Below are 144,179 nucleotides of genomic sequence, written 5' to 3'. Positions count from 1 at the left end.
CCAGCTTTCCTTTCAGCTGGGGGATGGGTGCACTTGCCGGGGGAGAGGATGGGGCCGCTGACACCAGCTTCCACTGTGAACCCCTCGGAGAAACCAGCTGTTAGTCAAGGCACTGCGTATTTCATAAGAAGCCAGACAACCGAGTCACTGCCACCCCGGAGTCTTGGGCTAAGACGGTAAATAAATGCAGAAATTGTGTACTTTTGGGCAACTATAATTACTGTAAGAAAATGAAGGAGAGCAATAGGATAGCAGTGATCACATGGAAGTTGGCAGAGCATTTTTTTCCCCCAGAACTTGTTTCTGGATAATCTATCTCTAAATGGAACATTTGAGCAAAGACCGGAAGGATGAGAATGATTCCAGTTCTGGGGACATACTGGGGAGAGGATGAGCTACAGACCTTCAACAAATGTAAAGGCCTTGAGGTGGAGATGGGCATGCCTACTGATTTATCCTGAGAGGGGTCAAGAGTGATAGAAGAACTGAGGGCTTCACCGGGTCGATGATGTGGGCCTTTGTTGGTCATGGATGTGTGTCTGGGTTTTTTTTTCCAAATGTAATGTTGAATATAATGGAAAGCCATTAAAGAATTTCAAGCAGGAAGATTGCATATACAAGATAATTTACAATTTAGAATGTTCCCTTTAGTGACTGTATAGAGTTGGACTGCAGTGAGCAAAGAGTGGAGAGACGAGGAAAAGGAAGGGGGCTTCTAGAGGAGACCACATGAGAGATGATGGCCCTGGCCCAGTGTGGACCAGCTTGGTAAAATGACAAGTGATTAGATGAAGATATATTTTGAAGGCAGAGCATTCTGATGTTTTGGGTGTTGGAGATGAGGAATGAAAAAGTCAAGTTATGACAATAACCTAATTGGTTCCACTTGACAAGAGGCTGAAGGCTGGGGAGCAGGTTTGGTGGACATGGCTGGGAACACAGTGTGTGTCCCCATACACATAACTCATATATAAAATATGCATTTTTAATTTAATACTTTTGATTAATTATAAATACATACATATGCATAATTGAGGGATGAACTACAGAGGTTATACTGGGTGTCCTAGCAAATAAAAAATAAAAGCAAATATCCCAGATTTTGGATTATATAAACTGTTTTGGTTTCATTGCAATCTCAGTGTTAACCCTTGACTCCAAGATATTGCCTCCTGCAGGCCATCAATCGACCCTAAAAAGCACCAGCCAAGTTAAAATTTAAAAGCATCAGCACTATAAGATTTTACCACTCCTTCCTTCTCATACACAAAGTTAATTAAATGAGGCAGCCCAGATACCTCAATAATGAATTAATTCTACATTAAGGATTAGCTTTCTGCGTCTCCAGAATTTATCAAACAAGAAGCAATTTGGTAAAGGGGAAAGGACACTTCATTTGAAGTTCAAAGAACTGAGTCTGACCTCTTTTTCTGGGATGCGTGACCCTGGCAAGCAAGGGGACCTCAGTTTCTTCATCACTGATTCATGGTAAGAATATCTGTGTTATTTTGCTCAGTGTGAAATAGTTGTAACAGTAGATGTGATAAAGTCATTCCTCATATATATTTATAAAGACACTTCATATATATATATGTCATTCTATGATGCATCCCCGAATCAATTAGAAGGAGGACAGCTAAGAGAGACCTGGCTCAGTCTCATTTCTCCCTTTGCAGAGTCTTGCTTGACCCATACAGCTGGCTTTCTTTGTGTTTTGGGTCAGACTCCGAGACTGACTGCTGCCCCACATGGAGATGTCTGCTGATGTTTGAATTGTCTCCTCCACCTTCTTGGACCACTTGGTAAATTAACCTTCCTTGGGCTGGGGTGCTTTTTCATTACCTATCCCCAATGTACCCTTAATGAGTGTGATTTGATAGTGTGATCTGGCTCTAGCGCCAGAAGGTCAAATTTCAAACAGCATCCACAGATTGATATATAAATACATGTACATCAAAATTCACAGTGCATGTTCCTTAGGGATACTCAACAGTCTTTGAGAGGGAAGACTCAAGATTCAGGCTGCCTGGCTCCACTCCTCATGATTACTGTGCAGTCTTGGTAAAACTTTCTGTAATCCATTGTGCTCTTTTGTAAAAGGTAAAGATCAAATGTTAAACACAAAATCAACGATTCTCTTAAAAGTAGAAGCAGAAAAACTTACACAACCTGAACTGTAAAAAGGAACTTTGCAAGGGTGGTAAACGGAGGTCAGATCAGGAGTCACCGATAGGAAATCCTGCGTTTAATACATATATTTTTCATGACACGCGAAAGCATTTTCTTTAAGTCCAGAGTACTGAGAAATCACTCATTTCCTTAGACGTCTCAGGGAAAGAGGATTGGATTATACTCATTTTGTTTTGTTTCAAATCAGAGATGTTGCATCTTTTATTATAGTTTCTGTTACTTGGCCTAGTTTAGATGACTGTAACTTGCCAGTAATGATCGTGGCTTAACAATCATTATTTTTTTTAACATTTTTTATTGATTTATAATCATTTTACAATGTTGTGTCAAATTCCAGTGTTCAGCACAATTTTTCAGTCATTCATGGACATATACACACTCATTGTCACATTTTTTTAACAATCATTATTTTAAAAGAAGATTTTGTGCAAAAAAACATATTGAAGATGAATATACATCTCCATGTCTATCTCGTATCCATCCATCAATCATCTCTCCATCCATAGACGTGAATAAGGTAATTTTTACTCACATGTGATAACTTTACTGTGTTTTCTGAATTTACATAACAGTTATAATTTCTGGCCTGTAATTGGAGAACATACCTCCAAAAGCCAAATAAAATGTTCACTTTACAATTTCCATCTGTGTATGAATACTGTTTGTCAGTCATGGGCTTTCTTTCCTTTTTTAAAAAATCAAGGTATAATTGAGATATAGTAAAATTCAGATTTTTCAGTTTCATTTTCGTGTTTTGACAGAATTTTGACAGTCAAAAAACCATACCATAATCAAGATATAGAATATTTCCATTAAACCCAAAATTTCTCCGGTGCTTTTTTTCAGTCGTTCTACTGGATGTATTTGGTTCTGCCTTGTGGTTTTAATTTGCATTTCTTTAGTAACTGATGATGTTGTACAAGTTATCATGTGCTTTTACCCTTTTTTAAAAAATTGGATAGCTTGTTTTCTGATTATGGAATTTTGAGAGCTCTTTATAAGTCCCTCTCCAGATTTGTGATTTGCCAATATTTTCTCTAATTTGTGGCTGGCTTCTCTGTACGTATTCTTTATAGTGTCATCATTTTAAAATAAATTTATCAATTTCATTCTTATGGATTGTGGTTTTTATAAAGCTAAGAAATCTTCACCTACTTACAGTAGATGTTCTTCCATAGTTTATGTGAAAAGTTTTATAGTTTTAGATTTTACATATAGGTCTACAGAACAGTGTGTATTGATTTTTGTTAAGAGATGAGGTAAGAATCAATGCTCATGTTTTTGTCACATGGATATTTAATTGTGTGAGCACCATTTCTTGAACACTATTCTTTCTCCATTAAATTGGTTTCGGCCCTGGCTAAAAATCAATGTGCAGGTCTATTTTTGGACACATTATTTTGTTATATTGATCAACATGTGTATCTTTTCCTCATTAGCATACTCTTATTTATTACTGCATCTTTTTTGTTAGTTTTGAAATCAGGGATAGTTTTATCTTATTTTTTTTCAAACTTGGCAGGGCGCCTCTGGTTCATGTGACTTTCAAAATAAAATTCAGAACAAGCTTGTAATTATTTAAAAAACATATATATAGATATTGCTGGAATATTTATAGGAATTGAAATAAATATATAGGTCAGTCTGGGAAAATATTCACATCTTACTATGTCATCTTCTAATCCAGGGTGCAGTTCAATTAGAATAAATATTACTATTATGAACATAATTTTTAAAATGATAACAACTAACTTTTGAAGTCTACTTTCTGTTTTGATTACCAAGTACCATCCATTCAGTCCCTTGGCTGCCTGGAAAGGCAAAGTGATGGTGGGTCTGGGTTTGAATCTTGGCATTTAGATTTCTGGCTAAATAACTGGCAGATAAGTTTCTTTATCAAGAAGTCAAAGAAGGTGCAAATGCAATGGAGAAAACATTTTTGATCCTAAGGTGGAAGATGTAGTAGTTTCCAGTGGAATGCCTTTTGCCCACTTCACAGGCTCTACTGAATGTTCACATGGCTGCTTGTAACTGCCATCGTCTAGAACAATGTGAGAGCAGAATCTTCCTTCTAACTCACTTTTGTGTTGTCCCAGGTGCCTACCAGTGTGATAACCTTGTTGAATAAATTAAAACTCTTTGGTTTGGAATTGAAAATTTATAGGCATCTTAAAAAGTTAATATCGTATCATCACATTGGGATGGTGGTCTCCCTTAATATGTCCTTTCTTCCAGCCACTGGATTCTGCTGTTCCTGAAGACCACTCTCCTCTGGTAACCTCTCCACTGGCTCTAAATGCTAGGTGAACCAGCCTTCTTTGCTCCAGGCACTGGGCAGAAGTGAGCCATCACTCAACCCGGGCCAATCAGGATTCTTCACTGGTGCTATCATCTGAATATTTGGTGAAATTAATATGCTGAAATCATAATCTTGATGATAATGGAATTAGAGGTGAGAAAGGGGCTTTGGGATATAATATAATTCGTGAGAATAGAGCTCTCATGAATGAGATTAGTGGTCTTATAAAAGAGACCTGACAGAGCTCTGTAGCCCCTCCCACCACGTGAGGACACACGGGGAAGTCACAACCCTGAAGACGGCTTTCACCAGCATGTGACCATACCGAGGCCTGGGTCTTGGGTTTCCAGCCTCCAAAACTGTAAGAAATAAAGTTCTGTTGTTTATAAGCCACCTGGTCTATGATATTTTGTTGTAGCAGCTCAAATGGACTGAGAGACCTGAGATTTCCAAATGGGCACGTGGCAGGAGACTTCAGTTTCCCTTCTAGTGGCCAAGCTGTGCAAAGGTGAGCTGGAAGCTTCTGAAAGCCTCATTTCCTGAGATACAAAAATATTGTAATTCAAAATGCAGACCAAGTCAAGCCCCCAAACTTTTAGGACTGTGAATTACGCATGAAATATTTCAAAATTAAATGGTTAAATGACGTATTGTTATTCCACGTGATTCTGCCGATGTGAATTTCTAGACTAGGTCAAACTAATTTATTCTGATGGAAAGTGGATCTGTGATTTTGTGAAGGGTTGAGGGCCAATGGACCCACGGGCAAACGAGGGTTAGTATGGCAGGCCCGAGCCTCCGGTCTTCACCAGGCCTGCTTGCAAGGTTGGCCCTCGACTGACATGTAGGAATCTGTGTTTCAGGAGGGTTCCCACCACTCTCTGATAAGAACGGTTCACGGGCCTAAACCGGTTTTGCAAATAATTGGTTTGTGCTTGAATATCTGCTTTCTTTCTGAAATGCTCATACTTTGCAGGTGTGTCTAAGTGCTCAGCCCCAGTAAAAACCCTGGACACTGAGTCTCAGGTGAGCCTCTTTGGTTGGCAGCATCACACATGCGTCGTCACAGCGTGCTGCTGGGGGATGAAGCCCGTCCCGTGTGACTCCACCGACTGAGGGCTCTTGAGAGCTTGCACCTGTCCTCCTCTAGCCATCGCCGTGCGCATCTCTTCCCCTTGCTGATTTTGCTTTGTATCCTTTGCTGGAATAAATTACCACTGTGAGTATGACCATAGGCTGAGTCCTGGGATCCTTCTAGCAAATCACTAAACTTGGGGGGCAGTCTTGGGGACCCCTGGCAAGGCAAAAAAGAACTTTTGATGAGTGTGGTTCAGATGAGTTTATTAATTTGTCAAAACTGAATGGTTGACTTAAAATCTGTATATTATACCTTGCAATATATACTGTAATCTGAAATATACTCTGTATATATTTCCTATACTCTCTCTCTATACATATATTTATATATAGTACACATAAGTTTATATATTATATGTAAAATCTGTGTAAAAGAGAGAATAATCAGTAAAATTTAAAAAAAATTAAGTTAGATGTTCATCTTTAATTCCATGATGCTCCGTCAGAGGAAGTGCTGTGATGGCAGGAAAAAACGGCAGTGCGAGAATCACAAAGACCGATTATTGTGTCATCTGTTGAATCAAGTTAGCAGCTCTGGAAGAGACCTCTTCAGTTTTTCAACCCCGCAAAGTCATGGAAATGATAGCACCTTAGTAGTCCTGATAGACTGTTCCATTTGGCTGGATGGTTATTTAGAAAGGCACCTACTTTGCATTATGTTTGAATAAAGGGCATTTTCAATTTCTTTTCTTTTCTTTTTTGTTTTTAAGGTTGGAGATAAGAGGGGTTAGAAGTCGAAAGATATAGCCTGATTTGATCAATACCTTTCATACCAGTTTTCCAGCTGCCAAATGGTGGGCATTTCATGATTTCTCAGGATACTGTCCTGGCCATGCCAATCCTTCAAGTGGACAGGACCTTGGTGTCCCATACGGGGCTATCTAGCTTTACTATATGAAATGCTTCTTTGCAAACACTAAATGAAATTAAGATAGGTGAATATTCTAGGACAGGTTGTACCCGAGTTTATTCTTTTAACGGGTATTTCAGTGGGAAAAATGTTCTATCATCAACGAAAGTGAGAATCTTTCCTGCAGGAATTCTGAGAGACATTAACATGCTTGTGTGAAATGTGACCATTCAAGATAGATCAAGAATGTAGTATTTACCAAACCTTATTTGTCGATCAAACAACTTTTTTTCCTAGGGAATATTCTCAAGTATAGACTTATGTGGCACTCTTTTTAGACTATTTTTCTTAAGGAAGAGGTAACACATTCCTAAACAGAAAAAATAATTGGCCTTATCTCTGATTTTATTAGAACTCAAAACCTAAAATAGTGTACATTCAAATAAAAAGTTACACACAGATTGAACAGCTACATGATCAAATTAGTATGCTAAATGTGGTGTATTTTTGTACATTAAAAGACTAGAAACTTAAGTTACCACTAACTTTTAAAACTAAAGCCAGGCAGATGAGAGCCTACATTTTAACACAGAGTAGATTTCTCATGTCACTGAGTTTCGTTAGGTTTGGCAGTGAAGGGTGGGGGTAAGCTTTGCTAATGTCTAAGACCTCCTTCTCATTGGTATGTATGGTTTAATGAGGAATTTGCAGGTGTCAGATGGGTTAGCAATAAGGAGATGTTTTCCTGCTGTGTTTGCTTAATTAGGGTGGTCCATCCAGATGTTATCTATGGGTATAGTAAGAAGTTTCACATGGCACTGAGCAAGAACATGAATTTTCCAGCATTCCTTAGCTGATGCATTTAATTTAAACCACCTCCCGTGATATCTCCCCCTGCCCTCAAATTGTTATACGGAACTTTATGTTTCACTATTTTACCAAACAGAAATCTCTAGAACCCAATAATTTTGTATAAACCCAGAGAAAAAAAATTATTAGTTTAAACATCAGCTTACCATCCACTGCACCAATGTGTATTTGAAAGTAGCCTCATAAAAATTCAGCGTTAGGGTTGCATATTAGACAGGCAGAATAAATCAAGAGGAAAAATAATTTTTTCTTCCTCAGAAAGCCTCAAAAGTCAGTGGGAAATGACAGTCTTGATTAGAAATGTAAGAACCTAGCGATGTCCTACAAAGTAATGGCTGTAAACTGCCATGTTTTAACGTCGTCTTTTTAAAGTCGTAGGAGCTTCTGTGATCCCATGATAAAAGGAAATGGGCCACATTACTTTTAGGTAAATCACTTATTTTATGATGCGGGAGATATCTTGGGCATAGTAATGTCATGAATCTATTGAAATAATCATATTCATATACTCCCTAAAATTTCAAAGATGCATAGGTTTCATATTTCATTACTACCTTTAACTTCTGAAAGATGAGTTTACATAAATTTTCATCCAGATGAGAGCTACAGATTTCCAGAGATTTGCAGAATGATTAGCTCAGGAGGAAGTGATGTGTAAGATAACCAAAATGTAGCAATTTGGAGCTTACAAAAGCCCATGCAATCTATAGTACATAGCATGTTTTCCATTCAATTTGCTAATTCTTTCCAGAAACGTACTGCGGCCTGTGTGACACAAGCCATCGACCTCATCTTTAAGGCATTGAACTGCCTGAAACTGGCGTTCCAGACACTGCCTATGCAGTGCTTAACTCCACTTAATATTTCTGCATTGAGAAGTGATTATGCAATTTAGCAATTATGGAAATTATGCTATCTTAACGATGAGACAGGTGATGGATGCATTTTGGGCGACAGTCTCATTAGATTACTGTCTAGTTTATAACCACCTGTAGGCAGGCACAAATTCTCAACATGAAAGCCATCAGATTCTTTTTCCAAGCTCCGAAACTTGCAATATACCTCTGCAGTTGCTTAAACATAAATCTGAACCCACATGAGAAGGCAGACACAGTCTCTTGAATTCTCAGTATGGAAATCAGGTATTGTCTTTTATTAATTGCGGGAGAGACTTTTTCACTCATTATTTCGTTTATTTGATAACATACAGTGGTATCTAGAAGCTTTCTGCTACTTGGTGAGAACATCTATACGACCCTTTGGAAGTGTAAGTTCTGGAGGTGGTCATTACATTGGCAAATTTACAAGATTACAGTTCTCCAGTAACTGAATCAGAGTTCTGTTCTGCCTGAGTGGTACCTCTTATGGGTATCAATTTAGTCAGAGGATCCTAGCGTAAAGGAGTGAAACTACATTGGGAATTACTTCACATCATGCTAATTAGCTATGCTATGTGGTTATAGGTACATTAAGACGTTTTTTAAAGAATGATGTAATTGGATAAGTGTGTTTGTGTCTGAACAAGAATTTAAGGCAATCCATCAATCTTCATAATGTATAAAATTGGATTATAGCAGGGATAAAACAGCTCTACTGCACACTGATGTAGCTGTCTTTATCATGCATAGCGACATGCTGAAATGTCCAGAAAAGAGCTACCGCTCACACATACCTAGAGGAAACTCAGGTTGTTCAAGTGTTGGCTCCCCTGTAAGGAGCATTTTCCTTTGTGCTCTCATATTACATGATATGTAATTTAAAATAAAGAACTTTTTTCCACCAAATTTTGATGATCGGTTTGGCTATTTTCCTCCACAACTACATTGTGAATTATTTAAGAGAAAGACTGACTTTAATTTAATTTAATTTAACTTAATTCATTTTTTAAAATTTCAGCAACAAACACAGTGCCTGGTACCTAGAAGGTGGCAAGTAAATGTAAAGAGCCAAATGGAAAGATGGATGGATCACAATACTCTTGTGACTGTCAATTGTCAGTACTATCATAAATGTATATACATATTACGTATACGTATATACATATTAGTATTTCTATGTGTGACAATTTCAGAGTATCCTATCCGACAAAGAACAGACTTGTTGGATATAAGCAACACCACCAGGTTTAAGAAAACATAATTCTTAAAATTCAGTTTGACTCTGAATTTTGATTAATCATTTTTGCATTTAGCAGTTTCTGCTACTTTTTCTAATTCCACCAGTCTTCTAAATGCTTTCATCACTGTGATGTACAAAAATGAACAAAGAAACAAATAATCGCCAACTCTTTTAGTTTTATAAAGTGGACACAGAGTATTGATCCTGAATGTAAAGAATTCCTCTATTGTCTAAAATAAATCTTATGAAGAGTTTTTAGCGCTTATTTCATTATTATTCAAAATTCATCACATGTTAAGACATTTAAACTCAGTCTGTCACACAGAAGGGCAGTACTCTTGATTCTCAAAGTCACTGCCAATCAGTTGAAAGAAAAATAATTAAGGTGATTGGGCTGAAATACATCTAATCCTCCAGATGATTTAAAGTATAATCTTCTATTAAACCAGATTTGAAAAAAGACTAATGGAGCAATTTCATACTGAATTTCTTCTGTCCTGTATAAACACACACCCACACATACAAGTGCACGTACCCTGAAATATTTTTACTGAATTAATGTTGAGTGTAAAGCCATAAGTTTATGTTACATTTTGACGCACTTTATAATTGACTCTGGTTTGAGGATCTGTTTAAGGACAGCACTTGCTAATTAAACCCGTTTTTTTTGCTGCCGTTACTGTACTGGAGGCACGGTTCTGAGCATGTGGTGTTCCTCAGGGATCACGACCAAGTCCCAGATGCACTGGGCACCTGTTCTTTATTAATCCAGGTGCTTGGAGACAGACGTCTGTCATAGTAAACATACTGTATATTGTCCAGATTGGTGCCATTCTGAGCGTTGAGTGAGGCGCTATTAATAACAGGGTAGCTGGTGTTCACTGGGATATAAAGCTGTGTCAACTGTGGGCAGTATTTCATGATGGGTGAGTGAGTCTTGGATCGGACTGCTTGGTAGCTGTTTTCCCATCAGAGCTATAAATGCTAACTAACCCTCAGTTTTGTATATAAAATGGGATTAAGCTGATACAGTCTTACATTTTGTGAAGATCGAAGGAGACGGTGTATGTAACACGGAACCATACATAGGATGGATACGTTAAGCATTCCATGATTGTTAGCTATGATTATCTACATATAAATCATAGTTTTACTCACAAGCAATAGTTCTGTTTTTTTGTTTTTTGGTTTTGCCCTGACACACATGAACCTGTGCTATAGGCATAATTGATACACATTCATTTGTCCTTCTTTAAAATGTTTGTTTTCTTTATCATCCCTATAAGAACTGAATAAAACCTACATAATTTGATCACTTCTACATTCTGTTCCCTAATTAACATTTTATAAAAGGACGTCTCTCACTAACAGGTGTTTTCTGGCTTTGTGTGTTATTTTTATATAGCTGTCGGAAACATTTCATCGTGTAAAGAGCCAATTCTGTACATTATGATTTATTAAATATCTGGTCAGTTACCACCACCACATGTTCCTTTAATATTTGTTAATATCTTAGATGTCTGTAATTTTTTAACTTCTGAAGTTGGGGTAATGATGCAGATAACAGTAACACTGTGTTTTTCCTCATCTCACCCAGAATTTCTTCTCCAATCAATTGCTACCTTCTGGAAGACGCTTCACTATATCTGTCAAATATATATGTAGTGTTTCCACTAGGATGTCAGCTTCATAACTGAAGAACCCTTGTTTCTTGTCCATGGCTGTGTCCGTATCTCCCGCAGGAGTGAGTGCTTGTTATCCAGGAAGAGCTGAATACAATCTAAGTGGGTGTTGAATAAACAGTAGTTCACTTTTCTTTACCTTTCATCTCAATGAACAATATGTTATTTCCAACCTTCATTTTGTGAAACTTGATTTTCTACATAATATGGATAGTGAAACGCTATTGGTATATTTTAAAAATATATGTTAAGGTCAATGCAATGTTTCCAGAAATTAATAAATGTAGTATTACATAATACACTTCAAATTCTATTAATATCTATCTTGTGCACTGTCATAACTTTATCAACAACACAACCAAACCAGCTCTCCTTGATCACAAAAACACAGCTAACTCTAATTATCCAAGATAATGAGATACAAGAGTGGAATGAACTGAAATTCACAAGTAATTTCCTAGTCACATTTTGGTCAGTATATTAAATGTCTCTACCTCCCAACCTTTAACTAGAGCTGCTGGCAGGCAACGAAGTGTCCCCACCTCTCCAAGCACCTCTCTCCTCCAGGAGCCAAGAAAGTATGAAATGTCTAAATGGCGAGCAGGAGAAAGAGGTGTAATGAGGGCCTTGCTGATCCACAGAAAAATCCCTAAATAATTACATCTGCAATTTTGAATGAAAAGTATTGTTGTCAAAGACTGTGTTTTCAACTGCATTGTATTTCCAGCAGTTTGCTGCAGAGCTTAGCTTCTCTTTACCATTTAATGTTTTCATGCTTATTGTTTATTTTCTACTCAGATTATAAGTTCTTTGGAAAAAGAATATAAAAAATATAAAAAGACAGGGAATACGTATATACATATATATCTCCTCCTGTCTACTTTGCTGTAGGATATATTTGCTAACGGAATTTAATATATGATATAATAAGGTGAATAATAAAAACTAAATAGATACTAAATAAGAGATAATTATATTAACAGATAAAGCGCTAAATAAACAGACACCCTCTGTTTCATAAAAACAGTATGATGAACAGGAATTGATATTTATGTCACCAAGTGATAAGATCTGCTTTGTTCATCCTGCCTTTTTCACGTGCATGAGCTGGTGTTGCAGACGCCGAGGGGACATCACAGGATGCCACTGAGAGGCTCTCATGCTCAGTGGCATGTGAGTTTCAGCATGTTAGGGGGGCGGGCTGTTCACTGCTCTATCTGCAGCATCTGAGTGTCTGGTATGGAATACAATTAATACCTTTAATAAGGGAAAATGTCTAAGTGTATTTTAAAATACAGTATAATAAGTAAAACAATAGAATTGTACATACATTTAGAGTGGAAAACATGACCACCGCTATCTTTAACGAGAGTAAGGAAGAGTCTCACACGACTGATAATGTGGAGCAAGATTTCAAAGGAATAATGAAGTAGACGTGAGCCAAATAATTGAGGATTCGATATTCCAGTCAATGGGGTTTCCAATAGTTGTAAAATTACAGAAACATTAAATAGTAAAGCTTGTCCTCCTCTTATTAGTGACAAAACGTATCTGGACATTTCTAGAACACAGGCTCAGGGTTTAAAATGATTTCATTAGGAGGGCTGCGTGAACTCAGCGCAGATTCCTCTTAATTGGATTGTTTTGTTTTCACGCTGGAAAGTCGCAATCTTGAATGCTTCCTCTCCCACACCTTTTTCTCCCTCCTCCTAAAACTTTTAGTTACGTTATTACATTTACATTGTTGCGTTTGACATCTACTTCCTGTCTTACATTCATAATTCCCCAGTGATGCCTAATTACTATATTCTAGTAAATCTGAATTTACTGTCAGTTCTTGAAAACATATTCCTGCTGACTCCTTGCTTGGGGAATACTGTCCTTAATTGTTTCTTTTTTACAAAATTACTCCTGGTAACCATAGTTTCTGAGTTAATTTCTGCCTGGAAATATTTTTCTTTTACCAAACACTTGAAGATTTCTAGCCCTAATTTAGCAATATAGAAAATTCATAGAACACACTTCCCCCCCACTATAGTCATTGTAAATATTCCACTGTTTTGTACTGAAGTCAGTCTGATTTTTATCTTTTGCAAGTTTTAAAATTTTATTTGTTTTTTGTTTTACTGCCTTGAGATTCATACTGATTTTTATTTTACTCTTGAAAACTCTGGTAAGTATCGTAAGACAAGATAACTGTGCGTCAGTTCCATGAGGGATGTTGTAGCACCTTTTGATCTGTAGAGGTGACTTCTTTAATTAAAAGAAAAGTTTCTCTGAAATGTATCTTCTTTGGTCTCATTTATTTTGTATTCATTAGGATATCAGTTGAGCAGATACCTCATCTTCCTTAAGCTGTGGGTTCCTTTGCACCGCGCTCACCTTCCTAGCTCCTCTGCCAGGTCTGCTTACAAGTGGTGCACCCGTCCTTCTTGTCACGGCTTCCAAAGTGGCCAGGAGCTTTCTGATGGTTTCACGTTTCGGTTAGACTTCTTTCCTGAGCTCTGCCTGCTTATTTTTAAATCCCTTTGTGTTGTTTTATAATTTCCTCCTTAAGCCTTTGTGTTGAGCTCCACTTACAGAGACTATTTTTATTACATTATTTGACTCCACGAGGAATTGATTAATCACTCTTTCTCGCTCCGTGACAAAATGCGTTTTGTTTTTTTTCCTAATTGTGTATAATTTTTATTTTTTCTGTTCATTATCATTTTTTTCCTTATAGCATAGTTCTAGAGCTCTAGTTCTGTTTCCTGTTTCATTACTTGTATCTGAATGAGAGGAGTCCTTATTGGAACAGATTTTTTTTTAAACTGAAGTTCAGTTGATTTACAATGTTGTGTTAGTTTCTGCTGTACAGCATAGCGATTCAGTTATACATATATATATATATATATATATACTCTTTTTCATATCCTTTTTCGTTATAGTTTATTACAAGATATTGAATGTATTTCCCTGTGCTATACATTAGGACCTTGTAGTTTATCTATTTTATATATGGTAGTTTGTATCTGTTAATCCCAAACTCCTAATTTATCCCTCCCACTTCCTATCCCTCTGGTAACCATAAGTTTGTTTTCTATGTCTGAGTCTCCTTTTGTTTTGTAAATAAGTTCATTATCATTTTTTAGATTCCACATATAAGTGCTATCATATGATATTTGTCTTTGTCTGGCTTACTTCACTTAGTATGATGATCTCTAGTTCCATCCATGTTGCTGCAAATCGCGTTATTTCACTTTTTGTGGCAGAGTAGTATTCCATTGAATAAATACACCACAACTTCTTTATTCAGTCATCTGTGGATGGACATTTAGGTTGTTTACATGTTTTGGCTATTGTAAATAGTGCTGCTATGAACACTGGGGTGCAGGCATCTTTTTGAATTAGGGCTCCCTCCAGGCACATGCCCAGGAGTGGGATTGCTGGATCATATGTTAAGTCTACTTTTAATTTTTTGAGGAACCTTCATACGGTTTTCCACAGTGGCTGCACCAAACTACATTCTCACCCACAGCGTAGGAGGGCTCCCTTTTCTCCACAGCCTCTCCAGCATTTATTGTTTGTGGACTTTTGAATGATGGCCATTCTGACTGGTGTGAGGTGGTATCTCATTGTAGTTTTGATTTGCATGTCTCTGATAATTAGTGATGTTGACCATTTTTTTCATGTGCCTCTTGGCCATTTGTATGTCTTCGTTGGAGAATTGTTTGTTTAGGTCTTCTGCCCACTTTTGGACTGGGTTGTTTGCTTTTTTGTTATTAAGCTATATGAGCTGTTTGTATATCCTGACAAGGGCAATTAAGTCCTTGTCAGTCGTATCATTTGCAATTATTTTCTCCCATTCCATAGGTTGCCTTTTTGTTTTGTATATGGTTTCATTTGCTGTGCAGAAGCTTATAAGCTTAATTAGGTCCAATTTGTTTATTTTTGCTTTTATTTCTATTGCCTGGGTAGACTGCCTGAGGAGAACATTGCTAAGATTTATGTCAGAAAATATTTTGCCTATGTTTTCTTCTCGGAGGTTTATAGTGACTTATGTTTAAGTCTTTAAGCCATTGTGAGTTTATTTTTGTGTAAGGTGTGAGGGAGTGTTCTAGCTTTACATGTGGCTGTCCAACTTTCTGAACAAAGCTTTCTGAAGATACTGTCTTTTCTCCATTGCATATTCTTGCCTCCTTTGTTGGAGGTTAGTTGACTGTAGGTGTGCAGGTTTATTTATGGGTTCTCTGTTCTGTGGGACATACATGTAAATAATCATAATGTACAGAAATGCCTTCAGGAAGATTCCAAGCCTTTCATTAAAACCCAGTGTGACTCTATGTGTGTATATGTGTTTGTATGTAAGGGAGGGAGATCAGAGAGGCAGAGAGAGTTGTCTGTGGAGCCTATTCATGTTACCCCAAAGACTAATGCTTGGCACATAAGACACAGTCGAATAAGCATGTATTGAGTGCACAAGGGAGATGAGTTACCTTTGATAAATCTCAGCTGACCAAGATTAGAAGTGCAATGCTATGCACCACCACCAGGGGGCCTTCTTGTCTGTGTCTAGCCCAGTGGGCTGCCTAGAGATTTCTGTCCTCTTACCTACCTCACTAAACATGCCATACCATCCAACTGGGTTCTGGGTAGCTCCCCTGGCATTCTCTGTATCTGCAACCTGTTTCAAACAAAAGGTCTTTGCTTTTGTCCTTCAGATGGGGCCACCTATTGGAGAGCTCTTTTCTCTGAGATTCTATAGGATTCCTCAAGCCAGAGGTCCTCCCTTCGGTCCTCTATCTCTCACCCATAATTTTAGTGACCTTGTCAGTCCTTCTACATAGATACTGTAAATTTGGTTATAAATGTCCCTCTTTCTCATTCCCTCAAAGTTTTCATTGTTTGCAGACAGGAGAAGGTACACAGATATATGCCTTTATCATCTCAGAGTTATAATGCCTCCTCTCCTCTACATTGTTGTTGGCATGCATCTTTGTCATCTGAAATGGCTTGAGGTCACATGGTCGTACACCCCAGTTTTACTGGGATTAGAAAGATAAATGTTATTGTATATACTGAGGAAAGAGGAGTGTCTTCTTTAAATAAATGACTTTATCTAAATATTTTCTGCAAGAATAAATCAAAAGTAACCCCAAACAAACAATATTGTAAATACTGCCCCACAATTTCTTACCTTACGTCTAGTCTAAGTACATCTGTGTAGCTGTCAAGTAAATTACACTGTGACTTCCTCCTGGAGCTACAGTGAACAAAATCAAAACTTAAGTGAGATCATTAATGAGATTTTTCTGGTGCCAGGTCTCTTGATAGGTAACACTCGCTTGAAAGTTTTCTATGCCCAATGCTCTGAGTAGTGGTGTCAGGTGTGAAGCCTTAGAGATTTCAGTCATTTGTTCCGTTGGTATGAGCCAACTTGAGGAAGGTAGAGGATCATCCAATTATCTAAAAATCATGGTTCCTGTTGTTAAATATTGGAGAAATAATGTCAACCTTATTAACTCTACTTTGTGACATTTAATAAATGAGGGATTGTCCTTAATCAACCACACTGATGATCTTCATGCCACACCTTTGGAAGAGAACATGATTTTTATCCTATATTCTAAATTCTGTCAAAACAGCTTAAACATTTTTGAGAAATCACTGTTTTTATGGGAGTATTTTTGAGAAAATGTTCAGCAAAAACAAAAAGCCTGATTTTGGAGAGTTATTCATAATAGTTGGAGGTTAAATATTTTCTGAGGGCAACAGAAAGTTAATGGAGAGTTTAAAGCAGGTCTCTTCAATAACAGATGGGCATCTTAGAAATGGTTTGGGGTGAAAACAGTTTGCAGGATGGACTGGAGTCGAGTGAAGTCACGGTGAAAATGAAGGAAAGAGTTACTGCAGTCACTTTAATAAAACCACACAGTGGTCCTGAGCTAAGGAGGGGCAATGATGATGACAAAGAGAATAGACACAAGCTGATTAGATATGAAGGAACATCCAGAGATTCTGGTGGTGAATAGGGGAGGCTGGGAAGGTGAAGACTTTAGACTGACTTCCAAGTTTTGGGGTTTGGTTGCTGAAACCGTGTCAGCACCAGCAACAGTAGCAATTTTATGGGTAAAGGATAGTGGACTCAGACTTGAGCTGGTTAAATTGTGTTGCTTTCCCACTGACAATGTAGGAGGGTTCCCTTTTCTCCATGCCCTCTCCAGCATTTATTACCTGTAGACTTTTTGATACGGCCATTCTGACCAATGTGAGGTGACACCTCATTGTAGTTTTGAGTTGCATTTCTCTAATAATAAACAAGATTGAGCATCTTTTCATGTGCCTGTTGGCCATCTCAATGTCTTCTTTAGAGAGATGTCTATTTAGGTCTTCTGCCCATATTTGATTGGTTTTTTTTTTTTGATATTGAGCTGTATGAGCTGTTTGTATATTTTGGAAATTAATCCCTTGTCAGCTGCATAGTTTGCAAATATTTTCTCCCAGTCTGTAGGTTGTCTTTTTGTTTTGTTTATGGTTTCTTTGCTGTACAATAGCGTATAAGCTTAATTAGGTTCCATTTATTTTTGCTTTTGTTTCTATTAGCCTAGGAGACAGATCAAAAAAAATATTGCTACGATTTATGTCAGAGTGTTCTGCCTATGTTTTCCTCTGGGAGTTTTATCATATCAGGACTTATGTTTAGGTCTTTAAGCTGTTTGAGTTTATTTTTGTATATGGTGTTGGAGAGTGTTCTAATTTCAGTCTTTTACAGGCAGCTGTCCCGTTTTCCCAGCACCACTTAGTGAAGAGACTGTCTTTTCTCCATTGTATGTTCTTGCCTCCTTGGTTGTAGATTAACTGCCCATAAGCGTGTGGGTTTGTTTCTGGGCTTTCTATCCTGTTCCATTGATCTGTGTGTCTATAAACTGGTGCAGCCACTATAGAGAAGAGTAGGAAGAGTCCTTAAAAACTCAAACTAGAGTTACCATATGATGCAGCAGCCCCACTCATGGGCATCCATCCAGAAAAGATGAAAACTCTAAACCAAAAAGACACTTGCACCCCAATGTTTGTAGCAGCGCTTTTTACAATAGTTGAGGTGTGGAAGGAACCTAAATGTCCATTGACAGATGAATGAATAAAGAATATACATAATGGAATACTACTGGAACGTGTATAATGGAATCAGCCATAAAAAAGAATGAAATAATGACATTTATAGCAACATGGATGGACCTAGCGGTTATCGTGCTAAGCAAAGTAAGTCAGATAAATACAAATATCATATGATATCATTTACATATGGAATCTAAAAAAAAATGATACAAAGGAACTTATTTACAAAACAGAGACTCACAGACATAGAAAACAAACTTATGATTACCAAAGGGGAAAGAGGGGAGGAATAAATTAAGGATTTGGGATTAACAGATACACACTACTATATATAAAATAGATAAACAACAAGGACCTACTATATAGCACAGGGATATATATTCGGTAGCTTGTAATAACCTACAATGAAAGAGAATCTGAAAAAGAATATATGTATTAAAGTGAATCACTTTGCTATGCACCCGAAACATTGTAAATCAACTTCAATTAAAAAGTAAAAACTTTGTGTTGCTCGTGGAACTTTAGCATGGAACTCAGCAACAACCAGGCATGGATGTGGACCTGGGGATCTTGGGAAACGTCAGGGGTGACTTGGAGATGGAGAATCAGGGGTTCAGTTAAAATCCAGGGAGCCTGCAGCGGGAAAACAGACGGCTCTAATGATGGAACTGAAGGAAGCCTGAATATCTTGGAGGGAAAAAGATCTTATTTGATATTATTATTTGCTAAAGTAAAATCAAACAAAATGTCCTTTTCATTAAAATCTGCCCTCATATAGCTTATGAAAGATTTGCTTTATACATATTAACAAATGTAATGAATTTTCAGAGGATGATATGACATTTGGGCAGAGTCTGTCTGGGAAACATTGGGAAAGAGAAAATTATTTCTGGTGAAGGGAAAAGTGGCAATAAATCAATACAGGCGTGAAGTTACAGGGAGTTGGCCTAGCATAATTCGTATTTTGATTGATTGGAGGTTTGCTAGAATATATAAAAAGGAAAGGAAGGTAAAGATGGAAAAACACTTTTGGACAAACCAATGGAATTTGGACCTATGCTATTTAGACACTAATTGAACAATATTTTTTGCTATATATTATATTTTCAGAAAATTGTAAAACTTGCCATGGTAATTAATTTAACCATTGCCTCACATGTAGGAGCAGAAAACCCTTTTTAGCACGGTATTCATTTCCATGTCAATACCACTATTTAAAAGTCTTGGAAGTGAATAATAATCTAAATTCACTTGCATAGGAATCTCATTTGGACCAATATCATCATGTTTATACTCAAAGGAGAGTTAAGAGTTTTTTTTCCCGAGAGATCGATCGGTTTAGCATGGAAGATGATATTCTCAAGATCATGTAAACATCTCACAAGCAATTTAGGACAGTGAAGACACTGATGTTTCACAACATGGAATAACATGCGGCTTGGATAGTGGCTGAGTATTCAACATTGAAATGCATCACTTCTAATAATTTCTTACATTGTGTTTTAAAAATGCAATTCTATGTGAGCATATTTTAATAAATTGCTTGCATACTGTTGGGAAGAGAAATCAGAATTCAAAAGGTGCCACATTTCCATTCTTGAAGCGCTAAATGGAGAGGCTTGATAGCCTAAGTTTTTGACTTGAAAGTCTGTTTTTATCTATTTGTTATCACTGTAGTCCTAAAACTAGGCCATCTAAAAAAGTGTGTCATTTTAGCCCCAAATTTTAGACAGGCAGTCTATTTATTTGTACATTAAATCTCACGTGATCTGGAACAAGGCCTAAGGCACAACACTTTTGGGGATACGTGCAATTGAACCAAATGAGTGAAATGTATTAAATGGACACTGACATGCAATTTGAGTAGCATTAACATTGAATTTAATGTAATTTTTCCTATTTCTTATTTAGGCATAATTGACGTACAGCATTTTATTAGTTTCAGGCAGGCCGCGTAATGATTTGACATGTGCTTACATTGCGATTGATCACCACGACGAGTCTAATTACCACTTGTCAGCACACAAAGTTACACTTTTTTTTTTCTTGTGATGAGGACTTTTAAGATTTACTTTCTTAGCAACTTCCAAATTTGCCAACAGTGTCGTTGACTACTGTTTCCATGTTGTACTTATAACTGCAAGTTTTACCTCTTGATCCCGTTCATCCATTTTGCCCACTCCCAACCCCCCTCCCCTCTGGCAACCACCAATTTGTTCTCTGTATGTGTGATTTTTGCGTTTGTGCAGTCTAACTGTAATAATTCTACCTGATAAAACTGAAAAAGGAGAAAAAAATTATTCTAAAATTAGTTAGAAATCATCAATGATGTAGGTATGTGGGGGATGTGCAGTTGTTAATTCTAATTTCAAGGCTAATTGGAAGCTGTAATGACTGAAATATAGTGGACTCAAAAAAGACATAGACAAATGTATCAGTCAAATATATATGAGAAAGCAATCCATGGATATATGTGAATTTCACATATGACAGACGTTAGTTTTACAAAACAGTTGTTAAAAAAAATCCTCTATTCAACAACTAGTATTGGAACAAATTGCTCTGTACATGGGAAAAAGTGAACTAGATTTCTACTTTACCCATGTACCCACAAAAAAGTCCAAACTGAAACAATAGCTAATGTTTAAAATATTATTAAAATACAAGAAAGTATAGGAAGATACTTTTTTTATCTCAAGGTTGACAAAGATTTCCTAAAGACAGAATACAAAGCATAAACTTTGAAGGAAAAGTTTGCTATATTTGAGTTAAACCCAATAGAACTTCGGTGTGTGCCACTGATTATAAAGATTGTTTGTGATAACAATACCAAACAATGACCATTAATATGCAAAAGGCTATAGATATTCAAATGCTACCTTCTTAATACGGGGGAAGACTGCACAGTAGCACCATAAATGAATATGTGTAGTTGACACTTGAACAACGTGGCAGGGGGTTTATGGGTGCCCACCCTTTGTGTAGCTCAAAATCTTCATATAATTTATAGTCTGCCCTCTGAATCCATTATTTGGTATCCATGGATTCAGCCAACCACAAAGTCTGTAGTATTATGATATTTCGTATTGAAAAAAAACTACATGTAAGTGGACCTACACGATTCAAACCTGTGCTGCTCAAGGGTCAACTGTAATCTGGAGTAAATTGCAGAAATATATTTAGTAAAAACAGATAAGTTTCAGAATGACGTGAATAGACAGGTAGCATTTATGCTGTGCACAAACAAAAACAATGATAAAATTGTTGACCTTTACATTTCTAGATGTGAGAATAGGAACTTGGACTTGGAAGTCTGCGTCTGCAAAGCGGGAAGCAAAATGAAACTGGTGAGTGGGGATTAAATGACTTTAACTTTATCTATGATGCTTCAGACTAAACACTCACAGGAAGATAAAGTAACAAAATGTGAACAAACAGAAATTGAGGATTGTTGGCAAGTAGAATTTTTATACTGTTTTTGTGTTTTGTAGTATTTTTCTCTGTTTTCTCAAAACGAAACCTCAAACAATTGCTAGAAACAATGATTGAATAAAAGAAGTGTTGAGATTCCTAGGGCAGGAAAGCTCTGTGCCCTCTTCTCAAGAATAGGACATTTTCGGTAGCAACAAGCATGCTCAAAGAAACCCTCATAGATCAGATACAAACAGTGCCAAAACCGATGGATTAGAAACAGAAAAATGCACCTGCCACACACATAGCATGCTGCTTCTCAGGTTGTTCGTTCGGTTTTCCAGAATTTTGGTAGAATGGGAAGAATCCAAATTGACTAAAATTATCTCCTCCGCCCTATAAAGGTCAAAACAGAACTTACTTCCATTGCAGAAAATTATGAAATAACATTTTTATGGAGACGTTTAAACTGATACTTATTTCAAATGCCACATATATCCTTTTCTTGCCAACTTTTATTATTAGTTGGGTTAGCTACAGCCTGGTTAATTTATCTCAGTCCTTAGACAATCAGAGTATTAATGACCATGACTGAAATTGTATGTGTGTATTTATACAGGTAGGATATCATAGGTAAATTATGCACGTAAGACAGTTTGCTGCTTCTCATTCTGAAGATGGAATGTATGTAGAAAACACTTTCTCTTTGTTCAGTCTAAAATCTGATGCTTCACTGACGTAGTTATAGCTGCTAAGAATAGCCAACATTTAATTGTGTGAGCTACAATTTTCATCTTTCAAGGTCATGCTTATAATAGAAATACTAATTGATTGTTAGCACTTATAGGCTTTTTATCTTCTAAGTATTTTACCAACAATTAATTTAGTGCTCTCACGAACCATGGGGACCCTAACTTCTGTAGGATACAAGGAAGGTTACATTAGGCACTTTGGGAAGGAAATTCGATCAGTATATGTCTTCACATACATTTGCAATATTCATCAACATAATTAGGGGAAATAAAAGGGAAAAACACGTATAATTCAGCTTATCTTTATTGTGAAGTTGTTGATTTCTAGAAAAAAATGCCCTACTTTTCATTTCCTAAATTAAAATGCAATAAATTCAACTTTAATTAAGTGTGGAATTTAATCGCTTGTTGTGATTCATTGAAGGAAAGCTGTAAGTAGGCTATAAGTCAACTTACATCACTGTAGGAGTTCATAATTATTTCTGATACGTACATTTTATTTCAAGCGTTTTCCATATTTTATTTGTTGAGCTGTTATATACATTTTATTTCAAGATAATTCCATACTTTATTTCTTTTAAAGCACAACTTTTATATTATGACCATTTTTTGGGTAATGGTTGTTTTGAGCACTGAGGCCATTGTGGTACTTTTGCTATGATATTAATATCACATTATTTTATTGTAACCTGGAACTTTCTGGTTATTTGCAGTCAATTAAAACTAAACATTTAATAATACAGATGTGGGCAAAAAATGACTCTGCAAACTTTCTCTCCAAATTAATTTCATGCCTACAAAATTTGAATAAGTTGGTATGCTTGGGGGAAATTTAATTGTGAAAAACTATTTATTATTTTTTTAACTGTTAAGTAATCTGAAAGAGTCATCATTTTTAACTTTGATTTTATATTTCTGCTTTATCAGTGATAATAGAGCCACATTTCATATAGTAAATGCACAGAAATGATTCACCTGAGCATTTTAATTGGATTCACCTCCAGAATTAACTTGGCATATGGATAATATGAGAATATGGGAAACACACCTCTCTCCTTAATCAGTAGAGAGAGTTGTCTACCATTTTTAGAGTAAAAAGCCTTTCTTCTTTGGGGATTTGGCTGCCTAAAGTCATTAAAGTTGCCATCATTTCTAGAAAGAGTCAGACGAAAGTTCCAATTTAGTTAATGTCGTAAGAAGCCTCTTTTTCTCTCCCCTCCTTCCCTCCCTCTCTCTCTCCCACCTTTCCTTTCCGTCCTTCCCGCCTCCCCTCTTCCTTCTCCTCCTTTCTCTTTTCCTCTGCCCCTTTTCAAAAACAGTTGTGAGTGTTGGCTCGATCAGTCCCCAGTTCCACCAACACAGCTGTTTTGCAGGTGCTGTAATAGGATTCTACACAGATACCTTTGGAAAGTATTTTATACAGAATCTGCAGTTGTAAATATGAACCTTCCTTCTTACCGGGGGAAAAATTCCATGTGTCTTGCTAAAGCTCTGCCTGCAGGAGAGAGTAAAGAGGTATAGGAAATTTAGCAAAATAACTATCATTGAAAAAAGTTATCTTTCTCTTGGAAAAATCAGTTATAGTTATCATAAATCTTAATCTGGTGCATAATTTACCAACTGTTCAAATACTTCACTATAAAGTATACAGGTCTACAAAATAAACGTCTTGGATCTCACACCCATCTACACAGTCAAATCTTTTAATTAGTTGGTGCTTTAATTTAAAAAAATAGAATAATTATGCTTTTCTGCCACTGATCAAGTTATCCAAAAGCCGAGTTTCTCTCTCAGTCTTTGTCATCATTTGGCTAATCTGGCCCAGCATTTAGGGCTTTTTGTTTCAATCAGGGGATCGTTACCTGCCAATAATGAGTTCACTAATGAATAGCTTCAAAGATCAATGTTAGCCTTCTCTTGGTGCAGTTTAAAAATCCCTCCCAAGGGCTTGTCTAGGAAAAGATTCACAGATAAATAATCTGCTCTTTCCTGGACAAAATCACTGTTTCTAGTGATGTTATAGGTTCAATAAGTTATTGGCATAAACTTAAGGACAACTTTTCTAGCATCACCGATGCAATTGAGGACTGATGGGGACACAGAGGGTTCGACTTCCTTCTAGTTTAGAGACTTTAGGGAATTCTAACTGCACGTCCCAGCCTGCACAGTAGGAATAATTCCAACATTTCTGTGGTGGATAAATAATAACCCCCCAAGACCCACATGCTAATCCCTGGAACCTGTAAACAGCCTCCTGTAATAAAGGGGGCTTTGTAGGTGCAAGTAAGTGCTTTGAGATCGGGATTTATTTGAGTGGGCAACTGCCATCCCAAGTGTCCTAAAAAGAGAACCAGAGGGAGATCTGACTACAGTGGAGAAGAAGGCGATGTGACTATGGAGACAAATTACAGTGATGCAGACAGGAGCCAGGGCATGGGGATGGCCTTTGGAAACAGAAGAAACAGTTCAAAATAGATTCTTCGCTGGAGCTTCTAGATAGAATCAGCCTTCCTGAAACCTTAACTTTATCCCAGTGAAACTGATTGCAGACTTCTGGCCCCAAGAACTGTACAAGAGCAAATTTGTGTGGTTTTAAGCCTCAGTTTGTGGTTCTGTTACAGCATCTCTAAGGAAACTAACACAATATTGTTTAAAACCCTTTGCTGTTCAAAGTTTCTGCAAGTCACTCTAAGCCAGTGCATGATTGATCAAACAGGTATGGAACACGTGTCTCTGTTCACATGGCTATTCTTTAGAAATAGTGACAATTTTCGTTTTAGTGTTCCTTTAATATGCTTATATATTTGTTCACTTTTTTTTTCAATTTTCACAAAGCAATCACTGACACTTTTCTATTTACCTGCAATGCAAACAGCTCACCTGGTTCTTAAACATAATTCATTTTCTACGTGACACTATACACAAGTTAAAATTCTTTTAGAAATGTGTTTGTAACTAAGACATTTGGCTCTATAACAATAAAATCTCTTCTGCTTTGCAGTTGGAATATTTAAAAATTCAGAGAAGGGATGTCTCCATTTTAAAATCAGCTTGACATTTCACTATCCATATTCGATTGGGTGAATTTCAGTAAGTTAAAAAAAAAAGATGTGAGCCTTATAAAATGCAGGGTACCATCTTGGTAGCAGATTGCACAAGAAATCTCTGATCACACTTGTAGAAAACTATTGTTTTAACAATCTACTCCCCAGATTCACAGACTAAAATGTATGCATATCAGAAACATTCATAAAGCAATTTAACAATTATGCTGAGCATAGCAACGTGTGTGAATCGGTCTAAATGTGTGCCTAATCTTGTTTTATAAACATTCCCAACTAGTCATGGAGAAGAGGGTCGGAGAGCCTGGAATTAATCAGCTGAACTAAGTCACCTCAGTTTCTGAGTCTCAGCTTTTCCCCATAAGTGGGGAGATTGAGCTATATTTCTCCTCTTGGCTGTAAGGATTCTGGAGATTTATGGTCAAATTAATTAAAAAAAAAAAAAAAACGCTAAAACCTCTTCTTGTGACTGTTAGCTCCAAATCCTGGTGCTGGTCACGGAAGGATGGTTTATACCAGCAGGGAACTACTCATCTGGGTTCTATAACCAAAAATACAGCTGGCCTGTTATTCTCACACACATGGCTAATAGTGTCTTTCCTTTTAATGAGACATTCAGTTGGTTATTTTCAAAGAGAGGGTTAACATATATTTTTAAAAATTACACAGGAACTAGAAGCAAATTCTTCTAAGTAGACATGCCTATGTAAGTGACTTGCAATTATGATTGATAAGAAAAATGCACACACCCGTTAATGACCCATGCGTGTCCTCAGGGGGTCACAGAGACCCCTGTGACTTCCCCACGTCCACTCCAGAAATGGAAGATCAGTGGTAAGTTACCTGGCATGTGTCATGTAATCCTTAATGCTTTCACCCCCCAGGGAAAATCCAAGCAAATGTCCTGTGTGTGCGTGTGTGCGTGTGCGTTTGTGGGAGTGTGAGTACCTGCAGGATGTGGGGGGTAGAAGTGGGGATAGGAAACTGATCTCATATCCACAAATCTACGCCAGGGACTCTGACCTATTTTCTCTTAGAATTATGCGCTGGATTTTATTTCTGATTACACGGGCATTTCAAATCAAAGCATGATTTTTTCATGGGATTTTATACACCTAATGCAAGTCCACACTCTCACAGAATTTTAAGAGGTGGTTTGGGCAGAGGGCCAAAGAGTCTGGAAGAAAAGAGAATGGAGCCTTTGCAGGGAACTGGATTTCAGTGATTAAGGAGACCCCGAAAGATAAGCTGCTGCTGGCTCTTTTAGGAAATGTCCTGCTGGAACACTAGACCGGGGGCGGTTTAAGTCGGTCCTTCACCACGGCAGCTGGGGGCTCTGTCCCTGCAGGTTCCTCATCCCTGGTGGAATTGGGTCATCTGGAAAGTTAAAAGGGTCTCCCGGACCCTCCCCTCCACTTCCTTCCTCTCTAAACTGAACGTTTCCTCCCTCAGACCCCAGACCACATAGCAATGACCTTGGCGTCATTTTACATCAGGATGCTCAAAATGGTGTCATTAAATTGTGGGTCCCTGCGTTTTCCCTTTTGAGTTGTTCCAACATAAAAAGCCTTTTACTGAAATGGGGGAGAGGGACATGGTGAATCGTTCTAATTCAGCCACCTTTGATACTGCATGGAGCTCTTGGGGGGCAGAGAAGAGACACAAAGTGGCCTAAGACAAATGTGCCCCTCTAGTCTGGAAGGGTTGATGTAGGTCACCTCCTCCAGCGCCTATCATTTGAGTATGTGGTCCATTCAATGGGACAATCTGGTCATGGCCTAAGTGATGACTAACATAGCAGCTCTCAGGTACGCTGAGCCCCTTGAAAGGTGAAACCTTCCCCCATCAGAGGATGGAAACTCTTGGAGAGCCCCTCGCCTATCTGCTTTCTCTTTGGTAAGAAAAAGTTCATTGGTCACTTTACATCACAAATACAGTCACATGTCACACTTAGAATGTTCACTCCAAGGTGTTAACGATCAGGAACTTGACTCCACATTTTGTTACAGCTTTGCCAGCTCCAGCCCCCTGAGAGTGGGCTCCAGCACTATGGGTCTTTGCTCTTTTGCCTACCAGTGTCCTTTACCCCACACCCCGCAAGCCTGCAGGTCCATTTCTGACTTTTCCAGGAACCAGGCAGAGATGAGCAGAGTGGTAGGTCCTTCTTGAACAGGCAGATTTAGGAATTCACTGTCTTCTGGTCCCTTAGTGAACTCTGTGCTCTTTTCCATGACTCTGCCTCTCTTGGCTGCCGCTCATTTTACCTGGAGAGATGTTTCCTTGTTCTGGGTGCTGGCTTGCCAGTTATTCCAAGTCTCTAGGACTCAACATTCACCTCCAGCTTCTTGTATCCTGTGGAACACAAGCCAAGCCAGCGGTCTCTTCCACAGCCTCACACCTGCTTCTCAGACGATTTTCGCTTTCTCTTGCCACTTCTCGTAGCAGGCTACAGGTCCCCTGCGTTTCCCAAGTGCAGGAAGTACCAATCCAAGCTTTACTCTGAGCGATCCCTGGAAGCAGGGGGAGAGGGGCTACAAAGGCAAGGACATAAACGCAGAGGTCTGAGCCAGTCGTCACGACTTCACGTTGCAGTGACTTTACAGGCTGGGAATCCTTTAGGTATAATGTGAAAACTTTAAAAACTAGATTCCTTCACCCTAAAACGTCTCTCACCGCGCTGTGTTAAGATGTGCGAAATCTGTGCTACTAAAGCAATGACCCTGGTTTCATGCACGTATTCTTCAGGTTAACATTAAATTCAGTTCAAATCAATAACATGGTATCGAATTATCAATATATTCAAAGGACCTTGTGAAGACCTCCAGGGCATTCCAACTTCAGTGAAGCGGTGGCTGGGTTTTAAGAAGCATAGAATTCAGGTGACAAAATCAGCCAGCTGCACAGAGAGAAAGGGACCTTTCACGGAGAACCCAGTCGCCGCCACTTTCTGTACAACAATTGCAGGTGGTTTTCTTTATTGTGCTCATTGTACAGATGAGGAAAATATCAAGAGGTTGAATAATTGCCCAGATTACAGGGAGAGAAGAGGCAGAGCCAGGTTTCTTGAGCCTTCCCGAGCCTGCCCCGCACCCCTTCCCTTTTGTTGGAGGAGCCCAGTGGGAGGATGACCGGCAGTTGGACCACAAGCTGGACCCAGGCAATTGTGGGGGCTCCTCACCCCTCCTCAGTCCTGTAGTGGGGCTGTTCCAAGGACATGACCTTGAGAGAGTAAGGTGTTGTTGAGACCATCTGGGCAGCATAAGTGACTTAACTCAGTTAAGGCCTCTTTATAACGTCTTGAGATTCTGGTGGTTGGTTGTGAAGAACCTCACAGCTTGCAGAACCCAAGACAAACTTGGTATGGACGTTCCCTTGCTTCTTAAACCCGCCGCTTACCTATCTGGAGCCATCTGCCCCCTTCTTTAGTCTCTCCTTGTCCTCTGTGTACCAAGGCTGGTTGCAGGTTTCACCTGGGAAACTCCTGAGGTTTTAACCAACACTATTCTGCTAAGTGTTCAGTTTTCCATTTACCTTAAATGTGGAAAATGCAAGCTGTAGTCAGGGACGAGCTTGAGAAAGAGACCAGGTACTATGAGCACAGTGAAGAGAACAGAGCTCACTTCAGCTGGAAGGATGAAGGCTGGGCAGCCTTTGCTGTAGCGAGATGGTGTCTGAAGGATGCAGACGCAGGAGCCCGGCATGGGGACGGAGAAGTCGGCAGGGGCAGGAAGCAGGAGAATGTTTAGTCTTAAAAAATGGGGGGAACAATTATAGACTCACATGCAAGGAAGCAAGGAAGCTGAGGGGCATCGTGGAACAAGAAAAGCCTTGGGTGTGAGGACCATTTGTCATGATGCCTTTTCCTCCCAGCTTTATTGAAGTATGATTGATAAACAAAAATTGTGTATATTTAGGTTCTACTGTGTGATGTTTTGATACATGTATATGTTATGAAATGATGACCACAATCAAGCTAATTAACCAATCTATTACCTCACACAGCTACCCTTTGTGTGTGTGTGGGGGGAGGGGATGGCAAGGACACTTGAAACCTATTCACTTAGCAAATTTCAAGTATACAATAGAGTCAGATTAACCGCAGTCGCCAATCGGTACGTTAGGTCTCCAGAACTTAGTCATCTTACAGCTGAGAGTCTGTACACTCTCACCACCATCCGCTCATTTTCCCCACTCCCCAGCCTCTGGCAATCAACATTCTACTCTCCATTACCATGAGTTAGACTTTTTTTTTTTAGATTCTACATGTAAGTGAGCATGTGGTTTTTATCTTTCTGTGTCTTGCTTATTTCACACAACATAATGTCCCCATCCATGTTGTTGTAAACGGCAGGATTTCCTTCCTTTTTATGGCTTAATAATATTACATTTTATATATATATATATATATTTATATATATATATAATTAATATGTATCAAATTTTTAATACATTCATTGAGTGATTCATTTAATCATTCATTTTAATCCATTCATTTAATGCAATCATTCAAGCTCAGGTTGTTTCCATATGTTGGCTACCATGACTAACGCGGCAGTGGACATGGGGCACAGTTACCTCTCTGACCTAATGGTTTTATATTCTTTGAATATATGCCCAGAAGTGGGGCTGCTGAATCACACGGGGCTTCTACCTTTAGTCTTTCGAGAAACCTCCATGCTGTTTTCCATACTAGCTGCATCAGTTTACCTTCCCACCAGCAGCACATAAGCATCACCTTTTCTCCACACCCTCACCCACACTTTCACCTTCTGACTTTCTGACAACGGCTGTTCTAACAGGGACGAGGTGATATATCTTTGTTTTGATTTGCATTTCCCTGTTGGTTAGTGGTTTTGAGCATTCTTTCATGTACCTGTTGACCATTTGTATGTCTTTTTTTGGAAAAAATGTCTATTTGTATCATTCTGTTCATTTTTAAATCAGGTTGTTTTTGCAATTGAGTTGTATTGTGAGTTCCTTGTGTATTTTAGTTACCATCCCCAATCAGGGTGCAGTGCTGGTTAAAGTTTTCTCCAGTCTTGTAGATCGCTTGTCACTCTGTTCATTATTTCCTTTGCTGTGCAGGAAGTTTCGAGTTTAATACAATCACCTTTATCTTTCCTAGCTGACCCTTTTGCTAACTCCAATGTCAAGGAGTTTTCCCCCTTTGGTTTCTTTGAGGAGTTTTATGCTTTCAAGTTGACGTCTTTAATCCGTTTTGAGTTGATTATTGTGTACGGTGTTGGCTAGGGATCCACTTCCGTTCTTTTGTCTGAGGGTGTCCAGTTTTTCCAGCATCACTGGGGAGAGGTTATCCTTCCCGCATTGTGTATTCCTGGCACCTATTGTCAAAGATTATTTGACTACGTATGTGTGGGTTAACATTTCAAGCAGAGGGATATAATAAACCTATGTTTCAGGCAGGTTAGTGTGGCAGCAGTGTGAAGGACGGACACACACACACGCACACAATTAAGCAATCAAATTATTGAGAGACACAATGCATTGTATGACTGTTTTACCAGAACTTTGTTTAGCTGTAAGTGCAGAGTAGGCCTCAAAAATATTTGTTAAAAAATTAAATAACTGGATAAGGATAGAAGGCCTTGAAACAAGTCAGTGAAAATTAATAGTGCAGGAGAGACCTAGTAAAATCTGGAAATAGAGTTGAGAGAGATTTTAAATGAACATTCTTCATGAATCAGCCACCTAGTATATGTCAAGAGGAAGGACCAGTCCCTCAAAGGGGTTCAGGATGCTCTGTCTTTGGGTGGTAATAACGTCATGAGACACGAGAAGGTCAGAAGGAAGGCGCTGTTTGGATCGGAAGGGGTGTAAGTTCCATGACTATTGACACATTCGTGACATTAGTTTCTTGGATTAGTTGAGATCATGCTCGTAAAAGAGAGGTCCTGGCAGAAAGGTCAGGTGGGATGGCGAGGAAAAAGAGGACCCTGTTGAGAGTATTGCATTTCCTGAGGAGTTGTGGGTCAGGGTGAAAGGGTTTCAAAGCAAAGCCTCCTCTGTACAGCTCACGGTCTTCGCCAGGACCAGGGCTAAGAATAGCAATGAAGGGCGAGGCTAGATGTGCTACTGGCTCTTGTTAGGAAGAAGCAGTCACTTTTCTGAGTTGAGAAGGAACCCAGCACTGGCGTTTAAAATTGTCTTCAAACAAGAGTGAGCTGTGATGGGTAGGACAGAACTAATCCTGGGCAGCAGACATAAATAGGAAGTGATTCATTCTCGTTGCATCATTGTTTCCCATGTCCTGATCGCAGCCTAGGCTGCCAGTGTTATGGTACCGAAAGATGGGGAGGTGGATGGCCATCATTTCAGTGGGTAAGAAATGATGCGTTTTGTAAATGGGACAGCATTAACTGAGGTTTTAAAATTCTTAAAACATGGAAAGTAATTTTCGTTTAGGTCATTCCAGTACAGTAGGCAATACTGTGCACCAAAAGCTCAAGGAAGTTCCTACCTTATTTTGGCATCGAAAGTAGTCACGGGCAGGAGTTCTAAAGGCGAACTGCCTGGACTTCTGTGGGAGCCCATGATTGGGTTAACACATTGTAACAGACCCCAGCCGCTTATCTCCTTAAAGAAGATGTGCTTAGTAACCGCCTTGCTTGCATGGTTGAGGTTTTAGCAAGGACCCAGGCCCTGGGCTATCAACGCTGGGCGTGCCTGCTGTTAGACAGCCTTCTCTGCCCAAAACAGCCTTGCTGGAATGTTAAACGAGTTATAAAAAGCTGCAGACTCAGAGGCGAGGAGGCTGGTTAGCCAGTGACGGGTGAGACCCCCTGAGGGGGGCAACCTGAGACAGGCGCAGCCTGAGCAGCTGACTCGCCTGCGTTCCGCCCTGCTAAGCTGAAAGGCTCAACAGGAACATGATTCACCAAAAAGGGTCTTCTGACCTTGAGCCAAACGCCAACAATAAGCAAAGCCTTTGTACTCATTGTGATCCCACCCTGTCCTTCCCTAAATTCCTGCTTTCCTCCTTTGACTGTACACAATAAATATGGGAGCATTTGAGAGGCTCAGGAAGTTGGCTCCTGACTCCCTCTGGCTCTCTTGACTTTTCCCCAGAGTCTTGAGTAATTCATTCCATCTCGGTGGGACTTCTGCTGGCCAGAACCCACAACTTGTGACAAACCCACAGACTTCGTTCTAACGCATTGTACAAATGGGGAGGCAATTACCCAACCTCTCTGCTCCTTACAGTTTTAATCTGTAAAATGGGGATATAATAGTATTTACCTTAACAGTGTGATAACCAAGTTTGTTCTTTTACGTAAAGCACTTAGAACAGTGCCTACATAGTGTTTCTTAAATAAACAGGAATAAAATGCATCATGGGAAAAGTGCAATTCTGAATTCAAAGAATAAATTTCAGTGTAAAGAGGAATCACTAAGGACTCCCCTCACCTCGTAATAACTTCAGTCCTGAGAGCCCCAAATGTGCTCACTTTTCTTAGACTTTCAATCTTCTTGAGAACTACCCAAGCCCAGAGAAATCAGAATTGCAACTCAGGATCAGGATGGATGACCTAGTTTAGTTCTAATTTCTCAAAGATCCTTAAAATAGCACGGAGAGCCCCATTCCTGCCCCCAGAGAAAGACTAGATAAGAGAATTAAGAAAGAAATGACAAATAGAAAATGAAATAATATTTGGGTACCTGCTACCTTGATTCCTCTACTTCCAAATTCTGTGTCGCAGTTATAAGCAAAGAAAGCTTTATTTGAAATTGGATCCTGAGGGTTAAGTAAAATCAATAAGGAACTTCAGAGTGCAGAGAACTTAAATTACCAATATTTTCTGAGACAATGAAATTTATCACTATGGCTACACGAGAGCAGAATTTGTTTGCTTAGGAATTATCAAAACAACCCGTAAATGATGAAGATCCGTTTCACAGAGACCAGTATTGATCTTATTTTCAGAAATTCAAAGATTCTTGGAGGGAAAATATAAGGTAAAAGGTAGTCAAAATACAAACATGAATTAAGCTGTGGTGATTTTGGAAGGTATATAATTTTACAGGTGCTAAGGGCATATACTTACAAAGACAACCTTATGATAACATAATCCGTAAGAACAGAACGCACTGAGTCATTTGGGTTTTCCCTTAGCGTTTTGTTTGCTGTTCAGCATAATTACACATCGCGTCCTTGACTCAGCTTCAGTACTCACGCCTCAGCACTTACGCACACGTACACTTTGATCTTCTTATTTGTAAGTGTGACCCAGAGCAAGTCTTATGATTCTAGGCTTATTCTAGGGCAAAAGGATTTACAGTTATCGAGTCTTTTATTTCCTAAGTGTAATTCTTCTACCAGCCACGTGTCCAAACATTTATAGAGGAAAAAGATTAAAGAAGAGAAAACAATGAAGAATTGAGCCAGACAAATTGGATGGTACTAAAGGAATAATTTTGACCCCAAAACACTGTTTTTATTTCCAGAGCTCCCGTGAAAGGCTAGTGAAGACTCCTGGCTCATTGCAGAATGTTTTGGCTATGATTTGGCTGACTTTCTCTGGCTTTCAGTAGATTATGTCTGATTTAATAGCTTGTTAATATTGACAAGCTAATAAGTGTAGTATGCTTTCAAGTTATCGTTTTTGAAAATGCCTTTTATTTCCTTTACACAGAGCTTACATATGCCAATGCTAATGCATTCAACAGACTAAGTGCTTTGTCTTGATCATAAGAAAGGGAAGCAGGTGGTCAGAAAACCTGGGTTGAAGTATTGGCTGGTAAATGTACGTTTCCCTGTGTATCACAAGGTGGCAAAAATATCTCCTCTAAGAGTTGCTTAGGAATTAAATGAGACCAAAAATGTACATGGAACATACAGACAGTGCAGAGATGCAGCCAGTATTCGAGCTGAGAAAACTGCACCTTGTTAAGCTTAAGTGGCTTTTGCAGAGTTGCATCTTGGAGGAGGATCAGAGTTGGAGTGAAAAACCAGGTTTGTTTTACATGGCAACACTTTCCTAAAAACATAAGGCATTACAAAACTTGACCTCTTATTCTGACTTTAGGTACGTCACAGTTTCCTGCCTTAGATTTTCTAAACTGTGTTATAATGATACATTGTAGGTTTGGAATTCAGCGTTGACCAAAGCCGAGTAACTATTGCTCATGTTTATTTGTGTAGAGCTGTTGGGAGGCGGACGGAAACAAGTGAGGCTGTGACAACAATGTGTCAACAATACATCACGGATCTCCTTGTCACTGCAGGGCTTCAGGATGCTTAGTGGGGAGTACGAGCATTCGTGGCATTGTTTACACTGATGCTGAAGTAAGTGTATTTCTTGAAACTCTATCTCATTTTTGAAAACACCGTATTTAAATAATTTAAGTGTAGTACGGGACAGCAATAGTCATGGTCTAATAAAAATAGTTTTAATTTTTTAGTGACTGCATTAACTAATTATTAAAATTATTTCTCATTAAAACATAAAAAATATAGAAAATATAATCAAAGAAATGAAATTCACTTATAATTTCGCTATCCAGAAGTTATTATCTTGAACTCTTTGGTGTGTTTTGCATTATATGTGTTTTGTACATAAAAGCTCCTCATGTCTTTCTTCCCTAATGGTGATTACTGCCGTGAAATGGTGCTAATTGTTCCTAGCTATGTTTTGTAATTTGTATTACTATTTTTTTTTGTTTTTTAAACATTTTTTATTGAGTTATAGTGATTTTACAATGTTGTGTCAAATTCCAGTGCACAGCACAATTTTTCAGTTGTACATGAACATACATATTATTCATTGTCACTTTTGTTTTCGCTATGAGCTACCACAAGATCTTGTATATATTTCCCTGTGCTATACAGTATAATCTTATTTCTCTATTCTACTTATGCCTGTCAGTGTATTACTATTTAGGCTTTATAGTATTGTTTTTTCTTTTAAAGTTTACATGTACAGGAAGCTAAGGTATATATCCTTTTGCAATTTTTAAATGTACCATCACATTTTAGTTATTTATCCTTGCTGGTACTTATAGGTCAAGTCTATTCCTGTTTGCTACTATAGAATATTCCACTGTTCCAAAAAATTGTAGTGACTGTAATTCCTGAGAAGGAATTATGCACGTTCCCTGCTTTGCCATAACAAGCAGAGCGGTAGTGAAGATGCTTGGACGTGTCTGCTGGGGCAGATGTGTTTCTCTGGGACGCACTGCTGGGTCGCTTTGTCTAGAGGTGGGTATTTACTTGCATCTTCAACTTTACTGAGTGTCGTCAGATTGCTCCTTGGGGAGGTTTTATCAGTTAATATTTTCACTGTCTGTAGATTAGCGTTTCCTCTTCCTCGCCCTCACTGCGTGGTTAAGTGTCGGATACTGGTATTGATGGGGTAACTCATTTTCCTGTTAATTTGCATTTCTCTTGTTATAAGCGAAGGTCAAGAACTGTACATGTAAGAGTTGTGATTCGCATTTTCAGTGCCCTTCATTTCACTGTCCATCTGCTTGCACTAGTCAGAAATCTAGACGTCCTTCTTGGCTCTTCTTCTCCTCCGTTGACCATCAATCTCTTTTGATTCTTCCTCCCAGTGTGTTTCACTTCTTCTCACTTACTGATATCACCACCAACATCCTGGTCCAACCCATTGCTCTTGGTCTATATACAATGATAGCTGGCTCCTAATTAGTCTCCCAGTACCCAGTTCTTAGATTTCATTATCCAGCCACACATCAACTAGGGTGATCACTTTTAGAGGAAATTATAAACCTACATTAATTTTTTAGTTGAGTAGTTAAAATGAGCAGACAATGGAATTCTGTCTCACACATGCACACACAGATATTTGCCAACAGACCAATAATTTGGTTTTCTAAGCCTCAGTTTAATTAATCCTCTTGTTCAAAATCTAGCAATATTTCTACACATCAATAAATTATTAACATAAGGCTTGGTGCTTTTTGCTATAATATTTCTTTATCTAAAATGAGATTTTTTCTGTAGAATTAAACACAGTCACTTAAAAGCCTGGAGATCTTTCTCTAGTCCTTACTTATAATCTACCAGCCATTTGACTGCCAATAAATTAAAGTCCAAGATGAGCTAACCAGGAATCTAAACATCAAACATGTCCTCACAATTGAAGATTGTAAAATGATATTGTAATGATCATCCATTTAAAGTATTCCATTTGTCTTAGTATTTTTTCTCAGATCATCATTATCTAAAATCACAGAGTACAGTTCATCTTTTCATGGGACAGTGGTAAGTCAGATCTTTGGTCAGACAGTATTTTCTTACTTATAAATCTCTGATCATGAGCCCATTACATGTATTCTCATAAAAATGCAAGGCTAGACAGTGCATTTCAATCAATTTTGGTCAGAGCTATTTGGATAGTTGCTTATTACAAAGGTTATATGTTAGACAATTTAATTCTTTTTGTGTATATTGAGAGTGTTTTCTTAAACCTTTTAAAAATCTTTTTGTGTATATTTAGAGTGTTTTTTAAAACCTTCTAAAAAAGGCTAGAATGTCATTGCCTATGTCCAAGTTAATGTATTGCAAGGTGACACTGCTTTTGTGCAGACAGGAATACAAGAATGTAAAGCTTTCATATGTATCACAGACAATCAATTATTGTTGGGCTTTTAAATACACTGGGTCAGCCGCTGAAGAGTTTTATCTATACCAGTGCAGTATTTAAAAGATGCTGTGGACTGGGGATGCCAAGCCACTAGCTTGAAATCTAAGTGAAATGTTTTGGTTTAGGCTTAGGAATGGTCTATATAAAGGAAGCTTTGAATTTTTCATGTGGTTACTGCCCTTAGAAACAACTTGTTACTGTTTTTCATATCTCTACTACATATTTCCAAGGGAGAAGACGTTGAAGGCTCTGATATTTTAATTGCAATTATTGGACAAAGAGAATACTTGTTCTTATAATTATCACCATGGTGGCAGCCCAAATATACACCAAATTATTTCATGTTTTTTTGATTAGTTCTTCAAAGTACACCGAATAACTCTATTCGTCCTTTCTACGGAGAGGCAATAAGCCATCAGTTTTCTGCTATTCCTTGTTTGTATCTTTACAGGTTCACAGGGATCCTAGAAAACCACCTTAATGCTTGGAGGAAACAGGAGGACCAGTACATGGTCAGCCACTTACTATTGCTGATGGAGAGAAATACACTGTGTATCATCTTTGACCACTTTGCAAGAAGCTTTATGAACTTGCTTGCCAGTGGTTCAGACATCAGACTATAAACTACCTGATATAATGTCTCTACAATTAAGAGGGTTGTGACGTATGTGTTGATTCCATCCTACAAAGAAAATTTCTTTAACAAGTTATAATCTGTTGATTCAGTCAAGAAATGACACTTTCCAATATGATTCTGGAAATCTGATTTTTAAAGAAGGAATATTCTAGTTATAATAATTCAGTGATGAATGATTTCATATCGAATATTACTTTCCTAGGGCTGTCAAAAAGTGTCACAAACTGGGTGGCTTAAAAACAACACAAATTTATTCTTTCAAAGCTCCAGAGGATGCAAATTCTACTCAAGGTGTTGACTGATCCAGGCTCCATCCGTAGCCTTTAGGGGAAGATTGTTTCTTGCATCTTCCAGCTTTTGGTAATCTGCATTCCTTGATCTCGGCAGCATGACTCAAATCACTGCTTCCGTCTTCACAGGCTCCTCTCCTGTGTGTGTGTGTGTGCTCTCACAAAGCGTTCTCTAAATTTCCCTCTTGTAAGGGCACCATATTGGATAAAGGGCCCACTCTAACCAGTATGAACTCATCTTAATTTAGCTGATTATATCTGCTAGGGCCCCTTCCTCAAACAAGGTTTCATTCTGAGGTACTTGGGATTAGAATTTTAAGATATCCTTTGGGGGAGGGGACATAAATAAGCGATAATTAATGACTATCTAAAAATATTAAATAATGATTGCTAACTGCTGGGTATATGCAGATGGGGCTTCTGTTACCATGCAAGTTTCACGAGAGTGGAAATGAATTGTTTATTTTTGTAAACTAGAAATTCATAACGTGCGAAAGTGTTTGCTCAATTTAACCGGATAATGGTGTGCTCTGCACAGTTTGCAAGTAAAATTGCTCCATCATATTCATCAACTCAGGAAAATTCACCTATAAAATTATCATCACCCAATGGTCAGTTAACTATTATTCTTTACTAATGTGTTGTTGTGTTCCTTAATTTGTTAAAATGAAATAAACTCAATGACTATCTGTATCACAGCATTATTTTAATGCGCCTTATGGAATACTCTCGAGGGCAAAAACAGAATTCTGGAGACAGACTGAATAATCTGGAATCCGGGCTCTGCCACTTGCCAGGAATATGACCTTGGGCCATTTGTCTATCATCTCTCTCCCTCCTTGTCTTTAACTGTACAAGAAGGATAGCTCCTTGATAAGATTGTTTTAAAATAAGGCCCATCTTCTAAATTATGTAAAAAAGAGTCTGACAAATAAGAAATTTCTTAATAAATATTTTCATTGTGTTTATTATTGAAACATCCAATCCTTATTTGATACATGAAATAATTGCTACCTTTTAGAGGAATAAAGCATAACTAATTATTCATAAAAGGAGACCTAGAATGATTTAGCTCCAACTTACATGCCTTTCAGCCAGGGCCATTCCTGCTGCCCCAGTTGGGATGGATGTTAGCTTGGAGAGCTTCCAGGTTTTTGTATCCTGTCTATTCCGTATCTTTTGGAAATATACAGCATAGTTTAATGAATGCAGTAATACCTTTATTCATTTATTATTGAAATTGGAAAAATTTCCATGACTTTACATTCTAAAATTTTGGAAATAAGAGTCCACAACATGGAATTAACATTGTATTTGGCATTCTCTTACTGACAGGTATATGGGTGGCTTCCACTCTTACACATAAATCTGCTGTAAGAATCTCTGTGTGTGTCTCTTCAGGCACAGGTACACATTTTTACCGTGGTAAATTTCTAGAAGCAATTTTTTCTGGGTTACAAATTATGTGGCTTTTAATTTTGCAGACTCTGTTAAATTGACCTCTAAAATAGTTATTTATCTTTATGGTCTGATATCTTTGTGGTGCCTGCTAATATTCATTTCCAAATATTCTCAGAGATGCTTCCTATTCTCAGCATTTTAATATTTGACAATTTTATGTCAGGATGTACTACCATATTATTTTTATTTTAAATTACTCTAATGAAGTTAGGAATCACTTTCTACTTTAGTCATTGCATTGCTTCTTCTCTGAATTTCCTGGTTAAACAAGTCACTAGTTTTTTCTGCTGAGCTAACTCTTGTCTTTCTCTGACGTGTAGTCTACGTCCCCCATCAAAGTGGTACATTTGTTGCAACTGATGACCCTGTAATAGCACATCCTACTCACCTCCATTGCTTATGTTCGAATTCACTCTTGGTGTTGTGTGTTCTATGGGTTGGGACAAATGTATAAATGACATGTACCTACCACTGTAGTATTTATACAGAGTATTTTCGCTGCTGAAAAAATCTTCTGTGCTCTGCCTATTCATTCATCTTTTCCCAGACATAGACTTTTAAACAGTATAATTAATTTGTTCAAGAAATTGAAAAAAATCAGCCGAAAACTGGAAGTCACACAAAACATAAAATTTAAAATACATAACTAATATCTACAGTTTCTGAAATTAAGAATTCATTGGGTGAGTTTCACAATAGTTCAGACCTATTAAGACAGAATTAGTGCCTGAAAGTTAGTTTCAAAAGAAGTTTGAGATGGAAGTACAGAGAGGAAAAATAATTGCAAAACTTGGAAAAGACTGTAAGAGACACATGGAATACAGGGAAAGTGCTAACATATATGTAGTTGAAGTGACAAAAAATAGAAGAGAGAGGGACTACTTGATGAAATAATTAGTAACATTTTTTGAAAACAAGAGACAAAAGTCACAAAATCAAGCCAGTTAGAGCCCAAATGTAAATGATGCTTTAAAGCCACTCTGGGGCACATCAAAATGTAACTGTCAGAAACTGCCATAAAGCAGCCAGAAGATAAAGAGAGAAAAAGGCTCCTTAAATCAGCAATAATAAAATTGAACACTGACATCTTAACTGAAACAAAGAAATCCAAAGACAGTGGAATGGTATCTTAGAAACACAAATTTGAAAAGACACATACACCCCAATGTTCTTAGTGGCATTATTTACAATAGCCAAGATATGGAGGCAACCTAAAAGTGTCCAACAGCAGATGACTGGATAAAGATGTTTTAGCTGTATACACACACACACACATACACACACACACATACAATGGGATGTTAATCAGCCATCAAAGAGTGAAATTTTGCCATTTGCAGTAACATGGATGGACCTGGAAGGTATTAAGCTTAGTGACTTAAGTCAGAGAGAGAAAGATAGATACTGCCATTATATGTGGAATCTAAAAGATAAATAAATGAATATAACAGAACAGAAACAGACTCACAGATAGAGAGAACGAACTAGTCATTACCAGTGGAGAGAGGGAAGAGGGGAGTGGCACGATAGGGGTAAGGGGCTAAGTGGTACAAACTATTACCTAGAAGGTAAATAAGCTATAAAATATTTTGTACAACATGGGAAATATAGCCAATATTTTATAACAATTTTTAATGGAGTATAATCTATAAAAATATTGAATCACTCTGCTGTACACCTGAAACTAATGTAATACTGTAAATTAACTATATTTCAATAAAAAAAATCATGTTCTACACTTGGGAAAAAAAACACTGAAGAAATACAAGTGCCAACCTTCTATATCTAGCAAAAAATGTATTTTAAATATGAAGGCATAATGAAGATTCTTCAAAAAAGCAAACTCTGATATAATTGATCACTACAATAGCAAAATAGAAAAAGATAATCTTGACACATAAGGGAAATACAGTGTAGAAAATAAAGAAGAATGAAGGACAGCAATAGGTAAATATATGGGATTCTAACTGAATATAACTGCAGAAAGCAAAACCCAGGATATCCAGTTTGGTTAAAATATTTATGGAATTAAAATATGCCTCAATGTTATGATGTGAGATGGCAGTGGATGAGTTAAATTCCCCCTTTGTTCAGGAAGTAGTAAAGAAGAGGAATATAAATATTAGACATCAACACATCAGGAGTTCAGTTTGTAATCTCTATGGCCATTGGTCATAGTGTCTATTCATTTGTAACTGAAATTTAATAAGAAATTCTGTTCCTTACTCATTCTTGCATTGCTTACAAATCAAAGATGTGCTGTAGGAAGGGCGGCCGTAGACCCACAGCCCATCCCTTCTTAAGCCACTTACCAGAGTTTGAACCTTCATCAGGCAGGGGGCTAAAGACTGAAGTGTGAAGCTTCTAAATGTCAGAACTTAAGGAACAGAGATTCTTGAGAAATTCATCAAAAGCCCGAGAGAGCCGTGCATGAAGATCAAGGGTGAGCTGATACAGATGTGGGCTGAATCCTAAGAGAAGTTCAGTTCTCTTTGGCCCCAGTACTTGGTTGAGTTGAGGTGATCCTCTCTTTATGTTTTCTACCTGAGAGGAGAGAGGAACCCTCTGGAGAAATGTATCTAGAGTTTCATTTTTATTTCATAACAATGTTCAGCATAAAATAAAAATTTACTAGACAGGCGAAGAGACAGAAAGAAAAACGTGATAGATAATAAACAGAACATAGCAGAGCTTCAGAGACGTGGGAGGGGGAACTAGTCAAAGATCTGATGTTTATAAACTTGAAATCTCAGGAGAAGAGGGAGAGAGAATGAGGAAGCAGAATTCTTTGATAAAATTAAGGCTGAGAATTTTCCTAAACTGAAGAAAGACATTAAACAAACAGTATAATAAATAGATGCTGTGTTTTACATTCATGCAGTGGGACATCGTACAGCAGTAATAATGCCACAATATGAACGAAGCTGGATACAAAAGAATGAATTGTGTGATTTCATTATATAAATTTCAAAACCATAGAATACTAATTTATACAGTCAGAAGTCAGGACATTTGTCACCTTTGGGAGCAGGAAGTGGGTATTGACTGGGAAGGTACATTTTGGGGTTTTCTGGAGTATGGTTTTAGCTGAATAATTTGCTGCCCTCTAAAATAAAAGGAGGATATTAGTAGCAAAAAAAAAAAAAAAGAAAAAAGAAAAGGAAGAATGGATTTCAAATAGATAATGCTGCCTTAAACCTCTTGAAACCCAACTCCTTAAATGTGCAAATAGCTCTCCACCCACACTGTCCTTCTTGGACACTACTGCTATCTGTCTCTGTGATGTTCTCCCTGCTGCAGTAAGTCTAATAAAGTTGACTTCAAGATGCCCATCCACCCACCCTTACACACAGAGATACATGAAGGTCTAAGTTTATATATGCGTCTATATGGATATGTCACATGAAAAAAAGACACAACCTAAAAGCTGAGGTTTATATTTTATTTGGTGGACTTTCTGGGGACTTACTTGAGCCTGGGAGACAGCCTCTCAGATGATTCTGAGGGGCTGCTCTGAAGACGTAGGGGAGGAGCCAGGATGTAGAGGAGTTTTGCAACAAAGACCAGGTTGTCAGAATATCAAAAGATTCCTGTTAATTAAATAATACCAGACATCTCAAGTTAAGGAATTTAGTGCTCTTCTCTGCATGGGAAGGAGCAAAAGTCTATGCTCATTGGAATCATTCCTTTCACGTGCACCTGGGTGTCTGGGGCCAGTGTCCTGTTCTTTCCGGTGCCGAGTCCCCTCAGGGGACACCGTTGGGGGTGGCTGCGGAGGCCAGGCTTCCTGCTTGTCTCCATGCTGAATTCCCTCCCGTCCTCCCGGGGGCAGATGTAGTGGCTGATGCCTTCATGGCCCTAGAATCCTTTGTTTACTGAAATGGCAGGCAACGTTTTTCATTCACAGGTATTATTTCAGTGGTCTTTTTGGTAATTCACTAATCAAAAACCCTATTTTCTGGATAAGAGGCTCATATCAGCAGCCCATTAATAGGCTTCTATATGCAAAGTATACACGTGTTTTATTTTATTTTATTTATTTTTTATTGAACTATAGTCAGTGTATACTGTTGTGTCAGCTTCAGGTGTACAGCATAATGTTTCAGTCATACACATACATACATGTATTCATTTTCATATTCTTTTTCATTACTTGCAGATTATTACAAGATACTGAATACAGTTCCCTGTGCTAGACAGAAGCAGTGTTGTTTTACACGCATTTTAGACAGTCCCTTTCTTGAACATGTCCAAGAAATCTAAGAGCTTGTGCTGTACCGGCATTCATCTCACCCTGAAAAATCAAAAACTGATGAAGTTCATGGACAATATAAACTTCATAAGAATCTTAAGGGATTGTTGCTTTGAGGGTAGACCTTTCCTTGAAAGCAGGGAAGGGTTTGTATAGATTCACTTGGAGAAGGGCACTGACGTCCCCTCGTGACTCTCCCTTTGCTCACGTGCTGTCATTTTGCTGGTATGGAAGCGGGGCTTGGTGAGGCTTCCCTGTTCTTTGGAAGCCCTGAACACGCGGTGGCATAGGGGTTGGGGGAGTAGTCTGTCCCAAAAGGAGGCAAAGACGTGAACTTTCAAATCATTAAATTATTCAAGTGTGGGAAATTATAAGTTCTTAAATTACCAACCAATCCAAATTTTTTTTCTGCTAAGAGGAACATTTCTGCGTGAAAGGACCATTACTTCCTAGAGTCACACTGTTATCTTTAGCAGATACTCGTCCAGACTCGTACATGTTCACGGGAGTCGTTCGGAAGTCCCAGACTTCAGCAGCTATTACACAGATGAAGCAAATACAAACCAACACAGAAACAGGCAGTCACAGTGGGCCTCCCGTTGAAGCATAGTTTATCACAACTGAAATAGCGATTATTGGTAGAGCTAACAATTCCAATTATCTAACAAAATATATCAGGAGAAACACCTTAACACCTGCAAGATTGTTGCGTGTTGAGCATCATAAAATTCAGCATAGTCCTTTGAATTACTAACTGGGAACTTCTAAAACTAGATGGTGATGTCATATTTATTCAAAATTTCTGTCATTCGGATTTTTAAAACTGTTTTAAAACCTAGGTTTTAAGTCTTCATGGATATTACACATTATGCATTTTGTTCTTTCTAATCTGATTGAATTTCTGGAAGACTGTGACATCTTTTGACTTATTGCAAAACAAATAAGGCAACGGTAAAAATGAGCTTGGTGTTGTTTTGAATCTCCTTGCAGATCAGAGCTCGAGCTCACAGGCATCCATAACCTGAATATAAAGATGTTTTGATAAACTATTGCATGTAATTCTTAGAATAATGAAAACAATTTAATAATTAATGCAAAGTTAAAATATAAGTCATTATGACTATGTAATGCTTATAACTGGGGCTTTATCTCACTAAAGTGGGATATTTAGAAGAACATAAATGGTACGTGGCCACATTCAAATTGCACAGTTTCCACAAAGTGATGATAATGATGATAATTACAAGATATGGTTTCCTTGGCTACTACACAAAGTGTAGAAGGTCTCAGACTAAGCCCAGCTGGTCAGTGGGGCTAAAAGTCGTGGCACAATCTGCAGAGCAGGCCAGGGAGCCTAGTTCAAGGTTGCATCAGCCTGGAAATTGCAGAAGTGGCCCTAAGGGTGAGTATTAGCTCGCCCATCGAAGGATGATTGATGATGAATTAGAGCAGGAAGTGAGTTTATTACTATAATTTAGGGAGTAATGGGAGGCATCAGAAGGTTTTTTTTTTTATTATACTCTCTAAAATACTTCCCTTTAATTTGTTTATTAAAGAAACAATGTCCTTAAACATATGATATGCATTGAGGGACATATTATTGAATACTGAATGATCTCTATCCTCAAATAAATGACAGTCCAGCTAAGATAGCAGAGTATTTTTTTCAGTTTCAGTTAGTGTTGTCTGTGAAGGTATAAACTCAGGGCTTGGGGTACACAGCAGGAAGAGAACCCTCTGAAAGCTGCAGAAATACCAGAAGGCGGCACATAGAACAGGAGTGTTGAGAGATATAAGACACAGCATTAAGGGAGAGGTCTTTTGAAATATGCACAAAGAGTCAAACCTGGGTATGGTGGTAAGCAGAGGACTGATGCCCACTGGAGAAAGACTGATTGGTGTTCCTGGTAGGTGGTAATTGTTGGAGCAAGATCGGGTCTAGGCAGGGACTGGGTAAATTTTACAGTTAGACATTCATTATAGTAGATAAATTCCCTCTTTTAAAATGCAAAGGTAGGCACTAGTTAAGCACACAATAAGTCAGATATCTTAATAGCGGATAAGCTAAATGAAACTCAAGCACATGGTAGGAATTTAGGAAACTTTTCTTGACTTCTATCTAAAAGCAATTCTTCTCAACCCTGTGTGACATTACCCTCCAGGAGACATTTGCAAATGACTAGAGACATGTTGTTTATCACAACTGGAGAAGGGACATTCTTGGCATCTACTGGGTAGAGGTTGAGGATGATCCTATTTCCTTAATTTAGCAAAATCCTGGTGAGATGCTTCCATGAGTTCTGTGATGTCTTAGTCTTTTAAAGGAACTGTTCTTCAGCTCCTAGAGATTACTTGTAACTTTTCTGAATTTGTAATCATTACGCAAAAAGCCCTTAACATTTAGATAAGATATTCAGTAACTGCTTAATGGTGACTACACACATACTTATGTTTTTGACTCTGATTCCTCATCTCCTGATCAATTTTTTTTAATATATAATTGAAGTACAAACATTCCTCTTATTTCAGTGTTAACCAATAATACACCTCTGGTCTTTGAAAAATGTGCATGCCAGTGATCTCCTTTGCCTCTCTGTAATATTGCTGCCAATTCCTGGTGATTAAACTCAAGTCCACCAGGTAGTTTATGCTTCTAAATTGATGCCAAAGCCCCCAAAAGTTATTGTGATTAATACAATTTAATTAATTAGTTGAGCCAGGCATACAGATCTAAAACTGAGCATAGATAGAAAAACAAATTAGGTTATTTTAAAATAATGAATAAGTTGTACTCTAAAAGTTTACATTTATTTTGGATTAAGAATGTCTCTTGTCAGGGAAACAATTTTGGGAATGAAGGTTAAGGTCATTTTCAAGGAATATTTATGGCATAAGGTCTCTAGATCTAGAAAGAGTTCTCCCAGTCTCTTGGGCGTGAATCCTTACTCTGCCAAGCATTGCACCCCCAAAATTTTGGTAAAACTTTATTTTAACCCAAATGATAAGTTGATTATCTAGGAAAAAACCTGCAGTGTATATGGTAAACTAGAATAGATCAGAAAAACCATTTTGGTTACATCAATTTTGAATACAACCCCAATGTGGCAGAAGCAGTAAGAGAGATTGTCATTTAAAAAAGGAAAGGTATAAAAAAGTTAGCATGGACCACTCAGCTGGAGGTTGATGTGCCAGATATGATCATTCTGGTTACTGTAATGAGATCAATGGTTAGAAAATAATCACGCTTGGGAAAATTCTGGAATCTATCATAAAGCTGATAGTGGCAGACCTCAAGAGTCTGAGACCCCCAGACATTAGTTGCTAAGAATTTAGAAGCAAAAAATATTTAGATGTAGGTATTAAGTATATGATAATACTGTTACTATACATTAGTTCAATATTTGCTTATTGGACCTGTTATTCATTATAGAAGAAAGTCTAGCTTTAAATTTAGGTGGAATGAGTAATGGATCTTTAAAATTTACATTTGAGCCAACTCTGCAGTCCTGTGCTCTGTACATCTAATCATTTTCTTTATATTTGGACAACATACATGTTATATAAATGTCAATAAATTATATTTAATATCTCTCTCCATTTAAGTCAAATACATGCTGAAGTGACTATCCTATGCATTGACAGTTTGGTTGTTACATGTCCTTTATACCAGGCAAGCTACAGCTGACAGTGAAATTCTCAGATAAAACTTTAAAATGTTTAGATGAAACTAACACACAACCACACGCATGTGCATGCTCGCTACACAGCACAGGCACACTGAGGAGCCAGAGGAAAGTCAGATCATCAACATGCTCAAACTCCATTCCTTCCTTGTCAAACACCCTTCAATAACTTGGATATTTTCCTAGGTTAATTATTCTGTTACTGGGGACTTTGGTTATAATTAGCTGGAAGGCACAGGTGGATGACTCATATTTAATTAAAATAATTAAATTATCAAAAATGACTAGAATGTGTAATAAACAAGCTAAAAAAGCATACATTTTAATTTATTTCGTTTTATTTGAAGAAATGTTCAGTACCTTTCATTTGGAAGAAGACTTGAGTAGGGATAAAAGTGTTGACATAGATAATACAATGTTCTGCTTAAATTTCTTTCATAAATAAGATAAAGAAGAGTAGAAAACAAACACGATCTAGTGGCCAAGGAAGAACAGTGAACCAAAGGGCTGCTAGAAGTCAGCCTGGTGGGTCAAGAGCATCTTTTAAATCTGCAGTTTATGGTGATGTAGGTTGATCTCACTAATTTATTGAAAACAGGATAGATTCTTGTTATGAATTATAACTAAAAGGCTTTGTTTTACTCTGCCCCAAAGTAATGATTAACTAGAAAGCATATATGCCAGATTAGTCAACATGTTTGCTTTAAGAAATCTGAAAAGAAGCTGGAGAGAGAAAGACACGGCATCTTCAAAGAAACAACAGGAAGGCGACAACTGATGTCCGTACAGAAGTCCAGGAAGCTAAAGAATGCAGAATGCCATCTACAAAGGGTGAAAACCAGGCATCTGTCAACTTCAAATTCCAAAGGCATCAAAATATCATTCAAAAAGAAAAGATAAAAGAAAGACATTTTCAGGAAGATAAAATTGAAGAGAATTTGTTACTAGCAGAGCTTTATTAAATAAATACGTTTTTAATGGAGAAAGGTAATAATACTGGATGGGAGGTTGAACATGCAAATTTGAAAGAAGAGCATGGGAAATGGCAAAGGTATCAATAACAAGTGAATATTTTCTGTTAGAAACGATGTTGATAATGACTTGTGGAGTTAAAGTAAAGAGAATTAAATTGCATGACAAAAGTCCGTTGTGAGTCAAGAGGACAAATGAAATTAAACTGGTTGACGATAGTGATCAGGCAATGGCCTGCAGTGGGAAGTAGTCAAAGTACTAAACTGACAAGGCAAGGATGTCTGTTATAATTTCTGAGTAGTCACTTAAAAGCATAGTAAATGAGTCTTGTAACCTTATACACTTTATAAATCCACCAAGCTAACAGGAGAGTAAAATAGAATAACGAAAAACAATCAAACCAAGAGAAGTCAAAGAAAGAACAGAGAACCAAATAAGGAATGCAGGACTACGAGAAAGGGAGGTGAATTTATTTCCAAATAAGAAGTTAGTTAAATACAAATGGACCAGATGCCCTAATTAAAGGACAATCTTACCAGCTTGGAGGCGTGTATCTAGAATGTAGAGAGTAAGACATTTGAAAATACCAAACAGCACAGATCGAGACATTAACAGGATTGCACTGACATAAATCTCCTCAAAGCGCTAACTAAAGGACATATTTCTAAAATTTGCCCAGAAAGCATAGGTGAACTTCCACTGTACACTTTTTCCAAAAGTACAGAGTATGAACAATTACATGTAACATTCTAGATCTAAATCTACAGCAGTTTACGAGAAGTATCAACTTTCATCTTCCGTTTGAATTCAATATTTTCAGGCTGAATTATACTCCCCTCCCAATTTCTCATCTGGCTCCTGTCACATTCTCTGTATCATTTAACAGCGTCATTCACCCAGTTCCCAAAGCTAGGAACTTGAGTGCAACAACAAATATTTCTTTTTTCCTCCAGCCTCGTCACTCCGTCAAAACCATTTCTAACGACTCTTCAGCCTACTGATCTCGCTTGGAGCTATCTCAATCAGGGAGCTGTCATAATAGCTTTGAGACAGGCTCTGAAGAAAAAGGATACGAGTCTCAACCTGTTCACTTCCGAGCAACATTCCCACCCATTTACTTGCAGTGTTTGAAATCTACACGCAAAAATATGCATAGCGGGAAGGCCTTTGTCAAGTTAAAACCTTATCCCCCAACATAGGGGGAGGTGTGATCCTTTTAATGAGGATTTCAACTTACATCAACCTGAAATATAAAATAAATAACTATATTTCTTTGATTTTATAGTGACATGGAAAGTAAGATACACGGTGTGCATATGCCCGTAAATGCATGTAGACGTATGTGTGCAAATCTTATGGCATAATTTTGAAGATGTCAGAATGAGAAAAAGGTTAGTCTTAGAATCAAAGAAATATGTTGGTAGGCTAAAATGAATTATGCACCTCATCACTAGATCCACGGAAAAGAAATTCCATGGAAAGCTGTCCCCCTAAGAGATCATCCACTTTTGTTACTTCTAAGACTGTGAGTAGGTGGAGTTCCAGGGGAATCTTATCTGATTCCCATGCACATGCATGCGCTTGTCGGTCTGATATTTCTACTCGGTCATTCAGCAAAATGCGAATAAACTGAACAAGCTTAACATCAAATTAATATTCTCATCAGTACCCAGCCCAGTTCCATGCCAAGTGATCTCTTAGGCGGATCAGCATTGCTGCTTCCTCCTCGCTCACACTGCGGGGATTGTATTATGCTCCATTCTCACGGCCAATGTCAAGTTGTTCTCGGGAACACAATTATTTTGTGCACGTGCTGCCCTCACCAAATTATGTTTTTTTTGAGACTCTAATGGGACCCATACCACTGCATATGATGTCCGTATAATCTATAGTATGGTCATAAAGTTGAATAAAGTTATATAACTTGGAATTTTCAGGCGATAAATAAAAATAGTCAATTTGTGTACCATGAAACTTCCTGGCAACCCTGTCACTTTCAAATCTGCTCTCAAATCATGAGACAGGAGAGCATTCCTTCACTGCACTGGCTTCATTATTTTAGAACGAGCATTCAATATTTAGGTCAAACCTCTCTCTTTCTCTCTGTCTCTCTGTGTCTGTCTGTCTTTCTGTCTCTCTCTTCTTACCACCTCTCACCCAGGAACACACAAACACGGACAGACACATGCATACAGAGAGAGAGAGAGAATCACAAGAAACTTTAATTATGTAAATCTAGCATTACAGTGAACACTATGAAAAAGGAAATAATACAAAATAGTAAAATAACCTAGGGAAAGGGAGGAAAAGTAGATGTGGAAGAAAATGAAATACTACCTTTCTTTCTTCTAATCTCTTTTTGTCCTCTCCATTATAATTACAACATACATGTGAATAACCATTATACCAATTCATTAGATTTAATGAGCTAGATAACTTTTCAATTTTAGAGAAACAATTATGCCATAAATATACATTTTGCAAAGTCATATTTCACGTTCAGGAGCACAAAATTAATTCCTTTCATTGATATTAGCACTGAAGACATTTAGTGTACAAATTGCAACTCCATTTTTAAAAATATGTTCATTGTAGTTATTGGACTAATCTATTTCTTATATAACCTGTAGTGCTAGAGTGTCTGAAGGAAGGTGTGTTTAAAAAAGTAGGTATCCAACAAATCTTAAAAAAATCCCCTCTTTCTCTCTATCCTTCCTTCTCTCTCTCTTTCTCATTAAAATTGGTTGAGTGAAACATGGCTGCCTTTCCTGACTTAGATTGACAAGGTGTCCGAGTTTTGATGAATTGTTTAAGTGTGAATATGGTTGCAATGTAAGTAGGAGGAAAGGTAGAAAGCCTTGGGAAAATGGAATGTCTTCTTGAATATAAAGTAAGTGATGCTGCTATTACAAAACGGATATAGAGAAAGATATGAAATAATTACTAGGGAAACCAATCATAACGGAAACCGCTAAAAAATGAATATTTTATATGCAATCAACAATCCTCCAGATCATGTGTGTAGTCCACTAGGGACTGCTAAGACAGTCCTCAGGTTGTAATATAGCCACTGCTGGGGTAGAATTGAGACAGGATTTGAGACTAGTATATCAAATATGCCTTGCAAGGCAAAGGGTAGTTTCCTTTAGTTTTGGAAATTACCGTTAACAGTTTAGTTGCTATAAAGTCACTAATGCAGTGAGCGCTGGGGCAACTGATGGTAATCCCATGTACATCCTTTGTTTCAGGAAAAAAGTAAGATGATTTATTGCTTTAGAATTGGTTCACTTGTAATTCCCAGTCAATTTCTCCCATAAAACCTGAATGCAGCAATACACTAAGGAGTGCTTTGTAAATGTCAAGGTATAACGCTAACATTTGATTGCAGTTATTATAATTATTTCTCAAACTCTGGAATGTGAGAGGTTTCTATTGCCAGTAAAAATTATTGTCACACTATGCAAATGTAAGAGAATATTAAATAATTACACTGTTATTTACAGGCCTCTTTTGGTGGCAAAAAAATGACTTCATTTTTTCAGATTAAGTATACCCGTACAACTTGTACAGTTTTAGAAGGCTTATGTGGAAAATTGCACACCTACAAAAAGTATACTTAGAATAATATACTGTGTACCCTGAAATTCCTACTAAGTTTCACAGGGGAAATGTTTCACCTGAGATTGATTGAGTCTTTTTTTTTTAAATTATTTTATTTATTTATTTTTTATGTATTTTTATTTGTTAACATTTTTCATTGAATTATAGTCAGTTTACAATGCTGTGTCAGATTCCAGTGTACAGCACAATTTTTCAGTTATACATGAACATGCATTTTCACTTTTCAGTCTTTGAAATTCTTTATATTATGTTTAAGAATGATCTTATTCTTTAACTGACTTCAAAGCCTAGAACTGACTAAATTTTCTATCAACCAATATTTCAAGCTAAATCCTCAATCAGTTCCTTCTGTTTTGACCTTTGCACAAAGAAACACCTCCACCCAACCTATCAAAGTAATTAATTGAGCATCATTGAAATTTAGACTGTATGGTACTTACCTAGAAAGCCTTAAAATTCATTTCCAACCAACCTGTTGATAATTTAAAATTTGATTTGGTTTGCTAATGTTGTATCTTGGTCTCACAATAATTATTTGTTGGATAAACCATAACACCAAATAATTTAAATTATTCAGTGACTGGACTCTCCAGTAGTTTGATTTAACTTCAGTGTGGATTTTGAAATAAAATCTATTGCCTTCTTCCTCTTAAAACAAATCCATTGGTCCTTTCAAGGAGCATTTTACAAACTACAATGTTCAAACAACAACAACAACAACAGAGCTTCGTGTCTACTTACTTCTGTTTCATTTTTATTCGCTTCCAGAAAGGAGAATCTATAGTAAAGTCAACTTGAGCAATTGTTTAAGGAAGAATTGTTTAAGGAAGACAGTTTAAAGAATTTATGATTTATGGGATGCCTTTGGAATTATTTTACCTAAGTAATAGAAGTTTGATCAGTCACTTCATCTGAGAATATAAGCAGTGTTTCTCTCGTCTCATCTATGAAACTCAGGCTATCAGACACTTCCTGTGCGACACCTCACTTCCGATCAGTCTCCCATGTCCTCACTCTGCTGTATCAACTAACTTCACAGAGATAACCCAGCAGCACCTTGCTCAGCCGCACCACGTGCCTAAGGCTGCCTTTCTGGGATTTTCTCTGCTGCTGGGGCCTGGGGTCACTGGGATCCAGCTCTGCACTGAACCACACAGTTATCCAGAGATGTCTGTGAGCCCACGAGCCAGCCCTCGACCAGTGGGAAACTGTAGTGGGTACCAGTGAATAAATACTCACCTCTCTGTCTCATCGCTAGTGGATTCTGTGATATATTCTCCAAGGCTCCTCGTGGCATCATCCCAGTAGGGTCAAGTCCCACTTGCTCTCAGTAGTGATCAGCTTGAAAGACAAATCATTAAATTGGTTTTCCAACTTTCCATGTCTTAGTCTTCCCAATTTCCTGCATTGATTCCTTGGTATCAAGTCCCCAAATAAATTACTCATCTACAAGCCCAAGCCCTTCCTTCTGGGAGAAAACCAAGCTGAGACTCTCATTATCTGTTTCTTTCCTGTTGTTTTCTTTTGTGTTTTATGAATTTTTTTTAACATTTTTTATTGATTTATAATCATTTTAAAATGTTGTGTCAAATTCCAGTGCAGAGCACAATTTTTCAGTTATACATGAATATATATATATATTCATTGTCACATTTTTTTCTCTGTGAGCTACCATAAGATCTTGTGTATATTTCCCTGTGCTATACAGTATAATCTTGTTTATCTATCCTACAATTTTGAAATCTTGTCTATCCCTTCCAATCCTCTGCCCCCTTGGCAACCACAAGTTTGTATTCTATGTCTGTGAGTCTATTTCTGTTTTGTATTTATGCTTTGTTTTTTTTTTTTTAAACTCCACATATGAGTGATCTCATATGGTATTTTTCTTTCTCTTTCTGGCTTACTTCACTTAGAATGACATTCTGCAGCAGCATCCATGTTGCTGCAAATGGCATTATGTTGTCGGTTTTTATGGCTGAGTACTATTCCATTGTATAAATATACCACCTCTTCTTTATCCAGTCATCTATTGATGGACATTTCTGCTGTCTCCATGTCTTGGTTTCATATTTTCTCAACGTTTCCAATTTTCTTGAAATGTTTCTCTTTCATTTTCATTTGACATCCTATCTTTTGGGAGATACAAATGATTTGCATTTATAAGGGGGCATCACAAGAGAAACTTATGATGATGGAAATGTTCATATCTTGACTGTGGTGGTGAATATGCAGATACAGTTTATAAAATTGAGCAGAACTAAATACACACACATATAACTGCAAGTAAAATCCAATAAGATCTGTGGATTGCTTCAGTATCAATATAATGGTTGTGATTTTATTTTATAGCTCTGCAAGATGTTACCTTTGGAGGAAACTGGTAAAAGACACAGGGGATTTCCCTGTATAGTTACTTACAACTTCATGTGAATCTACAATTATCTCAATAAACAATTAAAGAAAAAAATCTTGCTTTTCTTTAACTGTAGCCACTCAGTTTACACATCCCTATGAATTGCATTCCTTTAGCAGATTAATAACCAGGTTAAATACTTATATATACATTTGTAAGAGTATCTCATTTAAATAATGAAGTCATATTCAAAAGCCTATTCAGCTTTTAATTAAAAGCCATCTGTTAACTTCTGTGCTTTGAACAACCTGGAATCTAATAGGAATAGTTATGTATTTTATATATAGGATTAAATTAAGTTGAAAGAGCATTCTCATTTAGTGCTTTAATATTTATTAAGAAGGAAAGCATTGCTAAGCTGTTTGATCAGTGCTAACAAGTTTTACCTTCTATAAAGGAAGTTGTATCAGATATGTTTAGTTTATAGCTTTTAATTTTCTTTTATTTGTATATTTTTCATAAGAACATCTGTGCTCAGTTAAACTCACTGGAGTGGTTTTCAAATGGAAAATATGATTGACTGTTTACATCTGGAAAAAAAATGATATCCTGTGGATGTGTTAGTCACCTACCTGTCTCTTATGAGCCCAGATCAGGGACTGAATTTACACTATGTAAAAATGATGCTCTCTTGATCCTTAAAAACAAGTTAAGTGTATAACTCAACAACAGTTCTACATGCAATGCATTATAATTTTAAAGACCTTCTTTCTTCAGAATTATTTGTCACAACACAGGACAACTTTAGAAGTGAAGGAAATGAAAAAAATTAACTGGCCCAGTGCTTCCTTTCATTTTGTCTGTATAAAAGCAAGCCTGTTACCTTTCTCTGTAAGTGCGTACGCCTCTCCACCCCCAACACATGTCTCTTCCACAACATTGACGTTCGTCATCTTTCTCAAATGCTAACTTTCCCTGTTTTAGTTACCCTTGGCCTATACCTTGACCTTCTGCTGCCTGTCTCAATAAATTCAGAACACCAGCATTTACCTGCAGCAAATGTGAGTGGTTCCCCCAGAAATATAGCCTCCAATAAAAACCAAAGCCAAAGGAGAGAGAAAGGTGAGGTCGAGTATAATTTTCTCATCACAGCCTCCCTTCGCTTTTTCGTTTTGGCCTTAGACACTCTGTTGACCTCTGTCTATTTTTATGGCTGGATTAATTCTGCTGTTTCAATGAGTCTGAATGTGCAGAATCATATGGTGGGGATGACCTTAAAAGTGCTAACCTCCAAAAAGATTATGTGAAGAAATGGTAAAAAAAAAAAAAAATGAGACTCACAGACCAAGAAAATACCTTACAGATGGCTTTACTCAACTTTCTAACTTTATAAAGGGGAAGCTGGTGAAAGAACAGATGAATGATATTATGTTGGGCTGGTATCCCTCCAGTGTTGGCTGTCAAATCCTCTACGCCTTGCTTCAGCAGAACTGCAGACCCAAGGCCATCGATGTCCCCAAACGGGTGGCAGTATCAGAGGTCCTAGACCAAGCGCTGAATAACTCAAATTCAAATTAGAATTTCTAATGCTGAAGTTTTGTGTGTCCGTCTACCAGCAGCTGAGGGTTGGGGTTTTACCCTGTTGCCAGGTCCCTGCTTTGTGCTTTGCAACAGTCAGTGACCAGGTGACTTTCTCCCCTGCTACTGGAATCTTTCCTTTGTTTCCCTCTATGAGGTCCTTCAGATTTTGGTCCTGTCTTTCTCCCTTTTGGTCTTGCTCTTCTCACGAACTCCCTATGGCCTGTGAAGGACCCATAGTTCTCGTTTCCTTTGATGAAACATACTGCTTTCCCCGGACTCCTGGGTGTTGACAACCTAACTACTCTAAGAGCTTCTTCCCAGAAAGTCTTTCCACCTCTGTGGACCTGTATGGGGCCGGGACTGCCCTCCTGGATGGGGATGTAGCTAAGGGAATTCCACGAATATCTTATAGTCTGGGAACACTAATCTTGGAGAAATCTATCCTTGGGTTTAGCTATCTATCTAAAAGGTGTTTTCTATCCTGTCTAGCTTAACAGGTCCCCTTCTGCCCATCCCGGTCAAATTCAATCTCAAATTTCTATTTTGGGGATTGAGAGGGAGGAGCTGGGCATGAGAAAATCCAGTATGTGAAAGTAACACGTTCAAATGGAGAAAGACAATTAAAGCAATTGTTTGAAAAAGGACAGTTGTATTCTCCCGATGCCATTAACTGCCTTCTCTTACTCTTTTGCTTCCAGGAGTGCCTTAGTCATATTCAGCTCCCAAAACTATTTTCCTGAAGCACGGTAACTGTGATAGTATTATTTTCTGGTTGCTGATCTTTGCTTTTTAAAATATCACACCATAGTTAGTATTGCACAAGACACACAATAGGCACTTGAGAAGTAACTGCCCTTTCTAACTGAGTTCTATAGCATATAAATGAAAAAAACATAAACATGTTTTATTATCTCTCAAGCACCAGGCAAATGTAAAATATAAAACCTTCCTATTGCTGAACCACATAGACATAATACAAACCAAAGAATGTTACAAACTTGAAATGTAATTATTTTGGATATAGCAATTTTAATATCTACTGTGGCGGATGATTAACCAATATTTTCTGGTTTTTCCTTTATGCTTCATTTTAATCTGTAATTCTCACTAGTTAATCAAAAGGCAAGGGGAAAACTTTGTAGGAAAATAGTGGTACCTAGTAGACAATGCAATCACTTTGTATTTTTTATTTAACAACTTACCAATCGGCAGATACATTTACATTGTTACAGAACATACTCTTATAGAACAAAATGTATTTATTTTATATATATATATAGTGTATTGATTTTTAACTCTTAAAAAATTTGCATAACTACAAGCACTAATGAGCAATGAGAATGTACTGCAACTGCACACACTAAGGTAGATAAATATTGTCAACTTGATGTTGAGCAAAAGGAGCTGAACACAAAAGTGAACATATTGTGCTATTCCATTAATGAGAAGGTCAAACGCACAGAAAACATACCCAGGGTCCTAGAGGTTAGGGTAGTGGTTGCCCTATGGGGGGAACTAACGCCTGGAATTATGGTAATATTCTGTTTCTTGATCTGGTTGCGGGTTTCCTTGGTGCGTTTATTTTGTGAAAGTTTATTAAGCTCATGTAACTTAGACACAGATGTCCTACTAGTTGTCTAGCTCGTTTAGCTTATGGTTTTCAAGCTGAATCCTGATTAATGGGAAGTGTGTGTTTTGATGAGCGTATACCAAATAATTAGGGTGTATGTGAGTTATGTTTTAAGCTCTATTAGAACTAAAACAGGCTGGTTTCGTGCTTATTGGAAGCAAGCAGATTTGTCTGAATTCATGAATCATTGTCGAAGCTGAGTGAATTGCCTTCAGCGAATACAGACAACCCTGTGATAGTCATAAATGTCTTCTTGGTTTGAGTGGGAGGCTGTGGATTGGAATAGTGTCAGAAGCAGTCATTTGAGGTTAACAGAAACCACATTTGTGTTTCTCAAATATTGCTTGCCTTGCTGTGCCATATTTTCCCCCATAACTTAATTGAAAGATAATAACCATAATGTTATAATTAAAGGCCACACATACAGTAGCTGCTTGGTGTAAAAAACAACTTTGACACTTAATTACCTACCTAGAGCTGTAATTACGTTAGAATCATGGCATAAATACTGTTTATAGAATGCCTCATGTGTCTCTTTGGATTATTGGGAAAAAGAAAAACAATTTTCCCCTTTTTTTAATGTCTTTTCTCCCTACCTGTCAAAAGTGGTAACTGAAATAAAAAGAGAGAGAGAGAGAGAGAGAGAAAGACAAAAGGAAAATGTCTCTTAAAAAAACTTTACTTTTATGATTTTATACAAAAAATCAGTCAGCATAGCACCCAACAGCACTTCTGTTCCTTGAAACGCCTTTCAGTTTTAGAAAATGTGGCTTAGTGCTCATGAAAATGAAAGATTCAAAGCAATGACTAATACAAAATTTTTTTCCAGGCAGTTATTCTGTTACCATAGAAGAATATTGCCTAATGATTGAAAACATATATATTGCAACTTTATAGGGAACCACTGTAAATTTTTTTATCTTTCAATGGACCTTAATCTCAACCCCCACCCCCATGCCTAAAGTAAGTAGTTGGCCATAAATAAGCTTTCAGAGTGCTGACAGAAAATATAACAGTGAGATTACCCTCAGTGACTGCTTTTCTCTAAAACTTTAAATAAAAATAAATTTCTCAGAAAGACTTTTCCTAATTCAAAACTTCATTACTCAGATTTCTATTGGCCAGTTACCTAGCATGTGAATGTAATGATTTAGGCATTTAGAGAATAGAAGTTCAGCAGGTTAATTTTACTAGTGAAACTTGAGAGAGCAATAATAATATTTATTGAGAGAAACTGTAAGGCAGTGGTAAAAAATGGATGTATATAGCTGAGAGTATCCTTAATTTTTACCCAAGTGGATAGAATAAATTCCTCATGTGATATCATTTATATTCTTTTTTGAGGGAAGATGGCTGATACAGAATTTGATTAAATAATAAATTATATCAAAAAAGCTACCTAAATAAAAAGAATTCAGGCAGTGTATTCTACTTGTTAATTTTTTTGTATAAGAATTTAATCACATAAAAACATCAATTTGTTTATATGTGTAAAAACACCCTAAATTGGTAACAATAATTTTTTCAGTCCTATGTATTTTTAATTAATTAATTAAATTGAAGTCCAGTCTTTACTGATCAGTTTCTATCTCGATGATGTGACTGCCAATCCCAGCTGCCAGCTGTGTGGCCCTTTAGAGCTCAGACCATTTTCCACACCTCAGGTGGCTCATCTATGAAATTAATAAGAGTGTGGACCAAATTGTCTACAATGTTCTCTCTATTTCCAAAAGTCTAAGATGCCATTTCATTTTTTTCTTATTTTTAATCTGTTTTAACGGAATGTGTCATTGACCACATGGCATGGCTTACACCATATTCTTCGACAGCAGAGAAAATGTGGAGTGTTTTCTCTGTCTGTTCATGTGATGTTTTAAAGGAGAGGCTGGATAGAAGAGTATGGGGTAGAAAGAAGTATACCGTATAACCAGTCCAGGTGAGTGGTATTTGTAATAATTCAACTCTCCTGCTATGTTGCTGCATCTGATTATCTCTCCTTTGCCTTCCAGCAAAAGCTACCACCTAGGAATAAGTGCACATATTACATATTAATATTGTATGTTTAAAACGATCATATTTTCAGTGTTTTCCTTTAACCAATTTAGCCTTTCTTAAAAAACAGCTTTATTGAAGTGTAAATCACATACAATAAATTATACTGTTTTAAATGTACAATTTGATAAGTTTGGGGTATGTTGACTTTCTGGATGGTGGTGATGATTTTACAGGTGTAACTGTTGTTCAAAACTGGATCTCTTCTAGTCTGATCTGATTCAGTCTTCTTTCTACTGTAACTGTTTGCCTCCTTGGTTCACTCAGTAAACTTAATCATATAAAGTTTATTAAGAAAAATATTCAATTTAACAAATCTGCATTGGGAATGTATATAATCCATAGACAAGTCAGGGTTATCCATTTAAAGTTATTACATAATTATCTATTCATTATTTGATTTACTCAACAGATATTTCTTTCATTATGAGCCAGGAGCCCTGCTCAACAACAGAATATTACTAAACGGAATGAGAAGAGGCTGTAGTCTCTCTGACCTTATAATTTAATTGGAGATACAGGATATATAGTTTAGTTGGCAACATAGTTTAACTGAAGATTGAAGCAATAGACTGGGAGATATGATGTAATAGATGTGCTTTCAGAATAACATGAGGGTCTTTTCCCAATTTTGTGGGAGGCTTCCTAGAGGAAATGATGTCTGAAAACAAGTGGGATCTATCCACTGAAAGGAGGCATATGTGTGCGTGTTCAGAGAAGAGGGGACTGGATTTACAAGATCCCCAAGGAGAGACAGACTATGAAGCTCACAAGTAACTCAGCACATCAGGACCAGGGAGTTAAACGTTGACCAGAATTTGGAACACACTGCCCCTGGTGGATCATCTTAAAACACTTCATCTGGAAAAGACAAGATGAAGCTTTGGTTGTAATAAAATCCCAGTGATCATTTTGGGACTTGTGGCTTGACTCTACATGTAATATGATATTAACTTAAATTAGATGATTGAAATTGTGAAGCAAACGAATTCAAGAAGTTATTTATGAGCTCAGTATGGTAGGACTTAAAACAGAGAAGACTGAAGAAGAGGGAAGGCTCTGGTGACGAATGAAAATCAAAGCCACTGCTCAGGTTTCTGGTTTATCCAAAGGGATAGATCATGATGTTACTAATAGAATTAAGGCTTGTTGGGGAAGGTGAGGGTTTAGTTTGTTTGATCCGTTGTGTATTTGAGTTGACAGGTCTAGGGAATATTAGATGCTTGGGTTTAAAACTCATAAAGCTGGATTGATGATTTCAGTCTTTCTTTTTATTGAGATGTAATTGACATACAACATTGTGTAGGTTTAAGGGGTACAATGTTTTGATTTGATACATTTATATGTGGCAATGTGATTACCACCATAGTGTGAGCTAACACCTCTGTCATAGCCCATAATTATCTTTTTTTTTTTTTTGGTGGTGCCAACAATTGAGATCCCACCTCTTAGCAACTTGGAAGTTATCCAAAACAGAATTGTTCATCATAATCACCATGTGAGCATTAGATCTCCAGAACTCATTTAACTACAGTTGAAAGTTTGCACGGTAAGCAACATCTCCCCAGTTCCGCACCTCCCAGGCCCTGGTAACCCCATTCCATTCCTCAGTTTCCACCAGTTTGGCTTTTTTAGTTTCCACGTACAAGTGATATCATTGCAGACTCTAGCTTTGTGCTCTATGATCCAGGAGATGAAGCCTTGAGAATATCTTAAATTCAGAGTAAAATTTTCTACAGTTATACATTTTTTTTTTCTTTCACATGTGGTTCTGAATTTTCCAAATTCCACCTACTGCTTATATCGTTAAACAGAAATATCAAGTGTGAAATCCTTAAACTTTAAAACTTTCAATCTTAAAAATTTTGCTAATGGCCCTTGAATCTCTGTCCTGAATCTTTAGGAAAACAAAGAAAAGGTGTGTCATGGTTCATTTTAAAAACAAAAAGTCTCATGCAGGAAATTAATTAAATTAACGTTAAAGTTGTGGTATCATACCAGGTAAATGTGATATTTTTCAGTCTGTAAAATAAAAAGCATAATCCGAATAGTACTATGTTTTCAGTTATATGCATGGTGACCTTTATGTATAAGATAAACAGAATTTTCCACACTTATTTATAGACTATAGGCAGTCATATTTTAATAGAAGGATTATTAATTTTCAAATAGCTTAATACTACAGATAATGAAATAGCTTTATAAATCATGGATATTGATCTGAGTAAGTCACTCTTCCAAGAGATTAAAAAGAAAAAATTGAATAAATAGTAGAACAAAACTAATGATTCAGTTTTTCATTTTTAGTGATGGAAAAGCCAGGCAATCAAACAAAGAGATACATTTTCAAACACATTTGTGAGTCTAAATATAACTTTACAATAAAATTAGATGCCAGAAAGGAATATAAAAAATAGATATTGATATAAGTGTTTATGTTCTTATGAATAAAGTTCTTTTATTATGACACTTAATTATTTTTATGTGAATATAAAACCCTGAGGTAGTGATAACCATTTTTCATGAAATAATCTGACAAAAACGTTCCCATGAAAAAGAGTAATCTTATTATATGATTTTCAACCTCATTTATGTCCTGGTTTTTACTGATTCTTTTATCTGTTAGTCTGTGTAAAGTGTTTAAATACTTATAATTTTGATCTTAGCTGCATTTGTCTGGTCCTTATTCTATGGTAAGGAGATATATTTCTTCTCCTTCCAAAATTCTGTAATGTTTTGTGTAAGTTACCTATCATTGAATAATAAATCACCCCCAAATATACTGGCATCAAACCATAAAAAGTTACTCTTTCACATATGTCTACATTGATTTGATGGTTCCACTGACTGGGCTGGACTTGTCAGGCAACGTGGTCAGATTTTTGGGAGCTGGCTGATCTGGGGAGACCTGGGTTGGACCTACTTGACTCTGCTCAGCTTTACATGGTCCCCAGTAGTCCAGAAGTTCATCCCAGGACAGGTTTCTCATTGTGCGCAGATCTTCAGAAGGGACAGCAGAAGTGAGCATCTAAAAGCTAAGACAAGTCACAGGGTCAGTCTAGATTCGATAAGAAATATTGCAAAGTCATGTTTCAAAGAATGAGAGGGTACAAAAAAGCTGGAGAATAGGGGCCATTTTTTAACATCAGTCCTGACACATATTGTATGCTTTATTTATTTGATTACAAATCATTCAGGAATTGAGAAGAGATTTTTTTTAAGACAGTTGCCATTGGTATTAAAGAAGACAATAAATCATTATTTTAGTATTCTCTTTATTGTTGATTCCTGTGGCTGGTTGCAACTTTACAATGTCTTTTAACTGTTTTTAATTAATTTTTATTTTTATATGTTGATATTCTATTTTTTTGAGCACCTGTGAAGTAATATATTTTACAGCACAAAGATGAAGTACCATCTACTTTACATTCAGTGAGTCCGCTTTATCAGGAAGACAGTAAAGATACAAGAAAATAAAACATCATGGTTTTCTGAAAACTGTGAAACATTCACTATGGAAATTGCAGGGAAGGAACAGCTAAGCCTTCCTGTGGGAGTCTGGGGATGTTTTCTTTAGATGGAAAGGGTTGATCTCCAGCTGAAGAGATGAACAGGAGTTCATTACATAGAAGGGGAAGGTAGGACGGGCATGTGACATACAGACGATAAATCGGTACACCCAGCAGTCAGGAGGAGGGAGCTGAGACTGATGTCAGGAAGATGAAGGGCTTTGTAGACTCTCGTCACAAATATGAGCATATTTTATGAGAATCTGTAAAATCTGTGAATCCACAAGACATTCAAACTCTGATTTTTTTTTTTATGTTTTGTGGAGTCCCAGATTCCTATTTATACCCAGAAAGCATATATTTTCCTACCCCAACATACCTCCACCAAGCTTTTATTCTCCCAAGTGTTTGCTAATTTGACTTTGAACTCTAAGAAGGTGATTGAGTCATTTTTTCTTTTTTTTCATTTTCCCCCCTTTCCTTCCTTTGTCTTTTGAGTAATAGTACAATTTTGGCTAATAAGCTGTGGCTCCTCTCTCCCATCTGCCACAACCACCAGTCAAGCTGTGCAAAACAGGTCAGGGAACTCACTTACGACCTGTGACCTCCACTGCTTCGGTCTCTTGTGTCATGCTGCTGGCCAGAAGGCAGTTAAGAGCCTATCTGAATTTGGGTTTCAGAAATTAATCAGAGGCCATTTTAGGCCTATAAATGTAGTCCACAGTCCATAATTCAGTGTTAGTTCCATTAATAGATAGTGTTAATTTGCTTCCAATTTGAAATTTCTTTAGTGCAAATAGCTTTCAGAGTCTTTTGATGGAAGCATACTTGCACTAGGGCAGATCTGAGCCCTCCTGCTTCTGAGATATTACATCTACTCTCTCCTTCCACACCACCATTGCCCCAAACACACGTGAGTCAGCAGAATTTTAGAGCGAGAAGAGATAAAATTCCTAGATTGTCAGCTCCCTGGTACCAGGGGTGGAGTCTTGTTTATTATTGTTGTTGTTACTGGGATTATTATTTTAGTTCTTGGTTTATTGTCCAGTCCACAGTTAGTGCTCAAAAAATGACTATCACATGAATATAGTTCAACTCTCCTATGTTGTCAAAAGGGAAACGTCACTTAATGTAAAGGTCACCATTTTCCCATAATGTCATCTGTTGAGGATTAATTGCTATGTTTTTTTCCCAGATATTTTTTCCCAAGTTTATTTGTGACTTTATACCTCTGTCCTCTACTATCACGAATAGTCTGATGTTCTAATGCTGGTCAGTGGTATCATTTAGGTCTCACGATTTTCCAAAGCTTTTGGTAATCCTTAATGCATAAGGCGATATAACATAGTTTATTCATAGATATTTTCAGAATTAGGTTGTTTATTTTGGAGATCACAATACAGTCTCTCATTAAGTAAAGTAAATTAGCTCAATTGGTCTGAGTTGGTGGACCAGTGATCTCTTTCCTACCCTGATTCTACTAATTTTAGTAGAGAAGCTGATAATTGCTCCCCTTTTGTATTCTTTTTGTAGATAATCTGTAGCCTCCTGAAGTTCCAACCGTCTGCTTCTGCCTTTATTGATTTATTATCATTATTTTTTGGTAACATGTTACTCCTTTAATGCTGTTAACAGGACTGAAGTTTGGCCTTAAGAAACCTAATTTAGATGCTATGCTGAGTCTAACTTTCTAAGAATTTGAACTAGAAACCTTACAGTCTAGGCTAATTAACTTATGCTTGGTGTTGAACTTGAGTGATTGTTTGGATGAAAAGCCAGCGTGAACGATAGGGTATACTAAGCCACTGGGGGACAGAAAAGATGTAACTCATTAGGAAATGTGTGTTTATGGAGACGTAGGAGAGTGCATTAGATGGCACAGCGAGAGCCAGAGATGAAAAGAGAGAGAGTTTCAGTTTCTAACTTTCAAACACCAGATCCAGGTACCTTGGGTGTGCATTTTTTCTATTTCCACAAATATTTAGAAGGTCATCTATGTGCCTTAACAAAATAAACTCCTATACCTATATCAGCATGAATGTCTTTCTGTTACTGCAATTAAATGATAACAAACGCATTATAACTTTTGAAGCTTCAAGTCCACTATTAGAGATACCTTTTCTGAAAAGTATTCAAAAAATATTTTCATCTAACTTTCTTCCATTTTCTTTTGTAGCTGAGATTAGTACCACTAGAGATGACTTTCTTCAAGCCACTGTGTTTTCCAGTTCTTACTATGGTCGTTGGTTCCAAAGGGCACCTGTTCCATCAGACTTTGAAATATTGATAAGAAGCAGTGTCTAGCCAGTAAACCCCCCATGCATCACTAGGAGAGTATTTGAAAGCTGGCTTCTTGCTCAGTTTTCTATTCTGCAAATGCATGTTGGCTTTAAAGGTCAAGAATGGCACCACAGGGATTTCTGATTGCATTATCCTGATTTCTCAGCTCTGAACCATTTTCTTTCCAAAGCTATAGAAGCAGAGGCTGTAAAATAAATTTAATCATTACCCTTTATGTATTACCCCCACTTCTTTGCCTGTCTGGCAAAGCGCCTGATATTGGCTGACAGTGGAAAAGAGCTTTTCAATTCTGTCTTGGAAGAAAGGGAAGGAGAAAATCAAATAAAGAAAACAGAGTACAATGGACTTCAAAATTCTACTGTCTGTTGTTTGCCAGTGACTGGTTTTCTAGAACACTGATCAAAGTTACTTAAAAAGGCAAAATCTGAGCTCCTACACACTTTCTTTCATTAATCAACATTTTCATTTATTTATGAAGAGGAATATATAACATTGAAATATTTCTTTATTTCTTCAAGATCAATTATTTCTTTGCTTTTAAGAAATGTATTTTATTATAGGAAATACATACACCTAACCTGGAAATACCAGACACATGCCTGTATACAGACTTGTGTATAATATAAAATAGCTATTTAAAAGATGACTATTGTTTAGTATGACTTTAAGGAAAAGCACATGATCATGGTGAATAATTTATTCTCACATTTTTCGAAAAGTGTGTTTGTTTCTTCGGCTTAACACGCTCATCACAAGTTTAACATCTCATGTAAAACCTGCTCCTTTGATTGACTTTTCAAACTAGCCTATTCACAATTTTGTCCAGGTTTCATTCATGTTTAAATATGAATCCCTTATATTCTGGGTTTCCTTCTTGTGTATAGAAATGCTATTCCCCGATAATATGTTTCTAGGCATGTATTTCTTACAAGCTTGACTATACTTTTTCCTGTTCCAATAACGTCTTAATGTCAATGTGAGACATTGCAGTCATGTGCTGCTCTTGTCTGCCCACTGCATCTTTCTCTTTGACTTTTTTCGCTCTCTGGCGATGCCGTTACAGAAACACGTCTTTCCCACTTAATGTACTCCTGGTGGGAGAATCAACACAGATGCTCACTGCCCCTTGACCAATGGGTAGGCATCTAACCCAAGCCAGGCTAATGATTTGCAAACAGGAATTTGAAATGAACTTTGAGAAACAAAATCACAGAAAGCAGCAGCTCAGTGGCCCCACAGTGCTTTGTTCACTGTCAGTTATTTGGAGACTTTACTTCATTTCTGATGCAATTTTAATGCACTTGCCTTCAATCTCATTTTTAATTGAGAGGTGCCTCTGTGGCTTATGGCTTCAAGCAGTTGTGACTTTACTGGCGGGGTTGGGATTGAAGTAGAGATGGGGTGTGAACATCTGTCTCACACAAATACTTTCCTCTTTCTAGGGTTTTCCTAGGGTTGTAGTTTTTAAAAAAGGAAAGGAAAACAGTGAGCTCTACTCATGGTGTGAATTGAATAGTCCCCTCTTGCTGTTCAGGTTCTGAATCATTGTTATCCTACATATGAAATCTCAAGTCAGGACTTTGAAATGGAAGTGAACTTATCTAACTCAGCTCACTACCCTACCTCACACCAACCACACAGGGGAACAGGAGAAAAGGGGAAGGGAGGCCAAGCACACTGCAGACTCTGATTCTCAAGATAAGTGAGTCCCTACCTCCTGCCTGCCTTCACAATCCTCTTTACAAAAGAGTCGGGACATCTGTTTCTCAACTTCCTGTGCATTGTTGCATTAGATATTTTGAGTGATCCTGCAAATTCAGACAAGTAAAATGCTGCATAAGATACATTTAAGGAGAATATATTTATGAATGGACATAAAACAAGGAATCTTTGGATCCCCCAAATATAGTGAAAGCAGAATCTCTGGGAGAGAAGTGAGGGCTGGAATTAACTTTCACTCAGAGGGTTTATGGAAGCCTCAAATTTTCATTTTAATAGCCAGTTATGCCACGTATGACAGCTGAAAACATTTAGGGTTTCCTTAATGTGAGGAAGCTGATAGGATGAATAAGAATGAGACTTGCCACCCAACAGGGTGATCTGGATCCTTCCAAATCCAGAACAAGATGGATGATCAAGATAATGAAGTAGCTGAGACTTCAGAACAATTCGAATGTGAAACGTATCCCAGCCTAGACACATTCCAGAGAAGCTGTAGGACCCCAAGGCAAAAGAGAAGATCTTAAAAAGTGGTGGATAAGTTTGGATAGGTGAGCCTCTTTAGAGTGGGTAGACTAGCAGCCTCTCTATTGCAACAAAGAAGGTGGAGCTTGATGGAGTTACGGCTGCGCTGAATTCAAGGAAAATGTCTGTTAACCTAGGATGCTAGCCCGACAAATGATCTTTTAGGAAAGAAGGTGAATAAGGACATCTTTAGATACAAAAACGGTTTACTAGTAACTACCTTCCTCAGACAGGGGAAAATGGATAATTTCCAACAGAAGGAGGAAGGGTGAGTAAAGATATTTGTGAAAAAGAGAGCAAAATTTAGTAAATACTGATGGCATAGAAGCAAATGATGGATAAAGCCATAATCTGATGTTAGTTAAATTAAAAAAAATTGTGCATAATAGATTTAAATCTATTAATTAAATAGGTGAAGACAGAATAAAGAAGCAGAAAGAAAATATAACACCCCAACAAGAAAAGGAGACAAAATAATGTTTGAATGATGACACTGAGTTCATATAGAAGGTGGGCAGGGTGGGGAGGATGCACAGCAGGTCCAGTGATGACCCCACCTCATCTGGAATAATTCTGGGGGAGAGGAAAGAGGGCTGGTATTGATACAGGTGGATCTTATGTGAAGCCAGGGTTGTGAGCCACTTGTACTTGCTGCAACTTTCATATTTTCTTTGGTACAAAGTGTAGAGACTGAATTTTTTTAATTGAAAAGCATTTCCTATTGTAATGGTCTATAACATTGGGTTATTCTATTCACTACAGAGCACATCTTAGAAAATAAAAAAATTACTGAATTTTACTCTTGTATGTAAATCAAATATCTTGCAACATAAATCTCAAAACCTTGTTTCAGTGTGTTTCAATATTCCTTTCCTTAAAGGAAAGAAATATTGTGCAAATACTTCCTTCTGAGAATTTGTTTTCATCTTAAAATGTTACTGTTTTTAAATGTGGATTCTCCAGATGTCAACAAAAATGGTCTTAAGCCAAAAGGAAGGAGTTAGTTTCCTCAAAAATTTGCACCATAATTATGATTATGTTGTCTTAGAAAAATTTCTAATTTTCATTTAATGAACATATGACAATATATTTAGTGAAATAAACTTACTCAAACGTCCTTTCATATTTATTTGTTTTTGTAGACAGGTGACATTAATTGATTAGAAAATGAAAAAGCTACTTTATAATTTAAGGTTTTAATCAAAGTAATTAGAACTCTGAGTGATTCAATTATTTGATTTGATTAATTTGATGCATTCTAATGTTTTTATTTAGAGAAATCAAACAGTTGGGTGAAACTGTAACAAGATGAGGATATCAAAAGTAAAGCGTAGCTTTAGGGACACGGAAATCTAGACTGTCTTACATCTGGATATTAACATTAAAAATGTTGAAATTAACATTATAATTTCCCAAACTTTCTAGTATGTTGAACTACGTAAAATAAAGAATAAGGACTGTGTTTATGGGTATTTTTAATTAAATTAAGTTATTCTTTATAAACTGAATTTTTTTATAAGTCTGTCATCTTTCTTGTTCAGCCTTGTAAATAATATTTTTTTTAAATTGAAGTATAGTCAGTTTTTAATGTTGTGTTAATTTTTGGTGTACAATATATTGATTCAGTAATATACATAATAGTATTTTTTGATCATATTAGCTGAGATATTTTTTCTCTGCATGAAGCCTTATGTTAAGAAATGTATCTGTTTGATTTTAGAGTGTTTAAAAACATCTCCTCATATGTTGTTTGCCTTAGATTAATATCCAATCATTTTAAGCCCCTGATTTTCTGAATTTTATCTTTCATATTGCTATGTCACTGAGGATCAAATAGGCATTCACAACTTCTTCCATAACTCTTGATTTCACAATGCATTGCTGTCCCACAGAGCCGTGGGCTAACTTAATGAATGAATGATTTATTTACTTACTTCTTGTAACCAGTCTCTATCTTCTTTGCTTCTCCTTTGACTATGTGTTTCAATTAAAAAAAAATAAAACTCTTTGTTACAACTAGAATAAATTAAGTTTTGATCTGAATATACACAATACTACACTTTAATTAAAGATAGGTAGTACACAGTTTTTTTCCCCCCAGATGATTTTTATCTGGTTAAGTTCTGCCAACAATATATTTTGTTACCATCTAACCGTGGTTTTATTCTCACGTTCATTTATTATTACAAAGGTCTTTAAATACTGTCTGCCCATCAAGAATCTGGAAGAACTCAGCTTGCATTATGTGGCAGCTAAACCTTTACATTTCCAAGTGAGTTTAAAAGAATATCAACCAGACAAAGAGGACACATTGAGTGTGTGTGAAATGAGACAGAAACAAGGCCATCCCATGGCCACAGAAACCCCAGACATCTCCCACTTCTGTATGACATGCACGTGTTTGTTTTCTAGCCTTGACTCTTCCTTCCTTCAGTATCTTAGAGAAATATTATTGAAATGTATGTATGTTAATATTACTATTATGTTAATAATAATCATATAATACTAATTTTATATTGTATATTGTAATATACATAATATATAATTATATAAACGTTTGTATATCATATACATTATGTAAAATAATATATCATATCATAATAAATGCATGTTTATTTATATAATTACTTATATATTTGTACGATATATTTATATGACATAATTATACTTCTATCTATTCTTATAATTAAATATAAAATAATTAAGAACATTATCATTATTTGTGTTATTATCATAAAATTGCCCCTCTTGTTTGACAGCCTGAATGCAGGACTGGCCCCCCGCTTCCTTAAACACTGGCCTTAGAATTACTCAAATATTCTGTGAATCCCTTTCCAAGTCCCTCTTACTGAGATGCCCCGCAGTTGCTCTGGCCTGTGTTCACCCTTGCTGTACGAGTCAATAAGCCTGACTTGGTTCATGTAGTCATTTCATGTTTTACTACAGGCATAGCATTCATTTAATCAGATCTGAGGACGAGCGCCATGTGGAGCGTATCCTCACTTCCTTGTTAACCTCGGAAAGGCAGTTAGCTGAGCCCCTCTGAGCCTGAAAGGCCTTATCTATGTTGCGGGGATCAGTTTCAACCCTGTCATTTGTGTTGCTTTGGGGATCAAATGAGAAGGTAATGGTGTATCAGTTATCAAGTGCTACGCAAACTTCAGTTGCTAATGTCATCACATTCCATTATCATACTATTTAGGCAAAATTCCATTTTTGCTCACCCAGTGCCCACTGAGCTCTGGCCTTCTGCGTTAGCTCTCATGAATAGAAAATACTGCTTTCCGCACTGCACCTAGCAATGCCTGATTGCTTGACATGTGTCATCAATACTTTATTTATTAAAGATGTAGGGCTCAGAAATAAATGGCGATAGTTTTTCTACATACTCCCATGGTTTTTATGGTTGATGTATTTTGGTTGACTCTATTGACCCTGATTTTAAATATTTTATATGAAGCAGAGTATAGCAGACAAGTTCGCCATCAATAAGAATGTTATGTTTCCTGTATACTGTGTACTGCTTCCCTTTAAACTAAGTGAGTTACCCGAACACATCAGACTTCTGTAGTCCTGGTTCTTAAGCAAAAGCAGGATTGCATTTCAGACCTAATAAATCAATATCCCTAAGGCTGGAACCCAACAATCTGCACATTTCAGAAGTCCTCCGGCCTCCTGAGCACACTGAAGAGACGGATTCTGCTGGAAGGTCTAGACAACTCTGCTCTTGACAAATCAGATATACATCTTAAATTTCTAAAAAGATTTCACCTGTGGCATAAAATCTCACCTTTCAAATCACAGAAGAAAAAAAATCCACAAATCAAAACTATTATCAAATAATCTGAACATTTTGTTATAAGATTTCCTAAAATACCATAATATTTCAAGCAAAAAAATTCATGAAGAAAAGTAAAAATTTTCTTACTCCAAAATAAAGTGATGTAAAAATTATTTGTCTGTAATTTGTGACATCTGTAGTAGATTAAAAATTCTCCAATTTTCCACAGCCCTACTATGTTTATAACCAGTTTTAAAAATGATCAGGAATGTAGAATAGGGAACAGAAAGCTCTTCTATAACAGGTCACATGGTAAATATTCTAGACTCTTCAGCCATCCATCTTCTGTGTCAACTACTCGAGTCTGTCCTTGTAGTTCAAAAGCAGTCCTGGAAAACAACTGAATGGGTATGGATGTGTTTCAGTAAAAATCAGTTTAGCAGAGGGAGGGTATAGCTCAGTGGTAGAGTGTGTGCTTATCATACAGGAGGTCCTGGGTTCAGTCCCCAGTACCTCCATTTAAAAAGCTTAAGTAAATAAGTGAATGAATAAACCTAATTATGTCCCCGCCCCGCAAGAATTCAATTTAGCAAAACAAGCCCCGGTCTTAGTGTGCCAATCCCTGACATCGAAGTTACTCTCTTTTTCACTGATTATCGTCAAGAAACCTAAATGTTGACAAATTCTTGAGACCATATGAAGGCTTGGCATATGTTACAAGACCTCAGGAATCCCAGAATTGAAATCTCAGTGCTTTAGGATGCTTGTTTTCTAGATATTTTTTCCTAATAAGTGCAGTTTTGTTTTATTTTTCTGTTTCTTTAACAGTTTAACTTATCTTGCATCCAGTACTATTGTAATTGCAAAACAAGTGTAGCATCCAACAGACAGAAGAACAGTTGTTTACCGATCCTTCTCAGTGTTCGTGTATAAGCTAATTTAGTCATAAGCAAACAAGATCTTTTATTAGGATTATCTGTTTATCCTATAATCACTCAAATGAGTTATTTTCAGGGATAGATTTAATTCAGCATTAAATAGTGACCTAAATGTTAATCTTTCTTCTTACTTGAAATATTTTATAGTGCTACACTGTGACATGGGATTAGAGCATGTAAATATTCATATCACCTGTCGGTTTGTATACTTCTTCATTTGAAAATAGTGTCATCATTAAGAAAATGATATAGTAAAATTAGTGTCTTTTCCTTTGATGCACACATTTGAGCTGTATTAGCATAACGTGTGATCCAGAAAACACATTTCTAAAAGCCTTGCATTCAGAAAAGTCACAAATATCAAGAGCTTTCTGAAAGTCTGAATCACAGGAGCACCCGGAAAGCTGTACATTTTGAAATATGCCATGATCCATGTATGGTAAGAACTGTCTTTTAAACAAAACTAACATTATCCAATCAAAAATTTCACTTGTCATACAAAAGTTTGACTCTTAGAAAATGCCTTCTTTTTCTATTATGGAAGCTGGCAGCTCTTTAATTTGGGCTTCCTTGCATATGCCTTATTATTCCAAGGAAAATTTCACTTATCGTTATTAAATTACGTGTTTCTCTTAATAGAATACGTGGAGATCCCAACAGAATCACTCACTTGGAATTCACCCACCAACTCTGACTAAAGTACTCTTTGGATGTGATAACAAAGAGGTGTGTGCTTTTCACTGAGTACAAGAAATTAGTGTGCAGAACTAAGCTGCACTGATCCCGAGCGGCACCTGGCTTGACAGGCTTGACAAAGCAAAGTTTATTAATTGCTTTTTCTTCCCTGTAATGTTGGTTCCAAACTTTGGGAGTCCCCCAGGTGGAATCTGAAACTGGCTTTCACACATGGAGGGCAAAAAGCGAGTGGAGAAAAAGGCAGATCACTCCAGATTGCTAGACAATTTTAACAAGCATGGGAATTTACCTGCCAGGCTTGGGCATCACAAGATTTGTAGACCACACTTGCCCACCAGCATCCGCACAGTTTATAGAGAGGACTAAAGTGGGTTCAGTCGCAGACACGTTCAGGTGGTCTCAACAGCATGCTGCCCCCTCAAGGCTGCGTCCTTGAAAAGGGCTCAGGATACGGGGACTGTGGGCGGGAGGTACATTCCAAGGACAGGGAAGCCTTGGATGGGGAGCCTTTGGTGGCTAGCAGGTCCTCTTATGATCTCTTCCAATCTGTATCACTTTTCAACCCCCTGCTCATGTTTCTTTTCCATTCCAGGTTAAACTGCTTGACCTTCCAGCTTTGTCAGGGCATCTGCCTTTGGAGTAATTCAGTCGCAGTGCAAAATTGATAAATGTCCTTTTTGTTACAATTGTTTTATCAACAGTGATTGTGTTACTCTGTGATAACAAACCGAAATATAACTTCCAACATTTTGGACTATTTTAAATTGATTAATAAATAAGCTTTTTGAGTATTTGGACACTTTCTAAGAGAGATTTAGAGAGATTCAAATCCATATAAAGAAAAAGCCAAAGTACTTGGTCCCAAAGCAGTGTTTTTCTTTTCTTTTCTTTTTCTGTATAAAAACATTGCAAATTATAAATAAGAGGATACATTCGAAGTGATATGAGTTACTTATAAGATGCTTAAAATTAGTCTATATATATTTTTTCTTTTTTTTCATTTTCATTATAGATTATTACAAGATATTGAATATAGTTCCCTGTGCCATTCAGTATATTTTATTACATGTTTGTTTATGTATTTTAAGAACATGCATATGTGCATATTGTCATTATTCATCAAAGTAACTTGTAAATAATAAAGAGAAATGAAACTAACTTGGAAGAAAATTGTTCTTAAACAGAAACAGAACATATCAGCATGTCCTGCCTACAAAACAGATGTTCTCAGCAGAGCACTCTCATTTCCTGAGAACCTGTTAACTTGCTGAGCTTTTGATATGAATTTTGTCAGGTTCTAGAATTGTTTTTAATAAAATTTCCCAACTTCTTCAAAAGGGAAAAATTGGAGTAACTGTTGATCTTCTTCATTTGAAGAAATATTGTGTAACAGATTAATTATGTAACAAGATGGCAACTATTTCTTGTCCTGAGGCACCCAAGGAAGACATATTCATTTATTGCTGTGACATTGTCTCTTCTGATAACTGTTTTTGATATTATCTTCCTAAAATCAGGCCCTGAGTTAAAGGTGGCTGCTGCATAGCACCAAAGCTTACCCTAGAAAGTCATGAGTAAGGAAGAAGGCTAAAGTAAGTTGGTATAAAAAACATGTATGTTGTCTATTTTTAATTAGCTCAACAAGGCAATGAAAGGTCTTTTTATCAAGAGCATACTTTTAACATAAATAAGTTTCAGCCATATTATATTTTACAACTGATATAAATCTATTCTAATCATAATTCACATAGAAACTCTAGCACCTTATTTGTTAGCAAACTGATTGTTAAGAAAATATTGTTTCTAGGAATAAAACACACTTGCTAACATTGAAAATCTTAATATAAGCCTTGTAAGATAGATTATAAAGTCTGGGAAATTTGCAAATGCCCTCACTGGTCTTAAGGTCTTCTAACTCTCCGGGTAACCGTGAACTGACTGCATGTGTATAGTTGTATTTCATACCCTGATCAGGAATTCCGTTTTCCTCCATTCTGACCTAGTCTTATTTCAATAGGTGGTTGGCGTTACTCTTTTGTTACAGCTTAAAGGCTTCTGCTACAAGTTACAAAGAAGAAGTTAAATGTCTTGGGAGAACAAATGAGGCCAGTTTCTCAGAACGTTGGGAGAAAGGGTTGTAGCAAGTACTCATGATGGTTGATGTAAGAAGTAGGACCCCGCGCTCAGGCTCCCAGCACCACACGACCCTGATTTCGGAGCGGATGTCTCACAGCGCGGACCCAAGTCAGGATTTCCAGGTTTACTGCTGAAGCAGGTAATTCCATGGGGTGAGCTGCTGACTCAAGATCAGAAGAGTAAGAATTGTGTCCATCTGATTGGTGCTGAAGAGGAAAGTTTAACTTCAATTATTTGACTTAAAATATTGTTGCTATTATTTTATTGTGCTATTTTCTGGTAGGACTGTGTGAAAACCTTTCTTTTTTAATCTAGCTACCAATTTAAAAGGACTTACTTGGGAAAACTGGAATAATTCAACTTTTGAATAGTGCCTTCTTGTAACTGATCTCTCAGAATTCATAAAAAATACCTTATGGGAAATTGTATATGCATTATAAATGAATAATTAAGTATACCTAACAAGATGCTTTTTTTGAAAATATGATTTATATTTATAATTCTTATCTGAAAAGTGGTTAACCATTGATCTAAGTGATCTTTCTGAGTCCTTTAATTTTATGGTAAATGCTTATTTGGATAGATTAAAAACAAACCAAAACAAAATAAAACCAAACCCCAAATTTTCAATCACGGACATGTCAGAGATGTAATATTTAAAGGAAAAAGCCACTTCATAAAGCCGTTCCATTACATCATGCAATTAAGGAAATAAAGGCTATGTTTCATACATGGAGATTATGATCCAAATTGCTCCTATGAAAGCTCTGGTTCTTTTCTAGGGCTTACTGAACCAAGGCCGACAGGTAAATATAGAACGCCATTTCTTGGAAGGTACCTTGGTGAACTTGGAGATTCTGGTTTCCAAGCTTGGAATGAATGACTAGAAAAAGACAATGAAGTTATGTTTCACATGAGAAACATGGTTTGTAAATAGCTCTAGGTGCTTTAAAAAGCCTCCAGGTTTAGTATTTATAGTTTTAGTTTTGTTAACCATACCACAAGGGTATTCTTAGATGTTAACTAACATCGTTGGTTGTCTCTATATAAATAAAGTTGTCAAAATAGGAGAAATCAATAGCTCTGAATAAGAAAAACCACCAGTCAACTTTATGTCTTAAGAGAGGGCCACAACAAGGTCCTGGGAAGGCAGTTCTGTCTTCTTAGCCTTGCTGCACAATTTGGTTGCAGGAGAACAAAAAATAGGCCCTAAAGAGCTCACATTCCTCAGAATCTAAGACGAATGATCAACTGTAGGAAATTCTTTAAGGCCATGAAAATTAGAGCATTTTCAAAGCTCTGAATTTTGAGATTGGCCTTTTAAGACAAAAACCTCTTTTTCGTTAAATTTGACTCAAGTTTATTCAAATGGAATTATTGTTGACTATCCGATAATTTAAGCTATAAATACTCCTCTCACCCTTTATTCAGGTAGCCAGTTGTTTTGAAAGTTAGACTCCCTTGCACATGATTTACTTTCACTGGAAAACTTTCACTCAGTGCTCAAAAGTTGTCTACAATTTTTTTCTTTAAAAACATATAATGTACTATCATTCACCAGACAGTGGAAACTGGCTAACGTCTCAGATAGACAATAGAATTTTCAAACTTAGGACAACTTTCAAACCTGCAAAACTCCTGTGCTTATGAAAGGATGATCATTTATGACTTTAATTTTATGCCTGGTAGAAGCTTAGAAAAGGCAAATTGGACACTGATTATATTCCAGTAATCTGCTATTCAATGGAGGAGGTGGAGATAAAATTTCCTGTTTCAAGTAGGAAATTCAAAGGAAACACTGCTTCTCCTCTTCATTCAAGAAGGTCAAGTGATATCATTATATTTATAGCTGACAGTGAATATCATTGACTTCCTTTTAAATAAATATTTGCCTTTTTATACAGTGCACATGTGTATAAAATTCACTGCATAGCGATTGTGCAACACATTTTTCCTGAGTGTTAATTAGGTACCAGCACTGTTCTGGGGGTCATGATATATCAGTGATTCAAGCAGACAGATCCCAGCTCTTAAGGATCTTGAACTTTCACAATTTGGAGTAAACAGAAGCAACAAAGAATAATAATCATAATAAATATGCAAACAGTCTGGTATGTTACTTAATCATGTGGCTATTTGGGTGCAGAATAATTCAGGCGAAAGAAATAGTCTTAGGATAAGAACGTGGTAGGAGTTTTTAATGAACAGTCAGGTGACCAGCGTGGATGGCGTAGTGTGAACCAAAGGAAGGTCACTCAGGGAGGAAGTCAGAGACATCCCCAGAGAGCAAGCTCTTACCTTGCGGGAAATCCAAGGTCACGTCTCACTAATGACTTAAAGGCATTATTCCAGCTGATATATTAAGAAGAGACCAAGAGGTATGGAGATATGGAGAGAGGAGTAAGAACTTTAAAGAGACAATCATAATAATCCAGATGTTGAGTGATGTGGCATGAACCACAGTGGTACCACTGGAAATAGGAAAAGAAATATATACACTATATATATGTATAATATATATGATATTGTATATTACATACATATTGTGTTTTATATGTATATATACTTACATCCATATATAATTTGAATCCCAGTAATATAGAATATATTTTAAAAAATTGTACATGGAACATTTATAATAATTTACCATAGTACTCATGTACACGAGTGCATGCACACATATTCATGCAAAATCTTTTAAGAAATTAAAGTAATATTAAAAACAAGCTTGGATTGAAGAGGAAACAAAACACAAAAATAAATTTATTTTTTCCAAAATAAGTGGTGGAATGACACCCCTACAAGTGTGGTGCACAGGTAAAACACTTTGCAGAGAAAAGTTACAGCAAGAGGTGTCTATATTAATACAAATTTTAAGCATGAAAACTACTGAATTAACATGCTCAACTCAAAATGCTGAAATACTGAAGTAAACCAAAAGAGAGCAGATAAAAGAAATTAGTAAAAACAAAACAGTTTTTTTCTGGCTTTACTGAGGTATAATTGACAAAATTTTAAGATATTTAAAGTGTACAAAGTGATAATTTAAGATACTTAAACATTGTGAAAGGTTTCCTCCTCTGAGTTAATTAACATACTCATCACCTCACATATTTACCTTTTTTTTTAGGGTAAGAAAGGAACATTTAAGTTGTAATCTCAGCAAATTTCAGTCATTTGGGGGAAGGGTATAGCTCAAGTGGTGGAGCGCATGCTCAGCACCCAAGAGGTCAGGGGTTCAAACCCCAGTACCTCCTCCAAGCAGAAATCAATGAAGAAACCTAATTAGCTCCCTCTCATAAAACAAAAAACAAAAAACAAAAAACAAAAAACCCCAAAAAACATTATAAGCTAAAAACCTATGCTGTAATTTAAAAAAAATTTCAATCATTTAACAAATTGGAAAAAAGAAAAAAAAAAAGAAACTAATAAACCCATAAGCAAGTTGTTTGAAGAAAATCAACAACTAGGCAAAACAGCAGTTAAGTAAAGAAAATTTAAAAACTAAATCTCAAAAAGAAACAGACTACTTCCATAGAAGAAGTAGAGAAATAAGTTAACACATAAAGAGAGGAAGTAGTTACAGAGCTTGCCCCCAAAAATTCCTGACCCAAACAGTTCATGAAGAAATCTAGCAAAGACCAAAGAATCATAATGCAATATAAGTTGTCCCAGAGACTAAAAAGAAACATACATTAAATTGATTTATGAAGCTAGAAAAGCTTGGAATTTTAAACCCAACAAAGATCGTACTAAACAGAAAAGCTACAGGCTGGTCTTAATTATGAATATTCATGTAGAAATCTTGTGTAAAATACTAACAGACAGTCGGTTTAAAATAGAAGACATCATGATGAAGTGGGATTTATTCCGAGGATGCAAGGATGGCTTCAATATTAGGAAATTCAAAAGTCTAATCCCCTATATTGATTGATCTGAGGAGAAAAGAATAAAGGATCCTCTCCACAGATGAGAAAAGGTGTGAGACAAAATCCAACAGGCTTTCAGATTTAAAAACAACAACAACGAACACAGCTTAATAATCCATAAAATCATAGACGCTTAATACCAAGTACACGTATAGAGGCTGATGGGTGAGAATGAATTTGTGCCAGGAAATAGTCTGTAGCTAATACAGCTGGAGCTTAAGGTGTGAATGTGAGGAAAGGAGGTTAGAGAAGTGAAAAGGGTGTGTAGAGAACATTTTATTTTATCTTGATGACATTGGGAAATTATAAAGTGTGGTCAGCAGGAGATCTGATTAATTTTAGCTTTTGTAAAGATGACTGTTCTCCACGTGTGTAGTAGAGGAAAGGAGGCAGATAGGTTGGTGCCATCAAGAGCAATGGAGATCTGTGGGCAATGACGTGTGAATTGAACACTGAACTCAAAGTAGGCCTTTGATAAATACAGTACTTAATTCGCAGTTAGAAAAAATAACCCAAGTAACATTTACTAGTCTGATTTTATTTCAAAATCTATGAAGATCTTGCACTAACAAGGGGTCAATGTTATTGGCTACAAAAAATTATTTCACAATTCTAGAGATTAATAGAATATGAAGTAATAGAGAGTTTACTTTATGACTTCCATCTTCTCTATTACTGGAGTCTTGTCTAAGATAACTTTTTTTTTTCTGTTAATATTTTCTTGTTTTTTTTAATATTTAAAATATGTTAGGTTTTTTATTTGTATAATTTAAAAGGTGCAGAAACAACATATAAAAGAAGCTCTTTTAACTAAAAAACCAAACAAATAGAACTTCTTGCATTTAGATGTGCAAAAAACAAAATTTACAATATGTGAGAAAAAATACTCAGGGGTACAGACTGTGTGACATGATTTTTCTCCCCTAGCATCTGTACAGTGTTATTTCCCACCTTCTGTGTTTAATGAGAAGAAATAAAGAAATCACATATGCAGCTTCATATATTTACATTTTAAAACCATCCTTACAAGAGTTAGCATGTTGTCACTCTCCACTAGACAAATTCTCTTATTTTCCTTTGATTATGAACAATGTACCTAATTTAGACTTCAAGTTTCTCATCATCTCAGTGGTTTCCACTAGCATCAAGATCTTTAAAGAATGCAATTAGAGACAAATGCAAGAAAGTATGCTATGAATTGTCAAATGATGAAAAGTATAGCAGAATTTTAAGTGGGATCCCGTTGGATTTATGGGAGTGAGGCAGTTATATTGTGTCTTGAAAGGTGTGAAAAGTTTGGCTGGGTTAAGATCAAGTGTATTTCAGTCCTTTAGTTCAGAATGTGCATAAGGTATTCCAAAAAGAGGAAGATTCATGTTAAATTAAAATGCTAGTAGGGATCCCATTTCCAAGGGGCTATTACTGATCTAGAATTTTTCATTATCTGTGTAACGTTGGGCACCAAAAACTTAAGTGCTTATTTTTATATTAATTTATTTTAAATGCTTGAGACCTGTTGTTACTGTACTGTATTTTATGTATAAAGGCTCATCTTTTTATTATCATTCCTTTTCCATGAATTAAAGAAGTAAGTTTTTGAAGTCTGTCAAAATGTAGAGATCATCTTGCTCATCCCACTCAGGTTTACAGAGGAAAGGAAATTTCTAGAAGAGTGTGGTGGCTTAGCCTGAAATACCCAGTTTATTGAGTAAGAGCTGAGGATAGCGGACAACCAAGGCTGTGGATTCTTAGGGCCCTCTTCCTTCCTTCTCGCCCAGTCATCCATTTAGACAGATGCTTGGTAATTCCTCTGAGATTTTAAAAATTGAACATAACTGTGAAAGAAGTCTGAACAGTGCAAAAACCATGAATTATTTTTAAACTAATAGCTGTGAGTTAGCAGAGGTTCGTATTTGGCAGAAGGCTGGCATTCAAAAATAGACTTTGAAGCCTAATTTTACTACTTTTAAATATGTCTTTCTGGTAGTCTGATTTTGACAAGGCAGTATTTTGTTATTGGCAAAATGAAGCCCAAGCTTAAGTAATTTTCTCGGCCAGTATTAATATAAGTTTTATTGAATGGAAGTTTTTGTAAAAAGCTTGAAAGTTTGGCATCTTTCAAATAATATCTTTCAATAAATGCTTAAAATGTACTTTTAAAATAGAGTCTCTTTGACCCTTGAAATTTTCCTACAGAAAGGCATTATTAAGTTTCATTTTCAAGATAAAGCAATTGAAGCCAGAGTAATCATGTAAATTATGAAGGTAAAATAGTCCAGATAATGACAGAACTGGATTCTAAATCCACCTGTTGTGGATCTCGGGTGAGTATGTCCTCATTAATATCTCCTCTCCCCACATTTTGAAATTAAATCTTATCTTTTGCTTCTGTAGATCGATATTGAAGTTCAGCTTGTCTTCTTCTAAATAAAGTACAAATGTCAAATCATTGGATAAACTAGACTGGTTTCCAAATGCGTACAGTCTAAATTTTTCAGCTGAAAGAATTAAATGGTTGATACCTTTTAAGGGAAATGATGGAACAATGGAGAAAACTGTAATTCCATTAACATGAAATTACAAGGTCATAGCACTAAAACCCGGATCACGGTTTACCTACACAGTATAAAAATCTGTATTCTCAAAATTTTCAATTTAGTTTTTCCTATGGAATTTAAGATATGATTGTCCTTCTTCTTCTACCAAAGCTTTGCATAATTTTACTACAGCAAAAGTTGGGATATTATCAACACTAATAATGAAAATGTTAATGTTTCTTATACACTCAGTGAACTGTCTGGAGATATCGCTTGGACGGTTGACTGACTTTAAACAGGAAACCAAAAAATTCATCTAGCTGTTTTCAACGAAACATCTCAGTGATTCACTTCGAGAATAGAAATATCTTATTCTAAGCCATGTAACTACCAGTTATAATCAATCAGGAGTTACTAGTTGAGCTCCACTTGTGTTTTAAAAATAGCCTCCATTTCTATAATATTTGGCAGTTAAGATGATTTCCTATAGACAGTCCCTTGTTAAGTCATCATATCAACTCTTGGAATTGGTGCGATGACTACTTTTACGGGGTGAGATGAGTACCTAAAAACATCCTGAGAATGAACACGGCGACATCTGTCCGATCTTTTCATTCCAAACCACCTGTGCTTCCCCTCTACTTATTACTCCATGGTGTAACTTGTCACTAGTCTTCCCACTGTGGTAAAAGTCACTAACTTAAAATTGTTTTTAATCCAATAAGTGAGTTGAGTCTACAACACATGAATCAAAATAAAAAGGAGCAATCTCCTTAGTAATTGCACTGATCAGAGAAGCCTTAATGTAAGATTCAAAGCTTCAGGCTGTGTATACCTTACATATTCTCAAAGAGAACTTTGGACTTCATCTAACTCCGATTAATCTCACCCTCCACCCTCCTGCTGCAGCATATTATTTGAACTTTGATATTACATTCATCACAGCGCACCTCTTCTCTAAGTTACATATGCTGTGATTGGTTCTGAACTCAAATTATTAAGGTTCCAGAAGGTCAAGACATTATCTATTTCTTCCCTGTATCACCCCATACCTATCAGAGTAGTCGTCAACAAGTTTGTGTGTTGAATTAAAAATATATATACCAATCAGTGTCTGCTAACAAGTTTATACTGTATAGCACAGGAAAATATATTCAATATCTTGTAGTAGCTCATAGTGAAAAAGAATCTGAAAATGAATATATGTATACCCATGTATGACTGAAGCATTGTGCTGTACACCAGAAATTGACACAGCATTGTAAACTGACTATATGTAAATAATAATATAAAAAAAGTAAAAAAAATATATATATATATATAGAAGGTGGATAGGCAGGGTCTGCCCTGATTTCAATGGGGGAAGGGAAATAATGTATTTAAACACACGTTGTGTGTCAGGCACTTGGCAAACTGCTTTTCAATTTCTTAGGACAGAAATCACATAAAATAGTTATTATAATCATTAGGATATTCAAAGATGAGTAAACTGAGGCTCTGCAACATTAAGATTTCCTGGCGATTATAAGCGACACAGTCAGGAAAGAGTCCAGGCTTATCTGTCTCCAAGTACCTGCTGCCTTCCACTCCCTCCTAGAGCCTTCAATCAGCGACATCCTTCGGCAACAAATGGGAATCCGTATTCCAGGTGGGAACACCATGTTTGTGACTCTGGCTAGAAGCGTAGGAATCTCATATAAACCGTGCTCAGGCGATTCTGGGCTTGACTTGGGTTGCTATTCGGGATTTTGAGAATTGTTTTTAGAATTTCACACTAAGTTAAGCAACAAATCGTCCTGTCTTTAGGAAATGAATTCCCACAGCCCAGTTCTGGCTCTCAGTTTTGCTGGGCTAAAGAACGAGACACTGTGAGTGCCCCTGGCACAACCTTAGAGAATGGCTCCAACGGGCCAATTCACTAAATGACAATGGAAAGCTGAATTCTTCCTTTCTCCATCCCTTCCTTCCTCCCCCCTTCCCTCCTCCTCTTCTGTCTTTCCTTCTTCCTTCCTTCCTCTCTCTCCTTTTTTCTTTTCCTCTCTTTCTATGAAAGATACAACTGCTAGCCAGAGTCAGTCACCTATCACTCCAAATGGAATAGGAAATCTTGAGAAGTCAGTGAGTTAGAAGGAAACTTGATTAAGATAGTAGTTTAGAATTGTGTTCCATATGTTCATTCATAAGCACTTGTTAAGTACCTGCTGTGTGGCGGGCAAGTTGCTTAGACATAGAGATACATACTGAGAGATACTGACTGCATTCCCAACCTAGTAAAGTTACAACTGTGGAAATAAACAAGTGTTTATTTGGTAACAAAGAAGAATAGAATGATTACAGAATATTTAACGACATCAAGCTTTCCTTGCCTATAATCACCGCATCCCCCACCACACTAAAAATATTCCTGCATCAGTGCTTCTGTGACTGTCATTTCACTGTGCTTCAGTTGATGACCAACAGCTCTTACAATTCAGAGGTGTTTTCTGGAATGTGGCAGGTATTCAATAAACATATGAGCACCAGGCCTACTACTGACAGATTGGCTTTGAGGGGATTTTTAGATTTGGTAAAAGTAATTTAATCTGAGAGCCTGTTTCGAGGGTCCAGCAGGGAAGTGCAGCTGCTCATACACCCTTGACCGAGAAGAAGAAAGGTCCTCCTCTGTCGGGGATGGTCGTCTCTTCGACCGAGAGCGCAGCTTCAGGAGGGACGCACATGGAGCAGTTAGGGAGGAAGGGGACACCCGCCTAGCCAGCCAGATCAGCTGAATCCACCCCGGTGATCAGTGGGGTGACAAATGTCGCAGCCAGACCGCCCGTCCTCACATCGAAAGTAATTTAATTTAAATAAGAAAGGAGAAGCAAATGAAGTTAATGGAAATATAGATAATTCTTGCTCTCAGCTTTCTAGTGAGTTCCCGCAATGCAACCTGCCAAGCACCTCTGACATGGCTCTCATAACCATTGTCCACTTACCGAGGCTTCCAAAGAGACTGAACCAAAAAACGCGTATGTATTAACTTCTCCAGGTACATGTGTTCAACACTTTGTTAAATGTACTTGTGCTACTGTAACTATACGATGGTTAATTTCCTATTTAAATAACAAATGGAAGCCATTTGGAGGAAAACTTTGATTTTCTTTTAGGGAAGATTCCAAAAATAAATGGTGCTGATAAGTGGAGAAAATTTCACGTTTCTCTCTAGTGATAACATATGAGAGAAAGACATGTGATATGAAGGATGTTGTTCTGTACGAGCTGGCAGACAAATAAGTGAGAAATAAAGTATAAGCTCTGGGTATAAGATTTTTGAGACTATGTATGTTTCCTTTTTTTCTTTTTTTTTTTTTTAAGAAAAGTATTCCAGGCTACTTAGCATGTCTTCTTGATTATCGTAAACATTCAAGAACAAAGATGAAGTTTGTGAAGACAGATGAAAAGACTCAGGTTGACATCTTGGATTTGGAGTAATAGATTATTGCCTTTAGGCATATAATGGCACCCCTCCAGGTTTTAGTAACAATTAAAGCAAAATTTCTTTTGGTGTTTGAATGGCACAAACTTTTTGTATAGAACTGCACTTCTCATTGCAGGAAGATGATCTTTCCTGGGACTTCTGCAAACTCCATCCCTGAAACACTAAATATTGAAGGCACCTGCATCCCATAATTACTTGACAGCCAAAATATTACCGCCCCTCCATTAAAACATCTCTAGAATCCCAGTCTCTCTCCTGACTGGAGATCACTTGCAATTACATCTTATAAGGTAACAAAAAATTAGTAAGAAGATCTAAAAACTCTAGGGGACGATTGATTCATAACCCTCCTTCATTTTTAGGTGACTTAAGTAGTATTTCTGATAATTTTGTTGCTACCTTGTAAGTCCCCAACAAACTGGGTACCTGAGAATTTCTTATCATATTTCAAACCCTTAGCAGAGTGTGATTGGTTCAGTTCAGGTTATGAGTCTCTCCTCAGGAATCTTTCAGCTCAGGAGCCGGGCAGTGGGATATCTCAGATGGGCCACTGGAGAAGTATTATAGTGTTTATTGCCTTATAACTGATCTAGGTCGCCTGCAACTAGACATATTTTACTAACCCTTCCCAATGTTTTAAATTGACTTGGGTGTCAATATTTAAAAATCAGAAGGTTCCAAGTAAACAGCTGGTTACCACTTTGTAAAGGCAATAAGCAAGCAGCGTTGAGTCTATTTCCACATGTTCACAAAAGGCTGAAGCTGGAGAAGAATTGCCCTTTAGTTGGGGCACCTACTCCCTATAGATAATGAACTCCAGTCTCTTAGGTTACCTACCTGATCCTGCCAACATCTGAGTGTGGGGTGGACAAAAGAGCTCTCTAAGAGAAACTAACTGTAAATTTCAAGAGCAATGCAAATTTTAAAAAGTTTTTTAAAAAGTGCAAATATGATGTATAAAACATGTAGCTTTAAGCTTTTCTGTGCTATTTTTCTGGACAGGAAAAAAAATCTAATGATTTCTTCTAAATGCAGAAGGAAAGGAAAATATGTTGATTTTTGAATAAACAGCCATCTTCTATTTATAATGCCTTTTAAAAGGCAAGTGAGTTCCTGGAATGTGCTGACTACCATTTTTGCCAACTTCTCTTCTGCTCATTAGCAACTTCACATAAAGTAACATGAGAGTCCCTGCTGTAACTATTAATTCATTAGAGAACTGATTGCGTTTTCATTTTCACCTTTTTGAGCCATCAGATGCATACTTATTCCTGATAAAAATGTCTTCACTTGTCTACTTCTCTTTTGGGCTTTATTTTAAACAAAGTATTGGGGTTTTTTTTTTTTCCCCTTTTAGATGCATTTTAGCTTGCTATTTGCTCAAATCAGCCAAGTAGAATAGTTTTTGCTGTTCTTCTACTATTTTTTTTAAATCAAGTTGAAACAGTTGATAAAGATATTTCTTTTAAGAAAAGGATTAACTTGTCTTTGAATATTTCTATCTCCAAATGAATCAGAAATTCTTGAAGAATTACACTGCCATTTGAAAGAATCAGTATTATAATATTTCTGTCAAATCTATAATAACTAGATTTAATAAAGGGTTTCTTCATGATAGAAATACAGTTGCATTGATTTTCAATATGAAGACATATTACAACTAGGAACAGGATAAGGGAGGTACAATTGACGTCTAAATTGATTGCAACCTCTGAAAATCTGACTCGGCTCATCATGTGAAAGTTTTCTCAGAATGAAAGCATAGTCAGAGTACTCTTTTAAGTATCTCAACACAGCTTTCAAATTGCAGCACTATGCTGAACCCATGAAGTGTTCTATTGTTTAAACCAATTGATAGAAATATTGATGATATAATAGCACATCATAACCACACAGTAAATTTTTGGAAGTGAAATAATGGGCAGTAGTTAGAACCTTTGTTTTCTTTTATATTATTTATCTACACAAAATTGATTATAGACGTTAAATTTTTTTTGCCTACTCCTAGTCAACATTAAGGATTCACTTCACATTGAAGAGTGGGTTCTTAAGGTAATCTTAGTGTGGTGAGCAAGAAAACACACTAAGCAAGCTGGGACCTTGGAACAGTGCTGACTTTAATCTCTGTTTGCTAAGAACTCCTTTTCTATGAACTCTTGTGTCTCCATTAATTGTTCAACCACTGAAGTGGCATAAATACAGCTGAGTGCTTAGCATCAAATGAGTTTTCTGTTTCTCTTGGTCGTCTATTGTTGCATAACAAATCACTACAAACCCAACAACTTAAAATACATACATTTAGGGGTCACAGTCCAGGCATCAATTGGCTTCATCCACTGTTTTGAGTCTCCCAGGGGCAATCCCGGTGTCAGCCAGGGTTGGGAGCATCATCTGAAGACTTGGTTGTGGCAGGATCTATTTCCAAGTTCACATGGTTTTGGCAGATTTCATTTTCTTTTGGACTGTTAGAATGAGGGTCAAAGTTCCTAGCTGGTTGTTGGCTTGAGGCTGCTCTCAGTTCCTTGCCAGATGAGCTTTCCCAACATGAAAAGTTGTTCCATTTAACCAGTTAAGGGAGAGAACAGGCTAACAATACAAAAATGGCAACCTTATGTATCATAATCATGGAAGTGACATCTGTGCCTTTGTTATATTTTATTGGTTAGGATGAGTCTCAGGTCCCACCCATAGCCAAGGGGAGGGGTGTATCCAAGAGTGAATACCAAGAAATGGTGGACCATTGGGCTATCTTACAGTCTACCTGCCACGTTGTTGTACAAACTGTGGTTCGGTCCTTTGTAGAGCTTCAGTCTATTACACCATTCAAAATAAAAGTTTAAAGCATACAAATTGCAAAAATAATGCAGTTTTTCATATTATTAAAATTTATACTAAAGAAATATAATAGTGCACTGAATCAAATATGCTATCATGTTTGACCTCAGAATTTATTTGAGTCATTCTGCATTTGAACACCATGAAAAAGGGACAACCGTGATTCTGGCAATGTGATATTAAACAACGTAAGGTGATGTAAAATTTACTCATAAACTTTTTTGTGACAATGCCTATAGAAGCCCTGAAAAAATTTATGTGACTTTCTAATTTATGCACAGGGTTATAGATGTTGGGGTCAGTACTTTTGATCAAAGAAGGGAAGAGGACAGGAGCCCAACCTCCAGATTCCATTACTGTACTCAGGTAAATTGGGAATCTCACTGCCATGTGAGGTAAATTAAGACACCACATAGCATTCCTTTGATGACATGTTCAGAAACGTATAAACTTTAAAAAGAGGTACTTCTGATTCCCAAAGGGAAAACAGCTTTATGGGGATCAAATTAAGTATCATCGTTTAAGGAACAAATCAGCTAAAGCTGAAGGAAGAGAATTAAAAACTCTACCCAGTATACAACTTTTCTTGTTCGGCATGTTATTTTGTAATAATAAAGTAAATGTAAGGTCTAATCAAAAGCAATAACGCATCTTGATTAGATAAATTAATTCTTTCTGAAAACTCGCTGTAGTCTTGTTTTAGCTGTTTAGATTAAATACTTCACAAATCATAAATTTTCATATTTACAAAATTTCCTCTTTAAATTAAGAGCTCTGCCAACCAGAGCTTTTGGAGGTACTGCCAAAAGAAGCATTTTCACCTGTGAACTGGAATTTTTAACATTATATTTGCTTGATTCCTTTATATGCAGTTGTCTGAATTTATGTAATTTGCTGTGTTCTTAAGTTTATACTCTCCAATCATTTATTCAATTTTTAGGGTCCATTTTAATGGTGAATAAGTGATTTACAGGTGAAGTTTTTCTAGCTTTGTGCCCAATTTTATTGTTATTGTATCCAATGTTGAATCCATTATGCAGAAATACTGCTAAAGATTGAAAAGCTAGCATGATACAATTTAGAACCAGTACATTAATTCTTAATTCTACTTTAAGACTTTTAACTGCATAAAAGCTTTGGACTCTTAAAAGTACTCATCTATCAATCACAGTTTACTTTTAGCTTTGGTAAGAATTATAGCTTATCTATTTATAACTTCTTTCATGCACTATTACAGTCATATGTGATTTAAATAACATTCATTCACACTTCTATATAAAATACAGAAAGAAGATTTCTAGCAGATGAGATAATCATAAACAGATGTTCTAATATTTTCTTTCCTCATCTTACTGAAGTGTTTTTCATACCCAGTTTTAGAAACTATATAAGAGGAGTGTAATAATACCTGTGGGTATAGATCAATGGTGTAAAATATTGGCTCAGATAAATTAAAAATAAAAGTGGACAACTAATCATTTTCATTCAAGGTAACAGAACAAAGTGAAATCAGTTCTTATTGCTCTAAACCTATTTTTATTCAGTTGTTTTGAAAATAAAAATTAGAAAACCATCATGGGAAAAATTTAATCTTTTATCAGCAATTTAAGAGACATTTAAGTAAGTGGTTAGAATCTATTGACTTATATGTTTCTAATATAATATACTCTTTAATATTCACATAAATGTATTCACTTAAGAAATAAGTAAACTCCAGTTGTAAGAAAGCCGAACACTTACTTTAGAAATTTTGCTTGATAGCTTTTAAATTTTGGAAAATAGAAATCTGAGATAAATGAAGTATAACTTTTATTTAAATTGACAATACGTTTTAAAGTATAACATTTGTTCTTACGTGAAAGATAAAGTAGTTATTTAAAACATTTAGCTGATTTCTATATAAATGTTTTATAAATTATAGTTTAGTTCTTCTATATTCAAAGAAAAGGTCACCAAACAGAATAGACATATTAAATCATGTTTGTACAATTGAATACAGTTGATTGGCACAATGATGTAGTTGGCTTAACTTTCCTCATGGTTATGAACTTCAAGTTATGTCTCATGCCAGCTGTCTTTATTATTTTTTAACATTTTTTATTGAGTTATAGTCATTTTACAATGTTGTGTCAAATTCCAGCGTAGAGCACAATTTTTCAGTTATACATGAATGTGCATATATTCATGGTCATATTTTTTTTTCTCTGTGAACTACCACAAGATCTTGTATATATTTCCCTGTGCTATACAGTGTAATCTTGTTTGTCTATTCTGCATATGCCTATTATTATCTACAAGTTTTGAAATCCCAGTCTGTCCCTTCCCATCCCCCTCCCCCTTGGCAACCGCAAATTTGTATTCTATGTCTATGAGTCTGTTTCTGATTTGTATTTATGTTCTCTTTTCTTTTTAGATTCCACATATGGGTGATCTCATATGGCATTTTTCTTTCTCCTTTTTCATGCCGGCTGTCTTTGAAGCTTGTGCATTCATTCACCAAATGAATGCATTTGTATTAATCAAAAACTACCTCATTTTAAAGTTCCAACTCAAGCTATATATTTTCCTCTAGGGTTTATCCATATTGTTTCAAACTCTTTGCTCTTCTTGAAACTGTCATCGATAGTTCTAGCATTGAAATATATACTTGCTCTGAATTATGTTTTCATGGGTACATGCAGTAAGCTACTAGAATATAATATGGTATTTGCTTGATTGATTCAGGTCCTGTAAGCTCTTGTAATATAAATACCACTATATGCAACAGTTATTATGACAGCCCTGCTATGGAGAATGCTAATTTTGGCACGTGCTGTACAGAAGCAGAGAGTCATTCAAAGTTGTGCACATGGCCCCCATGGAACTGACCAGCTTTCCCTGCTGGCTCAAGTAAGATCGATCTCAGTCAGAAACGCTCACTGTTAAGTAAGACTAGGTTTTCCTAATGAAATATAAAATGATACATTAACATTATTAATTATCTATTTTAGGATTAAGTTAGTTTGATAAACCCTTTTTAGAGTGAGTTTTGAAAACATGGCAACTTGAGAGGGTGAGTAGCGCTGGTGTGTGTGATACAGTCCTAGATACCGTGGAAGTCTAAGAACAGACCTGAAGAGGAGGAGCTAAGCATATAAATTATATACATATTTAATGTAGACTCATAAATATGTAAATAACCAATACTCTTTTATGTAAAATATTGTGCCACCTGGTAGCATAGTGTACTATATGAATACGTTTTTACTGTCCATGAAATTTATATTCTTCCCTTCTGAATAGAGTTTAAGATCAAGATTTACTTAATTCTAAACAAACTTGGGAGTTGATAAATGGGTACAAATTCATCTATAATGCCCACAATTTTTGGATATATAAGGAAACTAGTCTATATGTTAATAATTGTAAAATGAAATTTAGGTGTATAACACTAGATGACAGTCCACAAAACTGCTTTTCTTATTTAGTGAATTTTAAATAGCATTTTAAGCTTGGGTATCTTTGTTTTTCTGGGGAAGAAAATAATTTGATTCAGTATAACAAAGCGCAGGCTTAAATGGCAATCCAAGTTACCAGTGATAGTTGATTGGAACCAAGATTGAGTCAGAGGTAGGAGAGTTAGGGGTACTTGAGTGTTGTTTCATATCAGAGGATATAAATTTATTCTTCAAATTTGAAAAATAAGACCTCTTATGTACATGGGGAAGTTCACAAACTTGCATTTCATAGGTTCTTTGCCTTGTTGCAAAAACACTAGTTTAAATGTTATCTGAAAATATAAAAAAAATTTAAAAGTAAATTTTCACTAGCAAATTTTTCATCTGCTTGCTATATGATAATTTACTTTCTACACAGCATGGCATACATTTTCATTATTTTTATGAAATCAAAATTCATTGTTATTTGGACTTCCAGTTGTGGTCTAAACTGGAATGAAAAATTGCACAAGGATCCTTACATTCTTAGAAAATAAATTGTATATCGAAGCGAAAGAGTCTTTAAATTGTGAATGTACCCAGCAATCAAGGCATAATTTGGGCAGAATTTATGCCTTTAGTGTTATACACATATTTAACCTTGCACGCTAGATGTTTGGCTGAAATCTGTCTGATACATGCAAGGCAAATCCTTTGGTAGTGTCATGAATGAGAGACCTATTCTATGTGGCAGGAATAGTTCCTCTGTCTTTCCAGTACACCGTAATTCAGCGTCATGACCTGTATTTAATAATCAAGATACTATTGAAATAAAAAGCTTTCCTTTATAATTCAATTTATGTGCTTAACATTTGAGTCTTACTTACTACCTCATGTACAGCATAAATGCTATTTCAAGGATGATATACATATATTTAAAATTTCAGATACACCTAGTTTAGTGTGATTCAGCAAAATATTCATATAGGCCGAACAACACAGTTATACAAAAATGCAGATAAAGCACTGCCACTTAACACAGCACTAACTACACTGGTTAAACTTTGAAACATTCATCAAAGCACATTAAGAGCTGAATCTGGAGTGTGTGAAAGAACAAAAGCCATCTCTGCAAATTGATTGAAAGAAGAGTCTAGCACTAGAGACCTGTAATCACAGCGGCTCACGCTGCAGGATGCTGATCGTTGCCATAGCAACAGACTGTTTTGTTACATCATGGAAATAAGGAGTGTGAGACTTGTGCGTGCAACATGCCACCCAGGGGACAAATACAAAGCCATTACAGGAAAGGGTAATATAAGATGTAGTCACAGGTAAAGATGAGCATTTTGAAAAGGGCAATGATGAAAGCACAGGAAGACAGATGTGCAGCTCACGAAAATTCTGTTTTTATATTGGCGCTTTCATTTCTAACCGTTCTTAATTGCTGTTATCACTGGCTAATTTTCTTTCTCCCCCTCCTTCCCCCTCCCTCCTTTTCCCTTCCTCCCTTCCTCCCTCCCTCTCTCTCTCCCTTCCTCCCTCCCTCCCTCTCTCCCTCCTCCTTCCTTCCTTCCTTCCTTCTTTCTTTCTTTCAACACAGTCGAGTGCAACTTCAAAAAGAAAGTTAAAATTGTTACCTATTTCATTTCCTGAGATACTGTGCTTGATTTTACCATCAACTCAAAGAAACATATAAAATATTTAATTGTATATATTGTGAAGATTGCAGTCATCCAAATATTAGACTGCATCTATAATGTGGGGAAAATATACCACATATTAAATGTGCATATTCCAATCATATGTACAGGCATTCCAATACTAATGAAGCATATTAGACTCAAAATGTTTATGAAAAGATGTTCCATATTGCTTCCTATTCATTAAGAAAATGGAGACACCCCCACAAGAATGGCTAAAATTAAAAAGCCTGGCATTCCAAGTGTTGATAAAGATCGGAAAACGAACTCCCATACATTACGGATGGGAATGACAAATGGTTCATTCCGTTTGGAAAGCCATTTGAAAGTTCCTTATAAAGTTAAACACATAACTGCCTTACAACCTATCAATTGCACTCTGAGATATTTATTCAAGTGAGATGAAAACAAAGACAGGTATGTGGATATTCATAGCAGTTTTATTTGTAGTGTCCAAAACTGCAGAGTACCAAATGTCTATTAACTAGTGACTGCATAAACAAATCCTGGGATATGCATGCCTTGGAATTCAACTCAGAAATGGGAAGAATGAGCTACAGAAACACAGAAAAGCATGAATGAATCTCAGAAGTGTTTTGCTAAATGAAAGAGGCCAGACACAAAAGACAATATACTGTATGATACAATTTTTATCCAATTCCATAAAAATCAGTATTTGAATGACAGTAAACAAATCAGTGGTTGCCAGGGACTGGGCGTGGCACCGTTTTCATCTCAAAGTGGCATGAGGAAACCGTTTGAGGAACACTTCTGGAAAGAGATAAATATTCCGTATTTTCATTGAGAAGTGAATCCGCAACAGTGTACATTTGCCAAAACTCAGCAAACAGCACACCTTAAAGGGGTGTGACTTATTGTATATAAAGTATACTTCAATAAGCCTGATTGTAAAAAGTCTTTGCCATTTTGTGATATAGATTATGAAATCATATACTATTTAATTGTAACATTAAGCACATAAAATTTAAAGCACCACATTGTGGAAGTTATTGAGAGAAGCTGAATTTGTACTAAATGATTATAAATGAGATGTTCTAAAACTTATTTCAAAAAAGCTATTTAATATATGTATAGCTGTAACATTCATTACATCATTTTAATGATATTTATCTGAAAACAAACATTCTTCATGAACTAGTAAGTAAAGTGAAAATAGGTACCAATATGTTACATAGGTAATATTTTGATTCTGCCACTCACCCCTGAAATGCATATTAATCATTGAAACTTATGAAAATTTATTTGCTGCCTTCTATTTTACTTCCAATGGATAAAGTAATACAGGAAAAACATCTTAGTACCAAACAAGTAGTCAAGTTTTCCTACAACTGTCCTAAGGTGGTAACTGTCATAATTTAGCAAACCTAGTAAAAACAGAATGGCATTTATTGTCAGAAAAATCTCATTTTGTCTCCTGATTCTATTTACATACGATCTAAGAAAAATTGCCTTAAATTATGAAACCTGAGTTTACAACAGTAAAATCTCAAGATTATTTATGAATGCACTAGTTATTGCTGCTGTGAGAAATCACCGCAAATATGGTGGCTTAGAACAACACAAATTTATTATCTTAGAGTTCTGGAGGTCAGAAATTGAAAGTCAGTCTCACTGTGCTATCGGCAGTGGTGTCAGCGGGGAGAGTTTCGTCTGGAGTCCCTGGGCGAGAATCCATTTACTCCTGCCTTTTCCAGCTTCAGGAATCCACCTGCCTTCCTTCTAGCTCCTTCCTCCATCTTCAAAGGCAACAGCAGACCACCTTCAGACCGCTAACTCTAATTTCCTAACTCCCTCTTACAAATACCCTTGTGGTTACAAAAAGCCCAAAGTAGCCACGTTCAAGATAATTTCGCCACCCCCAATTCTTAACCAGATCTGCAAATTTCCTTTTGTCACAGAAGGCAGCATATTCAGAGGTTCTGGGAAACAGGACAGGAGCATGTTTGGAGTGCCTGCCATTCAGTCTGCCACACCGGCAACGCTGAATTGTGTATCTGTTGGGCTTTCAATGGTGACTGAAAAAGCCAAGGCCCCTGACCTCCAGAGCTTTACAGTCTAGTAGGAATTTTAGCAAATCCTAGCAAGGTGATGTAGGACAAAAAATAACTTATAGGAAGGAACTGATACAAAATCCTTAAATATTTACTAATATTTTAACAAGGAGAATCTAATAAATATACTTCTTTGGAGCATCCACATAAAAAGTAGTAATAATTAAGAAATTATTTGAGAAAATGTAATTCAGAAAATGATTCTCTAAAAATTATGTGAAAAGATACGATCAGCAGCAAAGAGAATGCCATTCCAGGAATGATTTTTGTAATTTTTTTCTAATTAAGATTGAAATAGAGAGGGTGTTTAGGCACACTAAAATTAAGTAAATGTATTTGATAGATTTTTTTTGAGCATTTTTGCTGGCAATATTTATTCTGTATTCAAAAACTGATATTTATTATGAAAGTTAAGAGTCACAATTCTATGGATGAGCCATTGGGGTTGGGAGAATGTACACAAAGTGGCCAGTCAGTCTGTAGAACTTTTAGCATAAATTTGACTAGAGTCAAGCTCTTCTAGTCCAGAGCTCTTTGAAGAGCAAAAGCAGTTTGGGGTGTTCTGGGAGAAGAACATGGAGGGAAATGTTAAGCCTAATGGAGTACCAATTAGCTGTGGAGTACCTGTAATCCAGGTTGTCATGGTGATGGAGATGGTAAGAGAGTGTCGAGCACAGTCCCCAGGGAGTGCCACTGCTGCATCCTGTCCACATTTCAGTTAAGCCATGAGCTGAAGAGCTTTGTTTCCAGTATTTTACAAGTTGGTTTTCTTTGCCACAGACATGCTTTTGACAGGAACCTGAGCTTTCAGTTACCTTATTAAAATATATAGGATGGGAATAATTGCATCTATATATGTTTTATTATATGTTTTGATTTCTTTTTTAATTTTATTTTTTATTCATGTGCAGTTGACTTACAATGTTAGTTTCAGGTGTACAGCAAAATGATTCAGTTTATATGTTTTGATTTCTTAAAAGCAAACTCAAAAATAAATTCACTGCAGTTAAGCATCATTACTTTAATGTTTCCAAATTATTTCTCTTAATACTTTTTTCTTTCCAATCAATCAAGAATTTTACAGCTATTACTTTGGAAAATTTGATGACATGAATTTTTATACTAGTTTCCAGGTGGTTTTAATATATTAAGCAGTATGGTAACACCATTTTAAGATGTCTTATAGCCATGGTAAAAATTCAAGTATAGTTTTTTCTACAACTTAATTTGAAAATTTCAAATATAAAGAAAAATTTGAATGAATTGTTTAATGAGCATCCATGAACACTTTTTTACCAAAATTATTTGTTTTGCCATATTTTTAATTCTTTTAGATAAATACATAAATCATAATTTTCTCTGGCAAACCATCTGAGAATAAGTTGTAGACATAATGACACTCCACCCTTAGCTACAGTAGCATGAGTTTTCCAAGGACAAGGATATTCTCTGCTATAACCACAGGACAATGATCACATTCAAAGAAGTTAGTGTTGAAAACCAATTCATGCTTGCTCAATTTCCTAACAGATCTTACAGCATTTTTTAAACAGAATCCAATTAAAGATAATACTCTGTATTTAGTTTTCATGTTTCTTTAACGTCTTTTAATCTGAAGTAGTTTTCCAGGCTTTTATTTCCTTCATAGCATTGATAATTTGGAAGGACCTAGCCTTGGTGTTGGGTAACTGGATTTGTCTGTTTCCTCATGATTAGATTTACCTGATGTGAGTTTGTGCCATTGTTGGTGAGGCTGAGTTGGAGCCCTTGGCTTTCTTCATTGTTAAAGTATCACTTCCCCTCTGCAATGAATAATCTACAGGATGATACTTTGATACTGTCTTATTATCCTGCTTCTCAACAACATTTTACTGGATAATTTAGCATCCATTCCTGATCCTTGCCTCAATGAGTTATTGTCACCGAGTCCAAAACCTGTCCCACTTGGGGCAGATGGCAGATCTTCTAAAGACTTACTTCAAAAGTCTTGAAATCAAGGTATGAAATCATGGGTGTTGAAACTTTTGAAAATTGCAAAGCATTATAGAATTCAAAGAATCTTTCATTCAATGAAAAAAGAAACTAAAAAAATAAAATTTGAAAAGAAGTCTTGAGTGTGAGCTACCTTGGGAAGGAGCATTACCTTTGATGAGGCGGTGCTCGGCAGTTTGGGCAATCCCTGGTGGGATTATAGTCAAGTATAATTTTGTTAAGTTGGTTTTGTTCCCTAAGGAGGAGGGGACTATTTCTGTGTGTCTATGGCTCGTTGTTCTTTATTGTTTCTATAAGGCTTTCACTTACTCTGCCTGCATCCTTCTTTCCCTTCTGTACCAAGTCTCCAGAGAGCATCTTTCATTCCAGATTTCTCCCACTCACCTCCAGAAGTACTGCTTCCTCCTATGAACCTGCATGATTTCAGGTCACTTTCTTTCAATTCTCTAGAAGCTAGTTGTTTTGGCTTGAATTGTCTAGGAAAAAAACATTCAAAATGCTCCAAAGGAAACTGGGAAGGATGTTTAGAAAGCGAAAAAGGAAAGTGAAGGAAACCAGGTGAGCTTGTGAGACCCAGCAGGGTTCTGTAGATCCTCAGAGTTGTCTCAATCATCAGCAGTGACACCGGCTTTCACAGCCCACACTCTGCGATCATTGGGTGAGTGCCACCTTTAGTTCTCCGTGTCTGCAAGGAAAAGGGCTCCACAAACCTAGCAGGGGTCCTCTGAAAAGGCAGGACCGACCGTGGCTGTTAGATGCAGTGGAACAAAGATGGGAGCATATAGAAATGCCATGAAATGGAAGCTTAGAGGATCTGGTCAAAGGTTGCCATTGTCCACTGACATTCACTACGATCTACCGGATCTCAGACTGTCTTCAGGTTTTCTAGACCCATGATGAGGCTTCCTTATTTCTCGGGGCGACCATATCTGTATTTTTTCTCCTCCAGATCCCTCTCCTTTGTTGTATTTTCCACAAAATGCCTCTTGGACTTTCTTGCTTCTGACTGGGCTTTAAGTCTGGCTTCGCTGGATTTGAGTGTTTATGTCCTATTTACATATTATTTGAAGTTCGGAATATTCTCTGTCTCCTAGTTATGCTACTGGCCTTGATCAAAGATTTTTTGTTTGTTTTGATTTATTTCACTGGATGAAAGCATCTTTTATTTTATTTATTATTATTATTTTTTGCTCTGTATAGATCTTTGGAGTTTCAGAGGAGAGAATTGGATTTAGGCTGTTTGATTTGGGGGTGGAGTATGTTCTTAACACCTTATATATAATCTTTATGATGATTTCTTAAATATATTTAGAGCTTTATATAATATAAAAGCATTTTCAATTCATTACTTTCTTCAATATCCTTTAGAAAACTTTGGTATTTTTATTCATATTACATTTTAAAAAATGAGGAACTTGTGGACCAATAAACTTGAATGAGTTGCCCTAGGAGACAGGGGTAAAATTCAATAATTCAAGGCTTATTGTCTCAGGGATTATAACGAGGTCTACCACTGAGTTACATGTATAGCCAAACTCATATGCCATGCATCTAGATGTAAAGCATTCTGATTAGTGGATCCAATATAAGCAAATCTATGTGAAAACCTTTAGTTAGTTTGAAATCATCAATCAATCAATTCATCAGTTCGAGAATTTATTGAGCGTCTATTATGGGTTTAATCACATTTCTTGAAATTTCTGAATTTTTATATGGTTTTCTTATAACCCCATGTACTTTTTTAGTCTTATTAGAAAATCTTCTATTTATTTTGGCTTAATTTTGCAACATGATTGGAATTCTTGTTGTACTGTTTCTTCCTACAAAATCTCTTAGCTTCACCCTTGTAAGAATAGATTAGTTTCATGAAGCAATTATAAGACTATTTTGCCTAAATGAAATATCTTTTCATTATATATCTAGCCATTGAAATTGTTGATAATATTACTCAACCTCTATGATTTCATATAATATGCTCCTACGATTTTTTACAGTAACAAAGAGATTTTAATCTTACCACTAAAAGTCATTAACTTCAGCTCAGATTACACTTATTGTAGATAAAAATAAGGACTCAGCCTTAGACATAATCTTAGCTAAATTGAAGTTGGCAATTGAAGTTGACGAGTATTGCTTTTGGTCTTTAAATTTTAAAGGCCACACTTCTTTGGAGTAAGTTTTCTGTTCTATACTTCAGCAAGGTGGGCTTTATAAAAATGTAGGACAAAGGACCAATGAACTTCACATACTTTTCCTTTCCATCAAGTCTTTCTATGCAGTAGTACAATGCCTGCTGGAGTTTTCTAGGAATGCCCTAGTTTATAGATTCGTGTTGACTCTCTGCTGAACTAATAGGGGCTAATCACCAATAAAGAGTATGTTCTCTTTCTGGAATATGTGCATAATTGGATTCCTGGACTCAATTCCAATGTGTGTGTGTGTGTGTGTGTGTGTGTGTGTTGTACACCTCCAACAAGAAATGCTCCACAGACACCTGCTGGGTGTCTGATAATTCAACTCATTTATGACACTGTGTACCTGGAGACAGCATCAGATCCCACAGGCTAATGGTGCGGTCCTACAAGGCTACCCTGACTTCCTCCAGCCACCAATCACAAGCCCAGGTGATAACCTGTGCTTCTGACCTACTGACTGTAAATCAAAGGTTTCCAGAACCACCTCCTCAGGTTTGATTAGTTTCCTAGAGCAGCTCACAGATCCCAGATAAACACTTTAATTACTAGATTACTGGTTTATTATAAAAGTATATAACTTTTATATAGGGTAAGGTATGGGGAAAGAATTTGGAGCTCCCATGCCCTCTTCATTCATGTTAGTCTCCCCAAATCTCCATGTGTTCACCAATCTGGAGGCTCTCTGAACTCCATCTGTTTGGGCTTTAACAGAACCTTCATTACAGAAGCATGATTGATTAAATGATTGGCCATTGGAGATTGATTCAGCCTCTGGCCTCTCTCTCCTCCCCAGAGTTCAAAGGGGCAGGACTGACATTTCTAATCCTTTAATAGTGTGATTGGTTCTCCTGGTAACTAGTTCCCAATCCTTAGGTGCAGTCCGAAGAGCACCTCATTAACATAAAGAAACACCTTTCAGGCTCTCAGCACTTAGGAAATAACAAAGATTTCAGGAGACTTGTGCTAAAACTAGGGTCAAAGACGGAATATATATTTCTTATTATAAATAACAATATCACTGTGCAAAACAGTGACTCTTGATGACTAAAAGGATTGAAAGCATAAACACATACATCTCTATTATGAAGATTTTACACTAATTAAGTGGAAATTTTCTAATGGGTGGATGAATGGGAAGAAGTGTTTTCCAATGCTGCACTGTGATTTCAGCAGTCTGAGTGTCTGAAGTGCAGAAGCACCAGCTATGCATAAACCCAAGGCTAATACAGCAGACTGGGCTGTTGAATGAATTTGTTGAATAAATGAATTGATTAATCTAGCCTGCTTGTTTTATTGATTGAGCCTGTCAGCTAATATTTCTTGAGAAACTGATTCTTTTTTCTGTTTCCAGTCCCAATAATACTAATGAGATCTGAAATCTGCCAATTTTTCATGTGGAGTTAAACATAAATTAATAGTAATGATTCCATTTCCATTTTATCCATTTATTAATTATCCTTTCAATCACAGTTTTGAAGGATTATTTTTCTGTTACAACAGATGGCTTAAACATCTGTATTTAGCCATTTTATTATATCAAATGTGCGCTGTAAAGTATATATGCTATCCAAATTGAATGCAATCATTCAAGAAAAAAAAAGTTTTGGATTATTAACAAACATTTTTACCAACTTTCCTTGAATGAAAAGAATTCTTTTCAGCTTCAATAACTTTCAGTTCTTTTTGACCTTTTTTAAAATAAGATGTCATAGATTGATATTTTGATTATTACAGAAATATGGTTTAATTTTCAATTTCAAATTTCCAAATATCTGAAAAGAATTTAATTTTATTTGGGGGTATACATATAATTGTTTCAACAAATATATTTTCATTTTGTTTAGGAATTTATAGTCAACAGAATTAATAATCTGAATAGTTTTAAATTTTAATCTTCTGGGTGAGGTTCAATTGTATCTGCCAATTATTCCCAAGTCTTGGTCCACAGCTCTTATGGAAATACCACTGAAATTCTTTAAAATGTTATGTAACAAACTAAGCTATTATGAGAAAATACAATGTGTTACTTAAGAGTGCAGCTCCTAGAATCAGACTGTCCTGCTGTGAACACTGATTTCCAGATCACCCTTAGAAAAATAAATCAAGTAGGGGAGAGCCCCCGAATGCCTGTTCTAAAAGCAGTTGCCCCAAGCAACTGCTTGTGTGCGTTAGAATCGCCCATACTATTTTTTAAGACAGTGAAACTGGACCCCACCCCCAAGCTTCCTGTTTAGTAGGTCCTTGCTACAAAAGTGTGAAATATCTGAGTAATTATAGATATATAACATCATAAAGATATTAATATTCCCAAAGGATGTAGCTTGCCTTACCCGATATTAACACACACTATGAAGTCATGGAAATGACAGTAATATGGACCTGATATGAGATTAGGGATTAATATAATTAGGGAGATCAAAAATAGTTACTCTATATGTACATATGCATGACTGGGACATTGTGTTGTACACCAGAAATTGACACACGGTAACTGACTGCACTTCAGTTAAAAAAAAATTACTCCCCATTTGCAGCAGACCTTACTTTTTTGTGGAAATAGATTACAAATCTAGGAATAAGTGGAGTTTATTGGGATAATCATCTTCATTACATGGGGAAAATTATATCCTTATCTCACACCACATTTAAAACCATACCCTCAAATATTGATGATTTAAATGTGAAAGTATAAAATATAAAAATTAAAAATAATGTGGAAGACAATCTTCATTACTTTCAAGGGGATAGAATTTCTTAATCAAGACACTCAAACACTAAAGACAAATGTAATCAATGAATAAATCTGACTACATCAAAATGATAAATTTTTACCAAATGAACAATACCATAGGCAAAGCAAAGTCATGGATCACGTGAAGGGGGATATTATTGTAACTTCTGGAACCAAAAAAATTAAATATTTACATACTGCACATCAAATAAAACAACACCATATCATTGCCTGAAAGACCTTACAGAATGAGACCTGCCCAGATGCATGGCATGATATTTCCCCTTACCTTCTTTGAAATGATTTAATTTATTGCTAATAACATTATTTTAATGTTTATACATATCAAACTCTCCTGTCTCAGGAATTCTCTCATTTGCTCTTAATTCTGCTCCCATATAGTTTTCAATCCCACTGTCATGTGTAGGTTTAAAATTTACCTCCTCAGGCATGCTTCTTTTGACCATTTATAAATACCCTACCCATTTAATTTCTATGCCAGCACTCCATTAATTTCCTGTACAGTTTTTTTTTTTACAGTTGTGTAATTGTGTTGTTTAACTGTTGTGGGATCACAGAGAAAATACCTATCTTTCCACACAGTTTGGGGTTTTCTGAACTAATTTTGCTGAAACTGGAGATCTTGGTCTAAGAGTAAGACTTAAAATTAATTTACAACTCTAGAGAGTGTGAGAACTACATAGAGATTTACATAGCTCCACCTTTCACGGCTGAATGATGACAGGGACATTGGACACATTTCTGCTTGGAGATACATGACTTATTTGGCCCTTGGAGACATTTTTTCCAAATTAAAGAATTAGAATACGGGCCCAGCCTCACTACATTTTCAAGGAGACCTCTTCAGGAGAGGGGAGGACACTGGCCTCTCTCTCCCCTCTGTAAACAGAGAAAATTAATTTTTTCTCCATTTCTTGATTATGATACAGACATCAAATTCTGTATGCATCGGTATGTTTGCCCTGGCTTTTATTTTGTTGAACTAGGATAAAAATTGCAGTGTGAGGAAGCATGTGGCCACTTTTTAAAGTAAATAATTACAATCTTTCTTTGATTCAGAGCACTTCACATGCACAACAGGGCAAAATTAATAGATACGAATATTAAACGCTCAACACTTGTACTGCTGATTAATGTAAGGAAACATCAACGTGTGTGTGGGTGTGTGTGTGCACATGCACACCTCTTTGAGTGTAAGTACGTACACGTGCTTGTGTGTGTTCATAGGCGCTTCGGTCGCTTAACCATAGTCTCCAGTTACACAGATCGCTATCTAGGGTTTCTCGCCACCCAGTTTCTCACCCCTCGTTGCCAAATCAATAGCCCAATTTTTCATTTTATCTGTTTATTACAAAGATGCGATGTCTGTGTGTGTGTGTTTCTCATTCAATCCCAGATCCCCGGTCTTCATGTTCAGTCTCCTCACTACAGAGGAAGGCAGACACTTGTATGCATTGCTTTGCCATTTAGCATAATACTCATAATACTTGATTTACACATAATACTCACAATACTCATAATACTCTGTTTATTACATATTTTTATTGAACATGAACTATGAGCATATATTTAATAAATAAATACACTTCCCAAACTCTAAAATGTTGATAAACTGAAATAAAGGCAGTTAAAGTTTTGTGGTTTTCCACAATACTTTTTTTCTTTTTTTGAGGTGGGGGTGGAAGGTAATTAGGTTTATTTATTTATTTATATATTAATGGAGGTACCAGGGATTGAACCCAAGACTTCTCACGTGCTAAGCATGTGCTCTACCACCTGAGCTATAGCCTCCCCCTCCATGGTGTCTTTGAAATACCTGCTTTCAATCTACCTGTATACTTTCATTTAAAAACTAAAACTTGTTCAATATATTTGGACTAACTTTACAAATCATGAAAAGTTGTTGAAGGATGTTTAGAATGCCTAAAGTATATCCTTATATTTTATGAGACTTTTGGCTATCAATCCAATTCAACACCTACTTAATGCTATTTCAGACTGAGACCAATCAAATGGAAGATGTATCTGAATTTATGTGGGATTTACAGTATCCTAATGATTCCTAGGTCTACATAAACAAAATTGTCTAAGCCCTGTAATTATTGACAATTATTTATATCCCATCACTTCTGGCAAAGTGTTTTTGCTTTCTATGACACATAACTCATATAGCATATTACAAACCCATATCTCAAGCTTCACTCAAATTTATAATATTTTTCTTACTCAAGCATATTAATTATTTTCATACATTTTTCAATTGATAAGTGATAGATTTTTTTCCTATAATGATTCCTATCTCATGTCAATGGCTGATTTGTGTTCCATTTTTCATGTTTTATTGGCAAACACTTTAAAATAGCTTCATCAAATATAAATCACAATGATTAACTTAATGCAGCATACAAAGTGAAATAAGAATAAGTATTTGCATTAAAAAAGCCTAACATTTTAGTAATTCAACACAAGGGCATACAAAGTGGTTTCCTTGACAACAAGAAATAGTCAAAATTTATTTGTGAGTTTAAAATTATGTTATCTCATAATTCTGTGCATATTCAGATTGTTTTTAACTTACTGTGAGAAAATTCTTTTGTACTAAACAAAAGTAGGTAAAATAATCCTGTCATTATAAAAGAACAAATCTTACCCAGATCTGAAGAACACAAAAGAAATGGGGTTAAGCAAAATCGACCTTTTTCAATTTAAATTAAAAAGAACTTTAAAAATATTCAGTTAATATATTTGAAAATATAAAAGTTTTTAGTTGAATAAGTATTTAAGAAAATAAACCTGGGATTAAGATTATTTAAATCTGTTAGTTACCCAGATGCATACCAAATGTAGATGCTTCCATAAAAGAGTCAGATAATGGGTTTTATGTAATTATTTAAAGTATCTATCTATTATCATTATTGTCTGTTATTTGAACATAATATTGCTAATTGCAAAATAGAAGTACTGCATCAGTGTATTAATCAGATTTCTCCAGAGAAACAGAACCAGTAGGATCCATGTATATTAAGAGATTTAAGGAACTGGCTCATATGATGGTATGGGTTCAATCATATGTGTACGGGTGGTGTATGGATTTTGGGTAAAACCAAAATCAGTAGGGCAAACTATCAAGTTGGAGATTTAGGTAGGAGCTGATGTTTCAGTCCTGAGTCTGAAGGCTGGAAAACTGTGGCAGAATTTCCATGTTGGAGCTTGGAGTCAAAATTCCTTCTCCAAGAAACCTCAATCTTTGCCCTTAAGGCTTTCAGTTGGTTGGATGAGACCCCAGGCATAATGAAAGGCGATCTGCTTTACTTACAGTCAATAGATTATAAATATTAATCACATCTGAAAAATATCTTTACAGCAACATTTAGACAAGTGTTTGAGCAAACATCTCACCACCACTGTCTAGTCAAGTTAATGCATAAAATTAACCATCACCATCAGGAGTTAAGATTTCTATTTCAAGTAGCAGAAGCTCCAAGTCAACACAATTTGAATAGTAAGGATACTTACTACTTCACATCCAAGGAAACCCAACGTGGCTCCAGTGTTGGTGGAATCAGATCCTTTCTGTCCTTCAGGTCTGGTATTTTCCAGGCTGACTTCATCTGTAAACTTACAGGAAGAGAGTTATAGCATTTTAAGACCTCATATCCAGAGACAAAAGGGAAAGACCATCGCTTCCTATGTCTTTTTCTTACAGTTGAGAAATTTATCTTGCCCTGTGTTTCTCTTCATCTAGTGGTTCAACTGTATTCTTTAAAATGAAAGAAAGAAAATCCCACTCTGGCTTTCCCAGAAATCGCCACATCAGGCATCTCACATCTCAGTAGCCAGAATCAGATCACATGCTCATGTCTGAGTCACACTGTCAGGAGGAACAGCAGAACCTGTCCTGGCTTGGACTGCTCATCTGATGAGGAGCAGGCACTTTGGAAACAACCACAATGTCTCCCACAACCAGCTATATTTTTATTTTCATATATTTTATTTTTATATTTCTTTGGGGTTATGCTTATTCTATTTGCAGATCTTGCTGGTAATCTAAAAATGCTGATGATGTCTGCATAGATATGAGTCTCAAATCCTGTACTTTCTCCTGCTTACTGAGTGTTTGTATGAGGATGTTCTGTAACTTCCCAAAATTCAACATTTGTAAAACAAGCTGCTAATAGTCCTCTCTAACTTACTATAACATTTATTTAGTGACAAGATCAACCATTTACTCAGTTGCTGCACAGAGAAAACTTAGAGACAACCCAGACATCTTATTTTCTTACACCTCTACCCAGTTGTTTGCAAAATCCAGATAGTTTTGCCCTAAATTCTTGATTCCGACTCCTCTTATCCATTTCTATTACCACTTTTCTGATCTAGACCTTTCCATTCAAAATTATGAATGGGCATGATCTTTCCCCTACCTTTGAAGCATACTGCTGTCAAAGTTATTGTTCTAAAATTCAAATCTAACCATTTTGATAACCTCCTCAAAACTCTTCACAAGAACCCTTTAGCTTATGAGATAAAATCTTAAACACTTTACATACATATAAATCATAGGTGTGTATAAATACATTATTTGCTTTCTTACCATTACCAACTTTCTTATATATAAACAGTGCTTGAAACATATAAACTACTACATATGCTTCCTTAAAAAGCAAGATTTGTCCCATATCTGAGCCCGTTTCCTACACTGCTCTTCATCCCAGAAGGAAATTCCTTTCCCTTAAACTGTCAAAATTTCATTAGTTAATTTTATCTACTCAATCCAAGTAGATAAATATAAATTTCAAAGTTCCTTGCTAAGTCTTCCCAAGGCTCCTCTGTCTTGCTCCCCAGAGAAGAAAGAAATACCTGAGGCTTATCTGTTCTTAGCTACACGTACCCGCTTAATTCTGGAGACTGTGACCAACTTGAGGGCTGGAACTGATGTTCAGCTTAGCGTTCCGGAAAGTAACAGAGTGACTGCCACATATGTGATGTCCAATGGATAGTTGTAATGATGTTTGGAAAAATGAGTATTTATGATGGTTTCAGAGACTTTACAAAGACTTACAAATTGCCAAAATCTAAAATGGATTATGCTATCTAATAACCATAATAAACCCTTAAAGCAATGTGATATAATTATCTTCTTTTTCAGAGGAGGAAACCATGGCTTAAAGTCAACTGTAGTAAAGGTAGGACTCAAACTAAGTTCCGTGTTTATGGTCACAACCGTGAACCTCACTGTCACCATGAATAAATCAGTCAATGGGTGAATGACTGTGCTATTGCTTTACCAGCATGCTGAAATTTTCTCTCAAAGATACTATGTCTCATTTCTAATTGCTGGGTTAATCTGCTTGTTCCTTGATTTTTTTCTAATACTATAAATAATTATAGATCTTAAATAATTATACTGCAATTCTTTTAGAAGTTAGCATCTTATTTGCATGCATGCATGCATCTATTCATTCATAAAGCATTTATTAAGTCTATATATTGTTCAAAACACTGTGCTTTGTAATTATCCTGAAATTATCTGGTCCTATGATGATTAGGTCCTATATCAAGCTAGTTAAATGCCCAAGATGCCAGGATACTTGTATTATTAGTCAGGGTTCTCTGGAGAAATAGAAATAACATGATAGTTGCTTGTTTGTTTCTTTATTATAAAGAATTGGCTTTTACAATTTTGGAGGTTTGATTCCATCAAGATTAGCTAACTTTTTTTTTTTTTTTGCTTTGAAAACTCACACAATACTTTGGAGAATGAATCATTCAGCTAAAATTATTTACAAAAATTTCCCTGTAAGGGTATCTTTTTATTGCATTATCCTTCAGTTTCTAGAGTGATGTTATCTTAAATGAAATTATTGTCTAGGCTAAGAGACATATTTAATTAGGTAAATGTGCATAAATGCTCCATGTTTACAAATATAAGGCTCAAATGTTTTATGCCATATTGTGCAACGCTTGTTCCTATATTGTTGTTATTTTCATTTGCACATTTAGATTTTACCAGGAATGTCTAAACAGGTGACTTCTTTGGTTAAGGAAGCTTGCGTTGTTGTGGCATAAAATGATACAAGTTTTTAAAATAGCCAAGAGGCTGTTTTTATAGTGTCTAGATTACACATGCAGGTTTTTAAGAAAATGGCAAGCAAGGTGTGTGGGGGCCTTAGACCAACAGCAGGGATCTTGTTCTGGGTATTACTAAAGCAGTTGGGGGCATCTAGGTTTTTTAGCTGACACTAGATTTGTGTGCAGTCTGCTGTGGTTTGTCTATACAAACAACATTTGTATGAACCTTAGTACATACTGAAATGAGCTGAAAGGGAGCTGCATCAGAATTATGTATTCAGGAATGCTCTAATTAGTAAAAACAGCTGAAATAGGCTCCAATTATTAGGAAAAAGGCAATCCATCAAAAATTACAAGGCACAAAAAGCAAAGAAAAAGAAAAAGACATTTTCAAGACATACAGTAATGAGCAGAACCAGACTCAAATGTTGGAACTGCCAAGGAGGAATTAGAAAATCTATAATTTATATGCTAAAAATCTAGTAGAAAAGGTGGACAACAGCCATGAGCAGATGGGAATTTCAGCATAGAAATGGAAATGATAAGAAAGTGATGAAAGGAAGTGCTACAAACAATATCATGTATGAAAAATTTATTTGATGTGCTTATCTCAAAACTCTGCATAGTAATGTAGTTGAGTAAAGAATCCTTACTTAAAGATACACCAATAGAAATGTCAAAATACAAAAGATTTATGGCCTTTATTAAGTTGAGGTATGTTTCCTCTATGCACATTTCCTTGAGAGCTGCTGTTATAAACATATGTTAAAATTGGTCAAAAGCTTTTTCTGCATCTATTGAAAGGATATTACTTTTTTTTGGCAATTTGTTAATGTAATATATCACATTGATTGATTTGTGGATATTGAACCATCCTTGCATCTCTGGGATAAATCCCACTTGATCATGGTGTGTGATCCTTTTAGTGCATTGTTGACTTTGATTTGTTAACATTTTGTTGAGGCTTTTTGCATCTAAGTTTATCAGTGATATTATCAGTGATATAGGCCCATAATTTTCTGTTTTTTTGTATTGGTTTTGTCTGGATTTGGTATCATGGTGATTCTGGCCTCATGAAATGAGTTTGGGAGCATGACTTCCATTGCATTTTGGGGAATAATTTGAGAAGGATAAGTGTTAATTCTTTTTTAAATATACAACATGATTAATATAATTAACACTGATATACCTTATATGTGAAAGTTGTTAAGTGAGTAAATCCTAAGAATTCTTATTACAAGGAAAAATTTTTTCTTTTCTTAAATTTTGTATCTATATGACACAATGGATGTTCATTTAACTTATTGTGGTAATCATTTTATGAAGTCTATAAATTTAGATCTTAATAAAACTGGAAGGAAAACATTTAAGAAATAAAAAAGAATACTCACTCTGCATATGACCACAATAATAAATTGTCACTACTCATATTCTTAAAAATATATATATATAAAGAGACAAATAGGATAACCAAGAGATGTGGGACAATGTAAAATAGTGTAATATACAGGCATTTGGAGTTTCAGAAAGATAAGAGAGAGAAAAATATGATGGACTAAATATTTGAAGAGATCACAGATAATTTTCTGAATATTGTGAAAGCCATCAAATGACAGATGTAAGAAGCTTGTGCTAAAAAGGCAAGCAATGACACATCTAAACTTGATGTGATCACTCTGCTGAAAACAAAGAGAAAAATAAAATTTGAAGAAAGTCTGACTGCAAAAGATATAATATACAGAGACATGACGTGGGAATGACAACAGAATTCTTGTCAGAAATTCTAAAAATGTCAAGCTAATAGAGTGATATAAGGTAATAAATGAAAAAAATCTATTAATAAAGATTTCAGTACTCAGCAAACATCTCCCTAAAGTGAAGGCAAAGTAAAAACTTTTTTGGAAAATAAAAATTGAGAAATTCACTGCCAGTAGAACTGCACTACAGGAATTTTTAAAAGAAATTTTCAAGCAGAAGGTATGAAGGAGAGTTGGATCTAGAGAAGGAAATAGAGAGAGTTGGAAAGAATAAAATTTAAAGTAGTACAAGGCATTTTTTTTGTAATTTTAATTGCATTGGAAATGACTGTCTAGAACAAAAAAAAAAAAACGGTAACAACGCACTGTGAAATGTGTCGTATGTGAAATAAATGCATGACAACATCAGAAAGAATGTGAGGAAGGAATTAGAAGCACATTATTTTAAGGCTCTTATACTCTATGTGAAGAGTTTTTAATATTTTAAAAGGTAGATTTTACTAGGTTAAATGCATATTATTAAGAAGAGAACATCAATAAAAATAAAGGAGGTATAAGTAATACCCTGAAAATGGAAATAAAATAAAATAATAAAATTACAAATCCAAAAGATACAGAAAAGGAGAAGCCGTAAGAAGAGATATGACCAATAGAAAACACTGGTAAGATGAGAGATTTAAGTCCAATACTATCAATAATCACATTAAATGTAAAAGGCCTAAAAATATCAATTAAAAAGGTAGGAATTATGAGATTGGATAAAAAATCAAAACCAAATTATATATGAGGGACCTACTTTGAATCTAAAGAAATAGGTAAGTAAAATAATATTGCTACCACCAATTTATAAAAGCTGAAGTGGCTCTGTATCTGACAGGGTAGACTTCAGACCAAAGAATAGTTTAGAAATAATAGGGGCATTCCTAATGTTATTGGGGCCAATTTACCAGGAAGGCATAGAGTCACAGTAAGTATGCACTTAACAACATAGCCTCAAAACACACAAATCTGGATTGAAAGGAGGCACAGTCAAATCTGCAATTATATTTGGAGCCTCCAACATTCCACTCTCAGCTATCGTAGTACAAGTAGGTAGAAAATGCGTAAGACCTGAATGATGCTCCCAGACAACTTGAGCTAACTGACATTTATACAACAACAATATTAGGACACACATTCTTTTCAAGTGCACATGGAGAATTCACCAAGAAAGTCCACATTCGGAACCATAAAAATAAACCTCAAAAATTTTTAAATAATTGAAACATTCGAAATCCATAGCAGAAAGGTGTTCAGACAAAATCCCTCCAAATTTGGAAATTAAATAACAAATTTCTAAATAACTTACAGGCTAAAAAGTTAAGTAGTCAAAAATGGAAATTACAAAATGTTTTGAATTAAATTAAAATGATCTTCAAAATCTGCGGGATGCTGCAAAAGTAGTGTTTAGAACAATGTTTATTGCAACTAATGCTCAGAATATAAAACAAGAATGTTGTAAATCAATAAACCAAGCATTGTTTTTAAGTAACTAGAGAAAGAACAGCAAGATAAACCTCAAACATAAAGAAATTACAAATAATAGAGTAGGAATCTATAAAATTAAAAACATTAAAAAATATCTGAGACCCAATGCAGCTGATTCTTGGAAAAGATGGATAAAATCAATAAACATCTGTCCAGATGCACTGAGTGAAAATGGAAAGAAGATAACATATTATTAATATTAGAAAGACAAAAGGGACATCTTTATAGATCTTCATAGATAAAAGGGAATAAGGGGAATATTACGAACAACTTTATACCAATCAGTTGGATAATGATTGAAATGGAAAAATTTCTTGAAAGATACAGACTACCAAAGCTCCCTTAAGAAGAAACAGGTAATTTGAAAACCACTTTTCAAATTGAATCACCGCTCCAGCAATCAGGACCCTTCAGTCTCTTCTATGGTCTCTCAGAACACTAACTGTTGCATTCTGGTATTAAAATTTTCCTCAGGATAATTGTCGGGGTGGGATCCTTGCATGTGTTTTAAACTTGGTTACCGTGGATACTGAATTGGGAATATAACACTTTTGAAAAACCTCTGAACACTTTGAAAAATGAACAATTCATCTAGGTTTTACATTTATCTAGTCACACTTGTAAGTCCATGAAGAAGTCATGCTGGTCCAGTGAGATGCCGTCAGGAGGATGCAGTTGGTTTAGGAATAGCATCGCCACCCAGGTATCGAGAGAATTTCTGGTTAAGAGTCACTAAAATAAGAAAATAATGGATGGGGGTAGACTTGTTTGTTTTGCACTTTAGGGCGTACATTTTTACCTTGGGCTTTAACTTATAAGAACACGGTAACATTATTCTGGACTTTAATTTCCTTAGATTTCAACACTTTTAAAAAGGCTTTAATTAATGTAACTGAATTTAAAATTTTGGCATTTCTGTGTAGCTGTGTTTCATTATTAAATTAGCTTTGCATAGCATTCCAAAGGCAGGTGTCTGGAAGCTAGGTACAACAATTTGGGATGAGATACAGTGCATGGAGTGAATTTGCATCCTTGGGTGAAGAGAGCATTGGGATTGACTGATACACATGTCAGAGCCTTTGGGGAGAAATAATTGCAAACCGATAGCAATTCCTGGAAGATACACAAAGGTGAACTAGTTAGTTTAGGGGCCGAGGGGTCTTGTGAATGTTGGAACAGATTAACAATGGGATGCTACTGATAGCCTCTGAGAATGAAAAAAAAAATAGTTGTAAACATAGGAGAGACTAAACCCCATATTTTTAAATGAAGAATATTGACAAATGTTAGAATGGGGTAGTTTTCTCCATGCCATTTCTATGCAATAGTATTTTTTAATAATACTGGCCTCTGCCTTTTTGTACTCTCCTGGGGAAGAAAGGGTCCCTGAGCTGTTAGGAGTATTCAGTAGAAGCAGCTGGCCAGGTAGAGACCAGCTCCCTCCTCTTTGCTTCTCTTGGTAGCCAGTTACCCCTGGGATTTGCTCCTCCATGAAACAAGTGGTGTAAGTCACTTCAATATAAGAAAACTTGGATAGTCTAACTGTCTAAGCATGGCTCAGTCTAGCACAGTCTTAGGACGTTAACTTACAACTACCCCAGGCTCTCCACTGTAAGCTTTATAAGTAATAATAACAGTATTCTATCCATGTGCCTTATTGTTCTTCAATTTTCAATGGGTTCAAATCTTAGAATGTGGGGAAAGAGGTCTGTTATTTAACAATTTCCCTTATGATCTTTCAAAAAAGTTTTTCCCATCTCTGGGCCATCCATTACTGAGAGATGTATGTGCAATGGCAAAGTTAACTTTGGACTCCATAAGTCACATTAATCGGGTTCAAGAAGAAATTAGTTCGCTATCAAAATTAATAGCTTGAAATACATATTAAAATAATAAATGTTTAGTGCTAGATTGTTATTATATGATTTAAAATTCAATGAGCATTTGTCTTACATATTATAGAGTCAGTATTTTATATAATGATTAGAACAATTACTATCCATTAACATTTTATTTTGCTATTTTCTGTTGTCAAGGCAACCTTTCATTCTCTACTCAATTACTAAGCAGTAGAAAAATAATTACAGTTTCTTAGTCTCATTTAAGTAATTGGACTTGTAATATACCTTGTTTTTTTTGAAGGAGACTTTGTTTTCCAACCTTTAACCATGAATTATAATTACTACACTTTAAAAGGATACAGGGTTTAATTTAATTTTAAGGCTATGTGAAAGAAGGGTGCCAACATCTCAAACATATAAAGAACTTTCATGAAAAAATTATTATAAAACTGTTAACTTAGCATGCCTGTAATATTATCAGCTCTATTATAAAAGGTGTTACAGTGATGTAGACCTCTAAGTGCACAGTAATGAGATAGTATTTCAGTCTGTGAGAGAACCCTACAGGTAGCACATTCCCCTGAGTGCAGGTGTACAATGTAGCCAGCAATGATACACTGTTTTGCTTTCCTGTACTTGGCTGGCTACGTCAAGGTCAATACTCTTATCAGGCTCTTGCATGTTTCATTTATTAGGTAGTTAATTGGTATAATTAATTAATGCGTTTATTTGTGAACTGCTTCTACAAATATTTGTAAATGTCTGTTAGGGGCTGTGTACTAAAGCTAGGACAAATGCTTCCTCTGTTAATCATGGAGCTTAGAGCAGCCTCTCCATCCACTTCTAAAAGGAAACAAAATGCAATCATAGAGAGAAGACATTTTTGGCATCATGAAAACTTGTATTCAACATTCATTTTAAGCTTTTAAAATTTATTTGCCATATTTTTAGATAGGATCATAGTTTCATGTAAAAGGCTCAAAAATAGGAAGCTACACATTTTAAAAACATTCTCATTCATACTAGTTCCCGTATCTTACATGAGACTTAAATATTCGACACCAATTTTTGTGTATCCTACTAAACACTTACAAATTATGAAAATACATATTTAAAAATTTAATCTTATTACTCATTCTCATCAGTGAGAAACTGATGACTTTCTCCGAACTTAATTTTCTAAGTAAATATGTATTGTAGAGCTATTGCTTTGTTGATTTATACAGCATTAATTATTTTATAACTGCTGTCCAGTACCCTACAGACTTACATAGCAGTGTCTTTCACTCTTGCCAGAGTGGTCATTTAGTAGCTCTTCAAAGTTTAAGTATGACAAAAAAATACAATGGGGAAGTGGACCTGCAGGTCTCTGTGCACATTGCAAGTAGTTGGGGATAAATACCCAGAAAAAGACTTGCTCCATCAAATTAAGTGCATGCTTTGGTCGGGGAAATGAGGAGCTATCCAATGGCTATAAAGTTGCAGGAATGCAAGATGAATAAATTCTAGAGATTTGCTGTCAACATAGTGCCTACAATCTACAGTGTGGTATAGTGTACATTAAAATTTGATAAGAGGGTAGATCTCATGTTAAGTGCTCTTACCATGAAGGGGAAAAAAAAAGAAAATTAAAAAAAAACCAAAACCCCAAACCCAAATCAAAAGGTTGCAAGGAAGCCGTGGGAGGTATTAGATACGTAATTTACCTTGCTTTTGGTGGTGGTATCACGTTCTGTGTGTGTCCAAACCCATCAAATTGTACACATTAAATATGTGCAGTAATTTATATATAGATTTTACTGCCATAAAGCTGTTAAAATTATTCAGCTAGAGATATGAAACTGCACACCAGCAAACCAGTATACATTTAATCCCTCTGCTAGCAACATATGAAATTATGCAGTTCCCATAACCATTTTCCATACTAAATTGTATCAAATTAAAAATTATATACAGACAAATGATTAGGAAGAATCATATCACAATTTGTTGAAATATATACTTTCCTGATAATTACTGAGGTTGAATATCTTTTCATATACTTATTGGACATTAATAATTCTTTTCTATTTAATATGCAAATTTATCTTCATATTCATTGCTGGTTCTCTTATCGTAAGTAATTATTTAAAATTCTAAGCTATTTAAAAGACTATGAAAGAGGTAACATCAATCAAAATACCACAAGCCAGGATCAAACATCTCTTAATGTGAAATTGAATGTCTTTGTGTACACACACACACACATCAAAAAGGACCCTGTTATGCACATAGTTTTCTCAAGAGCCTTTTAAAAATCCTAACAAAGAATGTGATCCTTTATTATGCCAATTACTCTACAAAATCAAAACATTTTTAAATGGCAATATATTCATGCAATACTCATGTGGATGTACACAGTTTATTTACCTGATGTCCTAGGAGGGGACCTTTTGAACGTTGACAGTTGTTTGCTATTATAAGCAACGTTGCAATGATAATCTTTACGTATACACACACTTACCTTCTCCATTAACATCTTAGGATACATTTACTGACATGAAACAGTTGGGGCAAATGATATGCACACTTTAAACACTGACACATTGTAAACTTGCCTTTTACAAAGGTGGTGCAAATTTACAGATTATTAGAGAATTTGTTTTCATACAGCAATAACAAATCCTGGAACTGTATAGTTTATATTTTCTTATTGGCTGATCAGTTCAATGGCAAAAATATTTTGTTATTACTTTAATTTGAATAGATTTATTAATATGCTTCATGTATGTTCAATACTTATTGGTCAATTGTATTTCTTCTTTTGTGAATCACTTATTCATACCTTTGCTACATTTTGGGGAGTTTTCTTTTTTATACTAATTTTTAAAAATTTTTCTTAAATTTTTCCCTATTATAAACTTGAATAAATAGTCCTGTTTATCACTTCAGAATATTTGCACTGTACAGAATTTGTGATATTTGTGTAGCTTATGTTATAATAGTACTATTATTAGTTACATCTTTTCTTGTTCTTTTTGTCAGTTTGATGGTTAATTTTTCTAGCTCAAGATTTTCTAAATCATGACAATTTATATGCAGGTATATTTCTGGATTCTTTAATTATATCTATCAATCTTGTACTGATACCATATTGTTTGGTTAAATTTATTATAATGTATTTTGGTAACTGATTGGAAATTTTCCTTTTTTTTTTTTTTTTTTCTTTTTTTGTGGGAGAAGGAGGTAATTAGATGTATCTTATTTTAGAGGAGGTACTGGGGATAGAACCCAGGACCTTGTGCATGCTAGGCATGTGCTTTACCACTTGAGCTATACCCTCCCCATTGGAAGGCTTCCTATAGCAGTCTTTATTTTTAGAAATTTTCTATTTACCAATATTTTAAATTTCAAGAATGAACATTAAAATCATTTGTAAAATGATGATTAAGTCAGGAAATCATTTTAATGAATAAAAGTATTACTAATAAATTCAAAGGAATATCAATTAAATATCAACAAATGTTTTTGGATAGAAATTGAAAAAAACTGATTTAAAGTTATGTATAAATGCAAACTACCTGGAAGAGCAAAAATTAATTTTAAAAAAGGACAAAATTCAAAGCTTTATACTTTGTTAACTATTCTTAACACTGATAGGATGTATTATAAGCCAGAGTAACCAATTTCGTATTTGCATAATACAGGCAAATACTTCAATGGAACAAAAGAGGGAGTCTAGATTGATCCATGCATATATGGTTAACTGATTTTTGACAAAGGTGCTAAGATAATTCAAAGGAGAAATATCTTTTTAATAAATAGTGCTTGATCAACTGGATACTTTTTGGGAAAAAATGAAACTTAACCTCATACCATAGACAAAAATTTAATTTATGATAGATCATAGACATAAATATAACACTTGGAAGCATAAAACCTCTAAAAATGCATAGATGATTATATTTGCAAATTCAGGATAGGCAAATATCTCCTAGACAAGACATAAAAAGCCCAAACAGGAAAAAAAAAGTAAATTGAACTTCATTACAATTTTACAATTAACAACTTCTGTTCTTCATAGATACTGTTAATACACATATGCAAAGCCACACACTTGAATCTAATATTTTTTGTTTATATATTTGACAAAGGCTTGTACCCAGAATAAAGAATTTTTCAAGAAATCTAATTTTTTAAAAATTGGGCAATATATTTAAACAGAAAATTCAGAAAATGACAGGTACAAATGGTCACTAAACACTCGTTATTCTTCAGGGAAATGAAAACTAAAACTGTGAGTTTACTTCACACTGACTAGAATGGCGTAGGTCCAGATCACTGGTGAGAATGTTGCGAAGGTAGCCTCTTAGGTGACCGCCAGTGACTCTCACCTTCTGACATCCAGGCCCTCGGATAACCGCCTGGCCTTGAGTGACTTCCTTCTCATCAGTAGAATACGGCAACTTTGGAGTGATGCAACTTCCATGATGGCATTAGGAGAAACTGCATCTTCTGTTTTGCTACCAGACTCTCTCTCTCCATCACTGGCTTTGACTGAGCGAGCTGCTAGTTTGGAGAGGTGCACATGGCATGGAACTGAGGGCCGACTTCAGGCAACAGTCAATGAGACACCTAGGCCTTCAGTCCTCGAGGAACGAGACCCTCCTAGCAACAGCGAAAGTTAGCTGAGAAGTGGACCATCTCCAGCTGAGTGTTTAGATGAGGTTCCAGCCCTGGCCCGCACCAACCGATACGGGGGAACTTCAACTTTCATAGGTTGCTGACAGAAATGCAATATGATTCAGCCACTCTGCAAAACTGTTTGGCAGGTATTTCATAATGAAAGCATATCCACTGTACAATTAGCAATTCTACTCCCACTTATTTATTGAAGAGAAATGTGGTACAAAATATCTTTAAACAACAAAAATTTATTTTCTTACATTTCTGGAGGCTGAAAGTCTGAAATTATGATGTTGGCAGGGCCAAGCTGCCCCTGAAGACCCTGAGAAGCCTTTCTTTCCTCTTCTTAGTCTATGGTGGTTGTTGCGAGTCCTTGGCCTTCCTGGTCTTATAGTTGCATCCTATGGCCTTCCTCCTCTGGGGCGGCAGGGGTGGGGGGAGTGGGGGGAGAGTTTGTCTGTTCAAATGACACTCTACTTGTAAGGATACCAGTCACTGGATTTAGGGCCCACCTAATCTAGCATGACCTCGTCTTACACTGATAACAAAGACCCTGCAAGGACTCTGTTTATGAACAGGGCCACAGTCGCAAATCCCAGGTAGATATGAATTTTGCCAGGACGCTATTCAACCCAGTACAATCTTCTTCCTGAAAAATCTACCACCCATTCTCATAATAAAACAAACACACAAACAAACCACCTGTAATTGAGGGACATTCTACAATATATGTCACCAGTACTCCTCAACACTGTCAAGGTAATGGAAAAAGAAAAAAGATGGAAAAACTGTCACAGATCAGAAGAGACTTAAGGAGACATTATGACCAAACATGCTGTGATACCCTGGATTGCAGCCTCATACAGATAAAAGGGTGTTACTGCAGACCCTGACAGAATCCAAACAAGCCTAGGGTTTTGTTAACAGTAATGTACAAAGGTGGTTTTTATTAGTTTTGACAAATGTATGCTGATTATCTAAGATATTTATTAACAAAAGGGGAAATTGGGTGAGGATTATATGGGAACTTACTCTTTTTGCCACTTTTAAATATATCTTAAAAAGTTAACAAAGAAAGAAAGGAAGGAGAAGAGAAAAGGAGGAGGAAGGAGGAGAGAAAGAAGGGGAGGGAGATAAAGGGGAGGGAGGGAGGGAGGGAGGGAGATAGGAAGCAAGGAAGGAAGGAAGGAAGGAAGGAAAAAGGACAAAAAGAGGGAAGAACACTTCTATACTACTTTCTATGTGCCAGGCATCATTCTAAACACTTTGCACATATGAGCACCTTTCTTCCTTACCTCAAGTGTGTGTACTTTTATTATCTCCCAATTTACTGCTAGAAAATCTGCGTCCAAATGTTGGTAACTTGCCCAGCCACCCCATGACAAAAAGGCAGAGCTGTGGTAGTTGGGCTTCAGTCTGCATTTACCTACCCCATTATTGTCCTGAATGCAATGGGAGTCTCAGTGCCACATTGTTCCTTAGGAGGCTAACATCTCAATTCAGAGAAAAGATGATGGTGAGAGAGAGTGACCTGGGTTGGGTTTGAGATGATTTCTTGGTAAAATCAAATGAAACTGATGGTAGATTAGATACATGAAACGAGGAAGAAGAAAATATCAAGCATGCATCTCCAACTGGGTTGGGGTGTTTACTAAGATAGGGAACAGCAAAGATGTTTGGTGAGGGAAATCAAGATGACAGTTTTTTTCTGAAGTTTGAGATGCTAAAGAAATATACAGGTAGATGTGTCAAAGCCTCCGTGATTCAGTGTTTTTATCCCTCTTTCCCAAGACGGAGTTGAGGTATCTGAGGTGGATCACCCGACTGCTGGTGAAAGGGACCATGGCCCCAGTCCCACGGCAGGTGCTTAGGTCATGGACTCAGGTAGCTGTTCAGGTGTGTTCTCTGAGAGCTGGGTCCACCGTGGGTTCTTTTCCTTGAGGCTGGGTCCTTCTTCCTTGCTGACCTGGCCCCTCTCCCTGTTACTGGTGCTGCAGACTCTCATGAATACACAGCGAGCATGGGAACTTGCCCATTAGCGCCTTCTGTATCCTATGCAAGAGACAGCTTCCGTTCCCTGGCATGAGAGGGTTCCGATGTGCTGAATCAGGTCCTCTTGCTGCCTAACCCCAACACCACGTCACCTTTCCCTGGGATGCAGTGAGCTTGTGTGCAGAGAGAAAGAGCAGGGACAATTGTGCTGTCAGCTGCCCCAAGATGTCGTTTATTTTCATCCCAAAGAGGAAAGTCAGAACACATGGTGGTCCACCTCCCTTCTCTTTTCTCTTCTCTTCCCCTGTCCTCTAGGAAAAAAAGAAAATTCAGCTGTTTCTTGTTCCTCGATGTCTGGAACTTCCCCTAAATCATACGTTCTTTCTTCTATAACTGGTAACCTTCATCCCTTTTTTTATGGGGGCCATAACGCTGGAATATCTCTGGGAGAACTTAGATCACTCAGAGAATGAAAATACACATCTGTGAAAAACAGTTTAATTCTTTCCATGGCACCCATTCACACCAATGCATCTTCATTACCACACCTTCACCAGTCAACAGATTTTAGATGTTAAGGGAGATGGTTTATAGCTATTGTCACTGCTCCCCCAATTTAAGTACAAATTATGGAACTGGGCAACCCTCTTAACTCCCTAGAGGAGTGAACGTTTAAAGGAGTTGAGTGAATTGTAGAGGGAAGATGCACTTAAGCAGCAAGGTCTGTGGTTTAGACTGAAGCAAAGACAAATGGTTTGCATCATGCGGTATTAAGAGAGAAGTTAAATTGATTTAACACAACATTTTGATGTTTGAAAATGACCGTATTTAACCGAGCACCCCACTGGGCTTTGACTGAAGGGCCCAGTGAGAACTGCTGTTTCCAAGCAGGAAATACAAATTTAGAAGCTATTTTGTATGTTTGTGAGACTTCAAAGCATGTGATGAATTGCAGAAATCTGATGTGTTTTTAGATTTTCCTTTTCTGTACATTATTGTCAATAGAGTATCATAGAATCTACCGTGATGAGTTCAATCTTGGCTTATGTTTTATTTCTATTAAATTAGGTCTCACATTCCAACACTGGGATTTAGGATGTCCTTCTAAATAATTTCTGGGCTGTGCTTTCACATGACTTTTCATGTGACCAAGGTCCACATTCATTACAAGTGCCCGCCTTCTCACTTCAGTCTCTATTCATACCTCTTTTGACTTCAGCCTCTTTCTTCATTTTTAGCAAAAATCATTCCTTCTTAGAATTACAACAAACACTACGTTGTTTTCTCATATGCATAAGAATATTTCGATAAGAATTAACCAAACAGAAAGGGTGAAATTAGAAGACAAGTACTGAATTTATTTCATTCTGCAGTCGTTAGCCACAATTGCTTTCCATGGCTCCTTAAAGCTTCCGTCCTGTCTGACAACAGTCTCAAAAAAAATCTTAGTTCCTGAGGCAATTTCAAAGAAGATTCAGTGGGATTGTTGCCCCTGCCGCCCCAAATAAAACAAAAAGAGGAGGACTTTCAGACCAGTTCACTGTGTCTGAGTGTAGATCCCCCCGCCATGGGTTTGTTCCTTTACCGCCTCTCATGTCTACCTTGCTGCAATCATTCCAAGTTCCCTCTTGATCTTTTCTGGTTTGCTGATGTGGTCAAACGGATATAGTTTTAGTTTAATCCCTGCTCTGAAAATGATGACCTTCCTTTGTATGACTATGCATGCACTAATGTCTACTTTAGATAGTTTTTTTTTTTTTAAGATTTTATAGACAGAATGAGGCCTCATTTTTGTTTGAATGATAATGATTATGAATAAGGTTGTATTTTAAGCAGTTTGAATGTCCTTAGTCAATTATTTCTTTGACTCTTTCTTATTCATCTAACCCGAGCCATCTCCAAGGACTTCCCAAGAGTTCCACCGCCCTCCGCTCTTCACCATTAGAGGATGCTTTGCTACAGGTGATAATTGCTTGGCTTCCTGCAAGGCTGAGTCCCATTGAGGTCAGAGGCTGTGGCGTCTAAATCTGAATGGTTAACACTAGCAGTTGGGGTCTTACTGCGTGCTGACAAAATGAGCAATGAGTAACAGCATCGAGAACCTCTCCCTTCAGTGTGTGGGTGATTTTTTTTCTTCTTCTTAATATTGGACATATAAATACACTACCTTGTTCAATTTCAGGCAGAAAGCTGGTATCTTTAATTGCAATTTATAGCATTACAATATAAACAGATAAATAGAGAATAAATATTTGGAACACAATAAATATCCTAGATGGGTGTCAGAAAATAGAATAAATAATCCTTAAATAAGTGCTTTATGTGGTGATTTGAAATATGTACTCAAGAGAAAGAGCAATGGTCACCTCTATTATAAAGTTATTAATTCCTTAATTAACGTGGCCAATTGTAAAATCACTTTCCATCTTCATTGATCTTCCCTGCGTGGTTACTAATTGATATAGAATTCTTTGAGAAATAGAATTATATAAGGTGTAATTAATACACAGTTAATACCTTTTTCAAAGATGCTTTAAATGTTGCTCCATCATTTAAGAGGAAATTAGATCTTTTCATGAGAAAATTAGAAAACAGCATGGCAGGAGGTTTTCATTACTAATTTATTAAGTGGTAAGTTGGGAACTATTGATGAGATATGATTTTTACAACTGGACCAGAATATGATTTTTAAGTTTTAATTCATGCTGTTTCAGTTTTGAAAACAGAATTGTGATCTGTGTATTTGTTAACAATGTACAATTTTTGCCTAATGTAAAAATTTTACAATGCACTGGAAGTTTTTCTGTTGTTTATCTTCCTGAAATAAGTGCAGTCATTTGATAAACAACCCTCTGACTTTGCTAATTATGTGCATAACACATATGATGTCATTCTGTATATTCTGTAGCCTTTTAAATTGCCTTCCTTACTAAGCAGAAATCTTCACTGTAAACACAAATATATCTATCCTTTCATTTCCATGGCTACTAAATATTCCATTGAATGGAAGCACTAAATTCCTAATGAGCTCCAGATCTTGAATGCTTAGGCTGTTCTTAATTTTTCACTTTTAAATTATGTTGCATCCCCTATCATTAAAAGTACTTGCCCTTAGGAAAATATTCTGAATGTGATATGGAATTGAAGTGTCTGCACTTTTCAAAATTTGATACGTCCCCTGATTACCCTCTAGATAGGTTTTACCTTTTCCACATCAGCCTGAGAAGAAAGCGAGTCTCTGTTTCTCCAAGGAAAGCAACTTGAAATTCAGACCTGCAAACATCGCACTTTTCATCCAAGCAGAAATGCTACTAGCATGATACATGCGGACACAGTTTCGTTTTCAACAACATAACAATCCTGAATAACTAAATTTAAGTAGGGTTGGTACAAGTTGTTGCTAATTTGCATGGCGTTTTTATAAAGGTCAGTGTAAGGTGCTGTTTGGGGAGGAAAGAGTACAATTCATAGCAAATTTCCCGTAAATTCCAGTTAATTAAATTGTCCATATTTTATGTCCTGCTTATGTTTTCATGGCAGCCCTCAAGGGCTACTTTGGTAATAATACAGCTAAACCAGTGTATTCACATTACTAGACTGAAGTTCTCAAAAGTGAATAATATGAAGTAGAAAAATCTCTGACTTTTTCTATTGTTAGTGCTAGTAACGTATATTGTAGACGGACAGCATCCTAAATGTATTTCTGTGGTCTTTTCTGGTAGTCTGTTTTTTCCCTTCCAATACCCCAAAGACTACATCCAGTTCCACGCTTAAAATGTATTTTCCTGTACCTTGACCCTAGAACAATAGCTAATTTGTTGATCTCAACTTGCTTCTAGGGGAAGGCAGGGCAGTTTAACTCATGTCCACCAAGGAGTATGTGACTTACACCATCCTACGTATATTTGGAGAGTCACTGTTGACAGTACATGACTTGAATGTATCTAGGAACTGTAACAAAGTAAAGTGTGTTGAATTGAGTCATGAAATAGACATTTCAGACAACTTGAGTAAATTATTTTTAATATTTTCAAATTAAATTAATTTAAATTACTTTTAAACATATATGCAATAAAATACATTCAGGATGCGAATATGACGCCTACAGCTCAGTGATTTTGTGTATGTACACAGATTTAACAACTAGCCAGATTAAGATACAGAACCTGTCCAGGGTTACTTTAGAATTCCTACCACTTTCCCAGTCTATACAAGACACACACACATACATACACACCCCTGAAAATAATTGCTATTTTGACATTCTGACTTTCATTTTTTATTAGATTTGTCTGTGCTTGGACAATTATTTTTTGTATAAATATTCCCTGTACCTCCTGATGGAAGTTTGAGTCATCCAGTTTGGGCTGATAATGGTCCTGCTGCCATGAGTATGAGTCCTTGTGTAGAGAGAGATTCTTGCTCATGAGCAAGTCCTCGTGTAGACAGACACACTCATTGCTTTTGGGGGTCGGATTTCTAGGTCATAGACTAGGAGTATGTTTCACTTTATCAGAAGCCCCGAAACGATTTCAAACTTAGTGGTGCTGTTTTACGACCCAACTAGACATGGTAGGGAGTTCTTATTGCTCTACGTACTCACCACTCTCTGACACTGTTAGTCATTTCAGCTACTTTGTTGGGTGTAGTGAAAATGAGCTTTTTCACACACAACAGGATGTAAAAAATAGTAGTTTGTTACAATTGTGAAAATAAAAGATCTCTCTGAGCTCCTGAGCTATTCAATGTTCTAACGCGTAGAGTTTAAGGTTATCATTGTCACTCCTATTTTTCATCTATTCTGAGATGATTCCTCCTACGTTTTAACATTCATGTTCTGGGGATTTTCTTTCATGGCTGAGGGTAGTCGCTGCTGTTACGAGGCAGCTGTTATGTCATGGTGGTCACTGCTGATGTGTAATAATAAACTTGGTTCTAGCTGCTCATGTCATCTCTTCAGTTGTGGTTAAACTCCATGTAGTAAGTTTAATTGCTGTTTAGAATATATTCAAACATTTACACTGTGAGTTGGTACCAAAGAGAAGTTAATATGTATAGAAAGCAGCACAGAAATAGGGCAGTAGACACATTTTTGAGTGATAACAACTATTTAAGAAGAGTATCATCAATTGACCAAACAATCTCTTTTGGGGGGAGCAATGTCGAATTCATTTTGCTTGTATTTTAATTTTTATCTGTGAATGAAAGAGATAAATGATTTAAAAACTTTAAATAATTCTGAAAGAGCACATTTGATAAGAACAAAATTAAAAATTGAAACGATTAGGAAACACTATGTCATAGGTGTCACCTATTTTTTTCTTCTTAATGCTGCACCATGTAACAGCGCTGGGTAAAATATATGGCATCTTAAATTCAGTGAATTCGAGTATTGCCACCTGTGCTCCTGTTTCTGCTTTTTAGCCCTTTGTACATTTCCTCAGTCTCCTCGCCCCAGGATCAACTTGGGCTGTTGTCCCAGCAGAGAAATGTGGGCTCTCCATCTGGGATTGAGACCATCTATCTATTTTCTAGATAGAGGTAGTTTAGCAAGTTGAGGACTGTCTGCAAACAGCATTCATGGAATTAAAAACTGGGAGAAACGGGAAGTCTAATGAAAATCATTCTTTTTTGCTGCTTTCGTGGATTCACTCTGTCATTTTCGGTAATTGTCTCAGTTACCAACCTCCCCTCTCCTCGCTAAGCTCTTCAACTACATGGCACTTGTTTTCTGCACCCAGTATTTACACAACAGCAAGGGAACAAACTTCATGTTTTTGGAGCTTATATTTTCCAGAGACATTTTGAAGTCAAGTTTCTTATATTCTCCTCTTTCACAATGAGTCTCATGTACTTTCTAGTGTGAGTCTGCACGTCCTTTGAGTCTGCACAGCTGACAAGACCCCTAGACCCTTGGTTTTTCCTAGTGTTTGCCTGTATCCAAACCCAGTGTGGTCATCATGTCGCCTATTATGAATACCTCCCTGCCATTTTTTTTTGGCTTGAAAATAATTCATAAAAATCGCTTTGACTTGCTGAACTCTATACAAAGCTACTGAGAACGCTTTTCCAATTTTAACATTTGATTGTTTCCTTGAAGAAACTGACATATCAGTCTGGAAACCATGTTTTGTGGAATTTCGTAAGAGGCCAAAGGTATTTTTCATTTTCAAAAAAAAACCAAATTAGCATATAATGGGCCTAACTATTCTTCTTGGGTGACTATTTTATAATAAGATAGATTTTGGTCTTTAATAACTGTACATTGAGGGATCTATATACAATATGCAGGGTTAGGGTGGGGAGGGGAAGGAGACAGGTGAGAAGAGGAAAGACGGTCTCTTTGTCAGTCTTCTCTTCCTGGCAGCCTCATCTAAATGGGATCTTTTAGACTAACATGTCCAGTTTTTGGATACTCCATATAATTGTGATATTACATGTTACTTTGAATCATAATAAATCACTATTTACGTAAGTTAAGAATGGTCACAAATGACAATTTCACATGGTTCAGCATAATACATAGGAATAACAGTTAAATTCCACAAAAAATTACCATGAAGAAATAATATATACTAATGTTTTAATTATGATGATAGAGAACCAAAAATTGATACTATTTGATGCTCATGTTGATATATTATTATCAGGTTTTATATTCATAATATAAAATGGCATATATATAAATAATTTATTAGTAATTAGGTTAATACCTTTAAAGTATAAAAAATACTTACATATATGGCCAAACAATTACTGCCAGGGTTGAGTATTTGTAACTTTGGAAAAGTCACTTGACCCTCCATGGCTTATTTTTCTTTTGAGTAAAATAAGGATGATGAAACCCTACTTTCCTCAGGGGACTGTTGAAAGAGGATGATGGGGTCACAAAAGGAAATAAATCTAAAAAATATTACATAATTTACTGGATTATTATAAGCATATTCTCATTTACATTTTATTTAAAGATGTTAGATACATTTACCTTTTTTACCCCTTCCTTTGCTACCTAGAAAATTGTTGGATGCTGGTGGAGAGGGCACACAGTCCCCTTAACTTCCCTCTGTTTCCACGTACAGCCTAGCCGATCCTGGTGGGGGGAGAAGACATTTCTCTAAGAAATGAGTAAGCCCCTTCCAAATAGCAATTTCCAGCCTGATTTTCTCTGAAAATTGCCAACAAGAGAAATATATTTGAATAATGAGCCCATCGTCTGGGGAGGAGGGAGCAGATTTCAAAGCAAAGAGCGGCAGGCAAGGTGAGGATAGGGATCACCAACCTGTGTGCCAATCTGAAGCACCAACTCCACCAGTTTTGTGGAAACTGAAGCAAGGAAAAGGTTTATCACTCCAACAGCAGACCTTAAGCAGATACCAGACTTGTCCAAACCTGTGCTGGATTCACAGAGCTAAATTCCTCCACCGACCTGGTACAACTGCACAGGAGAGTTGGTCTAGATTGAAAAATCAGAGTGTGGAGAAGTCACTCGTCTAATGAGGTCATCGGATAAGAGCAATGAGGTGCATGAGGTGAAATACACTCAAAATGAGAGGCAGATGGCAGTGTGGAGGGTTGAAGGAGGTACTGCTGCAGAGATGACAGACTTGAGAAAGTTTCCCTTGAGCCTTCTTAATTATAATTAATAGTCACCAAGATTTACTGATCACCACGTATGTGCCAGATTTTGCTATAAGCAGCTTCAATGTTTTACCCTCACAACCACTCTATGATCATCATGATTTTGATGCTATTAAAATTCTCCATTTATAGATGAATAATCTGAGTTTCGTTGCAATAGGTAAATTGCTTAAGACATAGCCAGGAAGCACCAGAATGTGGTTCCAGTCCTGGGCTCTCTGACTCCGGAACATTGTCCCCTTGACCCATATGGCAGGTGGCTTCTCCTGCTTGCTACCCCCGCATCACTTCTCTCCATATCTTGTAATTTTAGCATACAGTCTTACACTTTTCTTCCTTTAGTGTTTTCTATCCTTCCTGTAAACCCCAATGACCCATGAATTTTGGATGCAGTTATCACCAAGGCAAGAAAGGGATGCTGGAATAACTCCCCCGGGACCGCTACATCAGCGCCTTTGCCAAGACTTGTGTCAGTAGTAGCGTTCACCCAGGGCACTGTGTTCTCTCCGATTCACGTGGCACCCAGCAGCAAGGTGATTTTAAGCTCACAGCTGGGCAAAATTATGGGAGAAGATACAACAGACAAAAAAGGATTGTGGGGTAAGCGGACATCTTGGAAATGTTCCTGAAATGAGCTGCCCCCCTACTCTGTTTTCCGTACCCATAAAAGACATGTAACTTTACACGGCTTGAATGTTTCCTAAGGAAAAAACATTTCAAGAAATACAAAATGGCAAACTACCCAAAATAAAATCAGATACATATTATGGATTTTTACTTCCTCATTTTGGATTACCTAATTAGTTTACCCACTGAACTGACATAAACTATAGATCGAGTGATTAGAAACAATTTCTTTTTCAATCTTTAATAATGATCAGCACCCCCTTAAATTATAGCAGAATAATTGTGCTTACTATTAAATTTCACATCTTGTAACTCATACTCCTTTCGTCCAGCAGCTTAGCAAGAGCTTGTCATGGCTTCCTTCTGCACGTGAAGCTTACTCAGGATAGCCAAAGCTACCGCCTTACACTTGGCAATTCACGAAAGGGCATTTCGAGATTGAGATCCTGTGTGTGAAAGTGTTTCGACTTGTTCTGGAAGAAGGATGAATTTCTTGGCTGCGATCTCTGTTCTCAGGAACTAGCACTTTTCTTGGCTGTTAAAAGTATCTAACTGATTTGTGTCACTAAGTGCGAGTCATCCGAAACCCTAACAAAGATCACAGTATGTGGTATGCTTGATTGGAGATATTATTTCTCACCCCCTGGGGACAATTCCATAACAGATACCTTGCTCCTATGACATTTTGGGCAGCCCCCTGATACCACTGAGGCCACAGAATTTCATTTTACTTTCAGTATAGTTTTTAGCTGGAAGGGTTTTGATTTTTAATCTACAGGACCCTCAGGAGTGTCACCTGAGATAGCATTTTAGATTTTTTTTTCTCCATTGACTTTCTCAGGTCCTTTGTAACTTGGATTGTATGTTCCTATTTATTGTATTTTTAGGTACTAGAAATATAATTTTATAGGTGCAACTTCCTGCATCAGTTCAAGTCTATAGTTACAACTCTATTAACCTATTCTTTCTAGTTTGGTGGCCTAATTGGTAGTGGAGAGATTGGCTAGATTCTTACCTAGTTAAATTAGTTAAACTTCCCCTCAGTTTCTCTCCAGTGCTAATTGCAGCTGTGTTGTTAAACTTCCTTAGGGTGCTCCTCTAAGACTGTTATAAAGTTAACATAATTATTAAGCCAACTTGCATGTTGTATATTGATGTAGGTAAGATCCAGAGTCTTGTCTTTTCAATAGAATAGAAATGTCAATTTTGACTCTGTATCCTGGGATTAGATCCAAATTTAGCATTTAAAAAAATATTCAGTGAGCAAATTCTATGCCTCCGTCACCCGTCTGGGAAAATCAGGATTCAATAATAAACACAAGAGATGAAATCCCTAGCCTTCACAGAGTTTAGTGACAAAGGAATTGCCTTTTCTAGAGGTAAATGGACTGTGTTAGATGTTTGTAATATGACTTCTCTGACCATAGGCAAATACTGAACAGTAGTTTAACTAAAATTCTGGAGGCAAAGTTAAAATAATCTAGTCAGACTCTTGAAGATTACAGAAAATATCAAGGAAAGCGTTACTTATCTAAGGTTATCACAATGTGACAGATTTATGGCCATTCATATTTGAGAATAAGTTTATTTTTTGCTAAAAATTAGTTTAAATTTTAGGTGGGATGTACATGCATTTTTAAAAGTTGCAATAAAATAGAGGAATAGAGGAGTTGTATGATAATACTTTGAAATAATATTCAATCACTTTGCATTCTCAATAATTAACTGTAGCCCACAAAACCTCTACAGTCATAATTAGATTAGAATTGCAGGTTTCTCTAGGAAAATGCTGGCTGCCTAAAACCTGTACCAACACATACATGACTCTAGGTTTTCCTATTTGCAATAGTGCCTGTTGAATGTTATTTAGTAAAGAAAGCTGAGTTATGCTAACTGGTTCATGAGGATTCAAGAACACGGTGTCTAGGTATAAGAACTGCTAACTGTGAGCCTTAATGAACCCATTGGTTGCTGCATTATGAGGCTGAACCAACTTTTGTGATCAAGAATTCTCCCTCTGGTGGTTAAGGGGGAGGTGAGGTCTAGATTTTCCACCTAATATTTTTCATGAGCTTCTGATGAAACTACTGTTTGAGTCTGCACTCTTTTTTCTGCTCTGCCTCTTTTTCAGTTAAATAAAATGATATCTGAAACATACTGTATCACATAAACTTTTTCAATAATTTCAAACCAAGGACCAATGGATACTGTCAGTGGTCCTGTGGCTTGAAAATAACGCTTCCTTCCACCTTCACCTTATCTATATACAGCCAGTTTATTGGGTATATATTGCAAAGCAAAATGGAAAATAGCAAATGACATCTACAAGAAGAAAACAGGATATGAGAATTAAAACATATCTCACCCATATATATATATATCATATATCACTGATCATAAAACGTCTCCACCAATACCAACCACAAAGATGAAAAAAAACTTTAACATACCCTCTGAACCAGAACTAAATATCCTTAATTAAGAAATTACAGACATGATGCAACTTCTTATTCAGAAATGTTTAGAAAACTCAGAAAATAAATTAGCAGAATGAAAACAAACAAAAAATTAGGAAGACATTAAATGAGAATTAAAGAAAATAATTAAAGAAAAGTTTTTAATAATTGGAGACAAATTTAAAGAAATAGAAAAAATATTATTTTGGACTAAAGTACAGTCAAAGGGAAATTAGATATGACCAAAAGCATAACAAAGACATTGGAAAAAATAATGAAGAAAATAAAAATTTTTAATGATTTAAAATAGATCAAAAAAGAAATGATCTATCTAGAAGATATAACAATAGGATACACTTTTCCCTTCTATCTGGGAAAAAAAAAAAGGTTCTGGGTTGTTCATGTTTTGCTCCAAAGTGTGAGGTATACTGCGCAGGGGGTACTTGAAATGATGTTCATTGCAGCAGACACTTATGGTAGTTAGATAAGAGTGGGGTGCTGGCTTGGAGTTTGTAAGTCTGTGACCTGTAACTTCCTTCTAACCAAAAGAATACAGCAAAGGGAACAAGATATACATGATTACATGGGTACCATTTCAGTATATAAGAGTAATGCCCGTCTTGCTGAGGGATTCTCTGGCTTGCTGGCTTTGATGATACAAGTGGACATGCTGGGGAGCCTACACTGCAGACAGCAGAGGTTGATCTCCAGAGGCTGAAAGTAGCTGTCAGCCAACAGTTTGCTAGAAAATGAGGTCCTCTGCTGTAAGGTGCAAGACACTGAATTCTGCCAACAACTTGAGCGATCACTGAAGAGAATTCTTCTCCAGCTGAGCACTGAGATGCAATGCTAGGTCCAGCTGACACATTAACTGTAGTTTCATATGTACTCGTTGAAGGCATGCCTGGACTTCAGTCCCATAGAAACTGTGAGAAAATAAATTTACATGGTTTTAAGCCCATAAGTTTACATTTGGTATTTTGGTATGCAGCAACAGATAAATATCACAGCATCTGTGCACTATGAATAAACAATTTGATCCAGTAATTCGTATTTAAGGAATTTATATTTCAGTTTTACTATAGATACGTCCAAAGATATATGTAGAAAAATAATCCACTGTAGCAAGTTTTTGTAATAGCAGCAGAATGAAAAACACTCTTTGTGCCCATCAGTAGATGTCTAATCAAACAGTGACAGATCATGGTATAACTATTAAGGAACGTTTTAGACAATGGAGACAGTATGTATATGAAAAAAAAACTCTCTAAGATGATTCTTCAGTGGAGAAACAGGGTGCAGACTATTGTGTGTAAGTATGCTAGCATCTGTAAATTAGCAAAAAGAATACACAGAACTACACTTGTGTTACTGAGTCCAAACTCATTCTGCTCGCTGCATGACAGGCCAGTTAATCGGGAGACTAGGTGTCGGGGCAAGGAATAATGACTTTATTCGGAAAGCCAGTAGAATGAAAAGATGGGAGACTAATGTCTCAAAGAACAAACTTACCCAAGTCAAAATTCAGGCTCTTTTTATACTAAAAGGGGAGGGAGTGTGGTTAGTTGTTGCAAACTTCTTGGTGTTGAAATCCCTTGTTCTTTCAGCTGTCCATGGAGGTCAGGTCATGATGTTTCTGCAAACCTCCAACATGACAAATGTTATTCTCTGTTCCGCAACTTGTTACCTCTAAATGAATGGAAAATTTTTATACTCTTAAAGGTCAGAGCCTTGAGAATGGGCTGTCCTGTATATTTCAGGCTATAGACAACATTCTTTAACAAAAGGTGTGGAACCAGGATGACTAAGCACAGGAAACAGAGCAAGGGGTTAGAACTAAAGGAACAGATCTAATGAGGAGTCGGATTTGTTCTTCCCCATTATAATTGTATATGTGTAGATTGTCTCTGGAAAAATATATGGAGTTGGTAAAATTGGTTGCCTTCTGAAATGGCATGAGTACTGAAGGAGAGGGTTGAGAAATGATTTTAGTACCTATTTGATTTTATATCTTCTGGATTTTTAATTATGTGTATGTATTTCATGCTCAAATAAATTATTGTTTTTAAGTACTATAAACTAGAAGCAGGTTTTTAGAAATAATGAAGTTATCTTACTAAACTTCTTCAAGAAACTATAGTGAAATATTTCCCAGAATGTATGATTACAAGATTAGCAAATTCTCTGATGCTTAAGGCATATTTGAAAGAGTTTTGATGTTGTTTTCTTCACTTCTTATGTTCTTTCTGCATTATTCATTTATTCAAAGAATAAATATTTGAGTGCTTGCAAGACATTTTGCTACTTACTACAGTTTTAGGTTCTAAGAGGAATTTATATATGAATAAGATGAAGTCCCTCATCTCAGTACTTTATAATCCAGCAAAAGAAATCAAAGAAGCAAAAATCTAACTACCAAGGCAATATGTGGTCAGAAACATAAATGAAGCCCACAGGAATGTTTGTGGGCTCTTACGGAAAGTTGTGTCCCTTCTGGTATGTTTAGGATAAATGAGGGTGCATTTAATCTGATACTGAAATGTAGATAAAATACCAACACTTTATGTGCATTTAGGAAAGCATTTCAAACATAACAGAACAGGTGAATCAAACCATGGATATGGGGAAAACTGTTGGATGTCCCCAGAGAGAAGGCATGTATGCTTTCTGCTGGAGGAAGATTCTGGAAGGCACGAATTGAGAGAGCAGTCTAAAGACAAATAAGAGAGTTTTCAGAATTACTTGCTTCTTAAAAACTTTGCTTAGTAAGAAATTATGATCAGGATAAGATTTCTAAGCAGAATAATAGAACAGTGAGAGCTGTGAATCAGGACTATGACTCTGACAGTGACATAGAGATGGCTAAAGAGTGAGACCAATTTTGGTTGCCTTGAATTTGGGGCTTTGTTGTTATGTAGGAGTTTAAGTTGCAGCAGTCCTTTGGAACTGTAAAGGGGGAACTCAGCAGAAAGTGAGGTGACCACAGCTGAAGATTTCAGAATAGATATGACCACTGGAAATGAAGGGAAAAAAGGAGGGGAGCCAAGAGATTATACTTGTGAGACTCATTTGAGGAATAAAATGGGTCATAAAGTCATACTTCTGTGGGGAAACATATGAGGAAGGATCTGAGATTTTACAGCATTAAGAGGAGATGGAAAGTTTACAAAGAAACATTCACATGTCATAATGAATTAACATTTATGGTCTGTAGTTAAATTTTATTTAAAATTAAATACATATATGGAAACACACAAACGAAATAATTCCACTTAATTTTAACAAGAGTTATAATGAACTATTAGGTTAATTACTATCATTTTCTTTGATTTAAAAAAATATCAATTTGCTATGGAACATTGGAAAATATCTCACATATGCCTCAACTTAAGTCTTAGTTGAAAATTATTATTTTGACAGAAGGCTTACAAGTTATGAACAGATTTCTCTTAAAGGTGGGTCTACGTAGAAAAAAAAATTTTTTAACATCAAAATGTAAGACTACATGGTGGTCTCACTGAAACATTCTCACACAGCTAATTCCTTGAATTCTTAGAAATAAAATATCATGTAAATTACCCAAATATTTTATTAGTTATGTGATGGGAAAAATGAAGTGAAGGAATATCAGTGGTTAGCAAATCTAGAGCTTTTTCCAATGAAGGACAAAAAGGGAAGATAGAAAAAATATCCCTCAGTCATCTGGGTTAACATCAAAATAGATTAAAGTCGAACTTTCAGTGAGTTTGGTGCCTTCATTTACATGTCGAACTCTCACAGTGTGAGGTGGCTTCTGTTTTAACAAAAGGTAAGCTGTTCTTTGATGCGTCCTATCACAGTGCCAACGCTTTCCTTTCGAGGCAAAAGGCCACAGTACTCGGATTCCTTTCAGAGGGTATTTCTGGTCCAGTCAGCTCTGCACGCGGTATAAATCCTGCTTGTGTAAAAGAAACTCTAGTAAGTATCTACTTAGCAAAGGAGACCATAGACAGCACCTGTCAGTACCAAGCACTCTGATGTCTGTCAGACATACGGTGTTGGGAAGGAAGACCTAGATCCTGCCTCATAGAATTTTTGGTGTACTTGGACAGACACACTTTTTTCAAATAACCTGTAACAAATTAAGGGCTGTGAGAATTAAAAAGTGACCTGACTCAGTCAAGACTACCAGGGAGAAATTGAGGAATGCCCAAGTAAGACAAATCCTGACCTCAACAATAGCATACACTGTTGGAAACACTTCTAATGTAAGAATTGTTTGTAGGAATGTTGGCGCCATTCAGGGAGATGAAAACTATATGAGAGGAAATTGATGGGGGAGTACTGTATGGAAAATTACCTCCATCCTCTCCCAAGTATACTATTAAGCAAGCTGTTCTAGAGATCGTGAAACAGAAATGTTCACAGACCAAACTACGATGCTAACATTACATGTTATTTAATTCCCAGGAAGAGAATGTACAGAGATAAATTAGCCTATGACAAATTCCTGACAAATGACAAGTTTTATTGTTAAATGAAAAAAAAATGGCTATAGATTCAGAAGGAAAACAAGGCAGCTGGTTCTCTAAACGTTGAACAGAAGAAGCAGAGAAGGTGGCCATCTTCAATACAAAGAAAGTGGGCACTGTTGGCAGAAGAGTCAACAATGAGGCTTGAACAGTGTTCACTGGTTTCATTGTCATGACATTCATGTTAATGCTGCGTTAGAGCTACTTTAGCAAAGTGACAAGGGAAAGGAGGCATAATTAATGCATTCGATAAACAAATGGATGGTGACAAAGTGGAGACAGCAACTACAACAGACAATATTGAAAAGAAGTTGAAAATAGGAGAAGTACCTAGAGGAGTGTGTGGGATTCTTGAATTTTTGTTTGTTTGTTTGTTTGTTTAGCACAGGACATAAAAGACTAGGACAGATTTAAATAATACAACTTAAATAAATGAAGGTAGGATATGGGAATACTGGGTTTCCTGGGGAGTCAGAATATGGAAAACCAGCAAAGAGAGGGCAGAGTTGGCTTTTTGAATATATAGACAGCATTTATACCATTGTCAAAAGGGGTGAGGAATGGAGTGTGGAAGAAATAATGGGAACTGATATACTTCAGTATTTTTTCACGTGTGGTGATAGAAGGTTGAGGAAATTACAGTCTGGTGATTTATGATTTTTGAAAGTAGAATACTAATAATTTTACGTACTTGCCTGTAAATGTGCTTACTGGTGGTGATGGTCCCCGCTGGGACAGTGGTTATGGATTTAGGTATTATCCCTCATTCCGTGATGGTGTGGGTTTTTCCCTTATTGTACAAAACTGATTAGGTGCAAGCATAGACTAGATTATTAGCTATTCTAGAATGGGAATAGAGTCAGGAAACATGAATGATGACAGATGAATGATATTTACATTATCCTCGATGGAGTGATTGAAATGACAGCTTTGGGCCTAAGTTAGATAGAGAATGAAAACAGATTAGGGCTGATAAGTTTGGGAAAACTGAATTGCTTAATTGGCTGGTGGTCTTAAAAATTTCAAATTCTAAATAGCTTCAGATGATGACAAATTGCAGAAAGTAACTATAAAACAGGCACTGAAGTAGGTGAAGTGGAACACCATTAGAGATGAGGATGCTATGAAACTGAGAAGTCAGGCTGTTGGCGGGTCATCCAGTTGGACATCGAATTCATGCAGGATGCAGGATATGGCAAGTTTTGTGGTGGAGACTGATTTTTGAAAGTGAAAATAACCTTGAATTCTTCGAAATGACTTATTACGTCATGATGTACTATCCTTTTAAAATGTCACTCCTTTTGATATACTGACATTGTGCTAAGTATTTTTCCATTTATTTCATAAAGGAAGTCGGTCTGTAATTGGTCTATAATTTATTTGTTTTTATTTTTTGGAATGCCCAATATTAGATCCATGTAGGCTGTGCAAAATCAGTTGGGGAGTTTTCCTCCTCTTTCTAGTGATTTTGTGCAGATTGGCTTTATTTCTATTGCTGACTAAGAAATGTCACTCTCCACCCGGTTCTACGGGGACTGAGTCATTTGCCACTGCAGTCACCGTCCTTTAACACAGCTTGAAAGGAGTTCAGGGAAGAGATCAGGGTGAGGCCCTCTGCTCTGGGAAACACTCTGCTCTGGAAAAAAGCAGTCCTCTAGATAGGTAGGTGTTTTCAGGAGAAAATTTTATGAGCCCGATTTCTTACATCTTCTCATCCTTATAAAAGCACTAAAATCACTAACTGAGATATCTGTTTCTCATGACTACCAGCAACTTTCTACCAAGATGTGCGCTTGATTGCACATACCCCCTTCACCAAAATACTGACCTCCCCCCTCCCTCTTCTGAGCAGCCTCTGAGAGCTGTCGCAGAGACTGTCTCCCAGGATATAGTCTTCCGTAAGCCCCCAATAAATCTGAAACTCACAGTTCTCATGCTATGTGTTTTTATTTTAGTCTACACTTACTTAAACGGTAGATGGAGCTCACAACTGGAATTATATGTGCCTGAAGTTTTATTTGTAGGAAGACTTTTTAAGAAACAAATTCAATTAAAAAAGAACGTAAGACTATTCTGACTTTCTGCTCCATCTTCTGCCTGCTTCGGTAAGCTGTGTTTTTAAACATGTGCGTCCATTTCATCCAGGTTGCTCAATTTGTCGTAAACAAGTTGTTTATTATTATCCTTTCCATGTCTATTAGATCTGTAGTAATAATCCCCTCGTTCATTTGTAATATTTTTAATTTATTCTCTCTGTCTTTTTCTCTTTATTAGTTTAGCTAGGGTTTTTTTTTTTTAAATAGATTTTTTTGTCTTTTCAAAGAATCTCTTTTGCCTTTAAAATTTTCTCTATTTTTTAACTTTATTGATGGCTGCTCTTATCATTTTTATTTCTTTTCTTCTACTTAATTTGGGCTTGTGTTGCTTTCTTTTTTTCAGTTTCTGAAAATGGAAAGTTAGGTGACTTAATTTAGACCTTCAAGTCTAATGTAAGTATTTAAAGTGATCAATTTCCTAATAGTCGTGGCTTTAACTGAACTCAACAATTTTCTATATGTTATATTTGAATTTTCATTCAGTTTGTAACATTTTCTAATCCTTCTTGTTATATGTCCCCAGAATAATGCATTATTTAGAAGTATGTTTTTGAATTTCCAAATATTTGAGGTTTTCCTAAATATCATCAATGTTTTTTTCAAAAAGCATACTATTTCAGTCTTCTTCTTATTTTTTTAATTCTTATTTTACAGGATATTGTGTGGGCTATCTTTGTGAACATGACATGTAAATATGAAAAGAAAGTGGATTCTACTGTGGGAGGTACAGTATTCCATGCATATTTCTCCCGCATGTTCCTTTTTTAATATTCGGAAGGAAGACCATATCAACAGTGATAACTCAGGATAATAATTTCCTTTCTCAGAGTAGAGATCAAGATTTTGTTCAGAGTGTGGAAGAAGTATTAGAGGACATTTTTGCTTGGCAGATATCTAATTCAATTTTACCACTGAAATGAAACAATTATTTATCTTAAAATTCTCTTTTAATAGGTATAATTTATTCATTTTTTGTTAGAAAAATGTATAATACAGACTGCTATTAAGGTCTTAAAACTAGCAATTAAATATATGAGGACTTAATGAAAAATGTCCAGTGAAGGTTAATTCCCTTGGTTGCTCTTGTCTTCCATTTGTCTTTCTTGTAACTGCAACGCAGCCACCAAGGAGAACACGCCAGGAACAGAAAAGAAACAAATCCTGAACCAGGTCTGCTTTCCTCCATGAGGTTAAGGTATTCACAACATGTTCAAAGAGCTGTTTTCTTCATTTTCCTGTCACATCTTCATTTTACAAAGTGTATTTTTATTTCCCATCATCATGAAATTTCCCACCATCATGAATAGACTGAAGCTTCCTGGAAATATTTTCTTTTCCCTGTTAAGAAAAGGTAAAAAATAATCTGTCCATTTTTATTTACACTGTACCAAATAATATAATTCAAAGCATACACTGAATATAGATGATGAAAATATTTTAGTCATTCTAATCACTATAAAATAGAAGTTTTTAACTCTGAGTAGGGCTCTGTATGTAATATAGAGGAAAAAAGTTGACCAGATAACCATAAACTAAAATTACATTCCAACAGAGCATTCTAGTCTTTAAATAGCATCACATCATTTTGAAATGATTTTCAGTGTCATTGAATTTGCACGTTTATAGTTTTGGATTAGCCTCTTTATGATTTAGCAGGACAAAGGCTTGCTAAGGATAAATTTACTATTTAATGTTTTATTTGAATCTTTTTAGCTTATCATAACACTTAATAAAAAGTATTTTTCCTAATGTTGTAAATGATGGAAAAAAATGTAGTGGCCGCATGTATCTCGCATACAGATATGGTGCGATTTGAATGGCACTTAGAAACAGCCTATGCATAGTGGTAAATAGAAAATGATTAAATCTCCTTAGAAATTTCAGCTTAAACTCTTAATGCAATCAGCAAATCCTAAATAAGAGTGCCCTATGCACAAATTATATTTAGTTATATTTATATTTTATTTTATTTATTTATACAAATTATTTATATGCATTTATGTAAATGTATCTTAAAATACATTTACAAAACCAGTAACCACTTTAGCACAATTTTTAAGTCTTGAAAAAGAGGCATATTCAAACTCACCAATAAAATTGAGTTAGAATCTGGAAAATAAAAACGTGTATCCAGATGGAAAATGGAGTGTAAGGTTATGTTTATTTGTACATAAACATGTGGATTAAGTATGAGTCAGATAAGCAGTAAAACAGAAACTGGAGTATTCCCCACTTGTTAGTTTTCAGAATTCTGTTTTGACATTCATTTAGCCACTCTCTCTCTCTCTTTTTTTAAGCACCTTTATTGTGGTATGGTTCCTGTACACTAAACTACACATATTTCAAACGTACAATTTGATGAATTTTGATAGATGTATACACCAATGAAACCACTACCACAATCAAGATAGCTAAGATTCCCATCAGTCCCCAAGAGGTGCAATTTTCAAACTCCCAGTTTATCCCTTCCCACCCCCTTTCCTCACTGGTAGCCATCATTTCATTCTCCATGTCTGTGAGTCTGTTTCTGCTTTGTAGGTAAGTCTGTTTTTGTTTTGCCACTGGCTTGGTTACCACTGTCCCCTCGAGACATGATTAGTCTGATATCCTCAGCTGACCAGTCATCAGCACACTTCCTTGGGCTCAGTCTTTCCTTTAAAGTTAATTCATCTCATTCAGTTGTCTGTCCAAATTCACTTTAGCAGGACGGACTTCCGGGCTTTCTCTCTGAACTGTCAGCCCACCGCTTACTGCCCATGATGTTCCACACTAGTACTTGCATCCACCTTGCACGTCACGCATGGATTTGCCTACTTGAGCATCATCATCTTCCCACGCTGGAATGTCAGCGCTAGGACAGTCGGGGTTTTGTTTGGTTCTGTTCTGTTTCAGCACCTCAGGACCTGGTTGGCTGCTTGGTAAATGACCCTGGAATGAATGAATCCATTTGTGGTTGAAAAAAGGATACAATTCCTTTCTCCTCTAGACGGTAAGCTTCATGCTACTAGAGCACCACATATAATCACACTTTTCCAATTAGCGATATACTGTCCACTTCCTCGCAGCACTGTCCCTGTGATGCTGCTGGATTCCAGTTTCAGCCCTAGCTCTCAGCCACCCATGGCCCCATGTGATCAGAGTCTTCTTTTCCTTGATAATGTTTTTCTGTTTCAAAGCCACTTCTACCACATATCCACTGAGATTTCACTGTGTGTCATCCTGTAAAATCTCTCCAGTCCGCTCAGACTCCCCTTCTAAACCTGCCCAACATGTCTGCAAGTTGTTCAAAGGGCCTCGGGGCTTTGCCCTTTTTGGTCTTGGAATTTCTCACCTATGTCTCCTCTGTGGTTCAGAGTTTATTCAGCTCCCACGTCAAGATTTTTAGTGTACTCTCAGCTTCTGTGTCTAAACCTCTTCACTGAGGTAAATAAATATATTTTATGCCTTACTTTGGTATAATGTTCCAAAGACTCAGAACACTTATATGTGTGTTTTCCTATTTAGTTAAAAATAATGCATTTCATTAACTGGAAGTAACTCTTGTTATTCCTAATGACCATTCCCTTTGAGTTTTGTTTTGGGAAAAGGCACCCCTTTTCTGACTCTAATAGAAAACAGTTTTCCTCCTCCTTGTGACCCAGGGAAAGCCTCTTCTCAAAGGTGATAGATCCACCTTGAATTCCCTAAAACATCCCACAATCATCTCCCCGAATACCGCATGCAAGTACCCCAGGTTAGGGTTCCTGTCTGAAATAGTCGATCATATTCTATCCCTAATTTAATTTAACCTACATTGCATGGGCCCTGTCATGTGTGGATAACATATTTAAGAATTAGAGACAATAATGGAATAAAAATACTTAAACATATACTGTATACTCAGTAATGCCTGCTTCATGTGTCTCTAAAGAACTTCATAAATGTTATTCTACTTACTTTCACTAAAATATGTGGGCAATAATAACTTCACTGATGAGATAAGTAAGGATAAAGGAATTAAGTAATTTCAAAGGGCAATTGGTTCTTAAGAGGTTAATTGAATCTAATTGCTCTTCTCCACTATGCTAATGAAACCTCTGCTTTCCTTCTCCTGAAGTTCATTCAATCACTGTAAATCTGAGTGCCTCGCCCTTGCGAGCTCACATTCTAATGAGTTGCCCCAGGAATCAGGAGAGATGTGTGTAAACAGAAAACCTCCGGGCAGACGATGACTAGCCTTGGCCTTGGCCTTGGATCTGCTTCTCCACTGTAAGAAGTAAAGGTGCTAGAACACCTGCTCAAGTTTACTTTGCTATTTTTGAGAGGTTTCAGGGGGAGCAAAGCGAGTCCAACCATCTTTCTTGTAGGCATTGGTTCCACTCATCCACACTGGTTCCGAATGGATGCATCCTGTCACACAGATTCCACTGGAGAGTTGTAAACCACCCCGGGTGAATCTAAAAAACATGAAAACTTCAAATTGAACGTGTGAGAAAGGGAAAGCACTCATTCTGAGTACTTGCCACCTGAGAGCAGACTTTTCAACAAAATCTTGCTTTTCTTGTTTGTCTTGGCAAAACATCATTTGCGCCACAGCTAGAAAGTTTAGCCAAGTTAATGCTTTGAATGATATTACTAGGAAAAATCCTCTCAGCAAACATATATACTTGTTTTCTTTTTCAGATACCATAAATTTGGGCAGCCAGCACTAAAAATGATCATTTGCAAACAGAATCGTCAATGGGACATTCATAATAGACAAAATATTTTAAATACACTAAGGTCCAAAAATAAGAGGTTGCTACTTTATGAAAAGGTTAGTCTAGCAGTTTGATTAAAATGAAAGAAATAAATCTATACTCAAGACCTTTTATCCAGCCTGTAGATTGTGAGTTACCCTCCAATAACTCTAACAATCTTTTTTTAAGAGTTTGAATAATTAACTTCTTTACAAAGGAAACGTTAATAAATATATCTGACTAATGTAACTGATCTATTAAATTAAACTTTTTATTATTTAGTCTATCTTTAGAATATTTAATACAGATAAGTTCAGGTGTAAGAATCACTTTGCTTCATTTAATTTGTAACTGAAGGGTTGGCTCATAAATTCAACAAACAATTTTTTACTTATTGCAAGGTGTCTGATTTTATGTTCAATCTCTAGAATATAATGAATAGTAAGAAGAGATACCTAAACTCAAAATGCTTGAATTGTGATGGGAGAGAGAGATGAAAATCAACATGCAAAATAAACTGTTGAAGGTATATATCAGATTGGTCATGAGACTCTCTGCTTTAAGTTGAGTGTATTTGACTCCCAGTTATTTGGGACCTCATGAAAACAATATGTTAGCAAAGGAATACGCTTGGGTCCTGCATAATTGTGAACAGAGAACCTGACTGTTTTAAGGGTAGGTCTTGGTATGAGCACTAGTCTTCAATATCTAACTGTAGCATTTTTAAGGGTAGGTCTTGGTATGAGCACTAGTCTTCAATATCTAACTGTAGCAAGCAGAGACTCCTTCAGCTTGGGTTAATATCCAGAGATTTATTCTTGAAAAGGGCATGGTTTAGGCAACCAACAAACCATTAACATTACTCTTACACCCACTCACTGTTAATTTGTAGGGAAAGAGAACGTAGAACCCAGTTTCATTTGAATTTGACCCAGAGAGAAACCATCACATCACTCAATCTGCACTGTTTAGTGTACTTTGCTTAGGAAAGCTCATTGCAGCAAAGTCTCTGCAGAGAATCATCAACAGTACCTCCTTATCACAGGGCAATAATGAGATGAATGTGAAGACAGACGTTATATAATGGGGGAAAAATAGCGGTTAGTTACTGAAAGCAGTATGAGAAATCAGAGTTCAGTTCAAGGGATAGAGGAAGAGGTCAAGAGTCTGTAAGTATCATGGGAGCGAAAGTAAAACTGTTTACAATTTTGGTTTGGTGGATTGTGAAGACAGTGCATGGACGATGAGCATAAATCATTTAAAAACACGGAGACCCGAGTGTGAAGCGTGCTTAGTTTCATTTCAGTCAGGTACCAACTACCCACATACAACATGAAAACAGACATGCCCCCCCAAAGGTGGAAGAACTTAAAAGAAAGACGATGAAGTGAATCAGTTCTCTGTGCCTGATTTTTATCTTCAGATCGAGTGTCTTCCAAGAGAGGGAAGCTACAGTCATTCTCTATTTGTTTATTCATATTTTATTAAAAAATTTTTTGTTGATGTATAGTTGATTTACAATGTTTCAGATGTATAACAAAGAGATTCAATTATACACATACATATATATTCTTCTTCAGATTCTTTTCCAGTGTAAGTTATTATAAGATATTGATTATAGTTCCCTGTGCTGTACTGTAGGTCCTTGTTGTTCATCTGTTTTATGTAGAGTAGTGCGTATCTGTTAGTCATCCTCTTTTGAACAGTAGAGTGGTTTTAGTGTCAGCGGCCAAGGTAATGTGTGGGAAGCAGTCTTCCCCCTGCCTGTTTCCTCTTTACTTACCTTCTTTAAACCTAGTACTGCTTACAGTCCCCCAGACTCCACCCCTCCCCACCCTCACAAGCATTCACATAAACCAGTTCGTGATGCCAAGTATCATCAGTAGCCACCAAATGAGAGACACTGAAGAAAAGCAATAATTAGCAAACACTTTCCTACCTTTGCCTGGGGAGGGACCCATCCTGCAAGAATGATCATACAGAGCAGTGACCTGACCTATATACGGCCCTGGGTGTGCTCTGCGGGCCCTGGCATATTAAGAAGGAATCAAGCATTTTAAATGATAATAGAGATCATGGAATATTGTAAGAGCTTACTCATCTACAGAAATAGTTAATTTCTTTATGAGAAGGAAAGTGA

The sequence above is a fragment of the Vicugna pacos genome, chromosome 3 (assembly GCF_048564905.1).
Source record: "Vicugna pacos chromosome 3, VicPac4, whole genome shotgun sequence".
NCBI classification, from domain to species: Eukaryota; Metazoa; Chordata; class Mammalia; order Artiodactyla; family Camelidae; genus Vicugna; species Vicugna pacos.
Note: the sequence above shows the minus strand (reverse complement) of the source record.